At 39.3% G+C, this 144,179-nt stretch overlaps 1 protein-coding gene and 1 long non-coding RNA gene across 2 annotated transcripts; one reads left to right on the top strand and one right to left on the bottom strand.

Moving 5' to 3' along the window:
* Nucleotides 1–23,059: 23,059 nt before the first annotated feature.
* LOC134153683 (uncharacterized) lies at nt 23,060–25,427 on the bottom strand. The gene is made up of 2 exons (XR_009961200.1): nt 25,088–25,427; nt 23,060–23,208 (listed from the first exon to the last, which is right to left on the bottom strand). It is a non-coding gene; the product is annotated as an uncharacterized LOC134153683 (long non-coding RNA).
* A 704-nt stretch (nt 25,428–26,131) lies between these two features.
* Nucleotides 26,132–136,419, top strand: ZSWIM6 (zinc finger SWIM-type containing 6). The gene is made up of 14 exons (XM_062600037.1): nt 26,132–26,648; nt 86,700–87,056; nt 96,449–96,597; nt 97,098–97,248; nt 111,117–111,296; nt 112,889–113,065; nt 113,343–113,489; nt 116,401–116,547; nt 118,132–118,392; nt 121,510–121,645; nt 126,149–126,306; nt 126,836–126,999; nt 131,406–131,487; nt 133,816–136,419. Exons 1-14 carry the CDS (start codon nt 26,132–26,134, stop codon nt 134,676–134,678), a joined length of 3,489 nt encoding a protein of 1,162 aa, XP_062456021.1. The 3' UTR covers nt 134,679–136,419.
* The last annotated feature ends 7,760 nt before the right edge of the window (nt 136,420–144,179 follow it).

Here is a 144,179-nt window from a genome sequence, read left to right as displayed (position 1 = left end):
ATCTCCCTACTTTTACCCATTCTAAAGTAAAAATTCACAATAAATCTGAAATGTCTCAGGGAAGCACAGACTATTCCTACATTGTCTCCTCAGAGAACTGTGACGCTGTTTTAACCTATGGTATCACAGGCAAGGAAATACAGTAATTGATTTGATGCTTTTAATAATCTTGTATTTTTATTAAATGCTTTTCTCCATTCCTTTATGTAACAAACTTAGAGATGTTTCACATCTAAGGCATAGGTGTTTCAATATCATTTTTCCATAGGTTTACATATATACTGGGTTTTAAGACTGTCTGTGAATATGATGGATACTGATGAAGTAGAAATGTGAAACTTGTGCATCACGTAGAACCAGAAGTGGTACACAATACTGGCACAAAGTTACTGTATATTTATTTAATGAATTTTTGTTTTGATTCTGATAACATCTTGTAGAAATCGAGACTAATGCAGTTCTCATGAAAATTTCCACAGATTATCTTGAGGCAAGCATGTAGTAATTGGGTGTTGAAAAAATGTACTGCAGTAACAGCTCTGGACAAGTACAGTCTGTATTATTCAGGAAGTTGTTACATGTAAATACTTAAAGTGCATCTTTGAAATATGATACATAAATTCCTAGTTTAAGCATCATCAGCACAAGGGCATTTATTGGCATGGGAGGAAACATTTGGGGGACAGAGGATTTTTTTTTCCCTCTTTGTTATGTTAAAGTGAAATATAGTACTACAGATGTATAGTAATACAGAGCTGACAGCTGAGTTGGAGAATTCCAGAAAATTCTCAAGGTGGCCAATGGCCTGTAAATATTGTCCTAGTGAGGAATAAGTCTGGCTGGAAAACAACAATTCCATTGTGAAAGATTTAAAAAGGTGTTTATATGTATACTGCCAGCGGACAGATAGCTCCTTGTACATTTTAGAAACAGGAAAGACAACCCCCCGCAAAGCCGTGGCGCAGGTGTGCTGGTTCCGCGGAGGCGAGGGCAGGCTCGCACCCGGCCCCGCGCGGCGTCCTCAGCGCGGCGTCCTCAGCTGGCGTCGCCCCCCAGCGAGCACCCTCCCTGCGGGAGCCCGTCCCACAGCCCCGACTGCTGCTTGCTCATACGAAGTGTAATGTCCCCAGCGGGCGAGCGCGGAGGGCTGAGCGCGGCTCAGTGCGAGGACGTGGGCCTGGGATGTGGGAAACCCTTTTTCCGCTCGATGGGAACGCGGCTGCCGGCTGGCCCCCCCGGGCTCTGCCCTGCTCACCTGCTGCAGTTACACTGCACTAGAAACACAGGAATTTGTTTTGCTGTTGTCCAAATTTTTACATTCCTGTGAAACATTCAGTTTCAATCCTTATTTTTGGACTGAAAAAAGCTTCCTTCAGAATGTTTCCACCTGCTGTGCACGCTGCTGTGCTTTAATAGAGTCGTTCAGGGCAGTCATTATTTGAGAGATCTTGGCCATGAACTGGTACCCCATTATTTTAAATGGGAAGAATATTAATGGAAAACCAAGGGCCCTATTTTGAATTATTTTAACACTTAAAGCTGCCCCTAACTTAAAAATCAGGCCCCCAATAAACAAAGCTACTGCAGACATCAAGGTTGCAAGCTATCCCAAAAACCAGTTGTTTAAAAGATTTGACTGCTGACTGCCAGATTTACAGGAAGAGAAAAATTCCAACACTTGCCTATAGACATTTTTCAAAAATAAAAGATGTTTATTTGTTTTTTTTTTCTTTTTACTGAAATAAAAGCATACAATGAATGAGAACGGTTAAGTTAAAATGCTGCTGTCTTAAGTAACAATGAAGAGCAAAGCCTGCTGATGCCTGGGCTGATCTGGCAGAAGTGTGTCTAGGTAAGAAAGGTCTTAAAATGAAAAATAGAGGATAGGAAATGTGTCCATTTGCTTTAGACATTAGCTTGTTGAGTTTCCTATCTCCCACTAGAGTAGTACTAGGGCTGACTAGAGCATAGCCACTTTCAAGTCGGCCTGAAGCTGGTGGTTTTTTGCATGCAAACTTACCATCAGCCTCCTCTGCCAAGTACTGAAATGTTCCAGAAAGGTGTCATTTGCTGGGGGAGCATTATCAGGCTTTAGGGCTCCTTTTACAGAACTGCTTGGTAATTACAGAAAATACGTTCTGATTCAGTATTTACATTGTAATTTATCCAAGAAACTCATTTTGGATTTGGTTTGACAAGGTTTGAATTGCAAAACAAGCTTCGCAACTATATTAATCAAGTCAGCCTGCTATCAAAATGACAGCCTGCTTTGCCACTATGAGACTTTTTTGTTGGTAGACTGAAGTGCCAAAATAAGCAGAAATGATGTGCTTATTCTCTAGGGGCAAGTATAGGCCAGTGTATTTTCAATTCACTCTTTGAAGACCTACTCACAAAATGATATAGGTGTAAGTCCTGTCAGAAGCTACTTGTAGCTGAGAGGAAAGTAGTTGGAATTCTCTAACGAATGAGCTTATTTAAGAGACTGGCATTCTATCTATGTGCAGATTATTTGCAAGGGAAAATTCAATTTAGCTGTAGCATTTGTAGTTAGGCAATATGGATCTTCATTCATCCCCTTTTCCAGGTGTATAAAATGATCACAAACTGAATAACGAGCCTGAACTTGAACAACCTAGTAGCTTATGATCCATGATTGCAAATATAAAAGAAATAGGTCTAGTGTGGGGGGTACTCACTTAGGGCTCGCAAGTCATACCCAGCCCATCGGAAGAGTTTCAGCCGAGGGCTGTTCCATGATGTTCTTTCCCAGGGCCATTCTCTTTGGCCAGGGAATTGCTCTAGCAACTGTTCCACCCTCTTTCCTAACGGCTTTGGGTATCTTCCATTCTATGCTTGGAAATGCACCCATCCACACCCATGATGTGACAGGTCTATTCCTGTGGTATGAGAGTAGGTAACAGACTCTCTTCTGACCATATTACAGTGGAAAGACTGGTTGCTGGACCCTATGAGTGCTCCTGCGGGAGGTGATGTGGCCCACCTCCACTAAAGAAAATCAGATAACACTGCTCTAATATAATAATAACCTCTTATGTAAGCACTTTTGATGTGAATACTTATAGATAAGGTATTTGCCAAGGTCCCATCTTGAACCTCTTAATTAGAGGAGTAGTCCTGTTAATTTCACAAGATTACTTGCCTAAATATGTACCACTCCTGTGAGGAAAGTGCTGTATTATTTAGCCCTAAACAAATTAGACTATGCTAAGCAGATTGACAGGTGTGGAGATCATTACAAGATGAAAAGGAATCATAGAGCCTGTTTTGTTTTGAATGTTTGCTTGATTATTCTTTAGAAGGATACAAAGTTGAAGACATTTGGATTTTGTTTTTATCAAGATTAAACCAGTCCTCTCCTAATCTTTATTTTGTTTGTCTAAATAAGGCAACCTACAGAAATGTCTTTGATTTGCCATTTTCTTTCCAAGAGTAGTTCCTATGTGTCCCTTGGACATTCTGGAAGTCTTGCGTCCCTCAAGCACCCCAGCCTGTTTGCTTTCCTAACCTCCTACCACAGTTTGAATACCTCTTAGACAGTTTGGAGAGCTTCTCCCGTGAAGACAATAGCCTTCTGGGAAAAGGGAAAGCTTCTGGGAAAAGCAGCTGTGCTGCCTCCAGATAAGCTCGATGAGCAGCATCTAAAAAACAAAAATCTGTACAAAAGTGTTAGGTACATTGGTGGTAATATAAAATAAAAATTTGAGAGGAGCATGTTCATTTCTGTTTCAATCATGTTTGTAATACCTCATAACTTTCTGCCTAAAGGCACATTTTTTAAAAGTTTAAGCAGTATCTTTTTTTATGGCCTAAAAGTAGGGATAGTAATATAAAAGTTAGTGCACCCCATAGCAGAATGCTTCTATTTGTCTCTATGAATTTTCTGGATTTACTTCGAATGCTAAGCTATTAAAAATTAAATTTATGTTTATGACCATATGGTCATTGATAACTGTTCTTATAAACACTTGCCAACAACTGCTAAAAATCTGCCCTCTGCTTTTTGTCTCACTTATCTACTCTTTGCTTTTTAGAGTTCTGACTTATTCCAAGCAAGCAAGGTCCACAAAACCAAATGTTTTTGGCAAATAATCATGCCTGATAGAAAAAAAAAAATACTGTCATTTTTTGCCCCTTCCTGAACTTCTGTCTTTCAGTTTAGTGAAGAGCAGAGATGTTACTAGCTGGTGGTAGTAGATTTTATTTCCTTTAACATCACTGACTGTTTACAAGCTGTCACCTTCTACCAGAGTTTCAAGGTATCATATTTTGACAGTTTGTTAAGTGTTTTTGATCAAAGATGCTTCATATTAAAATATATTTAATAATATATTTTAATTCACTGAGAAGCACTGTATCAGTTCACTTCTTTCATTAAGGTATGAACCTCGAAACTTAACTTAGTCAATGATATGGGATAAGAGTATAAGCTTTGGTTTCTAGAGAAGAAGTTGACAAATGAAGTCTAAATTAGTGGGGAAAAATAGGTATTTATCTAATTTTCTTTATGCACAATCTCTTTCTGTGAATGTTGGGTTTTATTTCATGTGAATACTGTCAAGGATGAGATAATAGAAAGTAAGTAACTGTTCTGTAGTATATATTAGTCCTGCTGTTTTACATAAACTAGGCATATCATTTACTGAATGTAGGTTTTTGGATTAAAATCTAAATTTGGGTATATTAAGGCTATAAGTAAAAAGCCCTTTAAGGTAACTAAAAGACTCCTTTTTAATTATACCTTTATTACCACAGGCTTATTAAAATAATTCTCAGTAAAATTAATTTCCTTCCAAGGAGCAGAACACTGAATTAAAAGAAAAGTAATTCTGGACCGTGTGCTAAGATACCCAGTAGTGGTTAAATTTAATCAGTAAGCATTGCATCTAATGAGTCTGGTTGCGGAGCTACCCAGTTAATGTGTCCTTGCTATGGTGGAGTTCCTCTCAATTAAATATATACTACCAAGAAGGAACTAGCTATTTAATCAGCTCTGTTAAGACATTTTTTTTAACTTAACTAACCAGCTATGTAATGTCTAAAATATATCTATTATTAAAGACAGGAACCTGATAGCAAAGACTGAACTATCTATTTTACTACAAGTCTTGAAACAGCAAGTTAGTTCTCTTAGACAATTAAAAGGAAAAATTTCTTTGGTTTATCTTTACTAAATGTTTTCAAATAAAACAAATAAAAAGTATGGAACAAAGCTTGGATGAGTGACTCTGACAAACTAACGCTGAAGAAATCTTATTAATTTAACATTGTTGAATGGTTGAGTGGCAAAACAGCTTGGAAACCAGAGTAAGAGAAACATAAAATGTAAAAATGCTGTAAGCTCTAAATAAAACATAAAAACATTTGTGTGTGTGTGGGGGGGGGGGACCATTACACATAAGTCAGTGTTTGATATGTGGCATATAATTACAGGAAGTTTGTAGAAGGTGCCATGATACCTGTCAATTATCAGCAGGCAGAAAATGCAGATAACATACATAATTCATCAGCATACTGCCCTTTGTTGTTAAGCTGACTGATTTAGCTCCATAATACAACTGCTTATTCAAAACAAGACATTTAAATTCAAATGAAATACTGTTACCTCTGCAAAATGTGTTCAGTTATTATACTGATTCAGATGTATATGTATGCATGGCTAAATGTTAGCAAGGAATAGTACAACTACACAAATTTACATGTGCACACAAATCTGTTGTATTATGAGGAAAAAAAGAAGTGTTATAAATAACAGAAAAGTCAGTCCTTATATTCTTGTATGCTAAAATGTTTTAGCCAATTATGACTTTCTACAGAAAACATTTAACAATTCAAATGATTTGAATTTTTGTAATATGGGTTATTTATTCTGCTGTTCTCAGACCAATCATTTTTAAAAATTGAAAATGTACTTTAAAATTAATTAAAAAATAAGTGTATAGGTCAATTCAGCTTGATTTCTCCTGTTATGCTCTTTAATTGTGCCTGCTTGAAGTCAGGTGAATCCTAATAATAAAACCAGCTCCCTAGATAAGAGCTAGCTGTTAAGTGTGTTGATCAGATAATGTGTGGAAGGTTTTATGCTTTTTTCTAAGAGTGTCCTCACCTGAAATAATATGCTCAATTCTCTTTTTACCTGCTTTAAAGTAAAAAAGTAAAAACAAAATCTATCAAGATTAAAAAGCCTGATAGAAATATAGGGGTTCTAGAAATTACTAGAGTCTGATGCTTGTGTATAAAGAGATAGAAAACAATTTGATGCTTAGAAGGAGACAGATCTGAGATACAACAGAAATTTGTGTACTATATAAAAACAATTATGGAGGAGAGAAATGAGCCTCTTTTACTTACTATTTTGTGATACAAGAAGGAGGAAGCACATGGTGAAACCAAAAGGACAACAAATAGAAAACTTACTAAGGGAAATGCACGCTGTATATGAAAGAGAGGTTTTAGTGGTTGGAGTTCACTTCCACAAAGTGAGAGGGAGCAAAGAACTCTTTGCTTCTAAAGCAGAGAGCTTAGTAGGATTTCTAAAATATATGAACTTTTATGAGTGATGAGAGCATTCACACCCATATACAAAGCAAGCTGTGAATGTTCTCATTCTGTATAAAGGTCCATGTTACTGCACCAAAGCTCCACTATCTAATGGATGCATTTGCCTTATGAGAAGGTTGTCTGCATTTCCTGTGCTGTGTCTGGTACTGGAATAGGTAGATATACTATGTACCTACAGTATACTAGATACTCTGTATTACTTAGAAATAAGCATAAAAACCTTCCATGAGGCAGATTTTTTTTAAATCAGGAAATTATTTTCCTACAATATCAATTTCTCAGTGAATCAGTTTTGTATTATTAGGTAGCTCTTATGTCACATTCTGTCAGGCCTTAACTGTAGTGACATTTTGGGTCATACAGCGTACATTTTGGATGGCAGCTGGATGTGAGGCTGACGGAAGCACTGGATTGCTTGTTCTACTGGATACACAACAACAGGCCTGGACAGAGATATTATAGCTGCTATGGTCTTGTGAAGCTGGGTTTATTTGCTCTTTTCATCTCACTGATAAGGCAGTGTCCAAGTCTTGCTGCTTGATGTTCACATACCATTCCCAGGCTGATGGGACCTACACATTTTTTTTAAAATGACAGTGCTACTTAAAAGAGAGAAGGATCAATTTGAATTTAAGCCTCTCTGAGTCTTAAACCTTTGACCAAAAGGACATGGATATGTCCTAAGAGCTGGTGTTAGGGACTGCTCAAACTAGAAGAGGTGAGGTGAGTATTCATTCAGGAGATCTAATGTTACTGAGGCAAATGGTGTTATTCTAGACTCGAGATATAAACTGTTCCAACAGCAGTGCTGAGCATGGCTGACAAAACATAGTTGACAAACTTTGAAGGCTAACCCAAGATTAAGTTGTGTATGCCAGAACAGAGAACAGCAGGATCACAAGGAAAGCACGAACAGTAAGATTGTCGTTTTGCTTAGGTTGTTATTTCTCTACTTTTTAAAGGCAGCATAAACGAGAGCTGACACAAAATTAAAACACTAGAAGAGGGTAGGAATAAGGCTCCATAGCTGTGGAGGGAAGACTGGACAGAGAAGGATGTCAGGTGGCAAGGAGGAATAACAAAATCAAGTAAATCAGATGACATGTTGACGCATGACATAATTGATTCAGAAAAGGAAGAAAGGTAGAAAGATGGGCCAGGGAGGGCCAGCGATCTTTTTTTTTTTTTTTTTTTTTTTTCTTCCTCCTGACTTGCCTCCAAGACCCTTGCTGCCAACTTGCTCTTTCCAAGTTTGTGTTTTGTATTTCCACTATTGGCCTGAAAGAGACCCAGAACAGAATAAAATCTCATAGCTTGGTAAAATTGTTTTGGCACAGTTTTTATAAGACTTTTGATGAGAATAGTGAAGCATTTGATTACACCCAAGCTAATTTTAAACAAAAGAGGGACTAGCTGCAAAACTAGCTGTGTGGGAGGAGCTGGTGCTGACTACGGTAGCAGCTGGGTGGAATGGCTGTTTCAGTAGCTCTTATAATTACATGGACAGGTATTCAGGTAAATGTGTGAAGATAACTTCACTTGACTTGAAGTTGATGATACTGCATCTCATTTTATATTTTATCATCCAAATCTCTGTCTGCCATAAGAAGCTGTCTATTTATTCTACCAAATATAGGAATCCTACAAAATTGAATATCCATAATTAAGACCAGTTTTTGGATATGGCAATTTGGTTAGCTGCAAATAAATTCAAATCAACTTGCCAGCATGTCAGATAATACAAGTGCTGCTGTATTTGTTTCAACATATCAACACATACCATATATCTATCTATAGTAGCACTGTAAAAAATAAGCAGCATATTATAGAGCACATGTAGAGAAAAATTCTCTTAAGTAAAGCTGTACTCAAACATACATGTTGCATAAACAAAATATTTAGTATGTTTACAAATTGTAAACTCTAAATGTAAAAATAGCTGTACTTCTGATTATTTTCTGAGTTTATATAAAATATAAAACTCCCAAGGGAAGAAGATTATCAGGCCAATTCAAACATACCTCAGGCTTACTGCAGACTCACTGAGGTGATGTTCTCCATGCATTTATTTGTCTTTGTTCCCCTTCCCCTTGCCTTCTGTGATTACTTTGTACACAGTCCCCTACGTAGGATCAGAACAATAGCAGTGAGCCTCGCAGAAGAGTGAGGAATGTAAGAGCTGAAAAGCAGCCACAGTTTGGCAAAGGTAGAAGACATCTTCCCTCTGCAGTAAGACAAAGGAGTCACCCAAAAGGGGACAGTGGTCAAGGGTAAAGACACTGAGAGGCAGGGAAGAAGACAAAAAAACTGTAAGTTTGAGGAGGTTCTTGATGAAGTTTTGTCACTACCCTAAAGATAAGGACACTTTTCCTGTTCTTAATGGAGTTTGTTTACCTAAGGTCAACAGGGTCGTTTTTGTCATCCTTATGTTTGCACCTCCAAAAGGCTTGTGAAGGGCAAATGTTTTTCTTTTGCATGTGCCAGGCTCTCCTGGGTGATGCTGCTACAGCTGCTATCTAAAGCAACTAACCCAGTATCCCTCTGCTGCAGTAGGATCTGACGTGTTATCAAAATATATCCCACAATTTAGGATTGTAAACACTCTTAAGTAAACAGCTAATTTCTTTGGATTGGTGAGTCATAACTCATACTTGTTTACACATTTCTAAGTGAATTTGATCAAGGAGGAAAAAGTCAAAATGCTCCCCCCCCCCCCCCCCCCGCAACATGCACCTAACACCACCATAAATGGGGGGTTTAGGGCTTCGTGCTAGCTAGATTTCTTAAAGTATGTATTAGGGTAGTGTGGAGAAGGGATTATAGCAGAGGAAACATGAAGCTCTAGAGATGTAGAAGATGACCTTTGGGTAGCAGGAAAAGAACAGAAAAGCTAATTTCCTATAATAAAGTATTTTGTTATCTATCAGTGCTTCAACTTATGCATACCAGGAAAAGAGTTACCTTTGGGTCCAGATGGATGTAAACTCTTTGCAAAATGTAAGGATGGTTTCTGAGGAGCAATTTGGAATGAACCTTTTCTTTCTCACTGACCTACTGAGGAGGGTTTTTGAACATGGACAGAAACTTCTGTCGTTCACTAAAGGTGTCCCTACTGAGCAGCACTCAAAAGAGCCTGCCTGGACCAGGCCTGAATGTTCAGAGCTGTTCAGAGCTATGTGCTGTTGTTACTAAAAGACACTGTATATAAATTTTAAAGTAATTGGGGAAACAGTTTCATGCTTTATGGTACAAATAGTTCTTACAAGCAAAACTGCACAACATACTCCAGTAAATCAAGTACTATAAACAAAGAAGACACATTCTCTTCAAACCTACAGTGACAGACACTTTATTAGCAATACCATGCACTGGAATAGGTCAAAGATCATATTTTCTGAAAATATTTTACAAATTCTTACTATATTCTTGATATAGATAGTTGATATCTATGCAATCTCATAATCTTTACAAGTTCAAATAGATACTAAATATTGAGTAATGTTCATCTGGCTTGAAGATAAATATGGAAATAAAAAGTAAATCTCAATAAACTGATAAAGCTAAGTAGCTGCTCTAAAATATCATATAACAACGTGCAATGTTCATGGTCAGTATGAAGATACAGCTAGCTTCTAGCTAAGCCAAACTCATGGGCTTTGCCAAAGGAATGTTGGTTTTTTGGGTCTCCCAGCAAAGTTGCTGTCAAGGACTATGGTAGTCACTGTTCAACTTTCATTTTTGATAAAATACAGGACACAATGCCAGTTACCAGGACACAGGGCTCTCTAATTCTCTAGTATGCAGTGGTCTGCTGGCAGATGAGTAACAGCTATTAAGATAGCTAGATTCAGGCACATACCAGGCAGTTATCATTTTTCAAGTTAGTTATAATAGCAGCTGCTTTTCATTACAGGGTTTTCAAATGCAGAACGTCAGCTGGTATAAATTATCAAATCCATTGAAGTCGACTGGAACTATGATAATTTACACCAGATGAGAATCTGAGCTATCGCTGGAGATAGTCTCACTACAGGAATCTTAAATGAGAAATGCTGCCTAGCGAATACAGCAAAAAGACTGGAAAATCATTTGATCTGATTGTGTCAGTCAGCCCATATGTTAAAAGCAAGGTGTGATAGTCTGGGGAATGACTGCCAGTTTGTGGATATGATTTCATTGTAATTTAAAGTGCAGATTAGGCTCTCCATTTTGTAGCAGGAGCAAGAAAATATGTATGAAGCTGAAGCAGCCTTCAAGAGTACCTCAATCAGGAACACTTTCAGTCTGCTAGAGCAATTGCATTGCTATTAGTACCAACAAAAAACTGACTGTTGTTGCAGCACTGACATAAACTTGGTGCATATACTGGGAAAATCTCATCAGAAGTAGCAGACAAGATACTGAATCTGCTTTCAAAAGACTTAGGCTCTTTCAGAAAAGAGACCTCCTTCAAAGACAGAGACCAACATTTGTTTCTTCAGATAATTACCAGAAAAGGGGAAATTATAGTCAACTGTAGTTGTGTGTACACCAGCAAATACTGTGCTGAGGGAGTGCATGTTAAGAAGTTGCTTTGCAAGACCTGTTCTTGTGACTTTGCTGCAAGATAAACTACAGCACAACAGGCGAGAAGGCAAAATCATTTGGAGGCTTGAGAGGCTAAGCCCTGGTCTCAACAGTTGTACTGTGAACCTCCTGTCTCAGTAAGAGTTGCTGGGTAGAGTCTGTACTGCAGAGGGGACCCCAAAGAAAAGATAGTTCTTAGAAGCACAAAATCCAAAACTGGAGTTCCCCACGCATGGAACCATGAGACCTGACTCCATCTGAGATTCAGGCCTACAATATAAGACTTAACTAGAAATCAAATGCTCTGCTTAGCTGTAGATTTCTAGAGTATTTTCTTTTTAAAGTACAATCAACCAGCTATCTGATTCCTCAATGGATGAGGAGGTAATGACATATTAATGACGGGTGAAACTACAAAGAACACACAAGGCAGTCTGATGAGAATATCACAGAGAAAAGCTACTCTTCAAAGTGAAGAATCTCCCTATTAGTAAATGTTGACCCTGTTTGCCAGCCTAGCTGGAAATCCACTTCAACTGAAAACAGACTAAGCACTGGAGTTACTGCTACCAAAGGCAGCAGTCAGTGCAGTTCCATTACGGTCAGTGCCACAACCATGAGACCAATGCTACCTACTACCTTCAGGAAACTACTGGCACTCTTCTTTCTGTTGACTTCTTAAGACCACTCAATTTATTAGCTTCTTTAACACTGGACAGGAGAACACAGGGGCCCTTCCATGATGCAATTCTTTTAACACATCCCTTGATATCCTATACAAACTTCCTAAAGCCAATATCAAAGCATTTAAAGTTTAGAAGATCTGTGCGGGATGCCAAGGCCAACTTTGCCCCAAAAGGCAGGTAAGAAGGATTGCTATCAGGTACAAGGTCTCAAGATTGCAGGAAGCTTAATAGAAAATCCAGATGATCAGTCATAAAAAAAGAATTACTGTGAACAGAGATACAAATATCCATTCTTTTTAGGGACTACTTGGAATGCTGATCTCATTCAAATATGCTTCCCAACTTATTTTAAACATCTTACGTAATTGCATTCTGTTTTCAAGTTCCTGTCACTGCACAGAGGTTCCTTTTGTACAAGTTCATATTCAGGTCGAGTTCAGAGAGGCTTCATAGCCATCAGAGACAGGATATTGTCCTTCTGCCAATGTGGTTTTGCCCTAAGCTGCAAGAGGGCTGAAGTAACCATTCTAAGAGATCTTTGCATTTGTTACTGCACAGAGAAAGGAAATTTTCAGCTAAGCAATGACATCGTTTTAATTTTCTATGTACAAAGAGGGAAATGAGTTGTTGTAAATAATGATAAGCAAATATTACTAATTACTTTCATACATTTTATTTGAAGGACTAAGTGTCACTTTGTAAACAAGAGTCCAAACTCAAGTTGTGAATTTGGATAACTCAAAAGGTGTTTACATGTTTCATTGGTACACTTAAAATCATGCAGGACTGCATTAGCTGATATGTGAGCTGGGACTGTCAATCCAAAATTGTATTCTACCTTTTGTATATGGCTACAAGCTTATGTACAATATGGAACCACCAGATGCATTATTAACTCACAAGATTTTTGCTCAGAAAATGGAAGAGGTAGGAAAAGAAGTGCTCAAGTTCCATGTGTGGCTGGCTGTCTTCTGTGTACATCTTTGGGAAGCCTTTTCTACAGTCTGGCTCCCTTGTTTTACTACACTGTTTACATCAATGATTATGCCCTTTCTTAGACTGCTGTAGCTGCATGAAAGCTACAGTAAAACTGTTATCATCCATAGGTAGAGAACTGAAGTAAGCCATAGCAGAGTTGAAGGAAGAAGCAAAAATGCCTTGCTCTACATCACAGATAGGGCTAGAACATCTGGGCTGATCTGTTTCATCATTGAAATTTCCTGGATTATTTCTGATCTCAGCTAGAATATGTCTTAATATGTCTTTTAAGATGAATATCTCTTGAGGTTAAAATCACCAGAGACAGAAAATCCATTCTAGTTCTCAGCAAACTGTTCCAATCCTAGTCCTCATCATTTAGGAAAAATTGTACCACTCAACTCCAGTCTGATTTTGTTCAGGTCGACAACAGATCCTGCTATGTCTTTTTCAGCTAGGCTGAAAGGCAGGTATTAAGTTTCTATTTCATTGCAGATACTTTGGGACTGCAGTCAATAAACTTTTGTTTGATATACCAAACAGAAAAACCTCCTTCCATCCTTCATGCTACGCCACATGAATCAATTATTTTTCTGGCTCTTCTCTGAACCTTTTCTATCTACCAACACTCTTCTTAAATCCTGGAACTCAACTAAGTATTCCAACAAAAATTGTCTCAGTGCCAAACATAGAACAAATTGTAGTCTCTAGAGGTTTGTCTTTGTACAGCCAAGAACTACATGAATCTTTCTGACCACCGCACCATATCCAGGAGTTCATTCACTGTTACCTTTGATACCACTGTTACCTCTGCACCCCTTCATTTTTCCTCCAAATCAACAAATCAACAAAAAAGCTGGTTAACAGAATAAAAATCCCAACTAGCATCTTCTATTCTTCTTAAATCCATCAAAACATACATTTCTGAAGATGCGAAAAGGCAAGAGCAGCATTAAATTTGCCCTGATACAGCTAGTGCTTAGACCGTGTGAAATTTGTTATAGCTGTACCAACAGACTTATTCAGAAATGTTTTCTGGAACAATTTTTTAGAGCTCTAACTCTGACACTAGTGAAGCTTGGAAGACCACAGAAGAATGAGCACATGGAAAGAACCGTACATATGTTCTTTCAGAGATCCACTAGTTTTAATTCTGCCTTGTATAAGCTGGGCCAGTAACAGAGCTAAAAGAGCCTTTAACATGGGCATTGTCTGCACAGGGGGGGAACACACTCTGTACACTTGCTGATGATAAGATGGAAATGTAGTCCTGACAGACCCCACATACATATATGTGAAAAGGCTATATAATCCAGAGAAAGAGTAACTGAAGTTGTGAAGCATCTATGGCATAAGCCAAATATTTTAAAAGACTGGTTCAATAATGTTCAAAAGTACAGTAAATCTATAGCATGGAAATATTACCATAATAAAGAGATGCCATAATAAAGTTGTGTAAGCATAAAATGTAACTGCATGTTTTAGAGATGATCAGAGCCAAGATGTACAAGGAAACCTGGGAAAATAAATCTCCCCTAAAATAAGAGGCAGTGTTTCCTAGGGAATTGTATTTTGAAAACACCTTGTTCAACTGGCTCCCAAATTTGAGGGTCCTCTCTGTTCTTTCTCGAGTGCTGGTATTTGGTGGTCAGATTGAATAAACAGGTAAAAAGGACAGGCTGCCTTCACCGCTCACAGATGTATTACTTTACAGTTAGCCACAAAACACTTGTCTGCTTGCAACCAACTTATTAAACAAAGTCATCTGGATTGCATCAGTGACTTATCTTTGTTGTCTATTACATCCCTAATCTTTTGGGTCATCTATGAGCTATCATTAATAACTCTGTAAATCTTTGATATAATTTAAAACAAGCATTAAATAATACATGGCTAAAAGCAATTTCTAAAATAATCCCCATATGAATATACTTGCTAGTTAGAGTTCTCCATCTACTATTTCATTTTGAGTTGTCAGTTAACCAATATTCAATTAATTAACAGGCCATATTGATTAAACTAGCACGATACATAAAAAGTGTCATGTGGCAATAAGTCAAAATGTCTGCAAAAAGTCTAAGTATTACATAAACACTGCTATTACATAAAGAATTATTTTTATCAAGTGTGTCATTTAATAAAACTGGGGTCGATACATCTATTTTTCATATACCCATATGGACTGACATTAGTTCTACTGATTAACAGCTTGTATGAGAAGACTTGTATGAGTTATCTATATTTTCACCTTGGTAGATGTTAGACTGATGGCAAATAACCTCTGGGTCATCCTACTTACCCCTTTTACTGTGACTACTCTAGCTACATCAAGTCCTCTACATTGCCTTTGTATTTCTAATTTATATAAAATAACAAACCAGAGGGCTGTTCAGTCAGTTTAAAAACTTTGATGAAAGTTATCTGAATGCAGTTCTTCAAACCTAGTTGTGATGGCTAACAGGCTACAGAGTTACTGCTGGAACCAGATGCATTTCCTCACCTTGCAAGGTGATAAAAAATCAGTTTTTACACACACACACCAAACAGAACAAATATTCAATGTTTTGGTCTTTTCTGTTTTACCAGTGACAATTCCATCATTTCTACAGATCCACATCATTGTTAGCAGTAATATACTCCTCCTTAAGTATATCACTTATAATCATGAGGGCAACAAGGGAGATGAATGATGCTATGTTCTTTGCAGACGTAATTGTCATTTACAGCACTGACTTAGAGGAAGTAGTAATTCTGCATAAAATATTCCATCAGACTGGATGTGCTATCACAAAATGGTATGTTGAAGTAATGAAGAACAGTCACTTCTCTGAGCATTTGTTAAAAGGGTAGAGTCAGCTTAAAATGTAGCCAACTTACAAAATTTAGTTAAAAGTAGTTCTATATTTTCCTACACATCTCCTAAATGACTTATGAAGCTTATTTATAGAAACATATGTCTTTATGTGACAGATGCACACAAAAGATGAAAATGACTTGAACAAAACCAGTGATGTTAGCCACAGATAAAAGTGCAGGCAAAAGTAACCAGGGAAATATTTTTGTTCAGCATTACTTGCAACAGCTGGTATGACTCTGAGGAAGAAATGTGTAGTTACACTGATTATATTCCTTTCAGAAATAAATGATCAGTGGAGAGACATGAAGAAACAAGCTATTATTCAGTCCAGCTTCATTCTCTTAGACCACAACTTCAATGAAACAACAAGCAACAACAACACAATTAGCTGTTAGATTAAGTTTATTGATATCAACAGTTTATCAATACATTACCTGGATCAGCAAAGAACTAACTCAGAAAATTCCTATTACATTCCCCTCTTTATTTCCATTCACCTCTCACCTCTTTTCTTTATAGGCAAAAAGTAGAACCTTCATCTTGTATAGGAACTGTAATTCTAAATATTTTCCAAGCAAAGTAAATTCAACCATCCAGCGAACCACAGTTGAGCACAACAGGTTATTAGCATTTGTATTTCTAGGTATACTTCACACAAAATGCTATGAGGCTTGTCAGAATCAAAGCTGGATATATGTATTTATATCGTTATGCTTTTACTTAGCCAGGTAATACCTATACCTATGATATCACAAAAACTTTTAGTGAGATTAGCTTAAGACGAAGTTTTGCGTAATGTTCACTCTGTAGATGCTGAAGTTTATCATTACCCTGACTGTAGTCTGAAACATGGTTTTTAGCTCTTAAGCCACTTTCAAGAAGTTGTCTTCTGAATGCTAATTTCACTCTTGTGTTGGCAGATCCATACAGAGTGTGTCATGAATGTTGCCATGGTTATACTCCCAATTTAGTAAACAGTATGAAATAAACCCATATTCAATGGTAATAATGGAATTTAGACTGATCCCTAGGTACTATTAAAGTGGTTCCTCCTCATTTACATTTTTAAAAAACCGGAGTAAACAGAAGTTGCATTTTCATTTCCAAGTTGCCAGTATTGGGGATATCATTCCTTTCAAGAAGTGCTCAGACTCAGCAAACAATTTTTCACTCCCAGGTCCATCACTGCAGAAAAGGCAAGGTATTCTGAACAAAGGGAAAAAGTTGCCTTCTTCCCCTTAGCAGATGTGGTGACTGCAACTCCTGAGTACCAGATGGAGGTCATCACCACAGCATCAATTATTGGGAGAGGAAACTGCAACTTTTTTAAGGCCCAGAGTTATTTTAGGAGGTTTTTCCTAATGTTAGAATCAGTCCAGGGTGGATCCAATTTCCCTGGCAGTAAATGCCATTTAGAGGGTGGAGTTGGCAATGGGCTGGGTGCTAGATCATCCTTCAAGTCTTGCTTGCATTAGTTTTGCACTTCTCTTCCTCAGTTCTTCCACTCCTGACCCATACCCTAGTGATTTCTTATTTTCCTGTTAAAGAAAACATCTCTAGCTTTCCTAGAAAACATGAAAAACAGCTATTCAACCACAGCTGGTAAACTTTATTTAAAATACAAAAATCAAAGCCTTTATATTTGCAAAGGTAAACTGAAAGGTCAGAATGGGGTGCAAACTGATGCAGTATTGGCTGTCCAAGTTTGCATTTGCAAAGCTTTGGTGCTGGTGCTGCTGCCCTCAGCAAACTGAAAATTGGACATCATCTGCCAGGCTTTGCTGCTGCTACTCAGAACCACTGAAACCACAGAAAAACAAGTTGATTTTTGTGCTGACTGAAATGAAGCTCTAAAAAGCACGTACAAAAGCTACTGACTAGGAAGCAGTTCTGACTCAGGGTACTGGAGAGATTCTTCCTTCTTCACAGTTTGAGGGGAGCAGTAACATAGCACTGGACCTTCTCTGCAGCCATCACAGCTCAGTAAATTCAAAGGCTTCACAAAGACCTGTCCTGTCCAGAACCTCCATTTTTCGGAACGACAAATATGAACACACCAGAACAGATTTCTATCCCTCCTGCTCATGGATCACAACATCCCTAAGGTGACTGATGGTGACATCTGCCTAAGCATGCAGCCAGACTGACGCAGTATCTCCTAAAGCATGTGAAATACACCACAAATAATGCTTCTATTTGTTGCTTCTGAAGGTCCCAAATACAGTTCAGTAGAGGGCAGTGTCTAGCAATAAGACAGATATCCCATGAGTCTACCCAATTTATTCAAGCAAAGAAACATGGAGACATATTAAGTATCAAGAGGTCCCTTCCTTTTCAATACCTAAAACTGAGAAACACTGACAAATTCTTGCAAATTCTAATATCCCCATGGAAAAAGTAACACTTTGGAAAAGTAAGAGTTCATTGTGTCACTGTTATTCCAAGTGTAGAAGTGCAGTGGAGGCATATGTCTCTGCTCATCTTAATCCCTGGAGCACAGAAGAGGAAAAAGAAGAATGCTCTCCCTTTCTATTCTGAGCAACTTCAAAAGTTAGATGCTGTTCAGCCACAAGCCAGTGGAAAAAAATTAAAGCTCTGATCCAAGGAAGGGATTCCAACGAAACCTTTGAAGCTACTGAAGTAGAAAGAAGTACTGGGTTTTCTAGCAAAGTTTTACTGAAGAGCTCTAACCATATTTTATCTCTATCTTCTGAATTTGATTACAAGGCTTAGCCAAGATATTAGCTCTGGTACAATTTCCAAGATTGCAGAACAGGAAGAATAAGAAGTAGGAACATAAGTGGATGAAATGTTTAGTGGCATTAGTTAGGAAAAAAAAAAGAAATATAATGTCTGTTTCTACACTGAACTGTCACTATCAAAGTATTGCCAAAGAGATATGGGAAAGAGAAAGAAGTGGTAGAAACAGACTAATATATAAAGAAAATATATAGAGTTAGTGTAAAAAATAAAGTAAAGGTATATCAAGATCACCCAAGATATTCATTGGTAAACTGTGTTTAACTTAGAAAGTTGACTGCTCCAATGGGATGCAGCTCATCATAGCCTAGTCACTTGGCTTTGCAAGAATAGCATGGTAAAACAAATATACATCATTCTAGTTAGCACTTGGGCTACAAAATTTCTAATATTTTTTTTAAGCCCTGGCCTTAAAAATTTAATCAAATGCCAAAGTTTGTACTTAGCTCAACGCAATCTGATACAATACCATAGCTTTTAAATGGTAGTTAGCTTAAGGATAGAGCTGACACCAAATCGGCTATGCAGCTAAAATAAGTAAAGATGAAAATTGAAGAGAGTAAAAACAAATTCCCCAAATGTTATACATTTTGGTCTTTACTAATTATTCTTCCATGTTGTTCTCTTTGTCTAAATGAAACTTAACTCGATGACACATTTCTGCAATAGAAGAAATCTCAGTCTTTTATTTCACAGAATGTCTGAATTACAAAGAAGCCCTTATATCCAATCCAGATTGGCTGAGGAATAGAGTAAGACTTTGTACTTCATTAAACTATTTTATGAAAATAAGGAGCTTAATCCACATCACAGACTGTATTCACTGTGTCCTACAGCTGAAAAAGCCCAGGGGGCACTGTGTCACAGAGCAGCTACAATACTAGGGTATTCTGTTGGAGACGGATGCAAGCCTAGATTCTCATACAATGGGGAGGAAGAGGAGAGATTTTCTTCCTGTGAGAAGTTCTGGGTGTAGGTTTGTCTAATTTGTACCTAAAGACAGATTCAGTTACCCCAAGTTGTGACTACGCTTGAGTGGGCTAAAACTGCACAGTGGAGCCAACTGTTATACTAATAGCTTGCAAGCTTGTCTCTGATACAACCAGGAAAATACTACTCTACAAATCCTAACTGGATTTGTATTTTGGCTCCAGCAAAGCTACAGGCAGGTTTGTAATACTCTTTGAATATTTGTGAATTAAGAGTTTAACAGCCAGTAAGAATTAAAGTATAAATGGATTGTTAAGAAAACATGTTTAAGTCCAGCTCATGCAATTTCCCCAGTTTGCCATGTGCAATCACTGGTGACTAAGTTAGAGGAAGTAAACTCTAGTGTACCTAGCCTTTTGAAAGTACAACAGTTGTTCAAACAGGAACCATTTTAATATTGCTGAACAATGTCTGACTCTCCTCTGCCTCCGTAACTTCTGCAGGTCCTCAGTTATCTTTTTTTTTCCCCTCTCAGAGCCATTCTACAAGCACTCTGTATCCTGGAAAATGGACTTCTGAATATTTTTAGTTACTGTTGTGCAAGTAGTCATTTTCTCCTTCTTTGCCACAGGTGAACATCTGGGTAAGCTAAAATTTTTGTTCTTGACGTTAGTGGATTAAGGTTTGCATGGTCTTCTTTACGCAGAATTTCCAGTCAAGAATATGTTGCCTGTTGTAGCCCAGTGGCTGTTGGGTAGGGTCTAATGCAAGGAAGTCTAAAGTCATGGTTCAGTTTAAAGGGAGAAAGCTAGAGATGATAGAAGTTTATTAGTGTAGAATACTTATCCACAAGAAGCCAGTCCAATTACATTTCTATTTAGACCATCAGTTGCATAATTTTGACTACACAAAACGTCACTATCTGTATATTAGATATGTTGAGGAATTCCTATAAATGTTGGAAGACAGACCAGTGGCATTTCCATTTTGCAACTGATTAACTTCTTAACTAGTCTAGCATATTTCTGGGAGAGAATGTGTGACACCAGAACAGGTTAAAGCTTTAAGAATCTCTGTGTCTTTCTTTTCTTTCCTTTTTTTTTTTTAATTTCACAACCACTTTACCATAAGTATATGTTCTTGCATTAAAGGAAAAAAAAATTATCTAGAGGGAGAAAATTTTGGCAAACTTGTATTGATCCTAGAAAAATATATACCTTTAAAAATAAAGTTTACAAAAATTTGCAAGAGAAATAACATTTTTTGAGAGTTCAAAAATTTTGCAATTTAGATCTGTAGAAGGTCACAACAAAACTACAGTGATGTTAAATACAGCTTCTTCTCAGAGACAGAATTTTCTGCTTTTGACTTGCAAATATTAAGTGAGTAAGTTAAACTCTAAAGAAAGGCGAGATGATCTTACTCCTCTATTCCAAGACTCTCAAATTCTGAACCTTCTAAATCAGTTCAACATGTTTAACTTTCAGGAGTCACTTGCACACCTTCACTTTAGTTGCAACAGTGATGCTTTTATCCCTGGTAATTCAGTAGTGAGCTAAACTGACCAAACAGATATCCCAACACATGGCTCCTTATAAGGAAGAAATAATTAATTCCCAGGGTCTATTCTCAATAAATGTAAACTGAATGTGCTCATTCCTTGAGGAAATACAGAGCCGTACTAATTCACGCAGCTCTGGGACTCTGGCACACACAATACCCTCCCCTTCAGTCCATCTCAGAATGACTTCATAAGTCAAGTATCAAGCCACAAAAAGGCAGAGGACATAGCAATGAATGTCAAGAGGATTTAGCTTAAATTAAGATGTTTGTCTCTTTACACTATTCTAGAAAACCAGTAAAGCACGCTTAGTATTTTAAGTACATTTTCCTAAATGTTTTTAGACTCTAGCATCTGACTCTGGTTTTGGAATCATTGTGGAATTTAATTAGAATAAAAGCTGCATTTTGAAAGAAAGGCCTCATTCAGTGCTGCTAGTTTATTTTCACTTTAATGGAAGGACTCAGAAGTCTTAAAAGGGCTGGCAATATTTATCCTAGAGTGTTTGGTTTGATTTAAAAGGCTTTTAAAGGCAGACTTTCTATTTTTAACTCATAGGTAAAAATAGTTTCTGAACACAGTGAATAAAACCATTTCAGAAAAGATTTAAAAACTGAAGATATTGATCAAATAGAACTATTTTCTTCATCTACAATCTTAAGATAATCACTTCCTCAGTTCTCCTCCCGACTGTCTGTTTTCCCAAATAATTTGCTAATTGTGAATATCATGGAACTAACGCCAAGCGTAGTGATATTAGCTGCCTTTTCTTACAGCATCATTTTTCAAGCTTTCAAGCAATAAATACATTTGGAATTCAAAATATCTATAGCTTTCTTATAGAAACTAAAGTGCTTAGTTATCTTAAAAAAAAAACTTTAAAGGAACAAGTTAAAAAAAGGGATGCATTTTGCATTGTAAATTCATCTGCTTCAGTATACCCACCAGACTTTCTTGTACACAATTATTAAACTTCTAACTAACTTTTAGCACTTTTCTTAAAGCTTTGGCTCTAAGAATCCTCCCAGTTTCAACCTTCTTTCCCAAAATTTTTTCCCCTGCATCTCTGACCCCTGTCCTCCCTGTGTTTAGAAATATTTTACGCAAAGCATGAATTTGGTGTCTTGTTCTACTTAAAGTCTTCCTTTAATGGTTCTTGTTCTTATCTTTCCAAATAAGTTTTAACCAGCAGGGTGATTTGTGTTGTCTAGCACTCAGTTGTCTGAAATCTAGAGTTTTCTACATACAGATCATTTTTCACTTCACACAGACAACTGTACAACTGTATGTGATTTTTCTTTTAAATAAACAAAACCTATAGAATGCCTAAGCCTCGTATGTATTACTGCAGTGACTGAAAATGATCAGAAATGTCCTACTGCTTTGAAACCTTATTAAGAAAGAGTTTAACAACTGAGCTGTTGCCAAGGCTGTATTTCCAAGTAGCTTGTAGAATAGCCTTTGGCTAAGTGCAGAATGTTAACAAAAATCAGGTCGCTGTTCTGTGGCCATTCTTTTCTCTCTGTATAACACTGGAATGCAGCCCTTCTAGAAGCATCAAGCAGAAAAAGAGGAAATGAATGCTCAGTAAGGTCTCCCCCAGAAAGAGCATCCATTGAAAGAAAAACTAACTAACTACAAATTTAAACATAGTTATGGTAAGGCTTTAACACACCTTAATTTCTTCCCTGGGATTAACATTCTTCCCAGTTGCTTTCAAAAAGATAAATGAACTCAAAGGGCAATGCTAGCAGGACAGAGGAACTTCAGGCTTAGATTATAACTTGTAAACTGCTAGTGCTACTGTTGTGGTACAGGTACATCAACGAAGAAGGAGCCCAGAAGTGCACCTGATGCTTGTAGCATCACCTCAAGAACAGACACCATTACTTCTTCATTTACTCCCTAGCCCAGAAAAGAAAAAAGCTTAAGTAGCATCCTGTGTAGCTATGAATATTCATAGACTTAATGGGAAGCAGCTATTCCTGCTGAGTGGTAGGTGAACGAAACAGGTGCATCTTTGGGCTTTTTCATCTGCTTTTCTCTAGCATTTCTTAAGTCAGTTTTTGATTATTCTTTTCCACAGATCTGAAAAGGTAGAAGAATTACTAAGTTGAAATAACTGACTCATGGGCTACCTTCACTTGTCACAGATATTTTATTTCCCATTGGCAAACTTCTCATTCTTCTTATTTCTCAATTTTTAGTATACATCTTGTTTATTACAACATGAAGAATTCTTCCAGTGGTATTAGGGTGTCATTTTTATCACAGCAGGTGGCTAAGACCTAGTAAAGAACAAGTCATGTAGAAGAGCATTTTTACTTACTTGCTATTTCTGTTTAAAACAGAAATAATGCTCAAACAACACAAGAAAAATCGCTTCAAGATGTGGAGAATTCTTAACAAAGATTAAGTAATGGGGACAAAATTAAACATTTATTTCTTCTGATCATATATATAAATATATAGGCAATCAAAGTTATTCATTTTTTACCTTCTACATTCCTCTTTCTCCACCCTCAGAAATATTGAAATCAATACTGTTTTAATAGCAAAAGAAAACACAATGTCCTTATTTCTTGCCTGTAATGTTTAGGCTCCCAAATACTCCCCAAATTTAGTAAAGTTAAGTAGATCCCTTGGGAGACGCACGCCTAAAATGATGAAAAGCCAGCTGACATCCTAGCAAGGTGCTTACCCCTCAAGGGTGACCATTTTTACTTGGGAAACACTTTGCATCAGTCTACACTCATTTGCCTTCCAGAAGGTCGCTCTCATGATCCCAAAGAAAAAAAAAAAACAAGTTGTAGAATATGCAGAAAATAAGGTGCACTGAACATAGTTTAGACCCTGTTAGTCTGCAGTTTAAGCATCTTAATTTAAAACCTTTAATTGTTTTCTTAATATGAACAAATAGCGATAATAAAAAAGCAAAAAAAGTTCAGTTCCTAGCCACAGAAAAATTCTCTCGAGAAATTACAAACCAATGCTACTAAAAACTTAGTAGCATACCGAAAAGCCAATATTTGTGTGTTCTAAACCATTGTCAGCTCTTCCATCAATCTTTCTCTAGAAATCTAAATCAGCAAGGTTGATAAAGTTGACTGAATTTCTAATTCATTTTTAACAGCAAATGCAGCTTCTGCAAAACTATTCAAACACCTGTTTTAAAAATAAATTATTGCCCTAGTCTAAGTTCTGGGGGAAAATTAAAATAGGTATTAAGTTTCAATGATGCTGATAGCTTGATGCTATTTGTATTTCCCAGGTCTAATGCCTGTCACTCTCGACATTCTTTAAGCAGTATTCCCTGATGGAGCCAAGTCCCCTGATGTGCACCTCCCAACAAGCAGTTATATTGCATCATGGAAAATGTAGTCCATCTGGATAACTTAGCCTACATGAGCAAATGAGGCAATAAGGCACTCTAATTATGGATTCTGCATCACGTGTCAGCAACTGCTATTCATTGCTAAAAGGAAGCAAGATATATAGGTGTTTCCTCTACTGTAAGTTACTGTAAGTAAAAAAATGCTATTTTCAAAGTAAGCTTTATCAGAACGTTTAATTCCATTAAAAAGAAGAAGAGTTGATTGTTCTAAAATAAGGTTTTATCAAAGTCTTCCCCCATGAAAGGAAGAAAAGTTATCCGCTTTATTAGTTAGCCCTAATCTTTCCTGCGTTGTATTTCTACAATATTTTGCATCTGCAGCCTGGCTGTAATTAGGGCTAGAATTGTATCCGTTCTTCCCTGCTGCAAGCAGATGTAACAGCACGCAGACTTCATTCAGGGTTTACTCTGTCTGATTTAGGGATCTTGTATTCTGATTTTGAGCCTGCTATTGTGTTTTCTTTTTCAAGTAAGGGCATTTAATCTGAACAGCCAATATGATTTTTGAATGGTTTATTTGAGTCGATCCTAAAAATAATAATAATAAAAAAAATCTTTTCATTTTACGCACTGTGGAAACTGCTAGCGTTACACCCATTACACCCACTTGCTAAAAATTAACTAGAACAGACGGTTATTACCAGCTTTTTATATATATATATATATATATATATGTATATACACACATATACATATACACATATATATATATATATAAAATAGATCTTTCAACGCCAAAGCAAACATATTTTAACTGCGCTGAATTTACTCACTGCGGGTTGTGGCACCAAGCCCTTCACCTTGGGCTGCCGGGGCGATTCCAGCCCGGCCATCTGCGGAGCGAGGCGCTAACGTCCAGCTCGCGCCGCGCGCGGCGTAACGGCCGCGACAGCGCGCGTGGGGCCGCGCCCGGCCCGGACGCCGCGGCTACCGTAGTGCCTCTGATAGCCGCGTAGCCTGAGGGCGCGGGGCAGGCTGCTTGCGTCACGCATGAGGAAACCGACCGCGGCTCCTGCCCCAGGGGAGACCCCAAACCGGTTTCACCCCACAGAGACGCGCCCAGGGCTATTTCAGTCGCGCGTGGAAAACGACCCCGGCTCCTGCCCCAGAGGCGGGAGCCCAGGCCCCTCTCTCCCCGCGCCGGGCCGCAGCCGGTGCGAGCCGGCCGGGGGCGCCTCTCACCTGCTCTCCGCCGCGTCCGCGCCGTCTCGCCGCAGCTCGGGCGCCGGCAGCGCCCCGGCTGAGCGGCTGGCGGGGGGCCAGCCCCCGCCTTCCCCCGGGGCGGCGGCCGCCGCCGCCGCTCCCGTGCCATTACCGTATTTCCCTGCGCCCGCTCCCCCGCCCGCCGGCTTTCCCAGCAGAGGTGACCGGGTGAGGCGGCGGCGGCCCCGCCCCCGCATTCCATCCCCTACATGGTGCGACTGAGGGCGCCGCCGGCACCGCCCCCTTTTCCCACCAGGCGCGCGGGGCGCGCCCGGGCTTGCGCGCGTGACATCAGCGGAGGGCGCGGACGAGGAGGCGGCGCCACCGCGGCCCCGCCCCAGGCCGAGCAGGGGAGCGCGCGCGCGCCCCGCCGCACCCTCCCCCGCGGGGCGCGCGGCGCGGCGCGAGCCTTCCTCGGGCCGTTCTATTTATGTTTGTGGCGCCGATTTGCATGAGGCGCCGCCCCCTGGCCGTGGGCGAGGCGGGAGGCCCCGCCCCCGCGGCCATGTAGGGGCAGGGGGCGGGGCGCGCCGCGCTCGCGGCCGCTCGCCCGCTTCCTGGTGCCGTTTATAGGGTACAGCCACTTCCGCCGCCCGCTTAGAAGCGGCGCGATCATGGCGGAGCGCGGTCAGCTCCCTCCCCCCGCGAAGCGCCTCTGCTGCAGACCCGGCTATGGCTCGGGGTGCAGGCCGGGCCAGCGGGCGGGCGGCGCCGGACCCGGCGGCGGGGCGCTCTGCGCCGGACCCTCCTCTGCAGCTGCCGCCGCCGCGCTGGGGCTGCTGCCGCTCGGCAAGACCCAGAGCCCCGAGTCCCTGCTGGACATCGCGGCTCGCAAGGTGGCCGAGAAGTGGCCGTTCCAGCGGGTGGAGGAGCGCTTCGAGCGGATCCCGGAGCCGGTGCAGCGCAGGATCGTCTACTGGTCCTTCCCCCGCAGCGAGAGGGAGATCTGCATGTACTCCTCCTTCAACACCGGCGCCGAGGACCCCGCCGCCGCCGCCCCCGGCGCGGCCGCCGCCGGCACCGCGCCCGGCGCCGCCGCCGACGCGGCCGCCGCCGACGAGAACCGCCTGCCCTTCCGCAGGGGCATCGCGCTGCTCGACGGCGGCTGCGTCGATAACGTCCTGCAAGTCGGTGAGTCACCGGCCGCGGCCGCGCTGCGGGGCCGCGCCGCGCCGTGCCGGGCCGTGCCGGGCGCGGGACCCCCTCGGCGCCGCCACCTGTAATCCCCGCCGCCGCCGCGCCCGGCGGGGGGCGACGGCCGGAGCGCCCTTGCGCGGCGGTCCGCGCCGCTCCGCTCCGCGCCGCGCCGCCACCCTCGCGCGCGGGCCGTGCAACTTCCTCCGCCGCCCGCCGGGACTCCTCCGCCCGCCCCGAGGCGGCCGCGGCCGGGCGCGCTGCCCCCGCCGGCCGCCGCAATCCGGGTCCCCCGCGCGCCCCCAGCCACGATGGAGCGGAGCCGCCGCCGCCCCCTCCCGCCGGGCCGCGGCCGCGGGGGGAAGTGAATCAGCAGAAGGCGGCGGCGGGGAGGGGGCGGACTGCGCGCTTCTCCGAGAGAAAGACGGGGCGGCGAGTGCGGGAGCCCAGCGCGGCGGCGGCGGCGGCGGCGGGCGGCGAACAAAGGCCCTTCCCGGGCAGCGGCGCCGCCGCGGCCGCCCGTGACAGCGGCGCGGACACGCACACGCGCGGACACGCACACGCGCGGCCGCTCGCGCTCCCGCCGGAACAATGCTGCCGCCGCCGCGCCCGGCCGCGCCGCGCCGCGCCGCTCCGCTCCTCCCGCGGCCCCGGAGGTGGGTGCAGGCCCCGCCCGGGCGGGGGGCGCTCCCCGGTGCGGCCCCCCCGGCGGCGGGGGGCGGTCGGGCCGCGGCCGCTTTGTGCGCGCTGCTGCGCGCCGCCAGGCGCTGCCCGGCGGAGCGGGAGGGGGCCGGGCACTTTGTTCTCATTTTCATGTTTATTTGTGTCCTTTTCAGTTTTCTGGCGCTCCCCCTCCCCCCTCCCCGAAACGGGAAGCCAGACAAAAGAGGCTCTTTATTTCTGCTCGCCGCCGGCGGAGCGGCGAGGCCGTGACAAAGGGCGAGCGGGGCGCCGGGCCGGGCCGGGCCGCGCCGCTCCGCCGGGCTCCCCGCGGGCCGCCGCTCGCCGGGGCGGGGGCCGGCGGGGCCCCGCGTCCGGCCCGCGGGGAGCCCGGCGCTGCGGCACGGCCGCCTGCTTCCCGACGGGAAGCTGCTGCTTCTCCAGGGTTCCGTGCCCTTCCCTTCGCCTAGGGGCAGTTCGGCTTGGAGACAATCGCTCTTTTTTTTTTTTCCCCTTTTTCCTTTCTTTTTTCAAAATCTAATTAACTTTCTTATAAGAGTTTCATCTTTTGGCTTTCCTTTCCTTTCCAAAGGTCTGAGGCATATCTGTGGTTCCTCAGGACTGGCAAAACCAGAAGTAGGGCTTTCTTGGTTTGGTTGGCAATGCTGAGATTTTTTTTTTTTTTTTTCTTGCACTTGATTCTGTTTGCAAGCAATGAGGAATGACAGGAGTGCACATAGGGAGGGTTTCTTGGCTGATTACATTTAAGCCAGGAATTCGCTGTGAAAATAAAGCCAAGGGGCGATAAATAAAAGATGCAATCTTCTCCAGGAGACAGACACCCAGCGTGGGCTTTACTTTGCTTGCTTTCAGCAGTGGAATAGGCCTCAGTGAGTAGTTGTGAAAGAAAAAGTAACTTTTTGTATAGCTTCAGAAAGGAGGGGGGCATTGAGTAATGTTGGCAAGGGTCAATGTGAAGAAAGAAAATATGCATAAATACGACTGAAGTGTTGACTGCTGCTTCTGGAGCCCTTAAACACATTCCAAACAAACGCTATACATACTACTGAAAATACACTCTTTTTTTTTGCTTATGAGAGCCTCTTCTGGAAAGCTGTGCAAAAATAGTGGAAACTGGTGATATGAAACATGCCAGTTGCTGTGACGGAGGCTTTTGGCTTGGCCTGCGTGGGAGCACGGGAACACTTCGGGTGGGCTGGGCTCTCACAGGAAACTTGTATAATTTGGGGTAGCTGTGTCATTAGGGCTGGTAAAGACTCTTGCCGATGCAATACTCCCTGTGAAGCAAAAAGGTGCAACTGTGAAAGCAAATTCAACTGCAGTGAGTTATATTGGGTGGAGAATGGAATTGGTTCCATATAATACAGCTGAATATGTAGCATTGAGGAAAACTTAATGTTGAGTTTATATAAGTGCATGTTTAGTGACCGTATAAATGTGAACTTATGTTCTTTGCAGTATGAGTAATGGAAACTCTGTAAATGTTTACTATTGTACTATGGAAAAGTGCAGTTATTGGACAAAGTACATCTTATTACGTATCAATTGTAACAGCCTTACTTTTTACACTAAGTATTACTATAAACAGGGAATGCAGGATTTGGTATCTGATGGAGATGCGTAAATTTCATTTTTAGAGCTGGTTAATGGAACCATTTGCTTCTGAATTTTATGTTTTTGCAATCTAGCTGCGTATAAACATCCAGTCAAATTTATCATAGCAACTTTCTTAAAGCAGTAGAACTTAAACCTTGTTTCTTTTTCTAAAACTCTTCGTCTTACACTGCTTCAGGCCCCCTTTAACTTTTGTCTCCCTTCTATAATTAAAAGAAAATCCTCAATAAAAGGAAGATAACTTATTAGTCACAAACGGTTTTAATAATCAAGCAGAAAAGCTGTCTGCTAGTGTATTTTGAAGTTAAATGATGTTGTTTCAGTGTAATAATTAGTGTCACTTCATTTTGAAGATTTTTCTCAAAAGAAGTTGGTTTAAAAACTATTAGCATCAAATTTATTGATAGCCTTTTTTAATTTTTAATTTTTTTTGTCTGGCTTGAACCAGACAGAGGATTTTCTTTTTCCTTAGCTTATTTAAAAAGATTCAGAATTCAGGCTCCTAAAACAAACCTTTTGAACTATATAAAACAAAGCTTTTCTGCTATACTTGTTTTTTGCTTATTTCAAACTAAATATTTTTAGTGATAATTGCAGTCTAAACATGAAAACACTTTGCGTAAATACAACAATCTGGAAGGAAAATTAGAAATTGACTGTGTGAATTCGGCCAAATGAAACAGGGATGCCAAGAGTGAGCAGACAGTTTTAGTTGGTGAAGTGTATATTTGGTTTCTGAGGTTAGTCCTGAATTAGTGTACAGTACTGTATTGTCGTCACAGCTGTGTCTGTCAAGGTTAGGAAGAAGCGTGATCCCTCAATAGCACAGCTGACCTGGCGAGGGCCCTTGGCGCAGCTATTCTGGGAGCGGGGGGAGCCCGGTGCTCCGTGTTGGTATGACTTCTTGCTTGGGGAAAGGCAGGCTGCAGTGCTCAGCGCTGCTCCTGCAGCTGCATCCACGTTCGAAGCTCTTGAAGTGATTTTCTGACGTGTCATGTAATCACTCCTTGGATATTCTTGTCCGTCTTTAATTTGAGGTCGGCCTGTTCTTGCTGCGTAGACCTCGTTTGCTCACGCAGGCCTTCCTTTAAGGCGTTACAGCCCTTTACGCGGTCCTGTAGGGCTTTGTAATCACTGTAGTCATGCCTCTTAGGTATGAATGGCCAGAGAGTGAGTTGGAGGGAAGAAACTCCTAAGGAAGACAAATGATGTAAAGAACTAATTGACTGGTGCTTACCACAGCTCTAGAATTTAATGTTAATATTGTAAGCTGGGAGAAAAGCCTACCTTGCCTCCGGAAGAGGGTTCGGCCGAACAGAATCGTCACTGTGGAACTGCAGATTCATTCTCCACAGCACATCAGTGAGATGTGGTGGGGGATGTAGCTAAAAAGTGAAACTTCTCAAGTGTAAACTAATCCTTGGAACTCCCTGGATGTTTCCTTAGTTGATTCTTAAATGAAGTTAAAAGACTTGTGACTTTATAGTTCTCTTTCAGGGAGAGGTATTTATCTTCTGACTCAGAGGTGCTTTTATCATCTATTGTTGCAGTTAATTATTCCCCCATCTTCTTTTTTTGCAAATATGAGCTAAAACTTGGTAATTGCTTTCAGAACCAGGGGAAGCTTTTTTTTCTTTCTTTCTCTTTTTTTTTCTTTGAACCAGAAACAGAAAGCTTTACAAGATTATGTTGGTTACTGCTCTCTAATTCTGGTTGAAAGCAATCTATATTTATTGTGTTCAGCAACTTTTAGATCCTTTCCAAGGATGATGATTCTTGTAAATCATTTCTTTTTGTTCTTCATAGCCATTTTTGCCCAAAGTATCATGAAATTGCAAAACAAATGGAATTTGTTTTGTAAATATAAAGTTTAATTGTTACAATGCCAACAGTATTTTGTGAAACACCTTTCTGTTGATAAAATGACACTGCATATTTTATTATCAAAGCTGGCACAAACATCTTTGTGCCATGAATTGAAATGCATCTTTTGGCAGACATGATGTTCTCCACTGAAGCACGCAATATATACCTAATTGTTGATAAAACTTTTAAGACATGTGGATTTAGTAAAACATTTTTTTTAAATGTAAGTAATACTAAAATACATGACTCACCTAAGGCTGTCATTTTGGAGCTGTAAGCAGTTTGTTTTGCATTAACTCTTCGGTGTCTTGTGCTTCTGATTTGTCGTGGTATGTGTAGTGACCCTTTTCCAGCAGGAGAAGGTTGTGCTAAACTTCTTGTCCTCCTCAAATAGGCAGAGTTTGGCGTATCTGCTGACATGCTGCAGAAACAAGCATGGTTTTTTCAACAGTCAGCCTGATGTTGGGGTTTTGTTAGGAATGTATGACTAAAACAAGTAATCCAGAATTTGTTAATACAATATTGTGGTAGGGGAGTAAACAAATGTCTGACTTCTTACTGATTTTTTTTTTTTTTTTTGAATAAGTTCCAAGACTATTATGGTCTTGCAAAAATATCTTCAGTGATTCCAGTTTCAGTTCACTTTAAGAAGCATCTACCAATGTTTGAGTTCCGTAACAGAAACCAGTGAACTCATTTTTAAAGATTTCTTTCTGAAAGAGAGACATCTGAATGTATTCCAGTTTCCTTGTTAGATTTGGAATGCAATGTATTAATTAAGGAACACACAAGCTATTTTCAGTGTGTATGCATGTGTGCTCTAATGTACTATACTTGACCTTGAATAATTTATTTGGAAACCTTAAAAAAAAAAAAAAAAGTTTTCTTTCAAGACCAGATTACTAAACGTGGAAAACTTAAATCAGCTCATGTCTTTTTTTAATCTTTCCTAAAATATCTAAGATATGAGTTTCAAGAGAAAGTAAATGCTTTAAACATTCCAAGAGGTGAAAATAAGGCTTATATTATTTTTCTTTGTAATTATTAATGCAGAATGATTCTTTAAAAGGACAATGCTATTACTTCTGTTCCAGAGTTACTTTTAAGGAGAAACAATGAGCTGTAACTCATTTCCCATTACAATCTTTAAAACACAGAAATCTCCTTTATAGAAACTTTCATGTTGTGTTGACCTTAAGAGAAAAAAAAATCATTATTTTTATATCAGTTTTTCTCATGTTTTATTTCCCCTCTAATTTCAAGGCTTTCTTCACTTCCAAGTAAACAATTTCCATTTTCAAAGCTTTATTTTTGTTTAAGAAATTGATTCCATCTCTGTATATGATGAGATGTTTTCATATGTAGCAGTTCTTGAATTGGAGCCAGTTGTCATGCCAGCAGCTGATGCTTTCTTGTGTTTTTTTCCTTTTTCCTCTCTCTCTCTTGTCTAACTTTCAGAGATGAAATTAATTAAAAGCAAATTCTGTATGTCAGGATAGGCTGAAGCTGTTTGAAAGTGAGTACTGGATAAATTGATTCGCTTAATCTGTAACTATTCCTGGTTGCTATGTTTTGCCATAGTGTTTGCTATTTTTCTCATAAACCTGTGAAAATGAACCTCTATATAAGACAAGGGGACTGACTGTTAACAAAAATCAGCCTATTTATAATAGGAGGAAGTGTGTTATCATGTATAGCAATTTTTACTAGTGAGAAAAATGTGATAAGTTGCACAATATATGATACATCTTTGTGTTTTAATATAACCTCCTATCTAGGTAGTCTAGTTACTATATTAAGACAAATCCTCAAGTTTTTTAGTAACAAAATACTGATACAAAGTTATAGTTTAGAAAACATTGCCACTCCTTAACTTTCTTTCTCTTTAGCATACTTTCCTTGGGGATTAGGTGGGAGAATTTACTGTACTTTAAAAACAAAAATAAACTGTTTTTACTGTCAGGCTATCCTAATTTTTGAACATGCTCTCTGTGACGGGAACTAATTTGAAATTTTAAAAAGCTTTCATCTGTAACAAGGGTACAGATTTAATGTGAATTCTGATTGCCTGGAATGCAGTCGGCCTGAGAGCATGTGAATACTTGAGTACTGTCCAATAACTACACTTGTTGTTCTGGGAGTTCTGTCTCCTTGAACTTCCAGTTTTTCCCCTTGGTTTACAATCTAAACTACCTGTGTAAAATGCCGTTCTCTGCTGGATGTGTATGTAGTTCCTGACGTGGCTCCCTAACCTTCAGCGACCTGGATCTCCAGAGATGTCGGCTGGTGCTGTTCGCTGGTTTGCATCCTCCGCCCTACTGTTAAGGGCCAGGGTGTCTGGAGAGCCTGTGATCTAAGTCACTGTCTGAAAATATCTCCTTTTTTCTGACTTAATACTGCAGATGTGTAAACAGACCAGGGGAGTGTAAGCTTCTAATAGTAACTGAAGAGTAGAGAATTCCTTTGCGGTTAAGTGAGAACTGATAAAAGGCCTCCTGTAGGAACTTAGTGGTTGTACGAAAGACTACTTCTGATTTGACACGGCTCCTTGTAGACTGAATTGTCTCTTAATGCAGACTTTTTACCTATATTTGATTAAACCTTTCTGAAAATTGAAAAACAAGGTGCAGAAGAGGAGAATCTCTATCTGTGTTTAAAGTGCATTTTAAGATAATTGTGATGTGCACCATCACATGCTTTAAAAAGGAGAGCTTTTTTTTTCTTTAACCCTCTTTTGCTGTTGCAAGTGAGTGCATTTGACAACTTTTATAATATCTGGAAGTTTTTGCTTCCCAAATGCATGGGCAATGGCTGAGAAGGACTGACGTTAATTGGAAGGATGCAGTAAAACCTGTCAGTAAGTTTAGATGTGTACTATTAGAGCTAGCCGATCGGATAAATTGGAAGCTCATTTACTGAATTAATGTGCTAAAAATTCAGGTGTCTTTCTTCTTGTCCTGCTTTATTTAACAGTCTGCCTGTTTACATAAGTCATCTTTCATTGTTAATTGGTGTCAGACCTTTAATACATGATAGAATTGTCTGAAAACTGTGTATGTGGGGGGGAAATGGCATAATAGGAAGAAATTTCACAGAAGTAGGCATTAATATATCTGGTCTTTTTTGGCCAAAAGTTAATTACATTCAAACAATCATTTTAAGGACTGAGAAAATCAAATGTTACATAGCTATATGACTTCTAAGAAATGAGACACTTTGTTGTATGCATGCCAAGCTTAACTGCTAACTGGTTACTGACAGCCAGTAGTAATGCAAATACGGTGCAGGAATTGTGCAGCTGACTACGATGTTTAATTTATACTGACTAATGATATAAAGAACATTTGACCATTGAGGCACTTAAAATTGGATAAACTGTTTTATAAAGTGTATTACAGATTGTAAATTTGCCTCACACTAGATCAAGTTCACATGTATTCTAATTATGTTCACATTTTTAATATTAAACTTGTGTTAACAGCAAGACTTTTGGTAAAGGTTTTTATCAGCATTGACTCTTTTGGATTTCCTTTTGCTTGGAGTTTAACTTTTTCCTACTTTATACTAATAGTGTGTCTTCTGCATACACATGCTCAGCAATGCGTGCTGAGCATAGAGACAGCACAAACTCTCTTCATCAAATAGGCTTCTAGCTTACCCTGGTCAGGAACAGCTGGTGAGTTTTATTAATATTTAATTTCTAGTTTCAGTTTTGATATTTTGACCAGTCTAAAATTCATAGAGCATCAATCCATATTTGGTAATTAGTGATGAGCTTGAGAGTACATCTGTGGAAAGTATAAGTAAATGCAAATAGTGTTGTTGACAGGGTTTCACGTGCTTGGTAGCTGGTCATCTTTGCCAGTTCAGTTTTGGCTTTGGTGGATAAAATGTCTGTAAGGAATTTATTAGCAAAAGTGTTTATAGATATTATTCCTGGAATCTTCTGGAAAACAGGAGCGGGTTACTGAGGCTGAGTGAAGGATTTCACAGTAAGCTATTGATTACTTGCACAGCAGTAGCCTCAGTAAAGTGCTTCTCTTCCTTTCCATTTTTGTGGAATACAATGCACTGCTTTGGGCACTTGAGAAGTAGTCTTAGTAAAACCTTCCTTTGCATATTTACGAAGTTGGCCTCAGTGACCACGCTGAGTGTGACATGGGATGCTTCATGACATTTCTGCTGTCCACTGGCTTTAACAGTTGAACAGGGAAGAATTGATGGTCTAAATGAATTGTTTCATGTATTGACTGCCAGAAGGAATCCTGGAATGCTTTCATTAAGAAATACTCTGCTATGACCAATGACAACTGGGACAACTGGCTGACTGCTGCTGTTTTAGATGCAAACTGAGTCTCAGTTCCTCCATTGATTTAGGTTGTAAACTGAAACCTTGCAAACTGACTACAATTAGCGTCTTGGGGATAAAATATCAAGTCCATTATATTCTCTATCTGTGTCTAGATTTAGTGTAGCTATATTACATATGAGCTTGAAGCTTCAATTTTGCTTCTTCTAGCGCAGAGGGATGAGGACGATATGAAATGTGTAACTCTTTTTTTAGCTCTTTGTTATTGCAAGCCATGATATGTGAGAGAACCATTGTGCAGTTCTTGGTCAAATCTAAGTGCATGAATAGAGATGACTTCAGCTGATCGTGCTACTCAGGAATGGTAGATGGCGACTAGAAATGGGATTTGGTGTAACAGATGCATGGGATAAGGAAACTGACAATAACTTGATCAGTGCAACTTAGAAATTTTAGAAGCAGCATACTGCTTAGTTTTGCTGACAGCTTTCAGTGATCAAACTTTACGTTGTTTGTCATGTATCCTGGCAGCAATGCACAGGAACTAATTCGTAGTTACATATATGAGACTGTCAGGAGTGAAGAAGCATTTAGGAGTAAATAAGAGTTTGGCACATGCTCTTGAAGAGAAGATGAATGGTAAAGTGCTGGGCTGACCTTTATAGATGAGAGGCTAGGAGAAGTGGGGCGGTAATGTCTGTGATGAGGTAGAGGTCAAAGAGAGCTCAGTAGATCCCGGAAGAGGGGTATTTAGTGAGGGTACAACGTGAGCGACTGTTCTGTCTATCTGGTCTACTTGCAGTGGGTATTAGCAAAGACATGGAAGCTGATGGATTATTTCCTACAAAATGAAACTAAGCTTTTAAAATGAACAGTGGATTGGCAAGACTTGACTGTCCTGTAGCTTTTGAAACCATAAAAGGTGCTTAAGGTTGTGAACTGGGTCTTCTCTGTATTTTTCTATTTTATTTCTAAAACTGGAATTTGGATGTAAGATATCTGACATACTGAGGAAATAGCACTTTCTGAAGAAAGTGCTAACTTTTTGTTTAAACTGTGGGATGTTTGTCAGACTGTCTTTCAAGTTCATCAAAAGTGGAAGCTACTTCTCGTGGGTCACAGAGGCTCTGTAGTCACAGTGGTAAAACAAAGCCATTTATTTTAGCATTAAATATATATCGGTAGGCTCCTGTATGGAATAAAACTATCTATCTATCTATCTATATCTATCTACATATATATATATATTTTACCAAAAAGAATAGTCAAACTGCATCTTAATTCTTCTTAACAAGCACTAAGTGGCTTAAATTTAAGGTATTTTGTATTGCAAAAAGAAGAATTGGGCAGGGATGTGTTTTCTTATCCTTTTGTTTCCCAGTAATAAATATTTGTGGTACCTAGATACACGAGCAACTGAGAGGTATTTTTTTATTTTTGTTTTTTAGGGCTATGTATTGTATGTATTACATACAACCTTGGGAAAGTTAGTGTAGAACAAAGGTGACTATTGTAATATCAATAGTTAAAAGAGCTGAAGTTCTTTTTTTTTTTTTTTTGGATTTGAAAGGAAAGACTTATGTTTGCACAGGAAAAAGGGACAAGGAAGTGTGCTGATGTAGTCAGAGAACTGAATACTCCCAATACATAGAGTAGCCTCAGAAGGAGCAAGATGGCAGTAAGATCAAAGCTGCTACTTCCTGATGACTCAAGCATGTGAAAGGATAGCCAGTGAAATGTTAGACTGGATAAATGGAAAGAGATGTGAATCATGGGCTAGCACTTCAGTGAATCCCTGCCTATAATGAGGACTTCCCCTCCCTTGAATAACAAAAGGAAGTTAAGAAGTAGGGATAACTGTTGAGAAACATCTACTGAAAGGAGGAAGCAGAGGAGGATGACTATGCAATGAGACAGTAAGCTGTGATTTTTAGGAAGTAAAAAGAGAACCACAAAAGCCAGTGAAGGTCAAAAGTTCTCAGAAGAGTCACAATCTGTAGAAGCACTGAAAGGTAGAGGAATCCAAATCCTGAAATGTATCCAGAAAGATCTTTGGTGAGAGCAGTTCCAGTTCAGGGACATCCTGGTGGAAGCAGGAAATGCTCAATTGCTGAACTGCATCCCAGAGAAGGGCCTCAGTGTACTCAACTACCAGGCTGTGAGAGGAGGTGGGTAGTGTTGTGGGGAAGGTGGTATGATACAACATGAGCACCTCTGACAGAAGTTACCTGGAGGAATGAGGTGGGGGAAAGAATGATATAGGTGCAGTCAGCAGCAGCAGTGTACGAAAAGACTGTGTTAACAGCAAACATGTAGTTTAATTGGTAGGCAGCAGAGAGGGTTATTTAACTGTGTTTTGGTAAGACAGTCTGGAAGGGGTGAATTGGATAGGATCTTTGGTAAGGAAATTAATGCCCTGAGCCTGGGGGTGGGGGAGTGTGGTATGTGGGAGTAAGAGGAAGTCAGAGCAGATCCAGCTGTCCTGCTGGTGCTGCCAGCTTGCACTGGGTTGAAGTGCCTGTCGTAGTACAGTGGGAAGGGTATCTATGCAGTGTGGTCTGGAGGTGAAATGCAGAAGAAGTAGGCTTGTATGATTTAATCTTTGATGGGTAGCTGGGGTGCAAGTTGCCAGGAGAATGTTCAGCACAGGCTGGAGGGACCTTTGGGTTGTCCCTGGCAGAGCTCAGTGCTGTCACACTGCTGTCAGCATCTGAGCAGCTTCCTTCCACAGGCAAAAGCACTGCCAGACTTTTAGTCAGTTTGCTTTTCTAGCGAACCAAATGTATTTGTGAGCAAGTGGCTGTTGTGAGGTTTGTTAGTAGCCTGCTCTCCATATATCTAGCAGCAGTGTCTAGTGTGGTTGTTGTGTCTGATTTAGCTCCAATATGGGCATGCTAGTGCCATGATACAGGTACGGGGAATTGGCCTTTTGGTGAAGGGGACTCCGTGAGCTCTAACTGTGCACGTCCACTGTTCAGAGCCTATTGCGTGGGCCTACAAATCCTGGACTGTGTCACAGAGGTGATGTACTGATCAAAGGCTGATACCAGTAGCATAAGCTCTCTGTAAATACAGGTTTAAAGCTAAAATATAACCTTGATGTCTATCTTTTTTTCTAAGACTGGTAACCTTAGGTTGCTTTGCAAAGATTATAAATGACAAAGGCCATAAACCTTTACTCTGAGACAAGCTGAAAGTGTATTTCCAGTAACAATTCAGCAATGTTATCACTCTTTCCCCCTCCCTTTTTCTAGGGAGTGGGCACATTCCTTGCTGACCAAGCCTGCTGCTGTAAGGAAGCCTGCTGAAACAGCAACAAAGTATGGTCATAACACTTCCTTGTGAGCGCAGGACTTGATGTTCTCCAGAAGTCTGTTCTAGCAAACTTGCTCCCTCTTGTCTCTAGGTGAACTCTTCTGAGAACGAACTATGAAACAAGCCTATCAAAATAAACGTGTTCCATTGTGAAATGCTCTAGTCATGAATATGGTAAATGAAATAACTCATTTATTGTGCTGTGACTCATTTACTGTTCTGTGCCTCATTGTGTAACTCTTGGAACAGAAAATATGGATTGCTGTGTTTATAAGCTTGTATTTTTGAAAAGATTTTTTCATGATTCTCATTTTACAACTTCACCTACTGTGAAGACCACTGTGTGCTTCACGCTAAGATTTCATGTTTGCTTTAGGCTGGCTTAAACACAGGCTACTATCGAAGGGACATTGGTATTCTCCTCAAGCTCTCACCTTGTGCCAGGGTTCATGTAGCTGCATGTGATGTTGCATGGTGCGCCAGAGAACTGGCCTGGTTGAGGATTCAGATTTCACTAGGTGAGTTTTACCTTGTTGATTGGCTGTGTAAATGCTACTGTTGGTTCAAGGGAAAGGAAATCGGAAGAGGGGGGTGCAGAAAAGCATGAGAAGTTCATGAAGCCCTGACTACTGCCTGGAAAGGGGATGGTTGTTGTGCTTGGGAATTTGCTCTTGGCAAAAGGTGACCTGATTGTTCCAGAGACTGGAAGGGACTGTGATGTGTGTTGGGCTTATGTGAGTGAGGATAGGTTAGATCCATCTTCCACACCCTATTCATTCATAATAATATTTTTCCTTGTTACGAAACTTTGACTAAGAGGTGAGTGTTTTGTTTTTCCTCCCCCTACTTCTTCCCCCTGCTTCCCTCCTTTGGTTAAAAGAAAACCAGATAAATATTTGCCTGAAGAGTACGGGAAATAGGAAAGAATCCTTAACTACTTGCTCTGATTATACATGTTCACTTATTTCTACCTCTATACAGCTTTCGCATCAGATGCTTCTCCCTTCCCTCCCTCCCTTTCCAAAGTTCAAATGCTGCCTGTACTGGGGAGACAGAATAATAAGAATAATAAGAAAAAACTTTCAAAGCAATTTTTCTTTATTATTCCCAGGTGTCTGAGTGGTGACCAGGTTACATGTTCCATATTTTTTGTGTATAGCTATTGACTTAAGTTGCTGAAATAAGTGTTAACAGCTTTTTGTTCTGTTAGCCTTGCTGTGCCAGCATAGCTAAGAATGAGCTGCTCCTCTCTGTTTCTTAGGCTGCAATGAGTTGCACCTATACAGCCTCGTCTGCAGTTGTAGCAGAGATTTTTAGCTGCCTTGCAGAATCTTTATTACTGATGGTAATGCCAGTAATGGAAGGAAGTGATACAGTGACTTGTAGATTTCAAGCTGAGTTTGTAAGGCTTGGGGAGGGAAATCTTTACTGTTTGTAAACTGAGAACTCTTGATATGGACCTCACTGAGAATCTAAAATAGCTGGGGGAGGGGGGAGTCCACTCTCATTGCTGCTTTCCCAAGTAGAGTAGCAGCTGAGCAGAGTTGCTGCTTTTGAATAGCTTGTACAGTGTGCTAGGACAGACAACTGCTTCTCTAAGTGAGTCCTGTTTACTGAAATTTGTATCTTAAGGACTAGAATAAAGCAGAAGTGTGATCTAATCCTTAAGGATGTGACTAACACAGAACCAAGCATACCATGATGGGGGGAGGAAGTGCATTTAAAACCCTGTTGCGTACTCGGCAGTGTGGAAGAGCAGAAATGGCTTCCCTTTACTGTAAAGGGAAGAGTGATTTTGTAGGGCTTTGCGTGTGTCTGTGTGGGTAGGATGCTTTGGTTTTCTCAACTGCTTAGGCAGGGGAGATGAAAGCTTATTCCTGTTTCAATGAGAACAGATTGATCCCGGTTGCTTGCTTCCTAGAGTTCTCCTATAGCTCTGCCTAGGGGATTGTGGCTCTGCATAGACTCTAAGGTATGCATAGGTGAGAACCTGTGCCTTAAATTGTACAGTATTTAAACAGAGTACTTCAGTTTTCCTGGTTGTCTGCTGCTGGAAAGCAGTTTGCATGACCTCAAATCTGAACTGAAGTGTCTAGTTTCCTACCTAACTTCTGCAGATAGTGTTTGTCGTGAATGTACGTGCTTATCTGAGCTCCTAGACCAAATGCATTCTTATTGGGGAAAGTGAAGTTATTCAGTCTTACCTTTCTTGCTCTATTTCTGTACTGCTGACTAGGTTACTAAATTAGGTGGTTATTCTGTCAAATCATATTTTAGGCTGATTGGAGGTGTTTAATGTCTCACATAAGATCACCATGGCTTCTGCAAGCCAGATTCATTAAAGAAACACCAGCTTGAACTTTTCTCCACTTAAAGAATGAAGAGCAGAGCCATGAATATTTGTGCTGCTTAGTCTGTTTTTAAAATTGTCTTCCTTTCAACTCATCTACCTTTACCCCCACTTTCTCTTTGCTATTTTGAAGACAAATGCACTAGGGGAAAACTGGCTGTTCAGAACAGTGTACTGAACTATATACAGAGTGTTATTGCTCACATAAAGCTAACACAGAAGAAAGTAGTTTTGAAGCTTGGCTAGGATGTAACCACTGTAAGAAGTGCTATCTCAGAAAAGGGTATGTGGCTTGCAGGACTTGGTTCGGGGGAAAAGAACAATGTTTGTAGGATCAATTTCTCTCGATGAAATTAAATAATTTAATCTGCTGTAGTTGAATTTGTGTCCTCTTGTATTTACCCAAATCAAGATTATGAACAAACTCAGGTTGTTTAGGACAAGTATTTTAAGTTGCATTTTATTCATAAGTATATTTCATTATTCATCTTGGGAATACTTTTTCCACAGTGAAAAAGCATTGTTTTGTTGGAAAAAGCATTTAAGAGCGCTAAAAACCTTGGATTCTGTATGGTACCGACGAGCAAGCCTCCCCAAATCTCCGAAACGTAAAACTCTGTGGGTTTGAGTTTTCTTAATGGAACAGACATGGCTCACGATGGATGTTCTCATCGGAATTTTAGACTGAGTGAAAAACGGTTGATCACCCCCAAAAAACTGAAAAACTTACTTAGTAAATCTGTACACAAAGAACTCACTTGTTTAGAATTCTGCAAAACTGGATCAGAAAGCTTGATTTTTACACTTACTGTCCTTCTCAAAGCCGTCCAGAAGCATTACGTAAATACCTTCATACCAGCTGAAGGTGAGAATACTGCCTATGGGTACAAGGTCAGAAGCTGCTACATGTCAGCTGCTCACTGTAATTTCCTCTCTCCAGAGCTTTATCTTGCACCTTCCTGAAAGACAGCTGACCCCTTTCCACCAAGGGGTGAAGTACTGTGGATTACTTTCCAATCGGTGTTAGGAGACTGTCCACAGGGCAATTTCCGTAGAGCAGTGAACCTGTCACCAGCTGTGCCTTTGCATAGTTCTTGTTCCTGCGGTAAGTGGGATGTTACGCAACATTGTTTGGCTTAGTAGACAAGTCTTAGAAAACTCTCTAATTTTAAATTTTGAAGATATGGGGAAAAAGGTTGTACTGAGTTCAGGTAACTGATATTACTGAAATTTTTCTTGCAGTTTTATCTACTTTGGTGCTATTTGAATTCAGACTAGATGGTTGCTGTCAGTGATCCCGTGCAGGTGGCAGGTTTGGTTCATCCAGCAGCCTCTTTAAATGTATCCATCTTTAAAGATAAAATCATGCACAAAGTAGGGTCTGTGACTCATAAAATTACTTTCACTATGGACCTTTTAGTACATCCTGGAAGACCTTAAGAGTGTGCAAAATGATTTGATAGGCTTCCATTGGGTTGAATCTGTTACAGATTGGGAATACAAATATTGGTTTTATTTTAGCTCAGAATACTTAGGCAGAAAGGGCAGGTGTAAATTTGACTAGCCTGAAACTTTGAAGTGTGTTGTGCTTTCTTTTTTTTTTTTTGGGGGGGGGGGAGGGGAGAAAGGTAGGGTCTTCCCAAAAATGCTATTGCGCCAAATCATAAGTTTGCATGGAACACATCTTTATTTGCTTCAGAGACCTTAATTATCAGGATACCTCAGAACATTCATCACTCAAATGAAGTAAATGAAACTCACGTTTAGATGGGAATGGCTATTCCTGATTTTAGACCATTGTAAATGTTTGTAAATCAAGATACTAAAGCAGTGTGTCAGTTTTGGAAATACTAGCTTTCTCAAAAGAAGGAATATCTGTATTAGATGATGACTTAGCATGAACCTGTACATTCACCATGTACTTTTTCATGGTAAGCTTCTCATGATCAAGCTTTGTGATGCTTTCAGTTTATTTCCTTCTCTTCCTTCCCCTCCCCCTACCATGTAGTAGTGACAAGAGGAAGAGGTAAAGCCGAACAGCCCCATGCTGCTTATTGTGAGGATGCCCCTAAACACGCTTACAGATGACTCAGACCTTCTGATTTATAAGCAGAATGTGACATTGACTTCATTAGATGCAATAAAATTGTGAATGTTTTGAGGTCCTTTAACTCTTAATTACTTAAACTTGAAATGAATTACTGATGATTGCAAGCTTGCGCTCTCTCTCTCTCTCTCTCTCTCTCTCTCTCTCTCTCTCTCTCTCTCTCTCTCTCTCTTTTAATATATCTTGTGCTCTGGTTATTTTGAATGCAGTATTTTTGAATGCATCTTGACAAAACCTGCTGTAAGCTGATGCATGCAGACAGAATAAATGGAACTCAAGTGACAAGTTCTAGTTCTTTCAATTGGCAGTTAAAATAGCTGAACTTCACTCAGCCTGGTCATTTAGGAAAGAATGTTTCCTCAGAAAATGGGATAAAGTATGCATGTGCTGTGTCTTGGTTTTCAAATGAAGTTTGTTATGTCTGAAATGAGATAAAATCCCAAAGCAGAAACTGTAGCATAATTGACAGGTTATTTTACAGTGAAAAATACAGCAAGCAAAAGAAATCTGTGGCTTTTAACCAATTCACCGAAAGTTACACAATTCTTGAGTATGTGTGTAAAAGCAGGAAAGCCTCTTTGTTATGTTACAGAATTCAGAGCTGATGTACATCTGCCCTGTGCTTAGATTTGTGTCAGCCCACCTAGCATTGTACATAAAACAGGAACATGACCACATGACCGTAGGAAAGCCTTCATTAACTCGATGGGCTGCTGATGACTCCACTGCTCCTCTTGCTAATGTTTTTGCATTTCACTTTAGCACTTAGGAGGATATCCTATTTTTGGCACCCTGAGGTTAATTAAGTTTTATCATACACAGAGTAATTTTGAAGACTCTTGCAAACAGATGTGGGAGTGAGGGAGGGGGGAACCATCTTTCAGAATATATTGAAATGCTTGTGTTTTGGAGACTCTTCCATTTAAAGTACAGAAACTACTTGCCAGCTTTCATTTTTTAGCCAGTAGTAATAGGTTTTCCATGCATCCACAGCTGTTTATTGTGTGAACAGCTGACAAAAGCTCCCAAGGCATTCAGGGGTAAGGTGAGCTGGCCTCTGGGTAGAACAAAGACCTTTGGTGGAGGGGGAAGGCTTTTTTTCCCTCAAGAAGCACAAGTGTAAAGGCAGCTGGTAGCATGAGTGCAAATCTGGAATATCTGGAAACTTAAATCCCCCAAATATGTAAAGATTTATTTTTACCTTGTCTTTGAAGGATGTTAAAATTTAGCAAATACAATTGCATGCCAGTACTTTTTAGATTGCAAAAAATGCTGTAATATACAAAGAGTAATAGATAGAATTGCTTCTGTTGAAATAAAAGGCAGGAACTGCTTTCACAAATGGTGTGATTTGTCTTGTTGTGGGGAATGGGAGGGGTCACTGGGGTTAAACTAGATTAAGTAAATAAACCCTGTAGGTCTTGGAGCTGTTGGGGTTCCCTGAATTTAGCATTATGTGGGAGTGTTTAGGAAATATTCATTTAAAGAAAGCAACCCCTGATGTTTGTAAACAGATATCTTGATGAGCTTGCTTTTGTAATATTTTCTGCAGCTGCAGTATCTCTTTCTTTGCATATGTATCATTACTTAGATAACCTTAGAGGAATGCTACCCAACTCCCTCCTATTTTTTCTAGGTACCTAAATCATTACCACCAACCCTTGATCTGCTGTGTGACTGCTTTAACTCTTAAGTTGTTTACTTTGCTGTTAAACCATATAACTCATCAGCAATGCTCAGAGATGTTTCTTAAGGAGAAATGTATGTTCTGCTTTGAAGGGTAGCAACTGCTAACTTGTGTGACTGGGCTGGGGGAGGGTGTGCGGGGAGAAGCTAAATCAAGTTCTCCAGGCACAAAGAACAACTTGAGCACAACAGCATAGTAATGAGAAAGCAGTGTAATTTCAGTGTACAGGCTAAGTAACATATAGAAAGTGAACTCTTGCATCAAAAAAAGTTTTATAATAACCTTCATAGTTGGCAAACATTTTTGTATTGTGATTTATAAATTATGTCACAAACTCTACCACTTTAAATTACACAAGAGCATGTATTGTTGGTTTTAAAGAGTATTTCTAATATGATTTACTACCCTCTTTTAAAACGTGCACCATTGAACACTGGAAAAAAGAATTATTAACCTAGCTGAGTTACGTGATCTCAAAGTAAAATTCCTGCGTTTAATATTTTGTTTGGAACTTAACTGTTACTGAATATAGAATATGAAAATATTTAACCAATTGGAATAAATTATAGTGTAGTAGTTGAAGTACACTTTTATCTTGTACAGTCCAGTGCCACTCAATCTTCCAAAGTGAAACACAGGTCTAAATTCCATGTTTTACATGCAATAAGCATTGAGCTTAGTTACAGCAGGCTTGAGTGCTCAGACTGCTTTTACAGAGGATAAGATGCAATGTGTTCATCGAACAATAGAAAGCAATTTAAAATCGGTTGGAGCCACCTTTTTTTTCCTCAGCTCTTTACGCTGCTTTTAGATTACTCTACTTTTCATGGACAGTATAGTTGAATAATTGCAGAGCAAGAGATTGTCACATTTTAGGATTCTTTTCTTAAAGGGCGTAGTGCATATTTGAAAAGCTGTTGAGTTAGAACAGTTCACTGGTTTACTATGTATAGGGCTATCAAAACACAGCATCAAAACACTGAAAGATATGGTGAATTTTACTGTTCAAAATGTTCTTCTGTATTAGAGAGAAAGTTGAGCTGACTCTGACACAAAGATCATGGATGGCAATCATTCCGTTCCCCACCAAGCCAAAATGACCTGCCTCTGCTGTAGAGGTGACACTGTTTTCTTATCTTGCTTGTGGCAAACTTTTTTAGCTGTTGAAGACACCTTCTAGATTATGGAAAGCAACATTACCTGAGCTCAGAAAGTCATTCTGGGATCCCTTTAGCTAGATGCTGGTATCAACATGCTTCCTTTTCTCCTCTTCTGGAGTTTTCTCCCAGTTTTTCTGCACTGTGTTCATCTGTTACAAATGGATAATGAGGTAAAGTCCATTGTCAAGACCCTCATTATAGCTTTTTCTTATCTCATGTCACCTGAAAGCTTTTGTAGTTTGTGCTACTTGAATGGAACAAATGATTGCTGTCCATAAGGAAAAGAACTGATCTGTTTTGCATGTCTGAAACTTTGTATACAAAGTTTTACCTTTTTCAAGGACCATTTTCTGTTCTTGAAATATGGCATCCTGTGAAAAACTGCATGCAGTAAGATTAATTAAAATATAGTTTGCTTTTTCTTTGCAGTTTTAGAAAGTGGGTGCTTTGATGAAGAGATAGAGCTATGCTTTACCAAGAAGATGCAGTATGTCATTGGACGATTCCTAGTATTAATATAGGTTTAATATAGCTTTGACTACATCTGCAGCTGAAGAACATGTGCTCTGGCAGTGTTGATGGACTTTAAATTGAATTTACATAATTACCATGTGCTTTGAGGCCTATACTGCTAGTGTGGAACTTACTGAAATTTAAGTGATTGGAGAACTTGAAACTAATTTTCCACTGAAAATGAAAACTCTTGTAGTCCTATGTTAAGAGTACTTTATAGCTAAATGTATATATGTATAACTCAACAGTAGTTATATAGCTAATCATTTGGTTCGTGTTTGTATTTGTTGGCACTAAAATGTCGTCTTAACCAGGCCCTTGCTGGTTTCTTTCAAGAAATAACTGCTCCATGAAGAATGAGTTTTAATAAGAGATTTTAAAACAAAAACAACTCTGCCTCTTTTCTTTTGAACCTTTCAGATCTTTCAGCAGGCATTAAACATTTTTGATGGCATCTTTGCTGGCAGCTGAATTTAAGCTTTAGAAGTTTTTTGAACAGTTATTAACATAGTTTAAGCCTATTGTCTCTTTAGAAGAAATAATAAAAAAAAGTGATTAGCTGAGAGTTGAAACTCTTGAGTCTGTTTTTTTGGCAGATTTAATTCTGGGAGAATCCTGGGCTAGTAATTTTGTTTCTGAAATTTTAGACTCTCAGTCAAGACTGAAGAATACTGGCAGGCATACGTGTCAAACTGATAAGGCAGTACAGGCAAACGACTTAGGAATCAGGGTTTTTTTTTTTTTTTTTTTTTTTTTTTTTTTTTTTTATCAGACTCCTTCCTGAGATTTCTATTTAGTTTAAAGTGATGGCCTGGAAAATGCTGGTAAGAAAATAAGTATTATTTTCCTCTATATACTGCTTGCCTATATGTGGCAAGTAAATTTAACAATTTCATAAAACCAGGATATTGATCAGAAAACACTTTTTTTGCATCTGGGAAGCTAACAGAAGGAAAAGCTGGATCTAATGAGATGACTAATTTCTCTTTATATATGATCTTCTGCCTATGTGAAGCTTGTACCTCAAAGATCAGACCATTTGAAGAACTGCAGTAGCCTACCCCTGGAAGGAACTAGCTGCAGATAATGGAAGCGTAAGGCCAAATTTTAACAATTGTTCTAGGACTTGGATGCCAAAGAGAACGTGGTCAGTATGAGGAGAGGAAAAAACAAAGTTTTTTGTGAGTAGCTATCAAAATAGTACTTTGAAATACCTTGAAATATTTAAATATAAAACTTCTCAGTATAGGTCACAATGGGAAAGAACCTTGTTTTCTTTGCAGTAGCAAAGATGGGGATTTCCTTACAGCGCAGCTTAATGTCGCTGCCCAGTGGCTTGCACAGCAGGTACTAGATGAGAACTTGAGTTGATTTATTCGTGGGCACAAGAGGTTTTTCCCAAAGAAGTTCTAGACAATATAGCAGGTTCTTCGGGGCTGAGCCTGTGGTAGCTACCTTTTTCTTGCCTGTGGACCTCGGTATCAAATTTACAGTCTTGAATCTCTTTAACATACTCAGTGATCTGGTGCAATTTAGTTCAGAGCAAACTTGATTACTGGGGCTGACAAGTTGTCTTGCACTCAGTAAAAGTATCTGGTAAACTGACCAAGTGCCCAGCGTAGCTTTAAGAAATATTTGTGATCTTTCAAGTACAGTGTGCATCACTTTGGTTAGCAGAGAGCCTTATAAAACATCCTACATCCCTTTATTCCTCAAATCTACTTAGATTTTGCTTGAGAAGGGGATAGCTGTTAATGTGGAAGTAATGCTAGTCATGTTTTTAATCCGGGATGCAGATACCATGGAGATAGCTGTAATTAGTGATCGTGTTTTGAAGTTTAACTTTGTTTCTGCTCTGTTTTGGAGTGTGAGTCCTACTCACTTCAGATCTTGATGGAGTACAGCTTAGTGAAAGTAATTTGTTTCTTTTAGTCTGATTCAGGGTAGTTAATGGTGGCTCTGGCTGCAAATAGAATACAAGTTATTTCCTTATGAGTATCTTGGGTGTCTTTTTCAAAGTTATCCTAAGCTTGTTAGTGAATGAGACCTTGGACTTGTTTGTGAGGTTGGAGTTTTTGTTGTTTTATTGATTTCTCCCCCCCTCCAATATAAGTGAAGAGTTAATGCTTTAACTTTTTAAGCTTCTAATTATTTTTCATCTATCAATCAAGAAACAAGCCTAAAAAGAGAATAATTAAACTTTTTTTTTTAGCTTCAGTGTTTCAGACTCCCCTTAACCTCAAAGAGCAGTGAAATAAAAACATTTGTTTTAATTAAAAAACAATAATGAATCCTCATTTACTCTGCCTGTGTAATTAGAACAATTTCATTCATAACTCTAGGAGGGGGAGTAGTTTTAAAGCTTGAGTTTACAACAGCAGCTGGTGCTACCACTACCAGTATGGTAGCTGGTAAATTGTTGCATGGAGGGTTGGAATTGGTGTTGTTTTCATTTAGGAGGAGCTATAGAATGACTCCATTAATTGTATTTTCTCCTCTGTTATATTGTTTGCTAACCAAAGTATGTTTGTCATGGTTGTTTCTATGACTTGCTTGGATTTTTGCTTAATAGAACTTGCTTGAGATGACCCACTTGCTGCTTTCCTTCTCATGGACAGGTTTTTGGGGTGTGGGAATAATAATGTAAGGTTCACCTGGGTTGTTCCCCCAAAATTCTTTCTCAAGATGGGTAGTGCACTTAAAAAAAAAAAAAAAAAAAAAGTAATAACAAAAAGTTACTATGTTTTAAAATGTGTTTTATTTTCTAGAACTTACATGTAGAGTCCACTATTATTTTTGTTATTGTAACAACTTTAACTCATAGTCCCTTTCTTGATGTATTACAGTTGAGAAGTACAGATAGGCTGTGGTTTAAGGAGGAGATTGGCCTATGAATGGATGACTGGAATGTAGATTGTGTGTATGTAAATACATGTGCACGTGTGTGTACACATATATAGTCTTGCAGCCAAAGTTTTAGCCCTCACATTTAGTGAAATTGTTTTTTTTTCCATTTACAAATTTATTTCTTGTCATGTAGTTGATACAACTATAATATCATAGGTCCAATCTTCTGTCTTGTGACCTTTAGTATAATCAGTAGTTCAGACTTGATGTCATGAAAAACTGTATAATCTTTGTTCAAACTGGCGTATTTCTGGAGTACGGTTTACCTTTGCAAGGCTAGAGCCTGCTTAACTTTGCATATGACTGCATTAACATCAAAATACTTGCCATACAACCACAGTTTCTTGGATACCAGTGTTACCTGTCAATTTTTAATTTTAACACTGTTCAAAAAAACAAAATAAGATTTTGCCAATTTTTATTTGATTTTTAACTCTAATTTGTGTGCTAGGCTCCTGTCTCAGCAGAATTGTAATAGTGTTTTCTTTGCAAATTATCATATTTTAAAATTGTCATTCTTTGGAGCAGTTACCTCATTTTTACCTGTGAAGATCTGCTTATGTCTCTAAACACTTGGTGGAGAACCTCAAGGATTTTCAATCATTACCTCTGGCTGCATAAGGATGATGTTGTAACTCCCACCCAATTGTCAAACACTTGTTTCTTGTTGGGCGTATTGATATGGGTGGACCTATGCTGGCTTGGAACCTTTTAAACCATCTTTCTACATGCTCTTGAGGGCATACTGCAGCAGCTGGATATAAACATGCAGGAAAAGTTCATGATAGAGATTATTTGGCTGATTCAAAGTGTTTTGTTTAGAATTCATTGCAGAAGTATTGCTATTGCTATTAAGAGGGTGTTTGAAAAATTTTAAATTATCAAAAGTTGCATCTTCAGGTTGCATCTTGAACGTAATACAGAAGATTTTTTGGTAATTTAAGGTTAATTCATGTATCGTATAATGTATCACTGAAGATGTAAGACCTAGTAAACCCTCAATGTGTAAGGTCATACCAGACATAGGAAACTCTCAGATACAGCTAGAGGATTCATTACATTAATGTCAAGTGACCTATTAGATGCTTGCTCATTCATATTCTCTCTATGCCATGACATTTAGTTAAGTCCCTACCAATTCTAATCCACTAAAATTTTGTTACACCTTTGCATCTTGGTTAAAAGTTTTTTTGTTTTGTTTATTTGTTTTTCCTCAGTCACCAGAAGGGATACAGGAATGTTTAGTTTGACTGCCAAGAAGCTAGTGTAAATTAGTCTTTTAAACATACAAGTGAATTAGGGAGAATTTGGAGTGTTACAAGTCCACAGTCAGATGAGACAATAATGGAATGTAGGGACTGAATAGCATGTTAATGGCTGGATCTAAGTAACTAACTAGAGGAGGCAAATGGTTACTTCCAGTCCAAAAAAGGCAAGGATATTTGGGTCTAAGCAACTTGGTTTTGCAAGGCTGTTGGTGCAAACATGTGGATAGTTTTTGTTCTGGCAGAGAAACCAGCAGCTAATAAAATTTCTTTGGCTCTTTCTGTTCGTTCTGTTCATGTCCTCTGCGTCCACAGTTCACTGCTCCTCTCACTGGAGAGCAGCATGTCTGAGACAGCGGTGTCTGCTTTGGGATCCTCCGTAGAATTTCAACGCCTTTTTTTCAGTTTTCTGATCTGTTCTGTCAAGACAGCAGTGACAGAAGATTTCCCATCAGCAGAGGGTACAAGCAGGCAAAAGACAGTCTGACTCTGGCCTGTTGTGCTTTGGATCCTTTTGACAGTAATTAGTGTGGCTGGTTGAGCTAATCTGTCTTGCCTAAAATGTTTGTAACACAAAATAGAGCTATGTGAGGTTCAGACATTGTGAGCAGATGAGATTCAGATTTGGCAGGGTAGAGGTCTTACTTTCCTTCATTGACTTTAGATTAAGTAGTTTTTACTTTGCTCGGAGATTAGGCCATCAGTGTCTTGTGAGGCAACTAGGATGAAGCTGTATTTCCTTTCCAGTTCTCATTCCTTGCGGGGCAGTGAAGCAACAGGAGAAAATAGCTTACAAATACCTTGGTTGAATCTATTTAGGACTTGCTTAAGACTGTTGTCTCAATTCGCATCTCCTTTTTCTTCAGCCCATTTCCTTTGATGGAAAGGGAAGTGGCACTCTTCTTGCCAGCACCTTCCCAGAGGGAGAAGATAATGTAACTTTATGTTTCAGTTAGAGAAATATTTTCTAGCTCAGAAGTAGATGTTGCTGCAACCAAATCTGTGACAGCAGTTAACTAAACACTTTAGTTTCCTCTGTAAACCATTAATGTCTTACCTTCTAAAGTGACTTCTAAGGTCATCTCTTCTATCAAATGGCAGTGCTTCCTTAGAGCCTGAGACATGGAGTGATTTCTCAGTAGGAGTTTTGGCTTAGCTTTTGCATTATAATTTATGCCCCCTGCATTGTGACTAAGTGTGGTATCAGGTTTTCAGATAAAATCTGAGGTAATCACCACCAGTCAGTTGCCTAATTGGAAGACTTGCAAGGCTGTTCTTTTTAAAGATAATTTTTAAAAGTTGTATTCCTTGAAATAACATCAATGAAATAAAAGGGTTTGAACTACAGAATTTTATTGATGGTTCAGCCCTTGAGAAATAGGGTAGTTTAGGAGCAAGAAGAAAAAAAAATTTGATTTAAATGTTGTTTGTACTTCATTGTTGGTAAGTCCTTTGTATTAAATCTTCAGGAGACTTTAAGTTGACTGTTCTGAAGAAAGAAGTTCTGTCTCTTGGGAAGTTTCCCAGGAGACTGCTAGGTGGCTGCTGATCTGCATTGACCTTCCCCCTTACCTTCTCAGAGACGTTGGCCCTTTTACAAGGGCAGCCGGGATTGAACTCCTGCGGACCTCAGCACTATCCTTAATTTGAGGATGAAATCACGTAATACATCAGGATTCAAATGAAGCATTTTGTAAATAGAACTGGAGCCTGGTGGCTTTGTAACTAACCATTAATATTACCCCTGTAGGCGGTGTTGTTGCTATGTTCTTTAAACATCCTGCAAAGTAGCATGTTTGACATTTTACTGCTGTCTTAACTTTTTTCTGTAATGGTAGCTTTTCTTGGATGATAAATGGAATATTACCCCCCCCCCTTTTTTTTTTGGCATTTGTTGGGGTAGCTTTGAGTCACTAATGCCTCTTAATTTTGCCCTTTAGCAGTTGCACTGCAGTGTTTCAATACGCTTGGCAATCCTGTTCATTTCATTTTATGTTTTGCCTCAGCAATATCATAGTTTTAACAACTGACTTTTCTTTTTTTGCAAAGCAGGAATTTTTCCAATTTTTTCCAATCTATTAAGAAGTCAATAAAAAGGGATGATTCCTCAGAAGAGGAACACTTTGAACAGGTAATTGGCTAGCAGCTTATTACATTAAGTCTCTGAACCTCCTTCTTTGCATGATGTTCTTTTTAGCCCGATGTGTAACTGTAAGCACTATATTGCTGCAGCGTCCTAATATACTGCCGTTGTGATTTTACTTTGTGTTGGTACCCTATGATGACACTCAAACCATACACTTGCAGTTTGAACTGGGTGACGCTTTGTTGCAGATGAAACCATTTTATTATGAGTGTTATATTGTGGGCAGGAAATACAACAAAGGTTCCGATTTGAACTAGAACAGCTCTCTCTAAAGTTTGGAAAATACCATAGATTACTCCAGTATGCTATATAAACAGGCTTAACACTTGTTAAAAGTTTGCAGAACTGTTCTGAAAGAGAAAAATGAGCAATATATTCCCTGAATGAAGTCATAATGAAACACAGAAGTTGGAACATGAAGTTTTTAACTTAAAATTGCAGGGGCTACAGTTGTGGCTATTCAGAGTACTTGTGAAAGTTTCAGGCTATTTCAGGAGTGTTTATGCTGTGGTGGTTTGTTAGCTAAAGTAGTGCTTAGAATAAAAATGTTCAGGAACTGATATTTTCATGTGAGATTAGCAGCTTAACTGACAAATATGTGGCTTTGGGTTTTTTTAGAATTTGACAGTTCTCTGAAAGTACAGTGGGGAGAGAACAAAGGCTACTGCTATGTATGTGCATATATGGAGGGGAAACATTTTTGGTTCAGCCAGTTTTAAACTGGTGAAAATCTGTTGAAGTAATTCCTAAGATAGGTTGAAGATTTGCAAGTATATGTTACTATGTGCTATGACCGGAGGGGGAACTCAGTACATAGTTAAGTAGGATTCAGGCTGTAGATCCACAACCTTTTTTTACAGTGTCAATGTGAACTAAAGTTGTTCTAGAATTGTGTGTGTGTGTGTGTGGCCTGGTGGTGATGTGGATCAGGGAACTTATCCAGTGAAAGGAGGCTCTATTTTTTTTTTCCTCCTAGTTGGATCCCTTCCTTGATTTAGGTCAGGGTGCAAGACCACAGAGAAGTTTTCGTATAACTTGAGAGGTCAGAGTGAAGAGGACAAGAATGAGTGTCAGTGGCCAGTGACATTTTCTGTAAACTCCTGTCTTCTCCCTAATGCTGAAAGCCACGTGCATGAAGCTGTACCCATAAGTGCGTTAGAGTGAAGTGCTATGGATTTCCCAATGCTAATCATAAGCCATTAATGGTATACGTTATTACCTTCTTTCTTCTAATCTGTGCTTATGCTAAGGCAGCAAATCTCTCCTCAAGGAGGAGGAGGAGGGAGGGAGCAAGCCCCTTTTTCTGTCTGGCTCATCTAGTTTCTCTAAGCCAGCTGCTAAATTACATCAGGCCAGGCTGCCACCAAAGTTGTTCCAGAAACACAGCATTGTAGGGGGGGATCAACGAACATCCCGTGTAACCCAAAACTAAAGGAAGGAAGAAAAACACCTGAAAATAAAACATCCCTTTCCCCAAAGTGGTTCTTCCATAGCTTTGATTCATCAGATGTAGTTCTCCATATGAAAAAGTCCATATAATTTGGCCTTGGTGAGCTGGCTTCTTCCTCTTTCTCTCTCTGCTGGTTGGAAAAAGGGAATATATGCTACCCAGCTTTCTCAAATATATCCAGGTTAACTGAGTTATTACATGACTGTTAATGTGGGACTCTTCCTTCTGCAGCATCCGTCCCTTCTTAGGTCTTGCACTCTTAATGACCTGGCCCACAACACTTTGTTTTTAGCCCTAAGAAATCAGGCATTAGGCCACAGTGCATCTTAATAAAAGCTATTTGAAAATGCACAGGATCTATGCTCCTAACTATCCATTGCAGCACAAATTGCAGCAGTGAAGAATGGGACAAGTAAGGTCACTTGAAACTTCCTTTTTTTGACCTTCTATGAATGAAATAATGGGCTCACAGAGATGAACGTAGACCAAGAACTAGATGTTTTGAGAGTGTAGAACTCGCATGAGAAATCCATGCCTTGATCTGCAAAAATAAAATGTAAGAGTTCAGTTTGTTCCTAAATAGAACCTGTGAAGAGTTGCCAACTTTAAAGGGTACAGTTTAGCACTGAAGTTTGTCTTCAAATATAATTGCAAGGCTAGTAAATTATATGAAACTGCAATAAAAATAAAGATGCTTATTGGTTATAAGAATGACCTTAGCTTTTCTCCCAAAATGGGAATTTTAGCTGTATCATCTTCATGCTGAACTGTCTTTCTGCTTCCGTTCACTTCCTTGTTCATCTGTTAAGTTTTCCTCCCTGGATTTACTGTTTCGAACTATTCGTATTTAGAGGCTTTTTTTTTTTTTTTTTTTTTTTTATACCATACTCATCCACCTTACAATGTCTAACTGCTTTTTTTAGAGTTTATAAAGTTGTCTTTGGTTGATTTGATAGAGAAGTTGCTCCTACGTGACCTGAAGGAAGGATTTCTTCGGGGCATGTTTACACAGCCTCTGCAGAGCTTTCCTGTTGCCTCTGCCAATACCCACCTGTATGCTACTGCACATGGTGTTATCCTGTTTGTTGTGCTAGATACTGTACAAACTCATGTTACTGGTCAGTCCTAGCTTTGAGAAGTTTAGTCTTAAAATATGATGCAAAAAAGCGTAGCAAAAAATGAGGAATAGTGCATGAAAACAAACATGGAAATGTGTGGTTTCACAGACTAAATAGGTATATAATTACACAGTATTGTGTAATTGTCAACTAAAGTGTTCAAAAATCATGACTGATTTCCTCTGAAATCAAAAGGCTTTAAAAAAACTAAAAAATCCCAGAGATACTTTTGAAATTCCATGGTTATTTGACTTTTGTGATGCTTTATGCGTTTGCAGTTTTCAAACTATTCTCTGCAGCTAAAAACAGAAGTTTAAAAACAGTCCAAAGACCCAAAATGGGACACAAATAAAACCTAAATGAGAGAATTGCAAAGGCCAATAGAAAGCTCTGAGCAATTTAAGACTGAGATTATTTTAAGAAAACTGTTTGACAGTAGTGCGAGTTACCTGTGCTGATACTGAGATGTTCAGCTTTTTCAAATGGTAAGCCAGTAGTGAAACACAGATTTGGTAATAGTAAATGCGACTAGAATTGGAGGGTCTGTAGACCAGTCATTTTCCTGTTCTCAAATCCCTAAGGGGAGCCAGAAATAGCACTTAATGTGATTGGCTTTCATGCTGATGATCTTTTTTTTCTTTTGAGGACTACCGAGATAATTGTGATGGTGATAGAGCAAAACCATCAAAATGACATTATTTTCAAAAGATGCTGCCTGAATTAGCCTTGAGGAAGTATTTTAAATAAGACAAAGTTAAATCCAAATTAAAAATATCTTTCTACTTTTACATCTGTAAATAATTATTAATTTGAATTTTATAACTCTCTCAAGTGTCTAGAAATGAGATGTACTAAATATGTCTCAACTTGTGCTTTATCAGAAAAGGTGATTCAGGAGCATGACTGGAACAAAAGGAAGAAGGAAGATGCAAGAGGAGTTATTTTTAATAGTTTGCAAGTGCTGCAAAAGAAAACCTGAAACTAGGAAAACGGAAACTCTAATTGAAATCCCTTTAACTCCAGTGTTAGTTACCCAGTGGAGCATTTTAAGTTAGTTTGTGGAATTGACATCATTAGGGTATTTCAGGAAGATGAATGATTTTGTAAATCTGTGAATCCTGCTCTATAATGATAGAATAGATCAGATAAAGCAACAGATCCTTTCCAACCCAATTATCTAGTAAATGCAAGATAAATACAGAGCTGGCATGTTTAAAGCAGAGACCAAATTTGTAAATGTCAAGAAAACTAAAAGTTATGGCCCCCACAGCAAGTATTAAGTCATTCCCTAGTGCATTTGAATTTTTTGTGTTGCTATAGATGCTGATAAAATCTTGCCTTAAAATATGTATGTTGTGGCAGTTATGGTAGCTATGGGGGACTTTTATTCAAATAAGTGCCCTTGTGCTTGGAAGGCATTGAACTGATTCATACCATGCATTTAAATACTGGTGTCAGTTAGGCATTCAGATAAAATGCTTTTGCTTGTAGTAGTAAGCTGTTCAATTTGTCCAGTTTGCCAACAAATGCAATCTGTGCAAGATTTATAGAACTTTAGATGAAAGGAGAAGTAGAAATGCTTGGTGTTTGTTAATATTTGAAATCCTTTGTACTATCAGTTAAAATAATATATGGCATATATGTTGCAGTCTTCTAACATTGTAAACCTTCAACTCTGGAGTCTTGACAGCTAGAGCTTCTATGCTCCGAAGGGTGGTGGTACAGGAGATTGGGAAAGGGAATTTCTTTCAAACCATGTTTCAGATTGCAAGTGCAGCATGGAGAGCGCGCTGGGGAACAGACATCCTTTCTTTTTCCCAGCCCTAGCTGCTCATTCAATATAGGAACACAGGTACTGGGAAGCTGAAATGGTATTCTATAATATCTCTTTCAAATTGAAAGCTTTTAGAGGACAAAGCTTTTATTGTGCTTTAACTATCCCTGAGCACTGTCCAGTTTTGAGGAATGATATTATTTTTTTTAATTGGGGAACTTAAATTTTTCCAATTAAGACCTGAACACCCATTTTATGAACTTTTAGTTTGTCGCTTAAAAAAAATAGTAGTTTGTAATGTTATGAGATTTTACCAATACTGTGTTTGCCCCTCTTCAGGAAGTACATAGATGTTTTTTCCTTTGGACTTTGGTCATCTAACATGGTTGCAGCAAGGTGTCTTGTGTTGTGAATGTGTATTGCCAACAATTTATTTTCTAGCTGAGTTAAAACTGTACCTCTGAGTTTACTCTGATATTGCTGAGAAATCATCTGATTCAGATTTTTAGTATCTGTAAAGTTATGGTGTTTATCTGGTGTTAGTAGTCCAAAACAAAGAATTTGAAACAAATATTTTCTAGGGAGATCATTAATCTGTTTTAAAATTGGTGCCTCTTAATGGGTGAGGCAAACTATGCTGGATAGCTGTTCTCGAAAGGCCAAACCCTGGAAGGGTACTTTTGTATGTCACGTATTCAGAGAAATAGAGCTTAACTTGAAGGTCTAGTGTAGAGTCCTGTGATCAGCGGGCAAGGCTGCAAGTATGCTTTATCTGTGAATGTGCTGTGGTTGACGCTTGTGCTTGGCTGTGTTAAACTGGTCTTAGCTCTTAAGATCTCATTCTTAAGAGCTTCTCTTGAAAAAAGTGGTTCAGGAGTAGTGAAGCTTTCTTTGATATTTGTCATTCTCGGTGCTAGTGGTGAAACAAGCAGTGTGCGTTTGGACAGGGGAGCGTGTAAGCACTGATAATCCTGTGGCCCCACTGGAGAAGTGTCATCTAGTAGAGGGGCCACCTTCTCAGGGGTCTGCAGTGGTGGGAAGGAATTTACTGTACTATACTGTCTTAAGGGCTTTTAAATGGGAAATATGTGGTCTCAAAAATATTAAGACAGTATGAATGAAACATGGAAATCAAGGTTACATGACCTTCAGAAAACTTCCTTCATTTTTTTCAGCTTTGTAGAGATTATTGGAAATCATTTGCGTAGTGTGTGCATGTAACAGACTATTACTACAGCTATTCTTAGCCTCACACCCACCTCTAGTTTCAGATCCGCTTGTTTTCGGTCTTAAGTTAGACTGCCGGCTCAGCGTGACGAGACCCACGTCGCCCTGCGTGCGCGGCGCGCCCTGCGCTGCAGAGCCCGGAGCCTGGCGGACCTCGGGCCCCCGTAGCAGCACAGATAGCACGCCCGCGGTTTGGCTGGTTTATCCACGTGGATCCGTGTGATCAGAGACGTTTTCATGATTCAGGGTGGTAGGCATCATATATAAAAATCCGATCAAAGTCAGAGCTGCAGAAAATAGTCTTTGCACCTGGCTGTTGCTGTCTGTCGACACATACGCGAACTGGAGGAAATCAAGGCAATCTGTTGGCTGTGCATGGTACTGCTTAATTTGCATGTGCTTTTTGGTACTCCAGATTAGTTCCCCCTTTTTTCTTTTCAGACATTTACTTTTGAGGAGTAAACGTGCAGATAACCCCCCTGGTTACTACAGCCTCTCAATTTGTTTTTCTGCGTTTCTCGAAACCGCTGGCCTAAGGCTGCGTTGTAAAGATGACGGCAGTTGTAAACCCTATTCAGAGGTGAAGAGGGGTAAAAAAAGGGTTAAAGGTGGAACTTGCTAAGGCATTATGCAAGCTGTTAAGTAAAAAGGAAGTGCATTACAAAATGCTGAGCTCAGTAGTCTGGCTCCCAGCCAAGCCTTTGCTTTCTTCACTACAGCTGAGGGCTTTCTAAGCTTCCCACCAGTGGGTTTGTCTGCACTGTTCAGGAATGCTGCCTCCGTCGCCAGCTGACGTCGGCGCGGGCGGTTCAGCCGAGGGCCAGGCGGGCTGACAGCGCCGGAGGGGCTGCCGCCGCCGCGGGTGGCTGCGGGGCGCCAGGCCCTCACCCGGACCCCGCGCCCCCTTCTCCTCCGGCGGCAAAGGGAGAGCCTTTGCGGAGATCTCCCTGGCTTTCTGGTGCTACCCCCCCCCCCCCCCAAAAAAAAAAAAATCCAACAAAACTCCTCATCTCGCGCCGTAGCACTGCGTTTGCAGCGCAGCTGTGAACAGCTAGTAATACCCGTCCTCCGCCAACAGCCCGGGTTGTGTTTTCCTACTTCCTTCTCAGGACCTCAGGTGATCCGTTGAAGAGGTGAGGAGGGTGGCAAAAGACCACCTCTGACTCCTCAGGGTTGGAGGAGCTTGGGAAGCGCTTCAGCCCGGCTCCCGGGCTGCGTGCGTTCTCCGCTGTCGGAGCCGGGGCTCCTTTCCCGCTTGCCTCTCCGGCCGTCTTCAGTCCAGCAAGGATTTCGAAGCAGAAGGTAGCAGCTTGTGCGTGCGTTGTCTGCCCTTTATAAGGAAATGACTTGTCTGGTGTGAATTACAGCCAGAAGAACTGGAGCAGCCTGGATGCCGCTGTGCTGTCACAGGTCCTTTTTTAAATTAAGGAAAAACTTATTTAAAAAGATATTTCTAGGATGAAAAAGTGCAAAGTTTTCTGTTTGTAATGACTAAAACCAGCCTGTTTTTGGATTTGATTCTCTTCTGGATTATATTCTCTTCAGCTCTGTCATGCAGATTCAATACAGATTTAATGGGTTTGGATATTATGAGAAGAAGAATACAAAATATGTTTCTATCTGGAAAATATGCAGGTTACAGGAGAGTTACAGAAGGCACGTTTCAATGTCAGTGTTACTGGCAATGCCAGTAAATGGAACATTACTTAAATGTCCCTGTTCTTGATTTTAGGAGAACTGTTGATTGTAGAGGCTTCTAGACTGTCTGGATGCTTGTTAAGCAGGTCCAGGCAGCTTCTTTGAAGTGGCTCCCTTGGCTTTTTTATTTAGTTTTATTGTTTTGGACTACCTTTCCTCCTGTAACCAGTCTTACTGCTTCTAGTCTTCATTGATAGATCCGCAAAACTTCTGCGGCAGTGTACCTCATCACAGATCTCCCGTCAGTGTGTATTTGTCACTAAGTCTTGTATAAAACAAACACTTTATTCCTGTTGTAAATTAGTGGAACAGAATGCAGGATTTTGGTCAGAGTTTAAACGTAAATACCTAATGGAACTGAGGTACTAACAGAGTTTTGTGATGGAGAAGGGGAGATGTGAAGAAACCAGGAAATCCCCTGTTCTTTCTGTGCTTCTGGCTTCTGTCTTGTGAATGATATTGCAGATGTAGGTGGTATCAGTGAAGTTTACCTGTCCATATTAATAAAGATGTATGAGAGAACAGCAGAATGGAGATAACAAATTTTGAAACTAATAAAAGGAAAAACCTGTTTGTGCAAGGCAGGACTAGCCCATGAAATTCATTGTCAGATGGTATTGGGGCCAAGTTCTAAGCAGAGCCAAAAAAGACCAGATATACTAGTATGGAAAACACCTCTTCAGGTTTGTATTTCAGACATAACCGAGTCAGTGGTGGGGCTTTGGGAATCAGAAAAGATGAATTTCTTCTGTGCCACTGGGGTGCTCTGTGGCTCTAGGTGAGTCATGCTTCTTGTGTGAGTTTTCTGCTCTGTCCTTTTGCTGTCTTGTCTGTTGGAGATGATTACTGCATTTTTGTGACTGCTATGAGGCAGTGCATACCGCAGTGGTGCCTCCAGTTTTGTCTGGGGCATCTAGGCAGTAGTGATACAATAGCTTGACTGTGTTGAAGCCTCTAGATTGCCTACATGAATCAGACTACTTTTACACCTCTCATTCCAGTGAGTGCAATCTGGGATTTCCTCTTCAGCTGTAAAATGGCTAAAGTTAGCTAAATGCAGCACAGAACAGGGCTTTGGAGCTTTCAAGCAACCTAAATGTTGCTGTATATTGTGTAGAAAATGGGTTTGAGCAGTGAGACTCATTGAAGTTCTGTTTCCACAAAAAATAGGCAGCACGTAAAGCTTAACATCTCATAACTACTTCTGAAATTCACTTTTAGAGATTTAATATGTGAAAATGGATTGAATTTCTAGGCTGTGAATTCTACTAAAATTTCTACCTAAGTGTGCATTTCTTTCCATTTGTTCTTTTTGTTTGTTTGTTAAATCTGTGAATTAATGTGGCAGAAGCAATCTTTGTCTTGCAGTTAGTTTTCATTGGTGTTGCGGTAGATAGTGTTCCTCAGGGTTCCTGTTTCACTTCTCTGTTTTTGAAGCCTGGTTTGCAAGCTGCAGTGCCCCTTGCACTTGCACCTTCATGTCCCACATCATGGTGACTCATAAAGAAAGAAACCTAGAAGCAATGTGGGAAAGAGATACCCTTCCCCTGTAAACTGAAGGGAAATGTATCCAGCAATGTCTCTACTAAGAAATCCTGTGTGGCATATTATTTATTGTGATTTTGGAAAGGCTAGGAGAAGCACAGTGTTACAGTGTTAATGTCCAAGTCACACCCTGTTTTCCCTTTGTGCTGGACCAGCTGATGGTCCTGTCTTGTAGAGGTCCTGCCTGTCTGTACTGATGCCGTATTAAGAATTCAGTAGGATGCCGGTGTAATTATGTAGGAACTAGAATGCTTCTAAAAAAACTGAAATAAAAAAATAGCAGCAACCCTTTTGTAATTTTAGGTGTTGTCCCCCTGTTAACAGGCAGAAGATAACAAGCAAAGAGATCAAACTTCTAGTGAAGGCCATGTGTGTGCACTAGTTATGTTCAGTGGATGATTTTCCTTTCCCTCACAGTGTATTAACTCTTATGTTGATTTTTTTTCCTGTATTGACTACTTTAGATAAAGGGGTACTGGTACTAAAATTGCACCCTTGTCCGAGTTCTAGTAACTACAGAAGCTTGCAACAGGGCACATCGTTGTCTCAGTTGCTTTCTAGATGTTTTAACTAAAAGGCCACCTCAGGTGCAGCTTGTCCAGAAACTACCTTAGCAAGGCTGACTAAAACACCACCTCTTTCTTCCCTTCTTTTCCCCCACGAGGTGTGTCTTTGGGGACTGCCCATCTGGTGAGCTCCCTGCAGCCAGACAGTGGAGAGCTGAGCTCTCCCTCGCAGCTGGTGGATCATTTAGGAATAATAAATTAGGCAGCTATTTGATTAGGTAAGAGAATAATACTCAACAGAACCAGTTTTCTGAGTATTGTGGGCAGCTAAAAATCATTTGTTTTTAGGTGCAGCAAAAGACATTTCTAGTCATTCTCAGTAGAACTTCTTTGCAGAAGGCAAATGTGGAGATTTACCAAGTGTTACCCGCCACCCCCCGCCTTCTAATGTGCCATGGTAAATGAACGGCTTTGTTTTGCAGCTATTACTTGATTTTCCTGGGGTGTGGGGATGGAGATGCCACTCTGGCTAAAAAAGAAGGCAGTGTCTGTCTCCCTTCCTTCCTTCCTCCCTCCTTCTGGGTTGCTGAATGAGGAGCATGAAAATCTTTCCTGCTTATCACTTGCCTTGATAGGTTTTCCACAGGGTGGTGATGGTGGTGGTGACAAATAAGCAACCTTTCTGTCCCATCCCATTTACTACCTATCGCTTCCTTTTCCATCTCTTCTTCCATCTCTCCTTCCCCAGCACCTGGCAACTTTTGCTTCAAGACCGTCTGCCCCGCATCCCATATTGTTTCTGTACCAGGATGTGAGACATAGTGGCATTGCAGCTGGTGCCAGGAGATCTTGTGGGACTGCGGAGTCTCGGTAGAGCAGCAGTGATGGGGGAGTGAGTGTTTATATGTTGTCTTGGAGAACCCCACACCAAATGCAGGATGTAGCTCAGAAAGCTGTTATGGGCAATGTAGACTTGACTGTGTGTGGCTAGCTTGACCATCATAATAGTTATTTAAATTTTCTCTTAATACTTCTGATAATAAAATAACTATATCCACAGGGGACAAGTGAGTTGAGCCTTAAAAACTATTGTTAAAATGTCTTTTCAGGCCCTGTAAGAAAGTATTTTGTTTGATTGTAGCTTTCTGACTTGAACTTTTTGATGTCAGCTTTATTCCATTTTCGCATTAATTTTTTAAAAATATTTCACAGACTATAGACTATAAATGGCACAGTTCATTGCTGACTTTCTTGTTTGCATCTCAAAGAACACTAGTTGGCATACTTTGTACATTGTTTGCCTGCCATAATAGGAGGCCCAGAATTAGGAAAAATGGATCTCGCTCCGTTACAATTTGATGAAGAGATCTTTGAGTAGTCTTTGTCGCTAACGGCTTTTGATGGCTCAAATGTGCATGATTAATTTCTGTAAAACACGGTGTACCCTAGTTCTATCCTTGAAATGTATCACAGGGCTCTTTTGTACTAGCTGACGAATTCTTACATCGCAGTATGGTACTTATGTCACAGTACACTGAGATACAGCATCATGTGTATTTCTCTGGTGCTTTGAGATCTTCAGTATCCATAGGAAGAGAGCAGAAGAATACAGGTTTATTTTTGGCAAACCTCACGAGATCTTGGATTTTTTTTCTCTGAAAGGTTATTCCAAAGTATGCTCTTTGAAGTCAGAGTTGCTGCACAGCTCCTTATAGTGGATAGTTTACTGTAGTTCTAGCTAAAATTAAAAATAGTAAGGAAAAGGATTCACATAAATTCCGATCTGTTGCTCCTACTTGGCTGGAATTACTTTGCTGTTTTAATAAGTGCTTATTACAAGTCTATTGGTTGCAGAATTAATGTAAAAGTGTAGTATCTGGCTTTTCATGCTGATAACTGCACACATCAAAAGAATAAAAATAATTCTGCTGTGTTCGGAAGTAACGTCTATGGGTAACCCTGTACTAATACTTTTTCCTTTCCGTGCATTGAAGTTTCAACAAATAATACAAATAACAATTGCAGGAAAGTGACAAAGAAGCATTTTATAAGCAGATTTATGCATTTTTTTTCTCACTGTTCCCGCCTCCTCCCTCTCTCCCCAATTTTTGGCATAAAACGGTGAGATAATTTCCCCAGGAAATTATTTTTTAATTTAATTTCCATAGATTTCCATTTTTAATTCAATTTCCATAAAACAGGTGGAAATATGAAAATTTTGCCTTCACTTGCCTTGTGTAAGAATCTGTTGTCTGACATTTTTTGCTGTCTTCAAAATAACAGCTGTTTTTATACTAGCAATTTACAATTGTATTTACTATGAACTAGTGCCTAGCAACATCTAGGCAATGTTTTTGTTGCTGCAGATTACTGTGTCACAGGGCTTATACTATCTGGTTGATTTTTAGGTGAGCAGCATCTGTTTAAAATATGGTGGAACCGCCTGAGTTTCTTTGAATCTTGCCCTGGCTAGAACTGAGGCATTCTGTTTGATACGAGGCATTTGAGCTTTCCTGGATGCTGAGCCTGAAATATGTATGATTGTTAAAGAGCATAGAGGATCTTCTTACCAGCAAAAAGATTTAGATAATTCTTGGGGGGAAAAAATTTTTTTTTTGACTGTGCATGTGGCTCATTCTCTGTAAATACAAACTTCCCATTGGAATGGGGCAGCAAAAATCAACCCCCCCGAGTTGCGGGGACGCTATCCGGCAGGAGGAGGAGGTTTCCCAGGGCGATACCGTTGCGCGCTACCTTGGGCTCCTCCTGCCGCCCACCTCTGACAACCCCACGTAGTTGGCACCGGCTTTGCCAGCCGCTCGCTCGCCCGCGTGCTGGCTGCTGGAGCTGCGTGAGGGCTGCTATTATTTGGGGCTTGTTGCTTAAAATTAGAAGCCCCCTTTAGCCAGCAAGGCTGGCATAGGGCAGGGAGCGTTATCTGTGGTTTGTACTCCCGTCTCTGTGTGCTGGGGGGGGAAGTGAATGCAACACAGCTGAGCAGGTTGCAGAGAGCTTGAGAAAACAAACGAGCAGGTATGAGCTTTTGCTCAGATTGTACCTGTTTGGAATAACTTATGAGTTCAACTTGATTGTTTTTGAAAATTATTTGGGAATGTTTTATAAGCTTGTAAGGCTTTCACTGACATGCAGTTTTTCATTTAAGCTGTGCTAGTTGTGAAGTGTAGGTGAAAACCATGGGTGCTTTTAGAGATGGGTAGTGCAGGGCCTAATCTTTAGGGAACTTGGTCCCAAATATTTATGGTTATCTAGTTCAAAAGCACACAGGCTTGTTTATTCCTTAAAAAAAAAAGGCCACTTATAAATAATTGTATTTGTGTTATGGGTAGAGACTTAGTTTATTATAACCTGGACTAGCAAGAGCAGTGCTGTGTGAAAGATTACAAATCAGTGCAAAGCATGCCAGGGAGTTGCTGCTCTCAGTGGGGATTTCACATTGGGAGTATTCGGGCTGGTGTATGGGCAGGGGAGGGAGGAAGCTGTATATGATATACCAGAAAGTATTTCTTTGGTAATTAAACATTTTTTGACACCATTTCAGCTACCTGCTTAATTTGGGAGGTTTAATTAAGATGTAGTCAGCTTGTGCTGACGTGGACATAAAATCAATGCCTAGTTTGCCTGAAGAAAAGGCTCTCTTTCCTTTTGGGGTCTCACCAAGTCTTTTTCTTTTCTTTCTTTCTTTCTTTTTTTTTTAAGCATTAGCAATTCAGAGAGCAGAAGCAAATAGCCATTTTTAAAATTCATGTCCTCAAATGTTAATTTGATGCTTTGAGGCATAAATGACCTTTCTAACCAGCCCAAACTTGTCAAACAAAGGAACGATAGAAACAAGCTGCTTTGTTCTAATACAACAGGCTGCTTTTCAGGGAGAATTTCAAAACAATTCTGCCTCCCTCTTCTCAACAACATTAAATTAAACTTTGGCCTGTGCTACATTTGAATTTAGATGTGTATGCATCATTGGAGGGATGGTGATGGAATCTAGACAACCTGTGCAAAATGAACCATAGACTTGGGCTTCTGAAGCCCAGGGCAAGTGAATAATGCTTCCATCCATAGCTGCCCCAGCTGGTATTACTTAGCACTGGAAAAGCAGTTAAGTGCAGGTCAGAAACAGAGGGGAGAATTAAGAGGGGATTTCTTGTTGCCTCAGACCTTGGGGGGGGGGGGGAGTGGAGGGTGAGAGGAGATAAACACTACCATCTCTTCTTGAGACCTTTCATTTAAGTGTTTAGACTGGGTTATGTATCTTGGAAATCAGATTTAAAAGCTAAATGTAAATTTTAGTAACTCCTAGGGGTTTTACTGAGACTAAAACTGTGTGTAAGTGTATGCTGTACAAACAGGAAAAACACTCCATGCATTAGTGCCAACTCTATGTCATTATAAGATTTACCGGATAAAAAAATGCTTAACAGGTTTGGGTGGAAGATGTAAGGCAATATTAGAAAGGAATGTATTCTTTTTTTCCCTACCTCTTTCCAAAAAGAAGTTAAAATAAATTTGTTACTTGAATATCCTTCTTTCCTGCCAGCTTTGCTTGTAGGAATCTGAAATTAAGCTCTTGAAAGAGTGGTGTGTTTTAGGAGCATGCGACACAGTAAACTTTTTCTCTAGAACATAAGTATATATTACAGAGGTAAGGAGTAATAACCTGGTGTTGTAGTTCTGGTAGCTTGTAATTTTTTTTGTCTTGGTGAGCGTTCACTCATTGATCCACATCCAATTCCTAAATTTGTCTCAACGTTAAAAATTAAAGGAAATTCTTTTAATTATTCAGTTTTTTTCAGTTACTCATCTGCTCAAAGCTTTCCATGGCATGTTTTACTCTATAATCTGTGCTACTTACCTAAAGCACAGACCTACCATAAGCTTCTTAACCTGGATGAGAGGAGGTGGCAGCATTGGTCACTCTCACATTCACAGCAGCTGAATAATATCTTAAAATCCAAAATTCACATTATTACTATTCATTAATATTTGACTAATTGAATCTTTTATATTTATTTTAAAGGTGTAATATGGGGTATGTTATGGAAATTCTTGCAGCAGGCTAATGCTTTTCGGCTTTTCAGTTCTTCAGCTTTTCTTTTTAGATAATAAAATACTTACCTTGTTGGTTTATCTTTTTGACCTAATAGATGTTTCACATGGTAAAACCTCCAGTGCTTATTTTTCTGACAATTCAGACAATCTATTCATGAAGATATTTTACATTGATAGCCCTGTTGATTTCCATATTTATCATATGATTTTCTTACATAATTGTGTGATTTTTTTTTTTTAGTAGTTTATGAATCAGATGTGTGCTTAGTTTTGTTTTAAAGCCTTCTTTTTTTTCTTTATTAATAATTTTTTTTTATTTGGTCAGTACCAAAATTCTTACTATTCCCTAGCAAGGTGAAATTGTTCTGATGTCCTGAAGTCTTACATAAAGCCCTTCTGTCCACTCAGGCTTGAGGCTGGCCAGATGCTGTACCTGTTTCAGTCATGGTGGACCAGAACATATGACTGGGGTTATCTGGCTCCAAGAACAGGAGAAACAGAAGTAAAAACTTAATGATTGCTTCCAGGAATGCTGAGCTCTCTCTAAAACATCGACATGTGAACAAACTGCAGCATACAAAATTCTGCTTTCTGGAAGTGTCTGCAAAGTGTCTGCAAAATCTGTCTGCAGAGCTGTTCTGGACTGTAAGGTGCCTTATCAGTCTGCAGTCTTCATTCAGATCCAGGAACTTGCTGTGACTGCTGCAAGGATGCATATGCATGTACCAAACTTGTACCAAGATGCTGGTGGGAAAACTTGGGCCAACAGCACATAGCTCAACATACTCACATAAGTATGAACTACACTGGTTAATTATCCCATAGCTTATTAAATTCTCAGTTGACTCTGGTAGTTGATCCAAATTGCTGTCAGACTGTATTTCCTTGCACACAAACACATGTGCTTTTGCTTTAAATTGGTACAACTATTTCAAACCTAGTTGTGCATATTTTAAGCAACTGTCAGATTCTGTTGTATATGGTTATTTGACTACTGAAATGAATAGGTGGCTGGATGGAGCATTAGGTGAAGTTCAAACACAACTGAACTTAAAAAAAAAAAAAAAAAAGTCTATTGTTAATTACATTAATGTTGGCTTTTATCCAGTCAAGAATATCAGCTGTCTGAGGCTGTGAGTCTTTTCTTAATCATCAGAATTTTTCCCTATGCTGGATACCTGTAAGATACCCAAGCAGTAAGCTGCTGAAAATGCTTCTTCACCTGTTTGGCCTTGAAAAGTGTCATGACAACTTGATCACAAAGAGCCTTGGGCTTGTGGTTTCCAGCCCTGATTAATACAATGAACTGTAATTAGGAATAGGAAAAAACCCCACAGGCTTTTTTCCAATTTAAATATTCCCACTGCTCCCGAGAGTTCCCTGATTTTCATTGTGCATTGTTTCAGATTAGTCATAATTGAAATATTTATTTTGTTTAGTGTGGCCTGGACATTGAGAAGAGTCCCTGGAATTTATCAGAACTTTCAGCCTCTGAAGAGCTTGGTACTGGGGTCTCTTTGAGGGACTTCTATAATTCGATAGGTACCCTAAGTACATCTTGAAGTACTAAAATTGCAATTTTTCTGGTAGCAGTACTCATCCAGAAGAAAATTACATGTAATGTAAGCAAGACTACCTATTTAGCTCTTGACAAATTCTCTAGTCACTGTTGCTTCTTTCTTGTGTAAGTGTAGATGGGAAATAAGTTGGTGAAGAACATTAAAGAGAACATTAGAACACTGAAATGGGAAAGAAAGCAAAAGACACAAAGCTACCTATCTTTCATTTTTCTAGGTACAATAGTAATTGATCTGATAAAACATTGTTAGTCTTTTTTAATGTGAATTGTAACTTAACCAAATGGTATCACTTAAAATTTTTGACTACAGCTGCTGTAGAAATGTGTGCACAGCTACTGTTTTGGTAAACAAAGCCTAGTAACCAGATGGCGGTAATATTTTAAAAAGTTGAGCGATATGGTTTGGGAAGCATCCAACTGGAATATGCTGTGCTTTGCCTAGGTACCTTAGATTTAGTACACACTAGAAGACTTTAAATGTGTTATCACTGCAGTGGCTTGAAAGAACAAATAGACTATTATGTAGAATACAAATAATGCTTATTAAGCTTGCAGTTGATTCTTTCTGATAGATGATCCAAATTGCTGTCAGACGATATTTACTTACGCATAAACAGATGTGCTTCTGCTCTAAATCGGGGTAACTCTTCCAAACCTAGTTATGCATATTTTAAACAAATGTTAAATACCGTGTTTCAAATAATTTCTGGTTTCATGAAAAGTTAATTTTTGTAATAAGTCCTTTCCCCACCCTGATTCTATTCCATCCTTCTACTTCAAATGGTAAATCTTAGTGTATTTGGTTAGCTGCTCTATGTCTGAAGTACTACTGCTGAGGAGAGGAGGAAGATAGATTTTTGCAGACAGTGGATGTCCAGAGCACTCTGCTTTTCTTGGTACATTTTTAATCTGTCAGGTAATTGTTACCATGGTATGTTTAAACAGTCAGCATAGTTTTGGTGTGTGAAGAGTCTTTACTGTGAAACAGTTGAAGCAAACGAGCTGGAGCGCTCACTTGTGCCATCTCCACTGCCTGTTGCTCCCACAGAGGTCTTCCTTGGCCCGGACATTGCTCATGGGTTACGCTGCTCCACTGTGGGTTCTCCTCTCCTTTCTCATTGAGTTCACTTCCTGTTGGAGACGTGCAGCCTTGGATCTGGCCCTTGGTTTACCCATTTAACCCTGAAAGCTTTTAGATACGAACTTCTATTTCTTCAGATTGCTGCAAATACGAACCAGGTTTTGGCCACTGCAGTCTGCTGGCTCTTCTCGCTGGGGTGAAGAGGCCCTTGTGCGGTAAATGCGTTCCTCACGGTCAGCTGTCAGAGTGTCTGTGGCTTAGCCCAGTCTGCCGCTGCGCCGTGCCCGCGCTGCCCTTCTCAACTCCACAGTACCAAATCAGTGGTAAAGGGACGCACGTCTCCCCCACCGCACACCAGTGCAAGTGATTCTTGTGGATTAGGAGCATAAATAATGCTGTGTAGTGCTGCAGATGCTAGCCAACTGCCTCTGGTGTGTTTGAAGTTTTTTCTCTGCCCTTTGAAGTGGCTGTGGAATGGGTCAATGGTGCATGACTAGCCGAGTGTTGAAGCGAGTTACTTCCTTGCAGCAAGGCCTTTGGAGTCCTGAGAGGGGGCAATTTCATTAGGTGGTTGGAGACGTAGGTACTTAGGAAGATTATTGTCATTTTCTTTCTGTTCACTGCCCTTAAAGAACCTTAAGAAGGGAAGTCATCTCAGCTTTGAAGAAAGCAATTTGCTTATTGGAGACTACCAGGTCAGGAGCCCTGAATCCAAACAAATTCTGTCTTTTTTATTTTGGCTTTTTTTCCTTGTTTAGCAGTGTGATTAAAAATCAGTAGTTTGTTTCAGTAAGTCTTACTTCTGAATTCAATATTAACTCTTCAAAGAATAAGTACAAGTAGTGTTTGTTTAGAGCTGGTCAAATTCTAGAAGCTGTTTAAAGTAATTGCTCCTACTCTCACCACCATGTCATTGCAGCAGTAGGTACTACCACTGTCCTCAGAAAAACCTTTGCACGTTTGGCTATAAAAATTAATTCCTATAAAAATTTCCTATCCAAGTATGGTAACTGAAAAGTTTGTAGGGGACAAATAGACTAAAACCAAGATCCTCGAAACACACCTAAAATAGCAAGACTTGCTTGAGGCTTTTTCAGAGAAAATATCAAGGTTGTTTCTTTTAATATTTAAGACAGCTTTGGTTTTTGGGGTCTAGCTTTCTTCAGAAGGAAGAATTACCATCCTTCAGCTATCTTTTGTTTTTCATAGTCTAGAAGGTTTGGGATTTGCATTGCCCTCTCATGCAAGAAGCAAACATCACCTTTCAAAACAAAACTGACTATGAACTGTGACATCCTTACCCTTAAAAAGAAAATAAATGCCTTTTTCTGGAGCAGTTTTATCTCTGGCGGGAATATGTTAAAAGCCTACTAAATTTGCAAAACCCAAATGTAACAGTCCCATTTTCTACTTCATAAATTTTATGTAGATGAATAAAAAAAAAAATAAATGAATTAACCTTTTTTTAGAAGAGACTTGATTCAGCTTCATGGTTTGAATATTCAGGTTGTTTCTCTTCACAGGGATTGAAGGTGATTGTTGTTGTTAAATCTGCCTCTGATGGAAGAAGAAATGGATTCTGTTCTGATCCTGGCATGGTTCATATGGGCAGTGGTTCTGCTCGAACCTCATATGCTTCACAGTTTTCATTAGTTGTGACTGGAGAGGTATTGACATGTTGTTTGAACAGCTTACTACATGAAAAAGAAAAACTTTGTATAGTCCAGTAACAGCACGAAAGAAGATTAAGATACTCTTATTGTTGCTTAATAGAATGCCTTATCAGATCCAAGGTAGAAAAGACTGATAATTTTCCTGTTCTCACTGCATGCAAATTGTGTGTGGGTGTGTGTGCGTGGGGGGGTGGTGGTTAGTGTTTCCTTTTGTGAGTTCTCCATGGTACAAACTTCTCGGTGTCTGCAGTCCATACTCAAGCTGCTGTCTGTTGTGCAGCACTAACTAATTTCAGCCTATTGCTTTCTCCAAGTTGTCAGGCTATGCAGTGCAGCTTCTGCTTTACCATGTTCCCAGTACAGCCTTTGGATCACACATTTGAGCAGCCTGTGCGTGTGTTCTGGATAGCAGAAAGTCCCAATCCACTGGAATCTCTTGGTCCTCAGGAATGAGGCTTGTCTACTACACTTTTTTTTTTTTTTTTTTTTTGAGAGATAGGATAGCCTTGGGCATCCTTTTATATCGAAACAATGGACTGTTTGACTATCACATGCTAATACCAGATAAGAGGAGACTGGATTGAATCTCTGTCCAACAAGTGGTCTCTCTGTCTCTGCTTTGTCATGTTTAGATTTGTTTGCTGTTTGGAACAACAAGAATGCATCAGTTAATTTTATTTGTAGTATCTTAAAATAGCTTTCCATGTTGTCATAGTTCCCAAGTCTTAACATCAAAATAATCTGAACACTAATTGGGGAGCAGACATCTGCATGCACACACTGGAATGTCTAGCTTAGATAAAGCTTGCTTTAGCAAAATATACTTGGAATCTCCTCTGCCTTGCATTACATTGACCCTCCAACAGAGCAGATTATCACTTGCTCCAAAGCAATTTTAAATCACTGCTTCCCAGAGGGCATCACTTTAGTAATGCAGAGTAGTTTCATTAAGCTTACTTGGGCTGCTTTGGAAGCACGTGATTAAGGTCCAGATCTGAGCTAGGAATCATACATAGTTGTGCTCACTGCATTCTAGACCAAATTACCAATCACTTTGTCACATGGATTAAACATTAATAATTTGATTTCCCTGAAATAAAAGAACTTGGCCTTCCAGTATCATTCCAGGGATGGGGTGACACTGCTTTAAAAAGAGGATATTTTGTATAGGGGCATATTGAGGTCTTCCCTGAAAGATACAGAACATCTTATGTGCAGTGGTTCAATATTATTGAACCTTCAAGTATATGAAGGGAGGGCGTCGAGGGGATGGGGACAAACTCTTTTCAGTTGTCCCGTGTGACAGGAGAAGAGGCAATGGGCAGAAATTGAAGCACAGGCAGTTCCATCTGAATATGAGGGGGAGTTTCTTCCCTGTGAGAGTGATGGAGCACTGGACCAGGTTGTCCAGAGAGGTTGTGGAGTCTCCGTCTCTGGAGATCTTCAAGGCCCGCCTGGATGCAACCCTGTCTACCATGCTCTAGGTGACCCTGCTTGAGCAGGGGGGTTGGACTAGATGATCTCCAGAGGTCTCTTCCAACTTTACTGATTCTATGATTAGACTCCAAAAACCTTGATGCTTTAGTTTAAAACTTCCTTTTCCTTTTCCTGAAGTTATTTGCTATTATGAACAAAATGATTAATAAATGTATATAATAGAACTTAATAGTACTATTTTGAGTTTAATAAGGAAAAATCTGTTGCAAAGATTGCTATAAGTATTGATATTTTCAGTGGCAAGAGTAACTTGGAGCAGGTTTGCCACCAGTTGTTGAGATATTATTCCCTTTTCACTTCCCTTCATATCAAAGCTTCCCTTCATATCAAAACAATACACTGGGGAGTGAGACCCAGAATATAAATGGAATTACATTAGTAGTTGCTGGCCAGAAGATTGTCACATTTGGTTACCTCACCTGGAGTCACAGCTTTTTTGGTCTGGAAGAGACCACAAGCCAGGCATTTGGGAATCTATTACAAAGAATGCTAGGGAGAAGGCCTAATAAAAAGTACAGTGTTTTTCAAAGGGAATAATGCTACTTAAGAGTACATAATATCTGAACAAACAGTCAATGAACAGCATATAATTCTGCACATTATAGAGCAGCATTAAATATACATATTAGTAAGGTAGCAGATGCTGTAGTTCTGAAATTGCCATGTAAAGTAGCAGTCTTTCACAGCAGGGTGCTGCTCTATGTGAGACTCCTTCACATGTAATGAATAGCTAATTTTGGTTCTATAGTCCATGAGAGACTGAAGGGGATTGGGGAGGGGTAGAGCATTCCAGCAACCAAACCCAGCAGGATGTGCTGAGATGTGCTTTTAATGGAGCAACATTTCAGAGCTCTTGGGGGTAAATTCATAAAGAGGGATGCTCATCTGTTACTTTGTATTCAAACTGAGGAATTATTATTGCAAATGGACAAGCAGGCATGTGAAGTGCACATTAGTGAGTTGAAGGCGATAGGTTTCTGTGCCTGTTCTGAGTTGATGGATGTCTTGCATTATATTTTATATATTTTATATATTATTTTATGTATTTTATATATTTATATATTTTACATTTCAACCAAAAGATTGAAATAAAAACAAGAACATCCACAAGAACTGATACTGAAAAGGTGAGCAATGTTTTCCCTCATCCTTCTTTCAGTGTGTCATGATGCTTGTTGATCCGATTAACATATGTCACAGATTGGAGGACCCAGCTAGCAGCCAGCAGCTAGCAGCTGGGTCTGACACTCAGGCCTCTCATGGGCATTCTCTTGCAAGCTTCTTGCTGAGTAAGCTGCGATCAACAAGCTTTGGGTGCTCCAGATTTATTACTTGTATATTCTGTGTTTTTAAAGTATTTTGAAAACAGCTGATCTAATGTTCAAATATTCATGTAGGAAAGTGACCCCATTTTACCTTAAAACATCATCTTTGTTGGTTAGGAGTAAGCTGGGTCAATGAATCTGAGCTTCTAAGACTTGCTTGGAGAGTAAAAAAAGGGTGGTAGACATTATGTGGGCATCTGTCACAACTCTGATCCAGAGACTTAGGCTGGAGAGAGGAAAGGCAGATTTTTAAGGAAATGGCTGATAATGCTTGCAGTTTCTGATATCTGTCTCACTCCTTATCAGAGGAGGAAGTCTCCTGTTTGGCTAAGTAAACAGGAAAAACCAGATATAGGGAGTAGTAATCCTTGCTACATAGTCTAATCTACCTTGCTGTAGTGAATGGTCTATTTAAACCCTCTCTCAATAGATAAAAATAACCTAATCATAGAGTAATCGACCTTCTGGAAGCATGATGCTAGTTAATCGGTTCTTTTCCTTCGCAGCTGACTGAAGGTAGAAGTTGACTTTGGGGGAAGTTATTTTGATTTAGAAAGTGGGCAACTCTGGTAGAGTACCAGGCTCCTTCCTTTGAATTGTTCTGCCCAAGTGAGGTAGCAGGGGAGACGTGAAGAATATTAGCAGGGACGTTGTTGTAGGGGACAAGACTGAACGTGCCTTGTCTAGATATTTCAAATTTCCTTTGAACCATTTAAAATATAAAGTAAATCAAACGATAGTTTTTTGTTTCAGGAGCTGACTTACTTTGAAGTACTTCCATTTGTTTCGATGAGAGCTAGGATGCTGGCAGTGTTAAAAGTTAAATACACAGTTTTCAGTTCACTGATCTTTAGCCTCATAATAGAGGCTCGATACAGAATTGAAATCTGTTCTGTTTCTGCTTTTCTCATTTTAATATAAAGAACTGCTTAAAGTACTAGCAAATCTCTCAATTTGAGTGTCTTGAACAATGCTAAAAACTAATAAGTAATCTTTTGTTAATCTTGCAAGTGCACTATGAGAAAACGTTAAGCAAGTGACATGGCATAGTGTAATTCTAGTATGATAATTCCAGTACTTTACAGAGTTTCAAACAATTTAATCTGACTCAGAAAAGTTATAACCAATAGTAGTAACAGTAAAAATATCAGCAGTGGTGGTGTTAGAGGAATGCCTTCCATTTGACTTTCTGCAAAAGAGGGGCATCCCTTCTGTCTTTACCTGCATGTGTTTCAAAGTTCATATAAACATCTGCGTAGGCGTTTTTCATTTAACAACTTGTAACTGTTCTGTTTTCCCTTCGATTCTTTTTAATGTAGGTTATGATGAAAGTAAAAAGAATATAAAAAGAGGACCTTTTCCTCTAGCAGAAGATAGAGCTCTAGATCTGAGACCTATATAATTTTGATACAGATTTAGCACCAGTACAAGATGTATGTGTAGTTTGAGATAAGTAAAATAAACATGTGGACCCACAAAATTAGTAAGCAATGTGCTTAGTCTTGTGGGTTGAGTTTCATGTTCATCAGGCCTAACCCTTGACTGTTTTCGTAGGCAACCAAAGCTAATAAAATGAAGTATTAACCACGTTCCCACAAGTACAATGTGTAACGACTTACCACAAATGCTAATAGTTGTAAAATAGATTATCAAAAGCCAAAACCCCAAAAATAAATGACAGGGGAATGCAGGTGTCTAGAATGGAAAGAGAAATCTTTCCAATATGAAGATGAATCATTTCATCACTGCATAAAAGGAGACTTTGGCTGGCTTGCTGCCAGCTGGAGAGACCTACCACCCTCGAGGTTTTTGTTTACTGCCTCCTTGTTTAGGTGTCTCCCTGCAGTGGATTGTAAAAGTGAAATAAATGATAGTGTTTTTGCAACTGTTTCCATATTCTTGTCAAAGGATAGTTGTAACGTGTGTGTTGGCATTTCAGTGAAAGATGTACATAGAGGTGTTTCCTGTTGGGGTCCTCAGTCTAGTAACTGATGCACTGTAGAGCATGGTCTGGAGGTGTAACCACAGCATGCTAAATTCCATTAACTAGAATAACTGAAATAAATATAAAGGAAAAATTAGACCATATTTACTTGTATAACTTTTCTTCTTTCTTTGAATTGTTTTCTTTCTCTAATTTACCCTGGAACTTTTGCTTCCTTGATAGTGCAGTTCTGCTCTTTCCTATTTTCCCCTGTCTTCTCAGACTTACTCGCTGTCTTGCTCCATGTTCTTTGTTGTCTAGGAAGTTTTATTTTTCTGCAGGAAGCACTACTTAATATAGCCCATCCATAATGCATTTTATTTTTCAACACTACATCTGTTAATAGAGGCTTGGACAGCAAGTTAGAATACTAAAATACTATCTAGAATCGGATTAATTGTGAGAATAACTATAGTTTGTTAAACGTTTGGATGCTGCATGGTAGAAGGAAGTGTTCCTAAGAATTTCTTGGCTCTGGCAACTGAGAATGTATGCTTTTCTCATTCAAGGGGAACTTGTATGTGACTTTAGAGGAAGAGGTGGGCTCCTAAATTACCTCCACAAGAAAACGGCACGTTAATCTTACCTGCACTGTTTGAGGAGTAGTCTTGTGCTCTGAATGTGCTGGTGTGGTGGAAGGATTTGATTTAGTCAGTAGCAGAACAGAAATTAGACTCCCCACCCCTTCCCTAATGCAAGTGTTTCCTGTGCTTAGGGCACCCAGAAATCAGAGAAACCAAGAAATTAGGGCTTGGTAAGCATACATAATTCTTAATTGAACTAACAGGTATTTATATTTTATAAATACAAAAGAGTATGTAAGCAAGTGATGCTCAGAATTTTCGTCGCCTTTGGAAAAAAATTCTCACGTGAAGCCTGTTCGCACATCCGCATGCTCTGTCTGAAAAGAGGTGGTGTATGTCTATATGGAGGGTGGTAATATGGCAAGTCATACCAGCCAGGTTGGTGACGGAGTGCAGTAGCCAGGCAGGACTTCTGTATTCTAATTTGATTTCATGGAAAAGTAATTTGAATACTGTGAAGTGAGTTATTTCTAGCCTAGCAACAGTGTGGAAAAGCTGTGAGTGAGGAGAACCTGTTTCATACAATGTGTCCACTTGTTGCTATTGTGTAGGTTTAGGCTATGTGCCAATGTTATCAAAGATATTCTGATTTATGATACAGGTGACCTTTGCACGTGCCTTATTATTATTATTTTACTTTTATTTTTACTTTTATTACAGTAGTGCCCCAAGATTCCAATCTGGATTTGGGGTCCAATGTGTTTGGCAGTGCATAGCTAGAAAAAGAATGATGTTTCCCCTTAAAGCTGGCTTCAGCCACACAAGGGTGACTCGTGTGGTGCTGGTGTTCTTATAGGCTTTTATCCTGGAACTCTTTCAACATCATGGTTTTGGTGGCCTTTTCTGTGCTGCTTTGTCAGGAAATACTACGTCGTACTTCATTATTTTTGCTGGAATCCCTTGTAATGCTATGGTGACCAGAGGAAGTTACGGAAAACATCTATGCTATGCAATTTGCAGCCCAGACTGAGCCTCTCCTGAGTCCTACAAGATGATCATGTTTTTTTCACTTAAAAACCTCTTTTCCTCCTTTTTCATCCATTTTGATTATGAATAAACAGGAATTAATCCTGTTGCAGTAATATAGTATATACAAACACTTCTGTTATTAAAGTAATAGAAGATTTAAAAAAATGCTAGGAGTTAAATTTTTTGAATGTATCCATACAAGTTAGAGTGAAACTGTAGCAATAAAGAAAAGTTTTAGGGTCTCCTTGACTTTTGGGGAGTTCGCTAGTTCTCATTTGTTATAAATGCACCATTGATTTTTTTCTCCTTTTTAAACAAAAGAAAATGATTTATTCCACTACTAGCAGTGGAAATGGGAGTGGCAATTTCCTCTTTTAGGCCAAATATAACATTTCCTGATGAAAGGTCAGTATAGCAGTTTCAAAATTATTGGTTTACACTTTTGCATTGCTTAAACTAGAACTATTTGAGTGCAGTCTTACATTACTCTATCAGTTAAATGTTTTATGTTGTTGGAATGACCTAAATACCTGCAGGATGTCTGTGCTTCAAACATCCTGTGCTGGATTTTCCCAAACGCTAAGTACCTTATGGAAGTCCAGGCACACTTTTTTCAGGAAGTAGTCATTTTCTAATCTTTTTAAATCTCTTCTCAGGTTTGTATCAGTGATTACTGTGTTCTTCCTTTTTGGGGTTTGATTCACTTCCCATTAAATACAGTGGGAGTCTTTATCAGGAGGATGAGAAGGCAGCTTTTCCTGATTAAGTAGTTGTTACGAGTCAAACAGGATGTAATTTTTAAAGCGTTTTCCTCCTTCATCTTGCTTTCAAAATCCATCTTTTCTGATGAAATATATGCTGTTCTGTAGCACACATACTTCAGTTTGTCTTTGAAAAGCCACATAGAAAGTTGTTCTTCAGTTTAGATTTGGAGCTTTTGAGAAATAGCCACTAAGTGATGGTAACCTTTATAAGGCTTACTGCTGTTAGTCATTCTTACTTTGTAAAAGTCAAGGAGTGCTGAGGCCTTACAGAAGCACCATACAAATTATATCAAAGATGAACCCTAAATTATGACAAAAAGTAGTGTTGGTACGGCCTGCATGACATAAGCAAATGAAAGGCAGTAGCAGCCAACATAAATAAAATAAATGCTGATATGGGGAGTGATTTAAAAAAAAAATAGTGGGAAAGCATGTGAAAAGTGCATACTTTGAGCTAACCCAAGGTGAAAAGAGCAGAGGTGAGGTTGAACTGGTGGAAGGAGTTTTCAAAGCAAGTTCAGTTAGAGCTGGACTCTTCCCCTCCTTCCATTCGCTTTAAAACAAGCAGATCTTGCTGGAGGTTTTCTTCAATCTCAAAAGAGTTAATTTCTTTTATTTCCTTTTGGTGGAGAGAGGGAGAGATGATTCTTAGTTGAGGGTAAGCCTTAAAGTGTAGGGATGTAGTACAGGAAATTTCTCCTCTTAGCAATAGGAATCTAAATGGTAACTCTAAAAAATGGCCATATTATATCTGTTTGACAGGCAACACATCTTCTAAGTTACTTAAAACAACTGATAGTCTCTAAATATTTACTCTCATGAATGTAGGAGCAGGCTATTTCTTTTTCTATTGTTTTAAGGCTGTTTTATTGAAAGCAAGAGGTTTAATCTGAGTTTGCTTGGCTTTGTTGCTTCTCATTTGCAACCAGTTTCCCATTTACAAAATTTATACTTGTGCTGTAGCAACCAAACATAATTTTTCTTTGCAAATTGTCGTGATGTGAAAACTAAATGGCAGTAAAAGCTAAAATGGCATCACCTTGGGAAATACCCTGGACTTACGGGATGAATTTCTGCTTCCTACAGGAGGGTTGTCAGCTTCTGCCCACTGTAGTATAGCAAATTCCTCCTCAAAAGCTAGCAGCAAATATCTTCACACTGATCCTCTGAAGACTGGTAGTATTCAATCCTTATTCTTGGGCTCCCTAAGCATGTTCCCAGGGTGGAGATCCTTGCAGACTCTGCACATCCTACTGTCTCAATTTGTTTCCTTTGCAAAATAACAGGGCTCACTAAGTTCACCAGCTTTATCCTCGTTTGCTTTGTTTCCCCTAAACTGCATAAGTTTATAGTGAAACTAATGAAGGTTGGTTTATCGAAACTTAACTGAAGATTAGTAGTCAATCTTAACCTTTTGTTTCCAGCTTTTGTTGTAATTGAATTTAAACTTGAGCCTGTTGCCTGCTTATATTTATATTCCATTACAACTTGCCTGTAAACATTTAAGTGTATTTTAGCTGGTATAACTAGCTGGCCTGGTTAGTTAAAAGCTCAATTATTTTGGAGTAACTCCACTGCTAGCAACTTTTTCGAGTACTAATTATCTTTTTTCTTCCTTCTGAATTTACTTCCAATTTCTCTTTGGTGCTAGTGATAATTTTGATGACTCACTCCGCACTTTTGTTGCAGCAGGCTATTGTAATACGGTTCCAGCCAGTTTCCCTCAGCGCAGATAGCCTCCTAGATTACGTCTGCCCCCAAAGTTCGAGGCTTACTGTATTCCATGCATCATAAATCCTAAAATGTTAATTTGCACACATTCTGTGAAGCTTGTGATTTCTTGGGCATCCTTAATTTTTAATAGCTGTCACATGTTCTTGGAGGGGGATATTATTAGAAAAATTGTAGGATATATTGACAAATCTGTCTGCTCATATCTAGCAGCAAACTGTACTTTTCTGCCCATAAGCTTCAGGGTTCCTAGGGTCACACTGAGGGTTTAGGTTTTGTTTTCTTTTGCTCTTGTACTGAGAGAAGATGTTAAACTCTTAGTGGAGAGAAGCAATTTTTGTTTTAATGTGATACCCTTTTTGAAGAAAGGCTTGGATTACAAACCTGATCTGATGGCCTGCAGCCACTGATTGCTGCCCTTCTTCATCTAAAAGAAATCTGTCAGCATTCATGCTTCTAGAGAACATCCTGCACTGTATTAAACTTCTAATTGAAGAGACTTTACTGCTTCTGCACTGCTTGTGCTCTGTGGGCCGAAAGCATCATTTGTCACAGTGTCCTAGATCACAATTTGAGCATCACTGTGCTAGAGGTAGAGCACAGTTACTGCTGTCCAGAAGCTAATTTTTTCTTTTTTAAGGTATCTCATACTTACACCAAGACTTTGCTGCTTTCACCTTGCCATCTAAACTGATGCTTGCAGCCACTTACAGTGGGCTTGATTATATCCATGTTAAATGTTTGGAGTGCAGACTCTCTTCAGTTTTTTGCAGAGATGTGATCTGAGGACGAGAGCAGTGCTGATAGGAACATCATTCTGTAGTATATTCTTTGGTCGTACGGAGTAGGTAGCCAGAAGGATAAGAGCAAAACTTTGAAAGGTCCTCGAGGCAGTGCTCATGGGGAGCATGTTTCATTTTTTTCTACGCCCCTACCTCCAGGCAGCAGGAGCTGCTGCAGCCTGCATCTGCGCTAAAACAGGCCAGATCTCATAAGGCTGTGGGGCGGGGGAAGGCACTTGGCTCCAATATTTGCTCTTTGAATAGCCTTTCCTTCTCTCTAGGGAAGAGAGGGGTGGGTAGATGTATCCCGTCCATAGTCATGCATGACCCCTGCTTGGACCACACAGTTAAATGGTCGCTTTTGAGCAGCAGAGATATGATACAGAGGTATCATGTAGCTCTGCTTCAGGGGTGAGTGAAGGCCTTTGTCAGACATAATTAGTTCAGTTCTTAGACTTGAAAGTTTGGACTGCAGAAGAAAGTCCTGGAGGAATTTTGTCTTTAAATATGGCTGTTGAATTCATGATGCTGGGGCAAGCAGGTCTCAGCGCTGGAGTCACTAGTGCCAGCACTGTTGCCGCATGCCTGTTCTCGGACATGCGCCCGACGCGGGAGGATGTGCATGGAGTTGTCGCTCCTTTTGCCCCTTCCGCTCTGTCACTTGCATGCAGCAGTCCGAAATGTCAAATCCTGACTATTGTCTTTGAGAGTCATGGACTGTGTGTGTGACGGGTCCTCTGTCAATGTCTGGGAGCAGGGCTGATGCAAAATATGTTCTAGGTGGCAATGCTCTCAAAACATAAGCTATGCTATACTCTGTGCATTCACTGCATACAGTAAGTATCGTATGTGCCACCCATGTTAATTATTCTTTTTTCTACTTTCTACCTTTTGTGCCAGCATGTTTAAGGTACTACAGGTGAGCATGTTCCATTTTAAATCACTGTTTTTCCTGGTTTATAAATAGGCTGTTAACATTAGCTCCAGGCTGAATGGTGGAATGGAAAGTTTTGACTTAAAAATAATTTCAAGGTGTATTACTGATCTGGTTTTAGAGTGTTCCAAGGTTCAGACAGAATTGAATTCAGGATACTACTTTGGTGTCTTAAAGGAAAACCACTTCTTAAAAAACAAAATTTAAATGAGGTAAACATGGTTTAGACTTTTGCTTGTCTTGGAGAAAAAAAATGCAACCACTGATCTAAGTTATGAAAAAATAACTAATGGGAACAGTTGGGACCTACTTTCCATAAGGATGTCTTGTTGTTTGGTGGGCAAGATGAAGCAAAGATGTTTTTGTTTTTGTTTTAATTTAAAGAGTGATTATATGTTTGCCAAGTAATATAGTAGTCTGAACAAATTTTAGCTGGCAGGCCTGTAAGTTAATTTGAATGACAGATAAAGATGAAGATCATGATACTGATTATTAACATGGGTAGGAGGAGATTATCCGTAGAGGTTTGTTCACTGAAGACTCTTCAGTGCTCAGACCAAGCTCCTCAGACTTTTTGCATTTCACTTTTCTATCAAGGAGGAAATGTCTTCTGTAAGTAAATCTCATCTGTTGATTGGTTCTTCAAAACTGTGTGAACGTAAAACAGCCCAGTTTATCTGAACAGAAATAAAAAGAATTCCTGAAGAAAGCTAAAGGTTAGTGGGTCACTCATTAAGGAGCACTTCTGTTTTCCAGCTTCAGTTGCTAACATACTTCTGAATTTTAAGCTAATAGATGCATAGTGGCTGAGGTATGCATCGTGCTCTCAAGAGGCACGTGGCAGCAAGTTATTCAAAGTCACTTTTTAAGCTTTAGGATATTTCTGTAGGATGGTTCTGACATCTTTATACTTTTCATAAATAATAAACTATACACAGTGGTGATGTATGGTTGTTTTTCCATCAAAGCTGTCAGTTGGAGGCACAAAGCTTAGAGCATGGGTGTTTTTAAATCACCGACAAAGTTTTGTTTTTGTTTTTAATATATACAGTCTGTGTTTGGATTTTTTTCTTATGAATTATGTTGGAGAAGTACTATCATCTATTCTTAAGAAAAGCCTCTTAAATTCTTACAATTTGAAATTTCTTTTTGTTTTGTTTTATTTTAAAGTATTTATTTTCTGTGACAAAACTCAGAAGTACGTCTGAGGAATATGTAGTTGCACTAGCAAGTAGCACATTGCAGTGGTATGAGTGTACATTTATCAAACTATTTTACAGTCCCCAAATACTTCAAGCTAATGCATAGGATGCTATGAGGCAGGCTGTGACAAAAATTACCTTGTAAAATCCAGTGACTTAACATTTTCCTCCTGATGACACTTTGGCACAGTCTCCTTCCAGAAGCACAGCCGCTGAACACCCCACTGTTTTTCAGCTGTTAAATAATTTTTGCAGTGCATTTGTCTCTGAGGTGAGTCAAAGACAGAGCTTCATTTTGATATGTTGTCTTAATGCTCTAGCTGTTTTTCTAAATACGTTTTTCCAGAATGCAAACCCTTTGCACATTGAAAATGTCAGTAGAGCTTGAATTACTGGTCACGTGCTGTTTTGAAAACATTAAAACGTTTAGAACTGCAGCAGCTGAAGGGAAAAGGTGAAACACGCTTGCTCGCTCCATAAATAGCTTCTGGAGTGAACACCCACTTTGCTGCTTGCAACGCTCTTGTTGTCTTTAGATAAAAATGAATGAGCTATTTATTTTAAAGGTGAAACACTGGAGTTCTGGGGGATTTTCTTTGGAAGGGATGCGTGTTTTCAGTGAAGGTTTGTAACTTTGAGTAGAAAATGAATTTTCACTTTGAAGGAAAATAGCTACTTGGCGGGAAGGTTTACAGCTTTTAGCAACTGAGACTTTCTGCTCCTTTGGATCTGTTAGTGAAACGTCCCCATCCTTGAGTCGCAGTGCGGGTGGTTCTTCTGGCCTCCTTCGAGGAGCGTGTAACATCTCTCCTTGTTAGGCTGTAGGTTACTGCTGAATTTACTGTTTCTTTGTAGAAATGTACAGCAAGTATTTTTTGTTTATATATTCTTTTCTTTTTTTTCTGCTATGAATTTCTGATGCTTTTAGTTTGGGGGATATTGGATGGTTGGATAAAAAAAGAATTTTTTTTAAGGATATGTCTACACAAGGGGAACAGTCTTCTGCGTTGTTGTAGACTGCTGTAAAAGGCAGTATTGGATGTCTGATAGGTTACATCCTAGCAGCCTTGCCAGGACTTCTGAGGTGAAATTTCCTGTGTTTTCTGTGACATGTTGAAACCTTTTTAAGGGTCATAGTTAATGAGCAAAAAATTTTTTCTTTAAATATACAGACAGAAAAAGAAGAGGAAGATAGTGCTTCGTAATTACCAGGCATAGTATATCATTGCAACATAGTTAATGAAGAGCTGCTAGTTTTTAGGCTGCAGAGGCAGTTGATCTTTTTGTTTAAATCCCCTGTAACTCAAGAAGGGTAGGTTAGGTAACCTTACTGTATTAGCACTGGCAGTGTTTAGAGCAGGACCTCTGTTTATAAATGTTACTGCTTGTAACATGAATTCTCAGAAAATCTCCGTGCAGAGGGAAGGGGAGCAGGGAGCTGTGCTGGTGTCTGGAGTGGGACTTAAAGGCAGTTCTTCTTTTAACTCCAAATATCTGTGGAGATGTTCATCTCTCTAGATTACAACCTTTTGAATGCTCGAACTATATACTGACAAATTAAAAGTGATAACAGGACTGGAGCAGTTGGCTGGCCACAATGTTTTCAATCCATTTTATGGGGAATCTTTCATAGTGTCTTTTCCTGTCAGAATTAATGAGAGTTTAACTGTTTACCGTGAGGAGGAAGGAAGTGGGGTCTGGTCATTTCAGTCTTGCTGGTCAAGTGCTAAGCTTTTCCTCAGCTTGTAGAGGAAAAATTGTTCCATATATGCTTCACAGGAAACTGTTAGTAAAAAGAATCTCCTGTACAATATAACATGCAACATATTCTCAGGCAAATTACTTTGAGGCCACCAATCCAGCTTTCATTTACTGGGAGGCAGCCTGAAATAAGTAGAGCTGACTAAGTTTTAACAAAGCCTCTTTTTTTTTTTCTTGGCTTGTTTGTTTTGGAGAGAGCGCTCACAGGAGCATGTTGTGGCTATTTTAAAAATATAATCGGGGGCCACAGGGAGGAGTTCAGGCTCTGAAGGGCAGTTCTGCTCCCCTTCTCTGCTCAAGTGTGAGAGGAGCCAAGAGCAACAATACCGAATACGCTGGTTCCTCCTCCCTCCCCTTCCTCTCTGTGTGCTTTACAGCTTGCTGCCTCTTGAGTTTCAACTCTGACTGGTAAACATCCTCTTGCAAAGTCTAGGTTAGTGTGTGCATATGACCTTCTTCAGAAGAGCGTATCAGAGTACTGCAGTTGAATGTAATCCAAACGGTGATGCTGACTACACAACCTGCTCTGAAATGTACAGTGTAAACACATGGAAAAAATGAGACATTTTCCTCTTTGTTTCCGGTAACTCAAAGAGCTTTTTTTGGAAACAATTGAAGGTATAACATTTTGGACTAGAGATACATATATATTTCTTTTTTTTCTACCTAATTCTTATGTAATGCCTCTTCCTACAACATTTTTCTTGTGTTTTACGAATACTAAATCAATTTCAGACTTTATGAGAGTATGTTTTTGTTATTTCCATTATAAATAGTGAACATTTAACCTCTTACTTGTTAGGATCTTTTCCAAATTATTTCTATCTTATATGCATGGTTTACTGATGTGGCATATGGAATTTGGTTTTCTTGCTGTGTGTTTATGCCTCTGACTTAATGATTGAGCCAAAATCAATGCCATGCTTACATAAAATCTAAAAAAAGAGCCCAAATTCTGGTGTTCTGAGATAAAATACTGAGAGCAAAAGTTGTGTCTTGAGGTTGGGAAAACAGGTAGATTTAGGTCTGATCTTCGGAGAATAGTGTCTGAGACTTTGATTCAATGCTCTTTTGAGTCTTGATGTCTTCACTGAAGCAAACATCTCTTTTGCTATCTGCCATACCTTCTTACCATAAAGAGCAGAAAGCTCTGCTCTTCTGCCTTGTCTTTTATCATGCTGAATGGAAAACAAGCTCATAACACAGATTTCCAAAAAGGTGCATGTGTGTCTGATTCAGTGCTATAGATCTGGTTTCCTGTAAGTTGGTAACTGCAGCAGTTTCCATTTCCATAGAACTATATAAATATAGCTGTCTTATTGTGCTGCTTGTGTGAGGGTGATCTTTAGCGTCAGTTTACGTTGGAGAGGTGAAAGCAAAGAGGTTAAGTGACTTATTCAAGTGAATTAGTGGCAAAATTGAGATTAAGACCTGGGTTCATGCCACTAGAGTGCACTACTCCCCTCCTGCTTCTTATAAGAATGTTTAAATTTGCTCATAGGTGTATACCTCTCTGTGGTGTGAGACTTGCAAAATTGCAAAGAACTTGCTGAGCTATTGGGAGTTTCACTTTGGTCTTTTCAGGTGAAACTCCACTTCTACAGCTGTCTTACAATATTCTTATTATAAGACTCTTACACATGTTATGGAACGGCAAAAAACGCTCGTAAACTGGCTTTTTACCTCTGATAGAGTTTATTGGAGGTGAAAAGGGTACTTAAGAAAGAAAGGGTTCTTTATAGGTGAGTATAATTAAAGCAAGATCTTTAAAATATTATCATAAAGACTTTTCTTTTACTCTTTTAATGAAAGATAATTGACAATGAGATGATAATATTTTACGAAATAATATAAGCATTCTTGGTTTTTTTGCACAGGTTTCCACTTGAGTGGCACAGTGACAGAGCCTGCAATGCAATCGGAGCCAGAAACTGTTTGCAATGTAGCTATCAGCTTTGATCGTTGCAAGATTACCTCAGTGACCTGTAGCTGTGGAAACAAGGACATATTTTACTGTGCCCATGTTGTGGCACTCTCTTTATACCGGATCCGCAAGCCAGATCAGGTTAAACTGCATCTTCCCATTTCAGAGACACTCTTTCAAATGAACAGAGACCAACTACAAAAATTTGTACAGTATTTGATCACAGTGCACCACACAGAAGTTTTGCCAACTGCTCAAAAATTAGCAGATGAAATTCTTTCTCAGAATTCAGAAATCAATCAAGTCCACGGTAAGTTTGATACCTGTCATCCTTTTTTCTCATTCTTTGGTTTTGAGCTTTTTTTGTGGCATTCACTTTCTGAAGTCCCTTCAACATGAATTACTTTGATTGTGTGATATTTTCAAAAGAGGATTCTGTTGTTGAAACTTTGCTTTAAGATGCTCTGGAAAAGAGAAAAGAATTCATAATCAGTGAGATTGATGCCTGCAATTCTGTTAATATGTTGTCTGATTTACTTCATAGTTGTATTTTCCTGCTAGGAAAGCTGTGTGTATGTCTTTGTATAGCCACGTTGCTCAAAGCAACTATCTTGCAGTCAACTTACCAACTGCATCTTTTTGTTGTTTTGTTCTTTTAAAGCTAATCTTTTGACAATTTGATTGTGTAATTTTATTTAATGGCAAAGTATAAAAGCAAGCGGGTGTTACTGTTTTTTTCATTCATTAAATATGCATTTATTGTCCTTTGGGGTTTTGTTTCTATATGAAGTCAGGAGAAATGTAAATCCTGTATTTCAGTATTGTTTTCCTATTACTTTTGCAGCAGTCTTGTAGCATCAGCCAAGGTCTTGATCTTTCTGCTCTTTCTGCAGAATGTAGTTTTAATGGCTTTCAGTTTCTTGTGCTGAACTTATGTCTGTTAAAGGGTGATAACTGTGATTTGAGGCTTCTGAGGTGGCTGTTTATGCTGGACTAAAAGTGGGTAATTGAGGATTTGAGTTGACCCAGCTAGTTTCTTAAAGTCCTGTGTTTAAGGTCAGCTGATAGAACGTCCTCTTATGTGACCAGTGCTATAACTCTACATACAGTTTAGAGGGAAAGAATAAGTAATTTAAATGCAATCTTTTTGTTTGTTCATTTACAGCAAGAGCTGTTATGTGTTAGTTTTTTTTAATGGGATGACCACTGTTCTACAAAATTTGTAATACAAGTACAATCAAGCTGCCTAATATTAGAGGAGGAAAAACGTACATGTTCGTGAGACGCAATATGGATAGAAGAAGCAAATCTTTCTGGTAGCAGGGCTCATCTGCAAACTGGCACATCTTTGTATGGTCCAGTGCCTACAGGCAGGCAGTACTAGAAGTAGTCCTTGAGGATAGTAGTGAGGGGATATGCAAAGGGAACAGAGTGCTGTTGCAAAGCTTTGTAGTGATGATGGGAAACTTTGTTCAAATATGACTGGATAGGAAGCCTACAGAAGGAATAAAAATAATCATTGCATGGTGGAATTTGGGCTCAAGATGAAGCCAGGAAGATGAGTTTCAGAAGCAGTGTTCTTTTATTGGCTCTGGGCAGGTGGCCAGGGCTGCACCTTTAATCGTTGCAGAACATAATGAGAAGGTGGATGGCAGAGCTGTCTGGGAGTGCAAAGAAAGGGAAGTTAAAGCAGATGGAGGACATGAAGCAATAGAGGAAGATGCTTCAGATATGAAAGTTGAAGGAATGTGTAGTGTGAGAATTTTAATAGCCTGAACATAAAGAATTGAGAGGAAGGAAAGAACAATTATGCTGTGTGTGCGTGAGCAGCACAGAGAAGATACACAGTTGAGAGGGATTAGAAAAGGCTGGGAGAAGACAAAGGTAGGAGAAGAAAGGCTAATGGCCATATATGACTGTTAGCTATTGTAAAGCAGGAAGGGAAACAACAAAGGTCACTGTAGAGAGCCCTTAAATCTGGTCAACATTAACTCTAGTTATACTAATCAAAGGTATGCTGATCTTTGTCAGTTATTCCCTTACTGTCAAAATAAGGAAAATACTTACTTTATTTATTAGTATTTAGAAAAGATATTTAATGTTTAGATCACAGCCAAAATAGTAAAAAGAGTAAGAAAGCAAAAATTAAGTTGATCAATTATGAACTTTCACAGTGAGTTTGAGAAGGGTGTTTTAAAAATATCCACAAAACTTTTGTCTTATGCTCCATGATACTTTCCTAGTCATTGAGATTAATTACTCTGACTGTTCATGTTTCTTAATAAAATACCATAAACTAAACTAGAAAATCTAGACAGTGTAAAAATAAACTGCTATTACCAGTGAAAAGCTGAGTTACAAAAAGATCTAAAGTTTTCTGTTCTTCCTCTTGAACTCTCATAAAAATATAGTCTTATTTTTAAAGTGTTTGCTGTGCTAAAATAATACAAGATTCTTTTATAGCAAAAGTAACCTTCTCTGATTGCATAGCAAGTAAGCATTCTTCTGAGATTCATACTGTGGTTATTTTGATCTCTAGTCCAATTTTTTGAATTAAAAAGCTACTCAGAAAAAGTCCACTAATAGCATACATTGAACACAAGATCACCATTCATTTTGTCGTATCTCTTGTGCTGCTGCTGTTCTGTTTGTAATACCAGACTGTCCTGTAGACTTCTCTTCCTTTGGACAGTTTAACCTCACTAAACCATTGATTGAACAGAAATTATATTAAACACTGCCTGAAGGCACAGGTAAGTAAGAGGAAAAACTTGCTTATAGAAACTTCCTCACAAAAGTAAGAGGAGACCTGTTGCTGAAATACGAAAAATAGCCTTGATCAAAGGTAAGTCCTGAATCTATAGCTGGATGAGAAAATTATCTTCAGTATTACCTAGTTTTTTTCTTTGTTATATATAGTTATATATAATGTCTGTTTTTCACTAGTGATGACTGTATTAATTCTTATCATTCCAGTAATAAGTCAAACAAATGAGGTACTTTTTATTGCTGTCTAAGAATGATCTATGACTTTCAAGAGCTTTGACCACAGCATTTTTGTTGACTTGCTTTATGAGCTGGCTAGGGAGATGGAATAACTGTGCAGTCCTTCTCCTTTCACAAAAGTTAAATTGGATAATTGATCATTTCTTCAAATTTTTGTCTTATGCAACATTTGATGACTGGTTTTGGCCACCTCACTCTGGAAGAGGTTACTGGGGGAACTAGTGAAGTGACTTACACTGATGACACAGATTTTGAGATGACAAATCCGTTTGAGTTCCTCGGTGGATACAAGTGATGCAGTGTCCATTCTTGCTTCCTGACTGAGGCTTGCTCCAGGGAAAAATAAGGGGATGCTGCTAGAAGTGGAGGAATGTTACCTGTTCACTAACTTCTTCAGAGAAGCTGACTGATATGTTGGAAACTCTCTTCTGTCTTTGCTGTGCTAATTTGCACTTAGTAGTGATGGCCTTGCAAGTGGCTTTCTGGATGTGTTCAGCACCCTAAAGCACTTCCTATATTTGAGAAGATAGGTTGCATCCAATTTTCTTGTGTAACGCTCTAGTTGCTGCAACTGTGCATGTTCCTGATGGTCTCAAACCTGGAGAGCTGTGGGGTCATAGTTGCCTGGGAAGACCAGTGGGGATATCGATGCTGATACCCTGGTAGTCTGCGCTCACACGCTGCCGGCTTCAGGCAGCGCTGCTGGTCGGGATGTGGCCCGGCCGAGCTCCCACCCTGGAGCTGAGGCGAGGGGTGGGCTTTCGGGCTGGCCGCAGGACATGCAGCGTGGCGGGCTGTCATGTTAGCTGGCGTTGCTGTCATTTATCGTTATGTGCAGAGCGGAAGGGGGCCTGTCTTTTGCTTGCAGAAGTATAGCCTAACGATCCAGTTCCTTTTGTTTTTTTTTTTTGTTTTAAGTCATACTGCTTTTTTTCCTTGGGTTTTTAATGCTGCTTTTGTGATCTCTAAACTCTGTGACTTTTTGATAAGAAACCAGATGCAGACGAGCTGAAATGTAACAGGGAGGGACTGTAAGAAAAGGTGTTGGGTACGTTTCTCCTCCTGCGTGCCCTGAAGCAGAGGTGCCCAGGCAGCTGCATCTCCAGGCATGTTACAGGTGACCGTAATGTATGTAAAAAGAGCTCTCCTGGAGGCAGGTGGGGAGGAAAAAGCAACCAAAGATATCCAGATTTGTACTTTTTTTTTTTTTTTTTTAAGGCCCTATTGCCTGAAGATTTCAGACTGTCTCGTGCAGTTCTGTACTGTAAGTCCCTAGGGGTAATCCCAACACACAGATGAATGTGTCTTAATCCAGACCTGGTGTATTTAATTGAAATGACACAGGTTTTTGGTGGGAAATTGTAGAATAGGGCTGAGCAACAGAAAACTGTATTGGTAATCTACTGGAATTCTCGAAAAGTGAAGAAGGGTGCTGATTACCATGAGAGCATATAAATTGCATACAAGATTGATAGTCTTTCATGTGGCCCTGTTAAACCAGCAAAACTGAGGAACAACTTTAAGAATGTGGGAAATGGCAGCTGGGTTTTCCTTTCAAGAAGCATAAATGTAAAGTGCTTTAATATTTGGCATTAGACTTGATCTGGATTTGGGAAGGAAGGAAGGCATGAGAGGTAAAATTGCAGATGAGAAAGAAAACTAGTCAAAACTAGAAATATTTTGGAAATCCAGGTTAGAGGTAAATTAGTGAAATGTAAAATGAAATTAAGAATTGACAACTGCAAGAGAGTATGGAAAACTATGAAATCTGGATTTTTAGGAAAGGTTTTGCAGATACATTAAAAGCATTAAAATATATTTTATAGAAAATAAATCAAGATATTTTGTTCTAAGTCGTGGAACATAAAATAAGCGGACTCAATGAAAATACTGCAGGCTTCTTTTTCATCTACCACACACAAATGGACTTTGAAACTTAATGCTAATAATGTTTGTGAGACTAGGATTTTAGCAGGAGAGATTAGATACTTTCAGGAAGTAAGTTTATGCGTCTTGCTGTATATGCAGATGAAGGGGAAAAGGGAAGTGTATGAAAAACATCTTGAGGATTTGTTGCTTACTGTAGACTGCATTGTATTTACATTTTCTGGTATTAAAACTAGTTGCCTCACAGCAGTTGTTGTTTTTTCTTCAATGATGTGCATGGCTTAACAGGTGCTATATTCCACCCAAGACTTCTGAAATTAAGTGCAAGATGAAGTGACTTATGTACAAACTTTGAACCATTTGGGGAATCAAAGGCATATTAATATTTTTTGAATCATTAATTTTATGATGTTTGTTTTTATATAATAATTGTTTAGAATAACTCTAAGTACACAAAGTTTATAAAAATCAATTATCATTTCTGTTGTGAGTCAGTGTGCAGCAACCTTGCTCTGTAGCTGTGACCATTCAATCTTTGCGTAGTACTCACTAAGTCATGCTTTTTATTTGTAATCTTTTCCCATATCTTCTCCTTAATGCTGACATGGGATGACATTTAATAAAATTTAACTGATCTACAGTTCATTTGTATACTTAAGGTCATAAGATTTTCATAAAATGAAGTTAAAAATGCAGTGTTGCTATGAGTAAGTAATTTGATGCAATTTCATTTGAAGCTGAAAACAATGTTGTGATACTTCAGAAATAAGGGTCAGAGAAGCAGTTTGTCTTACAGACTTTGTTCTATTGTCATTTTATCCAAATTACACTGCTGATCTGCTCCAGAGTAGTTTGCAGCTTAGGCTATTTTTAGGCTATATTCTATCCACTCCTGATACAGGTTTGAAAGAAATGTCAATGACCTGTACTTTGTTTCTATTTACTTTTCTTTTAAAAGTTAAGTTTTCCAAATACAACAAAGCTTCTTGAATACGGTTGTTGATTTTAAAAGCAGTTGCTCTTAAAATTGCTATCTAAATGATGAAAGTGTCTGTTAATTTTTTTAAATGCTTCTGCAGCTGAGAACTTGGGAGTAGATTCTTTTTAACATGTAACATGTTAGGACCATAAATTATAAAGGGCTCAACCTCCTTTTAAAAATTGTATTCAGGTGTGTTTTCACAAAAAAATGTGTGCAGTATTCCTGCTTTGATTAAGATTGTATAGATGTTTTAATTTTCAGTAATAGAGTATGAGTGAAAATGTGTGGCCATATCTATATACTTAGGATAAAGATTTTATTTAATGTATTTAACTGTCTGTAGGTACATCACGTAAAACCTATTTCAGAGACCAGTCGTGACAGAGGTTAAAGCCAGAGGTTGGGGGGAGGGAGATTAAATGTGAGTGTCTGTAAACTGACACTAATTACAGGTTTTAATACTTAGTATAATTATACAGAGCTTTTCACTTTCATAGTTCAAATGTGAACTAGTCATCCTCATGGCACCCTCTGAAACATGTAAGTAATATTTATGCCCAGTTTACAGATGGGGAAAGGGAGTTGGTCTTAGTGACAAACTGTGTTGTGGAGATTAAATTCAGATGTGCCCACGTTGTGTGCGGCGGCCAAGCCGCCCTTGCAGACCCGGGGCCTCGTGGCACTCGGAGCCACGCGGGATCCGAAGCGAAGCCACCGTCTTCACAACCGAAATTTTAGATTTTCCTGGCTTTGAGCTTGACCCTTCTTGACAGTTGTCATCGAGCTTCTTGTCTATCAACCTGGTGCCATGTCTGCAAAAGAAGTGCCAGTTTAGATATCCTGTCCCTTGGTCCAGGCTGAAGTGTACGTGTGAGTGGGAGAGGGAAAAAAGCTACCTCAACAAATGTTTACCTTGTGGTAAGTGGACTGAGGAGTCTTGCAAAGTGCACCCACAGCGCAAGTGCTGCGTGGGCAGGGGGACGAGGCTGCCCGAGCGCACCGCGGGGCTGCTGCTGGGGGTTCGGGCTCATGCCTGCTGGGACACGCGATCTCCTCGCCTCCTTCTTCCACCGCTATTGCTGGAGACTGCTGGCTCTGTTGGAAGAGTAGTGAGCTGTGACTGTTGCTGGGGCCTGTAAACTGTGCACTGAAATTTCTTCATATATCCTAATTTTCTAATGAACAAATTTGATTAAACAGTGCAGCCTAAATACAATCTTATGGAAAAAACGACTTTGAATCAGAAGTACTGTACTGCACTGAACAGCATCTTAGAGCTCAGACCCTTGGCTTGTTAACTTCAGACCCTTCACTTGGTACCTCCTCTAACCTACTGGCATGAAAGTCATGCTGGTGCAACTGTAGTGAGCTGAGCCCTTAAAGTATTTGGGATCATGGCAGCAATGTTAAAGGTAATGTTTTCAACATTAATAAATAAAAGAGTCAAGAGGAGGCCTGGGGGAGGTGACAGGGAGGCAAAGCAACTGGCCTGGGATGATGGGCACCCTTGTTCCAATAAGGGAACGCTGCTGTTAGACAGTCTGCAGTAGCTATGTTGAAATTTAACCTTCTAGCACAAACTGACCAATGAGCTTTTGATAAAATGTAAACAGTTATGGAAGGAATTTTGTTTTTTTCCCTAAATAGGGAAGCTTAGCTGAAGAATCTTAGGCTATTTTTACTACAATTTAGAAGTAGCCATACTGAGATTACTTAAAAGTAAATCTCCATTAAAGTAAGGAGTAAAATACATTATTTTGCATGTATATATTTAAATATTTCCTTTTCACAAGTCTTTTCTGTGTGTTTTAGAGCAATGAAATATTTAAACTATTTGCAAGGTGATACTACAAACCTGGGTCTGTGCAACAGCTGCACTGCTTGTTCTCATGTGGCTTGATTTCCCTTTTTATCTTGTTCTCTGCAGCTGAAGACTTACCAGCATGTGTTACATGTAGCTGACTGAATTGAGAGCGCCTTAAAACTAATATAGTAATGATGGAAATATTCACAGAATGAGGAAGTTTTTCATTCCTTAGGTTTTGTACTGTCTGGGGCTCAATTTCTGTCTTTAGAGACACTCTTATGGTTCCTGTGGAAGGTAGGAGTGTTCTTTCACATCTTCATAATTTCTTATTAGTCTAAAAATATATATAAGGACAACACCAGTGCAGCATTCCCAGTTGGAGGTTCTTAAGTTGGAGGCAAGTTAGGAAGTTACTGAGCTGTATGATTTTTTTTTTTTTCTCAGCAACTAGTGGCTGCGTACAAGACAGCTCTCTGACCCTTAATCTTCCAGCTGTATTTTCACTGAATAAAGATTGCGCTGTTACCTGCAACCACCCAAAAGCTTTACCTGCATGGCAGAGCTGCAATTGTGAAATGAATGATTAAATCAATAGATGTTTAATTCTTGTAAAAACTGAGGAGTTTTAGCTATCTCTTCTTTTCAAGCTCTCAGGACTTGTTTGGATGCAAGTTTTTGCAAATCTGACTGTTTAGTTTCCCTTCCCCAGCAGTAGTTACCTTTTAATATTGATTATGTTAAATAATTGAGTATACAGGTAATGTGGTTTGGGATTTAAAGGTGATGTATTGTGTAACATGGTTTTGTTTCTAACATCTAGAAACCTAACAGAGATAAAGATTGTATCTTAGAGGGAGTTCAAACATTTCAGCAAAAGCAGATGCTTTGTCCTGATTAGAGTTCTGGGAAGATCGTGTTGATTACATACGTTTAATTTCTGTATGAAAAATTGTACCTTTAAATCCTGGCCTAAGGAAGTTCCATAAAGTGCAACAAACCCCAAATCCTAAATGTCAAGTTAACTTGAGTCTAGGGTATGCTTAAAATACCTTACATTTGCTATGGTGATGCATTAACTTGAGTTTTTGTGGCAGTCTAAGAAGTGCTCTTCAACCATTTTGTTTGAATACCTCTTAAAAAAAAAAATCCAGTTGAGGTGCAAGCTTCTTCATAAAGAAATATGTAGATAGTGCAAAAACTTGTTTTAGTTAGTTTTGTCAGCCCTTTAGAAGAGGCCCCAAGTGGAAAATCGCTGATCTCAGCTGTAAAACTTGAGTTAGAGCAACCAGCCAGCAAAAGCAGCTAGCTAGAGCAAAAGCCAGAGAACTTCCTGGTGTAAATCCAGTCACTCTTTAGTTTGCAGTGGGCTATAATAATCAAGGAAGAGTTAAGTAGAATTAACTCAGTGATAATAAGATCACCTATGCACAAATATTCCTTCAAAAGCACCACACTTTTGCACAGCTGTGATTTTTATTTATGGTAGGAAATGGCTTTAGTGCTTTAAGACATTGGATTTGTTTGGGGATTTTTTTTTTTTGCCCTTTGTTTAGCTTTGCAGCGCTGTCACATTTCAGAGGCATTGAGGTGATGATTTTCCTTATGCTCATCAATAGAAGCGCTCACTATCAATCATGTACCCCTGAGCAAGATTGTTAAAGGAATAGGAGTTGCACAGGTGTTTAGGGGAGCGTGGTTTTAATATCACAGTTATAGAAATACTATACTAAGTGTAATTTGCCATGTAAAACTTTTTCCTCAACAGCTATATTAGAAAAAAATCTGATTTTAATATTAAAAATAGTTTGTTTATATGCAATTTTCTAGGTTGTCATTTCTTCATAGGCTACCGAGGAAAAACTTAAATCTATTTTAAAGACTATTTAGATTGAAGCCAAGACATCCAAAACAATACAGAACACATCTAAAAAGCTCTGCATTACTCCTCTCCCTTGGGCCCATGAACCTCTAATCTCTATATAGATTGTAAAGTTTTTTTTTTTTTCTTGCTGTTTTGCAGGTGCTCCTGATCCAACAGCAGGTGCTAGCATAGATGATGAAAACTGCTGGCATTTGGATGAGGAACAGGTCCAAGAACAGGTTAAACTCTTCCTCTCTCAAGGTGGATACCATGGATCAGGGAAGCAGCTCAATTTGCTTTTTGCAAAGGTTTGTTGAGTATTCTAAACCTTATCCTTTTTTTTCTGTATTTTCCTCCCCTCTAGTCAGTCTATACTTCTTAGTGTTCTTACTCAGAGTTCAGTTGTCTAAGTCCTGGGAACATGAGAGCAGGTTAATAAGTTGTTCTACATCGATGGACTGCGATATGAGGTATTTTGAGATTAGTTTAAGGATTTGAAGTAACATTTCAACCATCTTCAGCTTTGTTTTCTTCCTCCTCACCTCCAAAATGTGAGAGAAATTGGTACGATAATCTTGCAGCAGTTTGCATAACACACCAGTGGATTACTTGTGGAAGAGTTTAAAGAGTTGCAATGGCGTACTGAAATCCAAAGTCATTGTTAAAATTGGGAAGGCAGACTAGTTTTTCAAAAATTTGGTTATATTGTTTTACTTCTTATTTAGCAAAGATATAGAATGTTTAACACTGCAGCATGTTGTCTATTAGCTTTTTTTTCCAAGTTTGTATTAAAAGACTCATTTTCTAGGTGCGAGAGATGCTAAAGATGAGAGATTCAAATGGAGCTCGCATGTTGACATTGATAACAGAACAGTTCATGGCTGACCCTCGTCTATCGCTTTGGAGACAACAAGGAACTGCAATGACTGACAAGTATAGGCAGCTCTGGGATGAACTGGGTAAATGCACAGACTTCAATCATCTAGGTGTTCATGTGTATAATGGAGAAACAAATATTTGGGGGAGTGGCAAAGCTTTATTGTGGTACTAGATAAGACAGATGGGAGGTTTTTGCACATTTGCTTGTTCAGTTAAGGCTGGGTGAAATTCAGTTTCTGATTTGTTGCATGAGAACATAGCAGTGGAAGGAAAGGAGGCATGGTAAGAAAAAAGTACAATTGAAATGGGTTGTAAATGACCTTGAACTAAAAAGAATCCAAAATTAGCAATATCTATACAACTGAGGGTAAGTACATAAATCAGTAACCAACAGGAAATGTTAAGGAAGAAATCTGTTCATCACTAGAGAAGGATAGAAGACAAAGAGAATATTTGTTAAAAGTATGAGAAGGTACTCTTAACAGAAGAAGATATAACAAAGGAGGGCAGAAGTCCATTACTGAGCAGGGAAGGAGATCAAATAAGGCAGAGTTAAAATAATTCCTGCTTTCCAGCAAATGTTAATTGTGACAGAATACACAACTAAGCTCTAGAAGAGTTAGAGGAACAGGGGCAGTAATGGGAATAGAATATTTAACATGGTAAAGTCTGATACTTTAAAGTATTCCAGAAACTAGCTAACAGAGTTCAAACTATTTGCAATTGCTTCAGAAGTTCTGAAAATCTGTGAGAATTTGTGACAGTAAGGGGATGTTTAAAACTGTTTAAAGGTAAATGTCGCCGATTTTTTTTAAAGAAGGGTAGATGGTAGTAAGTTACAATAGACCACCAGCATTGCTTTCATGGAGTGTAAGGTACTGGAACAAACTACTAACCTGTTGGTGTGTAAACATGCAGAAGGTAACAGTGACAAATGATGGCCGGAATTATTTAAAATTTAGCAGTAAATCTAATTTCTTTCTCTAAAAGATAATTCACTGAGTGTATGAGGGAAGGGATTAATGTGGTGTATGTTAGCTGTAGTAAAGTTTTGGATGCTGTTGTGGAGACTTTCTCAAAGTAAACTGAAGAAAAACAGCCTGAACAGAATTGTCTTGTGCTTCATGGAACCTGGAGTAGTTAGCTGTGCCCCTACTCAATCTGGAAGTACACTTCAAGTCTAGTCTTACAGCAGTCTGTCTTCACCCATGTTCTGGTCAGTATTTTTATTCTTGACTTAGGCAGAATGGAGTATATATATAAAACTTACAGATGATGCGCCATGGGATAAATTGTAAACACTGAAAGAACCAAAAATCAAAATGAGCTTAATAAATTTTAGAGGTCCAGAATTGAGTTAAATGAAATTAAATAAAAATGAGAGTAAAATGCTTTATTTAGGATGGAAAAGTCAAAAGCAGAACTTGAGTTTTCCACTTGTAAAGATTAAAGATGACCATAATTAATTTCCCACTGTTTAGTGCGGCTAAGACTGGATAGAATCTGTTTAGCACAAATTATGTTTACTCAAAATGATGTGTTAGGTGAGTAAAGCATGGGTTGTGTAGCTGAAATTGTAGACTTACGTGGTAGAAGCTTTCAAGTCAGCTGGCAAAACTCTGTCAGAGAGTCTAGGTATTAAATTTGAAATAGAATAGTGTTAACCCTTTTAGCATGCCATTTTTGTGATCTTGGCTTGGCATGGAGTGGGGAGGAAGGGGAATAATACCTTTTGCCACTCATGGCACATGCTTAGACAGACATAAACGCAGCAAAATTGTATCCTTCTGAAAACTGAAGGGTCTCATGGTTCGATGCTTATGTGGGTTGAGCTGGTAGGTGGTGGGAGAGACAGAAATGTGTTCTCCATCTGTTACCTGTAGCAGTCTTACCACATGCTGCCAATAAACATAAAAGATTTTGATAAATTGTCTTAGTGGCTCCTCTTCTTGTTTCATCAGTTCCATATTAACATCATCTCCTTGACAGCATCCACCTGAAGGTGGAGGAATTGGAATCTCTCTGCCTGCAGGATCAAATAACCAATATTTCACATTAATTGGATTGAGTAGTTTACCTTTGTTTCATCAGTGTATTTGCACTCCCAAAAAGCTGCAGTGCAAATTTCCAGCCTCATTACCTCAGCCACTGCATTTGTAATCTTAGGAAGTCCCTGCTACTTCAGTCCTGAACTGCTCTACCTCCTGCAAAACTATCATAATATTTTGATCTTGTACCACAATTTCCATTACAAATGCATTTCAGCCCACTTCAAGCATGCGGTAGGGTAAAGGCAGAACAATGACTGGATAATGTAACTTAGTTCATCCATCTCCAGTTGTAGGCCTTATGTTTATGTTGCTAAATTGCTCAATTCTTCCCCACACTGGTAGGATTCCTTCTACTGGTGCTTAGTAAGTTCTGTAAAAATTGCAATTAACTGGATGAGTCTCTTCAACTTGACTCCTACCTTGTGTGAAAAATACAAGCTACTGCCATGTTTTTGCTGTAATTTCACCTAAAAGGTAACCCTTTTTCAAAGTGAACATGCTTCTCTAAATAAACATGAATGTTCAAAGGGCCAAGGAGGTGTTAGGGCAGACCAGAGTTACAATAACAAACTCCAGAAGGAGGAGCAGAATGTTCCTGCAGACCAAAGACCTGGGCCAGTAGTGGCAGAGATAGTTCAGATGTGGGCTGAGGGGGTGGGGATATTGTGTGCTAAAATGTCTAGTTTCTACCTGGTTGCCTCCTCCTAGGATGTGACTAAAATATCAATAAATGGATTGGGACAGGGTTTACATACTTACCTTTTTGTATCTGCTCAGAGTAATCTGAGTTTGGCATTTATCTATGTTTTTTAAAAAATTGTCTTAGCTGTGGTCTCATTTATTTCCCAGGTAGTTAGGAATTTTACAGAGGATTTTAGCACAGGTAAAATATGTAAATCTAGACTTAGTAAAGGCCTGTTTGCTTACCTTGGGCTACTGTCTGCCAACCATTAGGCATATGGCTGCTTTGTCAGGTTCATCTTGGCTTAGGATTTTCATCATACTTAAATATCTTCAGCTTTGCTTCTTGATTGGGTCACTTGAGCCATTCATTAAAGCTTAACTGATACTTCCTCTTGGCATTGGTTATTGACAAGGACACATTGAACTCTGATCAGAGTTCCTGCTTCACAACTAGTGTGAGCCTCACCATTTTCTAAGAAGTCACTACAAAGTAATTCCATAAGCAATTTACAGTTTGTTAGCTATATATGTTAAGGTAGTGTGGGGTTTTTTTGGCTTTTAAAGCTTTTAGAAAAGGAAGAAGAATATCATAATTACGTTAAACTGATTCCTGTATTGTACCTCAAAGAATGGACTGAGCTAAAAGCTACTTCCTAGATTCCAGAGATGATACATTGGCAAGATCAAGATTATGGGTTGAAGCTGTAAGACTAGCTTATATACTTCTCATGCTAGAAGGATTTAGATGTGACTTCAATTATGCATTGGTGATCACTTCCAACTTGGAACAGTAATATAGGGATACACTGTGCAAAGTTTGACACTGAACTGAAATTCTTCATTTTGTTGCTGTTTAAATGGTATCCCAGTAGGTAAATTTCACATGCTGATCTTTAGATGTTTAGCTCTCAATGACCATGGTATATATCAGAATGATTAATTATATGGAGCCCCTTGATCTGCCTTTTAATTAAATTGTATTGATAAGATGGAGGAATAAGGAAATACACAGTAAATATCTGCTGATGGCTGATGAACAAAGATCTCTGATTTCAAGGAAAGGTCAGTTAACCTTCTTTGCACTCTGGAGTCCATGCAGTCTTCCTTTAGCAATAATTTTTAAATATTCATCTATAAAAAATTAAATAAGAGTTTCTTATGATCTACAAAAGTGAACAAAATTCCTTATTAAAAGGGGAAAATTTGACTTTGTGCCCCAGAATGGGGATCATGATGGCTGCAAGGCTGTGCTTTGGAATTAAATGTTGAGAACTGCCAGATGCCAGACATCGAGAAGAGACCGAGTTTTGTCGGCAAATGGGATCTGCAAGTTAATTGGTGTTTTCTGCAGGCTTCTGGCTGTGAAATGAAATTGGAAGCCCTTTAGCCACATGGATAATACAGGACCTGAATACAAATGTCACATGTCACCATCAGGGCCCACTGTGAAACAATAGTGTTCCCACTCGAACACTGCGCCATTACAGATCATTTAAATATGGGGATTACATTTAAACTAAAAGCCCCATTTGCCTTTTACTGCAATTTAAATGTCCTCTTAGCAAAAGCTAAGTGACAAATTAAATGAAAAAAGTGCCCACATTTTTAAAGCTGTAATGCAAAACAACCTTTTATTGCTTCTCATGTGCCACGAATGAATCATTATACTTGTCAACCCTAAACCAAGCCATAATTGGAGCAGCTACTGTTATCAAAGCGGGGCCGCTCTTGTGACAGCTTAATAAAGCTGAAACTGTTAAATTAAATCCCAGATGCTTAATCTGATGAAAGCAGTCAAGTAGAAGAATCTAAGACAAGTATCTACTGCTTGGTGGAGTGATGGCGCCCAACAGCTTGTCAACACGTAGATTACAGGATCAGATATATTTTTTTTTTGTGAACTACCATTTTCAGTGTCTTTATATCCTCTTGCCTGCCTTTGTGGTGAAGCAACTTCACACAATTTGCATGTTTCAAAACAAACATTCCTATTAGATCTCCTCTATTTTGATATTTAAGAATCATTTTAGGGGGAGGGGAGCTGGGCTTTTTTAAGTCAAGGAATATTTTCTTATGGAACAAAAATGAGATGGCTCTGTCCTGGGGAAGAGTGCACCCAGAAAACTCTTACAAGGTAGGCAGTGGATAATTGGCCAACATATTCTAGGCTTTCCTCCTCCTGATCCTGATATCTGATTCTTATATTTCACAGAGTTGAGAACTTAAAGGTAATCTGTGCTTCCAGGTGGGTACTCTCTCTATCTTAATGCATAAGCTTTTCCTGTCTACCTCAACCACTTGTTGGTATCTAATGTTTTTAAGTGTAGGAGCCTCTTGTAATATTGCCATGAGCCTCATTCGTGGCATAATGCTTTCAGGGGCGACACTCTCAAAAGCCTTTGTTATGCATACTAAATGAGTTGTTCTTGTAAAGGCATTTCTTAAGTGGAATAACATGTCTTTGCTTAATGCATTGCCTTGGTAGTTTTTCACTACCACTATGCCTTGCTGTGGGTTGCTTTTTCAGTGTAGGAACATTCTGGTGGTCTAATTAGAAGTCATATTTGCTGATACTTTGGCTATTTTTTGGATCAGAGTGATATCTCTGTATGTTAATATTTAAAATATCATTTACAAAGTCATCCTGCAGAGAAATAACATATTTGTCTTTTTCCTGAAGGAGCGTGCCTGAACTTTTATTAGTAACTTAGCTTCTCATCTAAACTTAATTTAAAACATCAAATTTAAGCAAGAATTAGTTAAGAAAGATTAAGTTACTATTTTACCATAAGCAAACTAATGTTGAGTGTTAAATAACGTGGATTTTTTTGTTCAGAAAACACTGACGTTTTCTGATAGATGTTTATATTCATTTCTGGAAATTATTAAGATTCTTTTAGCCTTAACTAAATGAAGCTATTCTCCATGTATATTTCTGTCTCGGGCATTCCTTCACTTTGCAATTAGAGAGACAAAAGTTGTATGAATGGGACATGCCAGCTGTTCTAAACAGATTATCTCTGCTTAGTACTTAAGGGAAGGGGGGAAAAAAAGGACAAAAGCAGCTAGGGTTGTCGCCAGTATGCCCCTAGAGAAATTTCATCCTGATGCCAGATTTGGTGACTACTTCAGTGTTGCCATGAAAAAATATCACTAAAGTTAAGCATTCATTACACTTTTTGCACTCTAATACCATTTTTTCTAGAGCTGCATAAATTAGTGCAGTCCCTTTTTAGAATCATCTTTACAGCAGAAACATTTGCTTTTCCCCATGTTCTACAGTATTTCTAAAATGGTACAGTGAGGCTGTAAATCTCAGATTTGAGTGCCAAGCTTATATCCACATTTAGATGATCTCTTTGGGTTCCTGAGGTTCTAATTGAATTATGTTCTGCCTTAAAATTGGTAAGAATGCAAATGTCCTGCACCTTTAGAAAATGAAATTACTTTAAATTTGCTTTCTTAGTTTAGATTAATCAGTAGTATTATAATATCTTAAATTCTTGATCTTGAAGTGAAAGCTATAGAAACATCTATGTTTCAAAGGAGATGGGATGCACCATGCTTTGTGTGGTTTCCCTTGGTCTTTTGTCATGGGATTTCTAGGTGGAGTGGTATCTTGCATGCATTTTTGTCTGCAGCTGTGTCATTTCCTGCAGGCTACCCTTGCTTAACTGATAATCCTTTTCATACCATTAGTTTTTTTGAGTCTTAGCTGTATGGCTGCCATACAGTTATGAGAACTCTATGCCTTTGGTTCACTGACATTCAATTCCATCTCCTCTTTCACAGAATATATTGTTAATATGTGTCAATGTATTTCAATGACTTATGCCATTGGAGACACTAAATTAACAGTATTTCTGAGTTAGCATCACAAGACAGTTTTGCTGCTCTAAGGCCTGAGTTATGGATGACAACTTAAAGAAATTGCTGTCGTGGCCCTACTGTGTCTCAATTGTTGCTGTCACCTTCATTTCCCCTGTGACTGAAACCAGTCTGCGATTCTGCAAAAATGAGTTCTGTCCATCTTCTCTGAGGATGATTTCCTTCCTTTTTCATTATAAGCAGCAGAAGATTATTGGCATCTGCCATAACGCTATCTGAACTGAGGATACATGTGGTTCTGGTATGATAGTCAGCGGGAGCTATTTGCAAAGAGGGTATTCTTTCCTGTGGTAAAACTGCATTTATATGATTTGAAGAATAATGGTGGAAGTAATTACCTTTAATCTATAAACATAGTCTTAGGGATTTATTTTTGATGCTGTATAGAAAGCTTGGTTCATGTGGATGAAGGTACTTTGTCAATAGGAGCCAAATTTCTTCAAGAGTCTGCTTTAAAACATTTTTTAAGAAGTTTTTATTTGTAAACTGTTGAATTGATTTCCTTACAAAAGTTCTGAAAAATTGTTCTGTTCTAGAGCTGGTGCAAAACTCATTGCAGCCGTATCTGTGGGATCATGACTTCCAAGATTAAGATCAGACTTCTACTATGAGCTCAAATTAATACTTAGCATTATTTTTTTCTTTTCTCCTAGTTTTTAGTTTTAATACCTCAGTAAGATTAAACTGTCATTTATTTTTCTTTTATCAGTTCTAGTAAATACTAGAGCTGGAGAAAAGCAATGTCTTTGTGTCCTTGTGATATTTTCCGGTTTTCTTTCTTGAATGGATACTGTGAAAATAACAAAAATCAGAACGGTAATTTAAAGTGAAAGATGCAAGAATCTCAGTGTGCTTGTGTTCATCAAGTAAGGTGAAGGAGAATGATCTCCTTCATGATTAAAAAAAGCTACCTAGAAAAATAACTTAGCAAACGAAGTTCTACCAAGCAAACAAAAGATTGGTAAAAATTGTAAATCAGGCTGGATAAATTTAACCTGAAATAAGCTTAGAATTTGGAGCCATGGTAACAAGCCAGTGGAATAGCTTACTAAGGGCTGTGCTAGAATCTCTTACTGGAAATTTTTAAAATTGAAATTACTGTTTTTTTCTAAAAGCTCAACTATCACTTTTGGACTTGAAACAACAGTTAACTCAGGGAATCTTAGACTATGAAGGAGGTCAAACTAGATATCAGAATGTGTTCTAGCCATTTATAAAGGTGTTTTTTTGGTTAGGTTTTGTGAGTTTAATAGTGGTATCATATTTATTTTTTCTGTCCTTTCCTACTGTGCAGTGGAATGTGTGAACTTACCCTACTTTTCTGTAAGATAAGAGTATTTTTTTCTCTTCTTTTATGAAGATCTTGTTTGGTTGGACAAACTTCTCAAACTTTCCAGTAACTTTTATCTGAAAACAGATTAATTGTTGAGGATGTATTTGAACAAGTTATAATATTTGGTAAAATGTTTAGATTGTATTTTGGGCAAGAGCACACTTTGAGTTCACCATCTGGCTTTGAATATTGATAACTACTTAAAAAGCTTGTGAAGAATCATATGAAGATATTCATAAAGGAGTGTTTTTGTGATATTTACTATTTGTAATAGTATTAGCAATACTTTTATTTACTGTAAGCCAATGAATGAATATGGTTGTATGTATTAGGGAAGTTAATCAGTGAGTTTCATTTGCAGGTGCTCTATATGTTCCCCTGGGTTTGCGGACCTTATGGACAAGCCCTTGCCTTCTTATAATGATTAGAAGTGGTTATTAGGTGCCATTAATAAGAGGGGCAGCTAGTGGACTTGTGACAGATCCCTAGATGTTCTCGTGGAGAGACTATAGTCTCAGGCTATGATACTGTAAACTGCCTTTTGAATCAGTCTGTGCTTATATGAAGCCCCCTGGTCAAGTGGCAGTGAGTGTTGAGTGTCTGCAAAGATACAGCAGCTTGTAAGCCAAACTAAAACAGATGTAACCTGGAACGAAGGGCTCATGCATAATGACAAAAGTACTTGGTTAGTTGCTATTTCTATTGTGCTAAAAATTGAAAAGATGGGAAAACCCAAGCCAAAGTCTTCATTACCTGACTCCCATAGTTCAGATGATGATAACTTAGAACAGAATCTCAGAATGCAAATGCCCATTTCCTTTCAGCAGGATGCACATATGCCCTTAGCCCTTGGCACATAGATATGTGGGGAGAGAGAAGGGGGAGCTTAAGGAACTAGGAATTTTATGTCCCTGTGTTACACCTACGCTCCCTCTAACACACATTCAGAGTTCACTGTGCAGAAAGGCAATGATTCCCTCTTGCCATCAGTGCTGCAGGTAATCTATTGCATTAATCAGCTAGCTAGTGTGAAATGCATGGGGAGTGATTATACTATCATACACAATACAATCAGCATGAAGCACTTGTCAAGACCAATACATCAAAGTTTAATTCAGTAATAGAATGAATTAGAGCAAAATGAAACATTCTGTTCTCCAAGAAACACAGCACCCATAGCAGGATTTTTTTTTTCTTGAAGGCCGCAGAGAGAAACCAGAGTGCATTAAGGAATTGTTTTTATGAATAAAATTGCAACTTAGATCCAACTGAATACTGAGAGTACTTTTCCTTGGGGTTCTTACCGAGGAGAGAACAGCACTGAAGTGCTTTGCCTATCTTCACTGTTCCATAAAAGCAACTGTTTAATTGGAGCATTCTCCGGTGGGACTTCAGATTGTGCTTTGTTCTAATGGAGATCTCTTAGTGCCTGCAGGAGGGAGGTGGTTTTGCCAGTCATTCTGAAGGCACTTGTCCTTCTAGTTGAGAAGCAATAAATATCATATACTGCCTTCTTTGAGGTTTCCAAGTGGCTGTCCCAGTGAAAGTGTGTGTGTGTTTAAAAACCAGATGTAAACCACTTTAAAATCCTTTGCTGACACTTCTATTTTAAAGGGGTCATAGGTTCTGTCTCCTATGATTGTTTCTATTCTGGCACTTCCAATGCTGTAAAATGATGCTTTTGTAATAGAATTGATTAGGCTCAAATGGGGCACAGTGGCAAGTGTGCAGCAGTGCTGAAGCTGATTTGTCTGCTGCACAAAGGGAATGATCTTGATTACCTGGCTCCATTTTCTTTAAAAGGACAGAGTGCTACTAATTTGGCAGTTATAGGGTTCTATTTTGTTAATAACAGTTTTGGATTAATGGGAAAGCAAAGAAATATCAAAGTAGATATGAATCCATAACTTGCTTATTTTAATTTTGCAAATGAACATATTGATCTTAAGTATATTAAATGTAAAATTCCAAGGCAAAGGCTAAATGTTAGCCTCTGATTACACTGGTATTGTAAATGAGGATATGCTGACCCCTGCTAAACTACATAGTAGCCCTGACAATATATCATAATATTTCTAGGAAAAGCAGGTTTCTTGGGAGGACTGTAATCAAACAGAATTGTAGGCTGAATCTTCACTCATGCTCTGTGTCCTAACCCCTGTTAAAGCTAGTGGTTTGGGACTAGATTTTTTTCCCCTCCACATTTATTGAGGCAAGAAGAAAATATAATGGGATTTATGGAAACTGAGCAATGCTTAATCTCTAAGGAGAGTCTGTATACATTCACCGCACTTTCTTTAAGTTCATGAATACGTGCATACACAGAATGTGTAATTATCGTGACACCTACTTTTAAAGTGACTAAATACTTTTAAATGTTTTTCAATCTGCATATTTAAATTCTGATCATTATAAAGGTATGCTGTCCCTTTTTCCTCCGTGAATTCAGAGGTATGGAGGTCTATTGAGAAATAGAAACATACAGATATCCGCCTGTATGTATAAGGATGAGACTGTATAGAGCTGTATGAGAACCTACTTTTTGTGGTATGAGGTCAACTAAAGATGAATTACAACTGTGCATTTTCAAAAAAAAGGCTGTTTTAACCAATGGTCTGTTTTAGTAAAGCTGTTTTTTTTTCCAGGTCAAGAAGATTATTGTTGAACCAAAATAGGCAATTCCTCACTGCAATGTGACAGTTTTAATATGCATTCCCTTGTGAAATTAATATCAAATTGCAGTCGCAGCATGACTTATCTTCCAATTATCTTCTGGGGAAAAGATTTTGCATATTGGTTGGTGATACTTTGCCTCTCTGCTGTGAAGAGTTGTACTGAGTCACACTCAAAGGATCCAAATCAAAACTTTGCTTTTGGTTTAGTAGCATGCAGTTGTGGGAGTGGGTGGTTCAGTCTTTTAGTATCTAGTATGAAAAGATTTCTAATGCCTGGGGGGAAGGAGAGACCGGAGAAAGAGAGAAAACTGCTTTGTAAAAAAAAAAAAATGTAAACACAAACGTATTCACACTATATTTTTTCCTTTAATGAGATATTCATACTGTGGGTGGCATTGGTGATATCATTAAATCTGGACAGACAGGTAAATGTATTTGAGGACACCAGGAATGTATTTTGGGGAACAGTTTCCAGACTGAAGTCACTAGAAATTGATTCAGATATGTTTCCCCACAACTTACGAGCAGCTGCCCTTGGTTTTTCCATGACTGTTATCCATGCTATGGGATAAGCATGATCAGCAGTTTCCCTCTGTAGGAGCCATTAGGCAGAAGAGAATCCCTGGTCTGAGGCCAGTAAAAGCCTTCAGGTTGGTGGTGACATTTAAGAGACAGCTCAAGGGGGCTTCTGCGGAAGCAGCATCAGAATTAAATAGGAAGATATCCTCGAGGCTCCTTCCAGCTGGCATGTGGTAAAATCTGGGCACAAGTGAACATTTTCCTCAGACTTTTCAGTGCTAGAAGCAGGACAGGAACCAGTGAATTGAAAGAGCCAGAATGGAGCAGATGTCAGGGGTGGGGGGAAAGCGCTCGGGGAGGAGGAGGAAGAAATATGAATACAGGCAAATACACACACGCAAAAAAAAGAAAAAAAACAACAACAACAGAAATCCAAAGAGGCTGAGGAGTGCGGGGTCATTGGCATTATGCTTCCTTCTCCCAGATGGTAGCTTTTGTAGCGCTGCGGGAGTGAAGCCTGAGGCTCTTTCTGTCCCCTTCTCTCGTAGCGAGGGAGTTTTGTCTCGCGCTCCTCTTCCTGCAGGGGATCGGGCAGCCCTGAAAGCCGGGCGAGGGCCCCGAGGAGCTCCGAGCTGGAAGAGCTCCGCTGCGCCCCGCAGCTCGCACGGAGGCGCTGGGAGCAGAGTGCAGTTGGGCTCTATTGAAATTTTAAGTGGTTTGTGTGGGGTTTATTATAAATACACTTGTCCTCTTGCTTCATTTGCATAACAATAGCCTGCGATTCTGAGACAATAGCTCTATCAGTGTGGTTGTACTTGGCATAGCTTTCCCCTCGAAATGAAAGTAGTTTTTAAAGAGTTCTGTACTTCTGGGCATCTCTTCCCTTTGCTGCCTTTTTGATGCGCTGCATGCATAGTGGACCTTCTGGAGAAAGCAAGCGAATTCCTTTGCCTCTAGTGGTATTTCTGAGAGACAGAAAAATGAAAGGCTACTCGGTTTGTAGGGGGCGTTGGGTTATCAGTAGTGTGTGTTCTGCCTTGCTTAGATAATTTGAAATACTTATCAAATGTATTTAAAATATTCTGCTTTTCCTTTGCTTCAGTCTGGAAACACTGGGAATCTGGCTACAAAGTATTAAATTGCTTTTTTTTATTATTACTGTTTTAATGCTGAGAGTTGCTTCCTCTCCTCTGTGCCCTCAAGTAATACTTGATTCTGAAAATAAGTAAATAAATCCAAGTTAACTGTTCTCCAAGGCTTTCCAATATGCCACATCTTCTGTTTTGTTTTGCAGATTGCAAGACATACATTCTTTCTGGCCTGGGCAGTGCTGAATGTATTGATGTTTAAAAATAAAAAATAATCTTTTGTGATTTGACTCTGTTTAGAGGAGGGTGAAGCTTGTTGAAAAGTGTTTCTAAACAAAGTCATATGACATGATTTTAAAAGAAGTTTTAAAATCTAGTGTTGATTTTATACACTCAAAGTGCAAGTTTCAGCCTCTTTTATAAAAAGCTTGCTATACTATATTTAACTACAGTGCAGCAATAGTCTGCAATAGTGTAGGTCTCTGGTGTTTCATGTGTCTTATTTTGTAGTGATTTTCAGATTTCTTTGATATTACTTCCCTATTCTATGTCAGTTTGAGTATCTGGAGACTTACAACCTTAAGGATCAAGCTCTGTTTCCCCTGGCTCTGGTGTTGGGGCATACCGACATGCTGAGTTACTTTAGGAATGAATGCAATCTGATGGCCTATGCTATAGGTATCCATTTTGCATTCTTACTTAGCAAAATGATATTTAAATGTGAGAATTTAACCATCCTGGATGAACCAGCTGCGTTCTTATTTTATTGTATTTAGCCTGTCATGAAGGTTGCATCGTTTAAGCATATTCTCTAGATGTCTTGTAGTGTATAAAGTATGTTCTTAATGAGCAAATGAACTGTTGCTAAATAGCACTTTCAGACGTCTTCATGCTTCTGTCAAAGTTCATGCTGATGAAGAGACAGCTGATTTAGAGAAAAATCATTCCATTTGAAAATTGTTGCTAGAGACCCTGATGTATTTATGACTGCCGTGTTATGCTGTGTCAGGGAGCAGGTTCTAAAGTGATGGTATGTGTGAAATGTCAGCACAAATTAGCTTTCCCTTAGAGCTCTGTAAAGAGAAAATGTAAAACAAATTTTTCAATGTAACCAAATTACTGAAGTAATTGCAGTAAAAATGTCTATTCCTATTAGACTGCACAAAAACAGTGCTTAGTAGGTCTCTAAGATTCAGATGTGATTGAAATTTAAAATTTGAAAGTGATGAGCAGTACTTCTGCTGGGTTTTGAGCATGGATATATGTGTACAAAATACATGTTTTACTAATGCACTTATTTGGTTTCTGTAATGCGAGGCTGGAAAATATGTATTTCTTTTTCTTAGAAAACAGCATTTACTTCGGGTACAAAACTAAAAGAAAAGCTAGGGTAATTTCCTGCTGTAACTATGTGCAAGTTCATGTTTGCTTTTAACTGATATTCCTGTCTGATGAGCCATACATTGTCAAGACCTACTTAATGCCTTTTGGTTAAGAAAGTTGGCTTGGTGCAGTCTTCCAGCTGCTTCCAGCTGGCCACATTGTCTCCAAGATTCAGAGTCAGGAATTCAGTCTACCTGCTTTCAGGCTTATCTGGGAAGCAAACAGTGTGACTTTTGAGGGGAAAAGTACAGTATAGAAGTTTGAAATTAGTCATTGGCTGCTGCATTTTTAATAGAAAACATAATTTAGCAATTTTTTTAAAATCAGGTGCTCTGTGGATGTGTATAGTCTTAAATCCCCACTGCAAGTTGGAGCAGAAGGCCAGTTGGCTAAAACAGCTGAAAAAATGGAACAGTGTGGATGTTTGTCCCTGGGAAGATGGAAACCATGGAAACGAGCTGCCCAATTTAACCAATGCTTTGCCTCAGGGTGCAAATGCTAACCAAGGTGAGCCTAAACATATGCACTGACTGCAACATATACTATAACCTCTATCTTATGTACTCTAGCCTTGCAGAATTCAACACACTTTCCTGGGACAAGTAACTTTCATGTTGAGGATTGGCCAACCAAGTGTCAATTTATTTTCACTAATACTATCCTTGTGGAGAGAATAAATAGATTTTTGTGCTGGGGCTGCAATGTTTTCAAAGCAAGTATTTGTGTTTATTTAGATCTTCTAACTTTTCACTTAGTCCTTCTAAATATTTGTTGCATGAAAATCAGATGTCCTTGAAGTATGTCGTGTAAAAGCCTGTTGTTTCTTTGCTTGAGCTATGATCTTATCCCTTCTGGTGTCAGAGTTTTCATTTTGTTTGCAGTTACAATACCTGTTTGGGTTTGATACCTGTTTAAAAAGAGGTCTTTTGCAACTGAATTAAATTGGGGGTGTGAGAAACTGAAGTAGCTGTTTGTAGGCTGCGCTCAGTGGTTTGCAGTCCACGCTGCCTGGTGTGTGGAGCGGGATGCAGAGGCAGTACTCTGCCTTCTTGGAGGAGGTGGCTGTTCTTACTCAATATCATGCTCTTTCTAATCTAAAATGTGATTACCCAATCTGATGGAAGCCTTGTCCAATACGCTTCAAGCTAGCTGGGCAAGATGCAGAATATTTAACTGGATAAAAACCTTTATAGCAATAATCTTTTGATACATATTTCATGCAATTTCAATAAAGTTAAAATTAAATGCTTGTAGCGTGTGGCAGATTTGGGCTTATAAAAGTTTTTCCTTGTTTCTTTTTCTTGGGAAATTACCTCGGAAGGGAGTAGTTAAGACTTAGTTCCTTCTTCAGTCTCACAGCTAGCTGGGGACAGAAGTTCATTCGGCATGTAACTCCCTGCAGAGGTGCTTTTCTGCCTGGATCTCTTGACGTTCAGCCCAGCCTGGGCAGGCTAGCGGCAGCTCTGACATGGAGTCTCTACGTTCGTAGACAGGGCCGTGTCGGCAGAGGGCTTTTGCGTTGGAAGATGTCCGGTGGGGTTGTGTTAGTTTCATGGCTTTAGTACATCCTTTTCTTTACAGTATTTGTATGTGTTTACGACACAAAATTGCAGCAGTGCTCAAAGTTGATGTCACTTCTCAAAGAAAGCAAATATAAGTCCTTGAAGTAATGTTTGTCCATCTCTCATTCTAGCATCTGTGGGTTTGAGCTCTGGATCCTGGGAGGAGAGAAGTTGGGAGCGTTTTAAGTAGCTGTGTGCCGTATCCTTGCTGGTTCTTCTTTCAGGGACATTCTGTACATGCTGTCGAACGTCCTTCATCTTTAGCAATTCCCTTTGCAAAGTCCTGTTTAGTATTAGACTTACCGTTTTGTAGATCTGTCTTTCTGAATGCAAAATGAATGGCACACACTTGGTCTGATCTGCTTGGTAATGGGATGTGAAATGTCATCTGCAGGCTGGTCCTTGCAGAGGGGGGCAAGGCAGGCTATGTCGGTTGGGGGCTGGTGAATAGGCAGAAGACAAGAATGCTGTGAATGACTTATTCACATATGAATGAGTAGAAGCTGATGCAGCTTTCTGAACTTGTGAAAATGACAGATTCATCGAACAGGCCACATCGGACGGTGTTCACTCGAGCCATTGAGGCGTGCGATCTTCACTGGCAGGACAGCCACTTACAGCACATTATCAGCAGTGACCTATACACCAACTACTGTTACCATGACGACACTGAAAACTCGCTCTTTGACTCTCACGGGTGGCCCCTCTGGCATGGTAAGTGGCTAAACCGGAAAGACGTTTCCATGACTTGCTGCTTTGTTCTGTTTCTATGGTATTATTTTGGGGGGATGGTGGGGAGATGAATGAAAAGCCTGGCAAAAAGAACAGAGGCTCCCTTCAAATGCTGCTCCAGAAGTAGTCTTTTAAGTCCCTTTTGCATAGTTTTAAAAACAAAAACACAAACAAAAAAGCCCTTTTGAGTAACCTAGCAAAACAGGCCATTGCAGACATGGAAGCATTGCTGCTACTCGATTATTTTTTTCCGTTTTAGAGCATGTTCCTACCGCCTGCGCGAGGGTGGACGCGCTACGATCTCACGGATACCCGCGAGAGGCACTGAGGCTAGCGATAGCTATTGTTAATACACTAAGGCGGCAGCAGCAGAAACAGCTGGAAATGTTCCGGGCTCAGAAGAAAGGTAAACGCGGGGAAGCGAGACGGGCAAAGCACAGAGCAAGGCATCAGTAACACCAGACTGGAACTTTGCGTGAGAAAAACTATTTTTGAAGCTAAAGGGAAAGAGCTGACCGTAACTCTTTATTACAGATGATCATAGCGGTAACGCGACGTTCTCCTTGTCGAAAGGCTTTTTTTAAGTTAGGTCATGAGCTCTCCAGGGCAGGGACTCGACTCTGCTCTCTTTAACACATTTGATGTGATGAGGCCTTTATCCCGATCGGGGGGTTCACGCAATGTAAATATGCCTCCTGTGTAATCTGCAAGCTGTTAAACAGAGCTTCGTGTTTGGCACCTTAGGTATTCAAAATCATTTTTTCTTCTCAAGGAGAATTTAGCTGTGTATTTCTGAGATGGAAGTCTAGGTTGACGTTGAGGGTAATATGCATCAAATTTAGCATTTTTTTTCCAAAAGTATCTCTTATGATATTAGAAGTCTTACTGTTTCTGAATAGAGTTGGATTGATGTCACTGAAAAGGAGTTTTTGAAGCACTGCTGTTTTATAAGATGTCCTGTATTGCTGTCCCTGTTTCTTGAAGGAACGTTCTCCTTTGGATATAGTTTCTATGGCACGTGGTCCTTCCTGTCCAAAATAATCCCACATTGAACTTTGTTGTAAGTTTGCGGTAGTGGAGGGATAAAGGGTGGCTTTGTGTCTAAGAATATATGTGGGAAAAGATAAACTGTTCTCAACTACTACAAGAACACCTTAATTCTAACTTTCTTTTAGATCTTGGTTGCTGCTCTTAACTATGTATATATCCTCATGCAGTATAAGCAAAAATATCAATTTGCAGTCATGCATGTAAAACTTTTAAATGTATGTACAGGTGCTTTCATGTCTAGAAGTATGAGTGAAGACAAGGTAGACACCTGATTAAAAAAAAAAAAAAAAAAAAAAGTAACTGACAGTTCCTCTGTGCTTCCATTTTTGTTTCCCAGCACCCAAAGTACAGGTAGAAATTTTGTTCTTTATTGTGGTTCCTACAAAAGCAGCTGTGAGAACTTTCCTGTGCGATTTCATCGTGTAGCGTGTCTTCCCTTAACGTGCCATAGCTCTGCAGCTTTCTGAGCTTCTCCAGTTGGGGATCGGGGAAGGAGGGTGTGCGTGGATCGAACTGGCACCATATACACACGTACGCTGGTGCTGGGTGAAGGGTCTGCTGGTGTCCTGTAGGAAGTGTGCTGGTCACAGTACTGCTCCTTTCTGTGCCCAGTTGCTAACTGCATGTCTGGGCATTTTATATTTCTGTTAAGTTCTTTTTCCTCGTGAACAATTTCTGTAATTGTCAAATAATGTTATCATTTTGCAAATAAAAGATGGAGTGTATGAAATGTGGTCCAACCTACCTTGAAACAAAAAGGTTTGTCATTTTTATATTATCACTCTGTTTTTTTTTCCCTCTTTCTTACATTTGGAATTTTTAAAATGTTCTTTTAGTATCCCAAAGTTTGTTGGTCATGTCTAAGCAGATGAATTCTGCGGTTGATCTGCAGACCAGCTTTAGGTTTCAGTTCAGCAAACACCATGTGCTTCTGCTTAGCTTTTATTTGTGTGACTGATGCGGAGCCCGTGGAACCACGTGTGTGGTTTAAAGTTGAAGGTGTGTGTGTGACCGGAGGACTGACGCCCCTCTTTGGCATGGCACGAGTGAAGCTCGTAAGCAGACGCACGAGATTAAACAGACTATAAGGGAGTGAGTAACAAGACAGGGTGATTAATTCTTTTTATTAATATTACTTACTTCTGCTGGTAGTCTTTAGCACGTGCTATTTATTAGTAAGACGATGATTCACCTGTTAGTTTTTTGTGTTTCATACCAGTTGATTCTCCCCAAACAAAGCCCCCTGAACTCTCACTTGAGCAGCTCAGGAGCTGTGTTTCATTGGGTAGCCCCACACATTAAGGAGCTACGAAGCAGGCTTTCTAGTGTCTGATGGCCTCGTGGCGTCAAGCGTGGCTAGTCAGAAAGAGGAACGAGAGAGAGCAGAGGCGGCTGCGTGTTAGTCTGCGGCAGGCAGAGGACCAAAGCACCCAATGCGTCTGATCTGTCGTGGGTCAGGAGTGTAGAGGGGAAGGGGAATCAAGGGGAGTTAGTGGCGTGAGCCTGCCCTTAAACGGGGATTTGGGAAACCTATAACCTCCATTACCGCAGGCATAGTTCCTTCAATACATCGTGCTAAACAGGAATAGTTTTCATGTTCCGACCGATTGGTGAAGGCTACAGAACAAAGTGTCTTGGGAGGTATTTTTGTTGACTGGAATTTCAGATTGACAAAAGAAATGCACTTGATCCACTTAAAGGACAAATTCCTGTATACCTAATTTAAACTTTATCTTTTTTTAAAGAAGCTGTCATTCTGAGTTTATTACTTCAATAAATATTTAGATTCAAGATAAGCTCATGTATTATTTATGGAAATAGAACATATTTTAAAGTATTTTCATTTATTTCTCTCGGGGCCATCAGATTCACTTAAAATGTGTAAATGGTACTGTAACTTTTGAGTGAGAAGATAGTCATAGAACTTCACAAAAAACTAAAATGTAATTTTTCAGCAGACGCTTTCAGAGGACTTAGTGGCATCTAGTAAGAGATGAATTTGCAGTTGAAATTTTTGACACATAATGGACTTTGATAGTGCTCAAATGATGTCTGGCCTTCATTCTTTTTTGCTTTTTTAATGCAGAAGGCAATGAATTTAACCTAAAACATACTGTTTTCTCCCTCTAAGCAGAGACTGCTGAGAATACTTTGAATGCTATACTGCAAGCATTTTAGTCAATTTTACTTGTATATTGTTTTGAGTGGCTGAAATTCACCTTCTCTTATGGCCCTTCCATTTCCCCCCCTCCTTTTTCCTAATACAGAACTTCTGCACAAAGGAGTAACCTCAATAACGAACCTTGAAGGGTGGGTGGGACACCCTTTGGACCCGATCGGCACCCTCTTCAGTAGCCTGATGGAAGCCTGCCGGATAGATGATGAGAGCTTCTATGGGTTCTCAGACTTCATGGGTAAGACTGTGCAAAGGGGCTTTTTATACATCTCAAGTAACCAGAGGCGTTTTTGTACTTCTCCAGGCAGAATTAACTTTGAAGCCAGTGTTTTCATAAGAGTATTTGAACTCATGTTCTCCTTCCCTAATAAAACACGAGGGAGAGAAAATGTTTGAAGTAAAATTTTGTTTTAAATTTTATGAAAACACTTCAAAAATTACTAGTAATTCATTCTTGAAGAATATTCTGTATTTCACACTTGAAATAAAATAAAACTTTGTAACAGCCACTCTTGCCACATGCGTTACTCTTATTGTTCTGAGAAATTACAGAAAATATTTAAAATTGGTGATATATTTGATCTTTAAAGAATACGAATTGGAAAGTAGTGCTTCAGAATTAGGACATAATTTAGGACAGGATGTGTATGCCCATTTTAATTTCAGTATTTGCCTCCCAGGAGCTTAACTGATTCATACCTTACCCTCTATCTCTTTCCATCTCTGCAGTAGTTTCTTATCGCCTTCTGTGTGGACAGAAACTGGATTCAGCCCTCTACCTACAGCTCTTCTACATGAGTATCCCCACTCCTCTTTGGGCTTTGCCTCAAAGTTCATTTTATTCAGTTAGGTTTTCTTCAATCAGATTTTCTTCAATAAGTTTCTACTTTCATGTCCACCACTTCTGGAAGAGCTTTTAAGTAAAGTATCAGAAATCAGATTGCTTGCAATTAACAAAAAACACATGAAATTAAAATAGTGTACATTGTAAAGTAACCTCCCTCTGCACACAATCTACCAAATGCATTCTGCCTTCTCATTTGCTGCAGTTGTCCATCTCCTTACATCTGTCTGTAATAACTCTTTTTTGTTCCCAAATTAGACTGTAAACCACTAAAGGATGGAATAGCATTTTGTCATGTAGTAGATCTGCAAAATGCCAACTGAATCAGTAGTATTCCTTAAAGCAATTTATGACTTGGTCTGTCTGGAATTTGCAAGTAATCTTTACTAAAAGTAAGACTTTTAGTGTTAATAAAATACAGATACATGCATGTTTATCATAAATACATCTGTAACATTTAAATAAAAAACCACCTAAACAGAGCTCTGACAAATGGAGGATGTTTAAATGTCATGAAGTTCCAAGGTCTATTGTATTTGCACAGTCCTAATAGCTTCGGCAGAGATCTATGCAGATATATGAGCAACCTTCCCATTCCATTTACGTAGCGTCAAGGCTTTCAGTACATATAGAAATGAGTGGGGGAAAAAATTGAAATAGATTTTCCAGTTTTGGCCTCATTAACACAGAGCTAAAGAAACTGCCTTTCTCTAAATGAGGCAGCTTAGTTATGAAAACTTTTATTTTTACTTGAGTAAATTTTTTTAAATGTAATTATTTTGTATATTTCTGCCTTGTAGAATTGAATTGGGTAGTTTACATTGGATCATTAGATCTTGACATTTGTGTAGTCAATTAAATTATTTTGAAAAAATAAGAAACACTGACAGAGGAAGTATTTGTAAATGTGGGATTATAGGCAGACTATGGATTAGAATGATTTTTGATATGTTATTCTTTTTGTGTAACCCTTTACAGAGAACATGGGGCAATGCAAATCTCTGGAGTACCAGCACCTGCCTGCACATAAGTTCTTAGAAGAAGGGGAATCTTATTTAACGCTGGCTGTGGAAGTAGCATTGATAGGGCTGGGACAGCAACGAATAATGCCAGATGGCTTGTATGCACAAGAGAAGGTTTGTCGAAATGAGGAGCAGCTCATTTCTAAGCTACAGGAAATTGAATTGGATGATACTCTGGTGAAGATTTTTCGAAAACAAGCAGTCTTCCTATTAGAAGGTAGCTCAATATAGATGCTAACTACTTCTTTAAACTGTTTTCAATTACAAAACCCCACAGAACCCTTCTGTGGAAGCTAACTTATGTAAGTTGGTTTTTGAACTAGAACTCCAGCAAAATTCTCTTCCCAGTCTCTTATAAAAATGACTACACTTCAAATACCACATGACTGTGGAGATAAGGCATCTACTGACTTAGAGGCTCTCAATTTTAATTTTTATTGCATTTTATTCTTTAGACTTGTTACTTGTCATGATCTCAGTGTCCTAATTATACAACCCAGGCAAAGAATTAAATAATAAAGACATTATCATCAACAGTTTTCAGGTAGCAAAATTCTAAATGTCACTTTTGTCCTGAAAAGAGACTGACAACTTTGTAAAAGGATGAAGATTTTTACTTCTGTTCTCAACTAAAATCTCAGAGAATTCACTTACAATTATTGGGACAGAAATGCAACAACATTTAGTTAAAAAAAAAAAAATACATCATACATGAAAAATCTGAATACCTGGTGGAATATTGAGGCTTAGGTCTTGGTCTTGTGACTAAATTTTGATTGGGACAAACAATTAATGTTTTGGAATCATCAAAATGGATTGCTGTGAAATGAATGGAAAAAAAATGCATGCTTTTGCCTTGGCTTTAAAAAAGTCTTAATATGCAGTACTTAAGTCCCCTGTTCAGAGGGTACTCTTGTGGGTTCTGAGATTCTCTTTCTAGTTTTTATTTTTAAATGGAAGGAAACACTCTAAAGGACTCAAATAGTCCAAGGCATGGTCCAGGTTTTGAGTGCTTCCTCAAGGGAGGGTGGAGAGTGCAATGGTGCTCTAGGTGTGTTTTGAACACCGTTATACAGGTCAAAGAATTTTTTGCTTGCTTTCTGTAAGAAAAGTGTCTTAAAACTTTTTCTTTAATAGAAGTGATTCAGTATGTTGTTTAGGGCTCTCAGCTTTGAGTCACTATTATTGCCCACATCCTTAAAGACTTTGGTGTCTACTGATGGTGCCATTTGAAACTGCAGAGAAGCTGCACCATAGGGAGAGTTTTCATTATGGTGCAGCTCTACTGCTGTTTTATGGCCTTTGGACAAGAACAGCTACTCTCTGGATCCAGCTATTAACAACCACCATATCCTATGGTTTATTGACTTGATCTGCTGCATTTATTTACTTTCAAGGATGCTTCATAAGGGAAAAGCAGGACTTATCTCCAGTGTTCCCTGATACTTCAAGTTTACTACTTTGATCATTGATACTCTTTTCATGATTGCCAAGAGTAGTAAACAGGTGATCATAGCAGGGAATCTGCTGAAGTAATTGCCTAGGAAATTGCTGTGGTGAGAAGTATGTGAAGAGGGTATTCCATTACTGTGTGCTAAGAAATCTGGTTTTCCTGCAGTAGCTTTGGTTTACTCCAGGTTAGGCAGAAACTGTCAGCTCACATGGAGGAAAAACTGCGCAGTGATTTAAGATCCTAATCATATCAATTGTGTTTTTATAGTTAAAGTCCTGTAGATGTAATAAAGAAAGCTTAATCCAATAATAAGCTGATTTCTAGACTGTTAATGTAGATGAATATATACTCTGTGCAGCTACCATTTGAATGCTTGGGAAAGCAGAAGATAGCCTGTCTTGCAAGAACTGCTCTGTTTTATTTTTTTGCCTGACTGCTATGTTAATGATGGAACATATTTTCATACAGATGCTTTGTCATGCATTCCTCATATCCTAACTTATCTCTCTGACTGGGCCACCAGTTGGCAAACATGCACAAAATGGCTTCCTTCATTTAAGCAATGCCGGATGGTTTTGAATGGCTTTGAACTTCATTTCCAGTGATTATATGAGACACACTATGTCACCTTTTAAATTTTCAGTGACATTTCTTTTGTAATCTCCCCTAGTCTTCAGAAACATCCACCTGTGGAGTTGAGATATTTTTCATGCCTAATGATTTTTGTCTTTGTGTGTTGTGCTAAGGCACCAGTTAGAAAAATATTGCCAAAACTGCTGTGCTGATCTAAGTCGTTACTACCTCTCATGAAGTTGATCAGCCTCTGCAGCAGAAGTGGCTGTATAAATGGTGTGAGTACTCCTCCTCTGCTTCAGCATAGGATTGTCCACATTAGTTTGAATCACCACTGGAGGCTGTTTAAATGGCGGGTGTGACTGCAGTGAAGAAGTGGTGTGCTCACGCAGTCATTCATCCAACCAAGTGTAGTGGGCTGAAATGTCTAATAGAGGAGGACAGTCTTCTCTTGTAGTAAATGCTGTAACTCCTGTTATCTGTGCAATAATTATCCTATAATACTTAGTTTAAGATTCTTATCCTATATCTTGCAACATTTAATGCCTAAACATTTTTCAGACAGGTTTTCGAATAAATAATGCCTGAACGTTTTTCAAAAAATGTTGAAATAGTGCACTGGCTGCACTGAGCGTGAGCAAAATCTGTGTCCAGAGTGATGGATATAGTTTCTCAAGAGCAATATAAATTCCAAGCCATGTGGCTGTGAGAGACTAAAACCTGGCTTCAGTGGAAGATCTGACCCAGTCCTCTCTGGGGACAAAGCCCAGACCACAGAGTTATTTAAATGTCTAATGTCAGATGAAATTAATAGGAACTGGGTGCTGCTGTAGTGATTGGTCACATAACTACAATTGAAGATACGCAGTTTTCCATGTAAACATTCTTTCTGGCAGATTTGTGATCAAGTATTCACCATTGGGCAGTAGATAGGGTGTATTGTATTCTTGCATGTGATATAACTGTGCAGAAGCAAAGCAGAGATTATCACCTTCCACTTTTGCATGCCATAAACTTGTTGAATAAGCCCCCCAGGGCACTAAAACCATTCAGTCATTTGTATTTGCACCGGTAGTGTGCTTACTACTATGCAGTTTGCAGTCTGTCTCCTTGTCTCAAAAAATACATGGCATGTAATATGTGTAAGCATTTTCCTCAAAATACCAATATAGTTTTAACTCTTTACAGCGGTGTCTATCTCTGTGTACCAAATACAACTCCAAGGTATAGTCAGTGTTTTTAAAGGTCCAGAGGTTTGGGGGTTTTAACACTCTGTAAAGATTGTCACTCTCTTTCTCTTTCGTGCAGCTGGACCATATAGTGGTTTAGGCGAAGTCATCCATCGGGAGAGCGTTCCAATGCACACATTTGCCAAGTATCTCTTCACCTCTCTCCTACCTCATGATGCTGAATTGGCATACAAAACTGCACTGAGAGCCATGCGGTACGTATTCACAGCTCACGTAGGAAGGGCAAGAAGAAAGCAAAAAAACCTATTGGGGAAAAAGGGAAGACGTATGGCAATCAAAACAGGTGTTTTGTTCTAAAAGAAGCGTTGTTCCCTTTAGGAAAAACTACTTGGGTTCTGTCATCTGTGAAAGCATCTGTAAAAGCAATTGATGTCTGTAGTAAGTACAGTATAATCATTTATAAATGTACAGTTAGGTGTTTATTTCCGATTGTAAAACAGAATTCTCTGTTCTAAATCCTCTTGGGGAATGCAACTTTGCGTTAAACGATGACAACTTTAGCACATGTATTCTCTCACGTATGTGTGTGTGTGTGTGTCTGTGGTGGTAACCGTGGGCAAACGAGGAAGAGGCATCTCGCAAGTAACATGAGTCTTTATAGATGAAGACGTCAGGTCTCAAGATCTTCTGCTGTATACCCTGTTCTGCAGGACACTCTCTTCCACCAGTCTCCTTTATAAATTAACTGTAGATGGTAGATTTGAAACCATATGGTGTGGTCTGAGCCAGTACATTTTTTGTGCGCTTCATCACTAAACAGTCTTGCACAGTTGTAGGAGAACATTGGAATTTAAATGGAATATATAATTAAGACAACATTTGTCTGACTTGCATCCCATTTGTCTTCAGTAATTGGGAGAAAGTTGCTTCTCGGGGAGAGATCAGTGAGTGCTGGCTTTATCTCAGGGAAGGCTGAATTGTTAATGATGGCTAAGAAAGTCCTTCTGAAGGAACTTTCAGTGGCCCAAATGATGACCAAAATCTGTACTGTCCACATATAGTTCAGGGAAGAAATCAGTCCCATCTGGATTCCCTTAGATTTGGTTGCTGTCAAAAACTTGGAGTAAATGCTGGTTGACAAAGAGCCACAGCTGAGTACTAGGAACATATTGAGTATCAGAATAAAAACACGAGTGTCGGATTTTTCAGGTCATCATTATCAAGCATGATTGCACAGTGGTTGAAGGACACACTATCCACACAAGTGGTATTTAAATTCCATGAAAATTAATCAGACAGATTGTATCCTGGTGATTTGTAGATGTGTACTCTGGAACCAGTTTTTCCAGAAAGCAAAACAGAGGGAGAAATAGTTTTATGTTCAAAGGACTAAACAGGAGAGCATGCATAAAAACACAGCTATTATCAGGTCACGCCAAAGGTCTGTTTAGCCTGTTATTTGTCTTGAAAGAGTGTCCAGTAATAGATGTTAGGGAAGGAGTCTAGAAATGTGAAGTGTATACTTGCTGCTTATGATCAACAATTTAGAAATTAGATTAAGATGAAAGTAGTGCATTATTGATGAACTGTGAGAATATTCAACTGTAAGATCAGAAAGCTGACTGGCTCATTTAAGTACACCCCTTCTCTGTCATCATAAGTAAGTGTATCTACAGTCCTGGTCATGTCAGATTGGCAAGGTCATACAAAACGTGTGTTTAAAGAAAATTGGCAGGTCCATTTTGTAAAATAGACTTGTCCTTGCATTTATTTCCAGTCACTACTTCAAAGTGCCTTCTCAGAGATTAGGTTTGTGTGGAATTTTCCTTAGCTTACACTAAGCTGCTGAAACCATGCTGAAGGGCTGGAATAGACATCCATCAGCAGTTTCACACAGTGCACTGAATGTTTCACTAACGGTGACGGCAGCATGCTGTTCCTCTTGAACAAGGACTTGGGCTTTCCCCAGGAACAAATCATAACGGAAAAATTCTTTTTCTGGAAGTTTCTGTTCTCAACTGGAAAAACAAGCAAGATGCCGAAAGAGTCAAGATGATGACTGGGGATGGCTGCAGCCATCTTTTGGCATAAAGATGCTATCTCAGCCTGGGAAGTTATTTCTCAAACATACCATTATCAGAAAGAGCCACCTGTTCTGTTCTGTCTGGCAAAATCACAGGAGACGTCAGCGTAATCAGAGCTGTTCTCCTTAGCCCTTTTTGGCATCGCTTTGTAAGGCAGATGAGAGTTCAGCCCTAGACAGTGATAAGTGTTTCTACAGTTTGATATTTGTCACTCTTCAGATATGTGGTTTTGCTACCGTGGATTGTGGTGATGGCAGATGCGGACACTTCTGTTCCATGACTATCTGCATTCCTCAGTGCTTCTCAAAAATTTTCTTAAAGAAGGTTACTCGTTCTATTGACAGTGAAGTGATAGCTCAGTGGTTCAAAGGGAAAAAAAAATGACTTCTGACATAAACCAAATGAGAAGCTAACTTAATGTTGTTTAGAGTCAGAAAGAAGACAACAAACGTGAAGACTGAATATCTATCTGATGGTTGTGAAGTGGGATGTAAGAATGAAATTGAAGCATCTCTTCCTCTATGGCAAGGAGGAGATAACCATGGCATAGATGAAAATCCTTTCTGGAAATTTATAAGGATGCTGCATAGATCTTTGTACACGGTTACTCTTGCTTTTAGGAGTAAAGTATCCATCTTTCTTCCTTCAACATTTTTCAAAAAAGTTAACTTGCCAAGACCGGTCATAGCTAGTTGCTCTTAACATATAGAAGTTGATCTACATACGAGAAAGGTCAGCTTTTGAGTATTTTGCCTCTCTTTATTCAAATCTGCTGCTTCATTTTTTGGAGCCACTTTTTGAATGTGGAGCATTCAGTATGAAATCAGTAGAAGGTGAGACCCTATGGCCTTTTGCAGACCTCGGGTCTAAAAGGACAATGTGCTCAATCCTTGATGGTCACTTCTGCCTAGAGTTCTCTGCTTACAGCAGTAAAATATGGAGTGAAGGTTTGAGAATGTGGCTCTACTGTGACCTTGTTGACTGCTCACTTGGAATCTGAACTTGAATATTGGGCTTAGTTTAGTTGATCTTATGTTAAATCTGAATTTCATCTGGGCTTTGGAAGCCAGACTTTAACGGTAATGTTTAATCATCAGGTAGCTTTGCTAAATCTTGGCTAAATAATTGATGTTTGAAAGGAAAAAAGTGAAGAATGCTAAATCTGCTGCAGCCTGTGCTTGTTCTGATGCTCCCTAATCTTGCCAAAATTACATGAAAGCCACCAATTCACAACGGCATTTCTTTTCACAGCAAAGGAACATAGAAGCTGGCAGTGGAATTCAAACTGACAAAAGATTTCCCTAAAACAGCCTCTTGCTTTCAGGCTCTTTGTGTATTTACTGTTACTCATAACCTAACTACAGAATGCAAAAGGGATTATTGGGATTTTTTTCTGTTTATTGAAACCATTTAATTTAATAATACATCTTTTTTTTTTCCTTTTCTCTGTGCTTGGAAAATATCAACTGAAGAGTTTACATATATTTTATTTTTATATATATAAGGCTAAAGAGGTTTCTCAGTGGTACCAGGGAACTGATTTGACTCCTGATATAAATGTAAAGCAAAGTTGGTTGAAAAAAAAGTGATTTTTCTTTCCATATTAGCATGCACTTATATGTATCAGAAAATGTTAGCACAACCTGATGATGGTTGTCAGAGCATTGTGTCTGCCCAGGAAACTAAGGTGTTAACGCTAATCAAGAAACCAACCATTAGAAAGGTTTTGCTTCTGGATGTTGTCTATTATTATCATCTGATATCTTGTTGACCTTTTATGTACTGAACCTATGCTTTAATATTTTGACTGAAAATAGTTATTTTCTTTTGGCCACTCTTACTTTTTGTGTTGGCACTTATCTTGGCTAATGTATTGCTTTTCTGTGGGAGAGGGGCCACCAGTTGAGTGTCTGCTGTGGACCATCAGTTCTGTTGTAGTAGTCAAAAACAAACAGTGATTTTGAGTTTTCTGTATGTGAATTCTCCTCTATGGGTAAGACTATTTTAGACTGGAGCATATTCAAAGAAATTCATGTTTCAGGATTAGACAATGGACTCTGAAAAGTAACTTTAAAGGAAAATTCTTGTGTCACTGTTGCTTGGGACATTAACGTTGAATTATGATGCGTTATAAAATTTGAAAGACTAGAATTTAAGGACTTTAAAAAGTAGTTCATACTTGCAGAGTAAAATGTACTTTTTTGTGTCTGAATTTGTTGCAGAGTCAAAATCCAAATGACTTGTAGAATAATCCTGCCCCCTCCCGTTGCTACAGAATTTTCAAATACTTGCACATGAAGTAATACTGGAAAATATTTACGTGTTCTCAGTATAGTGGGAACTTCTCCACTTCCCTTGAAGGGTTGTGTTTCAAAGCTGAAACAGCAACAACAAAAAAGCTCTAGCTCTATGGATGATGAGGTCTCTGCTACCTTGGCTAATGAATAGCTTAATTGTCCTGTGAATTTCTACAGATGCCCACTTCTGTAGTCCAGTTTGGCAAATGGACTTTTAAGATTCCCACCAAAAGAAATAGTTCTGCAATATCCTTTTTGTAGCCAAAAAAGCCTATTTCTTTCTTTTTTTTTTTAATGTTTTTTATGGCTTTAATTTTGCTCATGGGTAACCAAATGTAATAATAACCAAATGAAGGAGGTTTCTTCCTTTTTTCAGTTTGCTAGTATTGGAATCTACGGCTCCGTCAGGAGACATGTCCCGCCCACACCACATTGCATCAGTTGTTCCAAACCGGTATCCCCGCTGGTTCACCCTAAGTCACATTGAATCCCAGCAGTGTGAGCTGGCTTCAACCATGCTAACAGCAGCCAAAGGTACAGTGCTGTCAGTTACATACTCAACTAAATATATGCTTTTAATATTACATAGAGTAAACAGATTTTTAAAACCTGTGTTGAGGAATCCAAATTGTAGCCTGACAGTAGCGTAAAATGGCAACAGCAAACTGAAGTGACTTAAGCCTGTCACTTAATTTTCTAGCAAAGTAGTTAACTTAGCTGTATGAAAGCCAGATGGCTAGATCTGAGGCTGATGAGACAGCTTTTTGTTCTTCTGACGCAGTGTAGACTCTGAGACCCAGGAGTGGACAAATCACTTCCAGAATTCAGAAATCAAGATGACTTTTTGGCAGGTACTGCAGTAACACCACCAGGCACTAGAGGAGTTTGTACTGTCTTGTGTCTTTTGTTGATACATGTTCTAATTACAGAGGCTTTATAAAAACAAAATGTGTATAACCAAAACACCATACTATTGCTGTAGTACTGAGAGGCTTAATTTCAATGCACCTCTGGATATTTTGGGAGGTTGTTCTGTTTTGGTGATTCTGTTTACACCTTGCAGGTGATGTTCGGAGGCTGGAAACAGTGTTAGAATCCATCCAGAAAAATATCCACTCCTCATCACACATCTTCAAACTTGCCCAGGATGCATTTAAAATAGCAACACTCATGGACAGCTTGCCGGACATCACTCTTCTGAAAGTTTCTCTGGAGTTGGGCCTTCAGGTATTTCCCTTGCTCATTTTTGCTGTAGTAGAAGACAGAAATTTGACCTTGTACTGATGGGTACAGCTCTCTTGAAATCTCTGAGGACCATACCTACTTGGGCTCTATCTGGAGCTTTTTGGTTCTGTTTGCTGACTTAAAGTGCAGTTGGCTGGTAAACACAGAGCACAGGCTGCCTTGACCCCCTTGTGCCGTTGGTGAGAGAGCACTGGGAGTACCTGGCTGCAGGGCATTTGTCTGTTCAGGGGTGACAGAGGACCAACGCAAATGGCTCAGGAGTGTATTGAGGGGTGACTAGGGAGCAAAATTATTCTGTGTGCCAGAAGAATGAATAAGCAGAAATGCACCAGATCTTTTTCAGATTCTGGGGGTTTCTTCACGTTCCTTCCTTTCTTCCCTCCTAACTTCCTTGCCTTCCCTTCCCCCAAACAAGATTGATGGTGTTTGCTAAATTACTAAAGAAAGTCAAGGTCAACCATAATGTCCTATTTCTAATGGAGGCTGTGCTAGTGGTAGCCCCCTTCCTTCCTTCCTTCCTTCTTCAGAGAAGAATCAAATCATACACTCCACAGGCTGTGGGATGGTCATCTGCATCAGACTGCTTGAAGTGTACAAGAACCTCAGATGAGTTTTAAGCCTCCTAGGAGAGGCTTTACAAGCTAAGAGGAGATAGCTAAGTTTAGATACCTGGAGTAATATTGCCTTACACTGATGAATCTTGGAGTTTACACAGTTCATTTCAACAAAAATAAATCTCTTCATCCCTCTTCAGGGGGTTCTTCAAAAAAACATGCAAAGATCAGAAAACCATTTATTACTTTGCTTGAGTAAACAAAGCTCTAAAGACTTCTGAGGAAAGGATTTTATGCCAGTTACTTCTCATGCCAAAGGTACTATTTGCCTATTCCAGACTTTTAGAAGCTAAAATCTTCAATCAGAAAGCTGAGATTCTCTGTGCTTTGCTGGCCTTTCTTATTCCCAAGGTTGCTGTGGAAATCTTCTCTTCTCGTATCTCAGTATGTTTCTGCCTTAAATGTTTGTTTTCCTGAGAGAGAAAGATTCTTCTGTTTAATCTGTGTGTCATCTCAAGTATTCCCTAAGCATTATTCAGTGGTAACAGCACACTTTGAACATCAGCGTACTGATATGCATCTGTGTGTGGCTGATGGGCTCATCAGAATGTCCTCAATGAAGTCTAACAAAAGAAATACCATTAACTTTTACTTTCCCATAAATCCAAGTTTTTGAAATGAACTGGTAGAAGTTGTCTACTGTTCTGCCCCAAGCTTACTAGTTTTTTTTTTTGTTTGTTTGTTTACCTTTAAGATTAAAAAAAAAAAACAAAAAACAATCTGCTTTCCAGAAGAAAGATGCATACCAGTTGCTGGTAGTAACTTAGTGCTGCATACTTTTCTACAGTTACGTTCTTCCCACGTAAAGGCACTGTCTTTAATGGCCCATAAATGCTTCACTCTGCAAACTTAATGCCAGTTAGATTGTCTCTATTCACTATCTAGAATCTTACTGTTTATGACATTTTGTGCCCTAGAAAACTCTGTTTTACACCTCACATGGTAAAGTGAGTACTAGTGACCTCGCAGGTATTCTGTTCTGCCTCTAAATTATGACACTGAGAAGTTTGCCAGTTCGGGCTGAGGAGATAATGCCAACAATTTCACAGCTCAATCACTGCGATTTCTGTGACAGAAAAATCTCTTACATTGTTTTAGATTTGGGAGTAATATGTAGACTCCTGGGTCCTTCCTTCTGAGTACTATTAGCATGTTTTAAGTGAATGAGCCAAGGGAAGGCATTTAAATTAGCTGTGGAAAGAGGTCATAAGTGTGGCAAATAGGCATGGAGCATCTCAGGTATATTCTGTCCCTCAGTACCTTACAGTCATAGGAGTTGTGTGATCTTCAGCTACAGGCAGGACTTCTTTCTCTTGCTTTTGTGTGCTACGTCAATGCAAGTAAATGTTACTGTACACATGCAAAGATATACTGCTGGCAGAACTGCAGAGCATATTAGTGCAGCTGATCACTCAATGTGCATTTGGCAAATACCATCCTTTTCCTGAAAAATCTATTTAAAAAAAAATCATTCCAGTGTGCATGATTCAGAGGTTTTGCATTGGTGCGGGAGCTAATGGTTAGGTGTCCATTGCTGCATCTCTTGCGTTGTGAGATCTCCTGTTTCTCTAGACAAGAAATTCTTCAAAAAAAAAAAAGATCATCACAACAAAGTCATGGTTATTCTCTGTGGGGGAGAACTTGGCTTTCAGATAAGCTGCATAATTCACAGGAATGTATGTGTCCATCTCTGCATTTTCAAACTTACTGACCTATTCAGAAGCTCTCTTCATTTGACAGTATGGATCTTGGATAGATCAGTTCTTTGCCTGCACAGTTATGCTATAAATTCACTTCAGTTTCTTCTTGGTCTAAATGTCAATAAATGCTTTATATGAAATCACTGGAGTTTTGGGGGGATTTTTTTTAAGGCTTCTCTCTTAGTATTTTCAGTTTAATGAGATGAAAGAATACATAATGCTGTGCAGAGGACTTTATTTTAGAACAGTTCAAACCATGAAATTTCTTGAAACTAGGTACTGTGGTGTTTTTTGCTCTCAAGTTAGTACAGCCTGCACTGAAACTATTATACCTACTGTGTTTGCTGAAGCTTCTTGTTTCTGATCATTGTTTTATAGCTACCACAGAGAGGAAAGTCATCAGAGAAGAATTCCAGAGTAGTCATTATTCACAAAAAAATCTTTTTTCCTGCTTCCTTCCCACACCAGTAGCAGATTTCAATCTTTTTAAGTCCATAACATTTCTGTACTTTCTCTTGGATTCATTCCCACTTGAGCGAAGCTAAAAAACTCATCTTGGATACTGCAAGAGCGTTAGCCTTCAATTTGCATGTGACTCAGTACAGGAAGTCACTTAGACTCCTTCTCAAGTCTCTCTCCAAGATGGAGAGAGTAGGACAGTTATGTTTGAAAACATTTTAACTGGAGGATGCCTGCTTTTCTTCCAGAAAGGCTTGAAGAAAAATCTGCATGTTCTCCCATAGACACATTTGCATGCTTTAAAATGTGTAGATTAGTAGCTCCTTAGAGATCAGTTTGCTTCCTTTTGAATTGCTATTCCTGATCTGGCACTTAGATAACTGTTTAGTAGGAATGATGCCATAATCTCTGAAGTCTACAAGACTAACAAATTTCTTGTCCTGTTATTTTGAGTGGAGTACAACCACTTACTAAGCTTCCCAAGGTAGGAATATTTGGAGGCCAGGGTGCAACATCTGATGTTTGCTTATCAGAGTTCAGAAAGATCTCTGTGCACTCCTGCTCCTCAGTGGTTGTTCAGTCATCTTAATTGCCCTATCTACAGCTTAAGACTAAATGAGGTGGCCTCTAACAAGTATGACAGAGAGGGCTACAGAGCACATTGAAGTCACCTTAGGATTGGGAGGAGATATGGAGTAAGAACCTTCTTACTAGTGCTGGTAACTCCAAGATGTTTCATGTATGCATTTTGAGTTTAATATGAAGAGAACATCTTTGAGAGCACTGTCATTGACCTGTAGTAATAACTAAACAGCAGTGTGTATGATCACTGATGTTGAGAGGGGAAAACTACTTGCTTTCTTCATCGAGGTATCTATGAGGTCTGTCCAATTAGCTGAAGCAAGCTTTCCGTGCAATTTCAGATACTGAAAAAGCATGTGCTTGTTGTTTGCCCACATTTTGAGAAACAATATAGGCAGTAATTGTAAGTGATATAAAATGAGCTTTACAATCAAAGCTTAAAAAAAATCTTTTTCTAGGATTCTGATGGTCTTATGATAGGGATTCTTTGCATAGAATCTTTGTTCAGATGAGAGAAACTATTACTATGGGCTTTTTAGTAATATCTGGGTGTATCTAGAAGTATGCATTTACATCTTTGCAGAAATAAGCAGCCAAATTACAGTACACAGTAGCTGCTGTCTGTATTGTTAAAACCAATGAAAAGAAGTACAAATGTGGAAAAAAAGTGAATGGATTAGTTTGCTCAACATAAGTACATGGAGGAGTCACAGTATAATTTAATTTGAATAATTGGTTATTGGGTTGTTTGGGGGGTTTTGTTGTGTGTTTTGTTTCTTTCTGGACAAAACAGTCTCCCTCTAGCCCTGAAATACTTGCAATTGGAGTTATGTGCTGCATGCTCTTCTATGATAACTCTGTGATATTTTTCACATCTTTTGACATATCAGCTAAAAAGAGTTGACAGAATAGAGAAAGTAAGAGACTACCATTTTGAGTCTCACTGTATCTTAAATAACTTAAAACCCTTATTGTTTGTATATGGCATTGGTTGTGCTATTGGATTAATCTGTACTTTGCTTTGTTTTAATAGGTGATGCGGATGACGCTGTCAACGCTGAACTGGCGGCGGCGGGAAATGGTGAGGTGGTTGGTAACATGTGCAACAGAAGTAGGTATGTTCTGGGATACTGTCTTTTCATCAGCTAATCTTAGAGAATATGATCTTGTTTATCAATGCCCAGGTTCTTCAAGTGTCATCCGCTTTCTGTTGGCCTGTAAAATTCTTTGGTTAGAAGATACTAATTATGGCAATGACAAAGAGGTTTTCTTGAGCAGATGATAAAGTAGGCATAAGTCAAGTGAGACTTAGTTGAGTAACATAACATTATTTATGTATTTATTTTCCCCCCACAAGCTAGGGGTGAGCATGACCTCAATGGGATGGAGGGAGTGCCTGTTGTGCTTTCACATAACTCTGTGACTTGGGGATATCCCAAACTTCCCCTCTCCACTCCATGTTGGATCTAAGTTTGAGGTTGCAGCAGAGAAAAGGCAAGTGTTTAATGACTCTTGCACTGTGCTACAACTTCGCTTAATTTGAAAACCCAGATTTGGGGTGCAGGTGCAATAGCAGTCTGGTCAGCTCTGTGCCATGTGCGATAAGAGGAACCAGAATGCCATTGAACGAAGTGCTGAGAATGAGTTTCCCACACGGGTGTAGGAGACAGGCTCTTTTGGAGTTGGTGCCATTTTTTTAAAGTCACTGGGTAAATCCAGGCTTAGAATGTAATTCATCTTTGCAATGTGGCTATGACATTTTGTAGGCCCCTCCTTGGCCACTGAAAAGGAAACCAAATATTAATGTACCCATCATTAACCCTTCCAGGGAAGAAGAATAAGGTGGAAGCACAATCTAGCCTCATACTTAGAGGACAGCAGTGGGGGGACAGTGTGTTTAGCAGGGCATCCTCTGGCAAAACGTAGAAATGAACAGTTGTCCTGCATGCCTTGATGAGGAGTCCTTTAGCTTCTGTACTCATTTCCAATTTGCAAGATGAGGATGGAGTATCTGAAAGTGAAGGACATTTAAAAACTGCGTAACTAAAAGCTCAGCAGCTGTGATAGTGGGGACAATATAAGTACTATAATGAGGGAGCAGTTTTAATTGTCACTAGAGGTATTTCTGAAAAGCATGCTTCTCTTTGCCTTTATTCCTTTCTTTTTCATACATTTGAGTTGGATTGTATCTCAGTGATGCTTCTTGAGTTCAGAACTTCAGAAAATTGCTGCTGCTTATTCTCTGGATTAGTTTAAGCACTTTGCTTTGTGCTTAACTGGGAAATTAATGTTGTCAGTAGCTTGGGAAAATATGGCTTGTCTTTGCATGCCCTCAGCCAGAAAGTGGTTTGTCTGCAAATTTTCATGCAATGCTCTTGTTTTATTGCTTTTATATCCCTTCTAAGATAATTATTACTGCGGCTATCTTATAGATATTAGTGCCTGGGTATTATTTTTGCAGTTACATATTGGCAAATAAAATGCAGGTTTTAATACTGCTTTAAATTAGTTTACATACTCTAATAGAAGTATCCCATAAAGAACCAATAATGTCATGCAAAGTACTCTTGAGACTTAATCAAGTTGGTAAAGCAAGGAATCTGTTTATTTAAATGAAGATCTGGTATTCTCTGGGTTAGCTGAATTTTTGTACATGAGGGAGGGGGCGCACAGGAAGCATGAGAGTCCAGCGGAGAAAATGAGGACCTCTGGGTGTGGTTTAGGTGGGCTCACAGATGTGTGTAAACTACTTCTAGCAATAATAAGGCACTCTAGTTGCCTATAAGCTTCAATTTATGGGGCCCACTAGTCACTCTTTTCCCTTTCCTCCCCCTGCCCTCCCCCCCCCCCCCCCCCCCCCCGCGTGGGGATGGGGGGTATTAGGATTTTTTTTTGTCTTTTTTTTTTTAAGATGTGCTTATTATTAAATGGCAGGGTGTTTTATTAAGTGAGTCATTTAGAGTGCTTTAATGCCCTTTTGTGCATGCGCTGTACTTTGAGATGCACTTTGAGAAAAGAAATTAAAATTGCATTTTTAAAATGTTAAATGTGAGGGCTGTTTTTGAGTAATGTGATGAAGTGTTGAATTTTTGAGCTCTGTAACTTCACCCAAATAGGTCAGAACTCATAATCCAAATTGTCTTAAATAACAAGTAAAACAGCTCAGTTTTCAACCCAGGAGATTTAAATCAGATTCTTGCGGACTTTGTTTTTTTTTGTTGTTACTGTTCTGTGTCTCAATAATGGCTGTAGAGATTGCACAGTAGCCTTTATTTTCATATCCTTTTCCAGGCATGTTACCTGGTTTAACCTTTCTTGCTGAGGTGGCTTCCCCTTGGATATATTGCTCATGTCTTAGACTTCACTGAAAACCAGGTTTTTTGCTCAACATTGTTATCTGGTAGATTTTATCAGTTGTGGCTAATCCTTTCTCTCTCTCCCAGGTGTTTATGCACTGGATAGCATCATGCAAAGCTGGTTTACACTTTTCACTCCAACAGAAGCCACTAGTATTGTTGCTACAACAGTGATGTCCAACAGCACCATTGTCCGTCTGCATTTGGACTGCCATCAGCAGGAGAAGCTGGCCGGCAGTGCTAGGACGCTTGCTCTACAGTGTGCCATGAAGGATCCTCAAAACTGTGCCCTCTCTGCACTGACCTTATGTGAAAAGGATCACATAGCTTTTGAGACCGCTTACCAAATCGTTCTAGATGCTGCTACAACCGGCATGAGCTACTCGCAGCTTTTTACTATAGCACGATACATGGAGCACCGTGGTTACCCCATGCGGGCCTACAAGCTGGCCACTTTGGCCATGACGCATCTCAACCTGAGTTACAATCAGGACACACACCCTGCCATTAATGACGTTCTGTGGGCTTGTGCGCTCAGCCACTCCCTTGGGAAAAATGAGCTAGCAGCTATAATACCTCTGGTGGTCAAAAGTGTCAAATGTGCAACAGTACTGTCAGACATTTTGCGTAGGTGTACTTTGACCACTCCTGGCATGGTGGGACTTCACGGAAGGAGGAACTCTGGTAAGCTCATGTCACTGGACAAAGCCCCTTTGAGGCAACTCTTGGATGCCACGATCGGAGCCTACATTAACACAACTCATTCACGTCTCACTCACATCAGCCCTCGACACTATAGCGAGTTTATAGAGTTCCTCAGCAAGGCCCGAGAGACCTTCCTAATGGCTCATGATGGACACATCCAGTTTACACAGTTTATTGACAACCTAAAACAAATCTACAAAGGCAAAAAGAAACTGATGATGTTGGTTCGTGAGCGGTTTGGTTGACGCAACTGTGTGAGTGGGGGGTGGGGGGAGGGAAGGGGTGGTTTGTTTTTACTTGAGCCTGCCTTTGTATCCTTTTTAACTTAAAGAAACAGAGCCACACCGGTATTATATGTGTATAGTTATATTGAGTTTGCAAACTAAACTGTCATGTTGTGAAAGTTTGTGTGTTTAATTTTTTTTTTCCTTTTTTCTGTTTTGTATGAGAGAGAGGTTAAAAAAGGTTTGGTTTACACTGAGTATATGTTGTCAAGTGGCAAAAGCCCACATTGCTCTCCTGTTCTTTCTGTATACGTTCACAGCCTCAAAAACAAACATATATTGCAATGGCTTTAAAAACCAAACAAAACACCTCCATCCTGTGATAAGTACCTCGAATGGATTCAGCTTTACTCCTTTGTAACTCATCCTTACATTTCAGCATATTTAAACAAACCAACAAATGAAATACTAATAGTTAAAAGGCTGACCACGTGGCTTTGCAGTGCTGTTCATCCAGAAGCATGGCACACAATGCTTGTGCATGTGGAAACTTAGCGACTGTCAACATACATTCTCAGGGATTTATCAAAAAAAATTAAAAAAAGAATGAGAGCATTTATTGTACTGTATATATATTATAGTATATGTCTGAATATTGAAAAATATAACATTAACTAATTTATAAAAAAATCTATGTAATGCAAAATACTTGAAGCTGCAGTAGCTTGGTTTTAAACAAAAAAGAAAACCTATCAGAAGGACTAAAGTGCGCCTTGCTTCAGGGTTGGCTCAGGTGGTGAACTATATGCTGGGCATCTATGCAGAGCCACCTTTTGGATTGCATGGTTGGACTGATACCTATTGGGGGAAATTTTATATATATATATTTATACAACCTGTGTATACATATATATGTATACACACATACACACATGCTTGTAACAGGCACTATAGTAAAGAGGGACAACAAAAAATACACAGCCAGAGCAGCAAGCCTTAGCATTAAGAATACAGTATGCCAGAATCGGGGTTTGTGCCTCCTAGCCTAGAAAACTTAAAGAAATATCCTTTTTGACACAAAACGCAAATTGTTTTCCAAAATGATTGACATGATACATTACGCCTTTGCAGTGAGCTAATAATAAGCTAACCTTTGTGCACAAATAACATATATATATATTATATATATATATTCTGCATAGGTATTTTGACTTTGTGCAGGACAGAAAGTTGTGTAGGTATGACTGTTCTACTTTTCAGTTTGTTTTTTTAATATATTTTATTTTCTCTAGAATTACTCAAACAAAAGCAGCCTTCTATCTTGCCTTGTCTTAATGCTTTAAAATAACCAAACTGGAGATCTAACTACCAAACTGTTCATTATATTATTAAATACCGACTTTGGTTACAGTATAGTGTCTTTACTTTAGCTGATGGTTCTGTATCCTTGTGCTTTTTAAAGCAGTTTTTATGTTTTGGTGCAAAAGTTGTCCAGTGTCTCTTGTTCCCTTCATTAGAGAACATGCTAGAGGTATGTTTGTAGGTATTTTTGTTTAGAAAAACTATTTCATGCTCTCCATTTTATTTATTATAATAGATAAAAAGGTTGTACTTCATCACCCATGTAAACATGCTCATGAAGTTGAAAGTAATTAAGATTTGATACACTGATATCAATTTATTTATGTAACTAAATCACTGTTTTATAAACTTGTTAATGATCAACAATTTTTTTGTTTTGATTAAAATTAGTTTTTTGAAAGTTGATTCTGCCTCCTTTATGGTGTCTGTTACTGGAGTGGAATTGTGCATGGATATTTCATAGATCTTAAATACCCAACTTTCTCCTTTGTGTGTTATGATAGTGAGTAATGTGACCACCAAGATCTGGAAAGAACTGTTCTGTTTTGTTTTGTTTTCTCAGAAATCTACTGAGAACTGGCAGTATTCAAAATTGTGCCAGCTCCTATGCAAAAGATGGAAGAAGACCTAGCACTTCAGAGGAAAGACCAAGTGCTGCTTGCAACTGAAGATGCCTGGTCTGTACGATAGACAGTAAGCCTTGACATGCGGCCCTGGCGGATGGTAGAGTGTGTGGAGGTATTACTCTCACTGAATGGATTAGTTAGGTGGACACGGGAGTTGAGATGTACTGCAAATATATATAATAAGGACAGTTCTTGCTGTTCTTTGACTTTTCTGAAGTATTTTGTGTATTCTGACCTGTGCAGCCCAGTCCACCTGGCATGGAGTTCTTGCTGAGCTGCTGACATCCAACACTTCTGCCTTTTTGGAGCCCTTGTTCTGGAGGATTTGTGACGTTTTTTCCAGCCTTCAGTGAACACTGGGATGTGGCATGGCTGAAAATTGAAGAGGAGCTCTCCATTTCTCTAGGAACTTTGTTGTATGAGGAATGTTACGTGATGCCATATATGACCATGTGATCTCAAAATCTTCACTTTCTTTTTTTAGTACCTTCAGCAGAAAGGAGATTTAGCATGCAGCAAACAACTATCAGAGGTGCCAATGCACCCATAACTTTTGACAGTGAGGCTTGTGTCACTAGAATATTGCAGAGGGAAAGGTCTGAACTGTTTTACAACTTCTGATATGAAATGCGAACCTTTACTAAGCCCTGCTTATGGCTGAGTTGTCATGACTCGGTAGTACTAAAGTTCTGCAGCCTCTGCAACTTTTTTCCCTTCCAAGCATTCACTCCTCACTATTTTTCCCCAGTTACCTTGTTACAGATGAGTGTCCTATTGCAGACGATAAGGAACAAGGGGGAGACCCTATTCTGTTACAGGGGTTGCCTCTCTTCCCCCCCCCCTTACATGTAATACACTATTGATGATAGTGTAGATTGCACTGGAGCCTATTTCAAAGCAAGGCTTTTAATAAAATGCGGTCCTGATGGTTGCCACTTGCTTTTAATGAGCTTAATGGCCTGCTCTTTCTCCAAAACTGATGGAAGTTTGACTTGTTTCTGTGACAGACTTAGGTCTTTTATCTGTCCTCTTTAGCGCTGCATGGTGCTATTTTAAAAGTCCTCGTGGACCAGCATATATTTGCTCAGTCTCGCTAGCACACATGTCCAGATGTGTTCTGCTCTTGTTTTGTGGAGGTAGGAAGAGTCCAGGAAAAAGATTCCAGGAAAATAACCTGAGGGTCTTTTTGGTGAAAACTCTCAACTGGCCATGATTTAGTATTTCTAATGTAATTTCTAAAACTGCACTTTGGAATGAATTTTGGAGCCTGATTAACCATATGGAAACTTTATTTTAAAAGTATAATAGCTTCAAATTCCCTTATCTCTTCAGTGTAACGTATTTGAAATATCTAAGTGACTACCACTGATATCACTGTTTGAAAATGTCACTGTGCTTTTCAACACTCCTGTACATGAGAACCTTTTTTTTTTTTTTTTTTTTTTGTATTGTTTTTAATCTGGGGCCTTACATGCTATTTGGTAGACAAGGGAATTGAGCACGACTGTCCCATATCATAGACCACCATTGAATCTTCATCTTTTTTGGTGAGTTGAGTGAAATCCTAAAGGACATGGCATTCCTTCTGTGTTACGAGACTCTTCCGTGGCCCAGGAAACTGCCTTTTTGCCCGTAGATTTATTTTCAGATTTCTTCTATAGTCTACTGATTCTGTCAGGAAAAAAGTTTTTGTCTGAGCTCATGATGTCTTATTCTCAGAATCTTTTGCTTTTAAATCTGTGGCAGCGAATCTAAACATACATTGTATGTACATGACAGAGAATTTACTAGATTGTTTGAGAGAAATTGCAGGTAATATTCTGAAGCCAGAACAGCAAGTAGAAGGCTGGGACTGCAGATCACCACGGGTCTCCAGCAGAACAGATTGAACTCGTTCAAGACGATGAAGCTGCCAATATGTGCAATCAGTGCTTTGGATGACTGATCAGCAGAATTTGCGAATTTGCAGGAGCTTTTCTTTCTTTTTGAATATCAAAAAGGAATAAGGGCTTGCTAGTATTTTCAGATACAGAAGATACTTTGAGTGCTTTGCATTAGTAAATTTTCTGTTCTGTAGACTTGTATTCCATCACTTTCTCTGTATCCAAATACTATCTTGATTCCACTACTAATGCAAGTCTGATGTTGCAAGCTTTCAAAAGTGTCCATGAAAGTTGCCTTCCAGTAATGTTTTAGTGTTCTGTCAAATCAATTTGAGCTACAATTTTCTTTAAAGTTTGTCTAGTAGCAATTAAATTTTTATGTAAGTGGGTATAAGTAACATAAGTGCATCAGAACGGGATACAGTTTACATGCTGGGAAACTTTGCTATATGAGTTGTGCCAATTTAGATTTGTAGTTGCATGGAGTGGATTTGCACTAGAAGTAAATTTATTTCTCTGAAACACCTTAAATTTGATTAAAATATAGATTTTCACTGAACAATCAGCCAGCCTTTCAATTCTGATCTAAAACAAAAGCCTTGATAATTCACATACTTTTAATGCAGGATATAACTTGAAAAGTAGCTATCTACCTGGTACCTTTACAGGATTGGGAAATGTAGGATTCTCAAGGATTCTCTTGTTCTGCACTTCTGGCTAGAGATGAAATGTATTGTGTTCACAGGCAAATATTAGCCTGTCCTTCTAACTGCCCATCCCTTGAAGGTATGCTTTTTGCAAGGGTGAATAGGGAAGGATGGAGCACAAACCATGGCCTTATGTCTAACCTTTTGGCTCATGGCAAAGCAACAGGTAGTGGAGATTTAGGGGGTATTTCAGCATGTTAGGAGCTACACTGAACATTAGCAGAAGAGCTTTGTAAGATGCTTAACTGGAGTAATGATAAGCTTTCTAGGGCAGCTTTACTGAGAAAAGAGGCTTCCGGGATTTGCCTCACCTTGTTGAAGTGTATGCTCCATACCACACGTGGTAAGACAAGAGTGTTGCCTGTGCGAATACCTTGGGTGGGCTGTCAGCATCACGTAGCACCCAACCCCCATTTGAAAGTTTTTGTGATCAATCCCTACAGGTAGCCCTGAAGGGAGTAAAAGTAGAGCATTACAGGCTCTGAAGAAGGGAACCTGTCTTAAAAATAAAATTATGTCAGATGCTTTATTTGCAGACTTCTGCAAGGTCATTGGATCCAAGATGTCTCTTAAACATGTATTGGCTACAAAGTTATTTCTAAAAACCAACCTTGATAGATTTCAATAGCTTCTAGTTCTAAAGCGTGGTTATGACTGCAAGGTACCACAATCATGAAATGCCTCTTTTTTTAATACTGCCCTTTCTTATCTGCACAATATAAAAAGCTGTCACAAATTCTTTTCTTCCTTAATGATCTAATTCAACCATTTAATGTTTTTGTGCGAGTGGTCTTGTTTTCTTCTTCTGTTGTTTGCTGTTAAATGCAGTATTTTGAGGACTGAAAAGCAAAAATGACCCCAAAATGTTAGAATCCTTGTTACAGTTGTTCCATATTATAGGTGGGCTCCAGTGTATCGTTGGAATCAAAAAGTAGAGGAAGAAATGCTGATGCTCTGGCCTTTATTTAGCTGCCTAGGTCACAATCTGAGTTTTGAGCTGTCTTGTCAGCCCAGGAACCATCTACAGAGTAATCTGCCAATGAGTTTTGTTCCAGTTGCATTTCTTTTCTATAACTTTACTTGTCTTCCTCTTTAGCCTTTGTCACCTTGTATAATTTTAAGAGCTTCCTCAGGGAAAAATGCTTATCTGACAGATGAAGTTCATGGTATTTCCTGCTTGGGATCTGATGAGGTAGAAAGAGAGAGAGAATGATTGGCAGTCTGTGCCAAGCTCTGCTTGGTCTGTGTTGGAAACAGAGCAGTGAATGAGAAAGATGAACTGTTTGGTCGCTTTTATTTTAGGGACCCAGTGAGCAGAGACCTAAGGCAGCAGACACAAATAGAGTAGGCACTGTCTGCCTTTCTAACCCACCACTCTGACATCAGAATTGCTTGTCCGACCACAAAGAAGTCTTGATTTGGTGTCCTAGGAATCAAAGGCAAATCACTGTCCAGAGAAGGATTCTGAGAAGTTAAAAAAAAAAAAAAAAAATGGGTGAGGATGATTAAGGACAGAGCTAAATATCCCTCTGGTGAAGTTGCTGGAATTACATCAAGGCTCCACTTGGCACACGCTTTTGGGAGGTCTGTTAGTTATAAGAACAACAGTGGTGAGAGAAGTAGTGCCAAATTCTGCCCAGTCAGTGGGCAGGAAAAATCATTTGGGGTTTGTGGCCTCCAATTCCAGATGACCTGAATCTAGTTAAAGAGCAGAATGACTATCTGTAATGCTTTTGTTATTGCTTGGCCGTTCCTAACGGCAGGAAAACAAGTCAGACAGACTGTAACTCATCTTTTAGATGCACTACATATGGAACAACCAGAGCCTTCTTTCTGAAAATGAAGGGTCTGGGACAAATGATGGCCTTGCTTAGGTCAGCTTGCCTATGTGTTAAGGGACCTTTAACAGCACAACCAAACCAATTCAGCACGCTAAAGCTGCTACAGGGAAAATTGGATGAAAGGTTTTCCCAGCAAGATCGTATTTGTATAATGCTAAACAGCAGTTGTTCACTTAAACGAGTGGAAATCATAGTTTGTGATGAAAACATGATTTCTTTTGTGCATCTAATTGACATTTGAAACATGTTTAATAGATTAGTATGGTATCTAAAAATATTCCAAATAACGACCAAAGTGGAAGACATGATTGTGCTGGTAACTTATTGCTGAAGGAAACAAATGTACTTGAAGAAGAATTTCTTCACAATCATCCTCTGCCCGCCTCTGAAGAAGCCGTGAAGGGCAGCTGCTATTAACAATGCTACAAGCATCAGCCCGCTCTGGCTGGGTTTGGGGATGGGGAAGGAAAGGAGATATTTTTGGAAGGTATTTTGTTTCCTGAGTTTAAATGCCTTTTTCCTCTACACATGGCTGACTTCTATTGGTCTGTTACAGGATAGTAACCAACTAGTATGTTCTAGATAGAGAAGTGGCCATGGGAATACTCTGCCCAATTATTCAGCATGCCTTTGCTCCCCTGCTCCTCTGTGTCAATACAAATGTTGGCACAACGCACGCTTTGGTGCCGAGCTCCCCAGTACACCGGAATTTTTATATGCTTGTGGAGGCTCTCTCCATTCTTCCTATTCTATGAGGTCTGAAGGCTTTTGGTTTTGAAAGCTGAGCTTCCCTGATCACTTTCAAGAATGCAGGGTCCCAAATAAAAACAGTAAGCATCACAATACTTTGCAATCAATCCCTACAAGTAGCATCAGTATCCTTAAAAGGGAGTAATGCCTTAAAGTAGGGCATTATATGATCTGAGAAAAAGTCAGCCAAAGTAAGCAGTCTTGCTTGCTACCTGCTCATCTGGGAGGTCTTTCATATTCCATGTCAAATTAGATATTGGGCAACTGAGAAGTCTGCTAGGCATGCTGGGAAATTTAATGTGAGATGGTACCTAAATTCTGAAGAAGAAACTTCAGCAATGGCTGAAGACAAGGTGATTGTAGAGGGAGACAATATTCTTTCCTTTCAAGGCTCTCTGAAATTCTTATGCTTTTAATGAGGTTATTCCTTTAGGAAAAGCAATAACTGTTGTATTAGCACAGTGTCTTCTTTTTAATAGCTCGCAGCTCTTGTCTGATTCATCAGGAATGATCTAGGACTTTTGCACACCTTAGCAATTCTTTTTCTCCCTGTATTTCACTACTTGGAAAGCTTACTATACAGTGTCATTCCATGTTCTTCATGCTGGGCTACATATGTGGCAAATAGCGTGGCCAGTTTTGTTTTGTTTGGTCTTTTATCCCTGCTGGAAACCTTGGGCCTTAGGCTGATCAGTTCTTGTGTCTCAGAGATAATTAAGGACCATTGTGGATGAAGCGGCCATGGCTTATGAGGAAGTGATATGATGCTATTCTGAGTTTGATGTCATTCATTTTGTGAGCATATTGACTTCCTCGAACAGGAAATGAAGACTGAAAAGCCAGTGGCTAAAAAGAATTTTTTTTTTTTTTTTTTTTTTTTTTGTAAAAGACAAATGTATTTCAGCTTTTGCTCTTTCATCACACAAAGAAATCAAGTCAGGAAAACAGTTATTGATAAGAGTTTGGACTGCATCACTGCCAAGGCACAAGTTGTCCATTCCTAGGAAAGTCCAAACAAATCAGAGGATGATTTACTCTTTCAGTTGCCTGTTTTTCAGTACCCAGATGGTCTCTTTAGTTTGTGGGGGGGGGGGGGGACAGGGGGGATGATCTAATGGGATGCACTTAAATGGCACTCACTCTGCTCAGCCCAGTGTGAAAATGCTGGTTTATGCACCTGTTTGTCCTGCTGAATTGGAGAATAACAACTTGTATTTTTATGTGCTTGCCACATTGGCACTCTCCCTGTGCTAGTGCATTGCTCACTCTGCATTACTTACAGTACATCCAGGCTATCTGGTACCAGCAACAGTCCTGGGTTTTCTAGTGATAGGAAATAAAATGAAAGACATTTTTTACGTTTGGACTGAGGCTTGAAAAGTGCAGCTGAATTGAGAGTGTGGAGCAGAAGCCTGGGCATTAGGAACTGCTGAACCTTGGGCCTGCATTTGCCAGTAATTCACAGGGGTTTGGTCTTTACTGCTAGTCAGGTATGTGCCATTGACATTGCTTACAGGTGAGCATATTCAATGGAAGTCTGTGCCTGAATAGGGCTATTAACCACGGGACCAGGCTTTTCTGCAGGTGTTGCAGATGGGTGAAACATTACTGGAGCTAAGTGCAGGGCAGCCTGGCTCACTAGCTGATGTCCCTAGCTCGAGTCTTTTCAAGCAGCATGTGAGGACACGCTACGGGTCACGCTGCTGGCCAAAGGACAGCAAGGGATGTAAAACTCCTTGGTAAGGGGATAAAGCTTGATAAACTGTGGGTATAGGTAGTCCTGGGGAAACTACTTGTTTCCTCTTTTCCCAGTACTAAATTACTGGACAAATGATGGTGAGGATTATGGCAACAGGGTGAGCCCTGCACGGGGCAAGTGACTGAGAGATTTCACAGATCTTCATAGCCTCTAGGTGCTGGTTCCTTCCATCCCATCCCGTAGGTGAGGCTGAGTAACCACTGCCTCTGCTCCTTTGCTTGGAGTGAGCATATTTTTGTGCAGCTCTTGGCTTTCTACAGATGTTTTATCTTGCCAGGAATTCTGGTGATTTTCTGTATGAACTGCGAGGAATTTGTGATTAAACTCAGCAATGACAGAGTTTTGGAAAACAGTTATAAAACATTCCTTGGCTTGTTCGGTGGGTTCTTGATGTCTGGATTTTCCAAACAATACTGACTTTTAGCGTGCAGTATTTACTGTGCTATCGGCAGCCCAACTGCAGAGCCCTCTCAGCACTGCAGAAGGCAAATACAAGAGACTACTCTCTGCAGGCTATGATTTCCAAAAGACTAAACACATCTGGCTTTTGTTTTTTTCCACAAATTCTTGTGCTATGTACTAGGCCAGTAGCAG

Source organism: Rhea pennata, chromosome Z (genome assembly GCF_028389875.1).
Source record: "Rhea pennata isolate bPtePen1 chromosome Z, bPtePen1.pri, whole genome shotgun sequence".
NCBI lineage: Eukaryota > Metazoa > Chordata > Aves > Rheiformes > Rheidae > Rhea > Rhea pennata.
This window is presented reverse-complemented; position numbering and strand designations above follow the sequence as displayed.

What these genes read in the sequence shown, in the direction of transcription:
- ZSWIM6 (XM_062600037.1), top strand. Translation starts at nt 26,132, where the DNA reads ATGGCGGAGCGCGGTCAGCTCCCTCCCCCCGCGAAGCGCCTCTGCTGC. An exon ending in ACTGCACTGAGAGCCATGCG is followed by an intron (nt 121,646 to 126,148) that starts GTACGTATTCAC and finishes TCCTTTTTTCAG; the next exon opens with TTTGCTAGTATTGGAATCTA. An exon ending in CTCTGGAGTTGGGCCTTCAG is followed by an intron (nt 127,000 to 131,405) that starts GTATTTCCCTTG and finishes TTGTTTTAATAG; the next exon opens with GTGATGCGGATGACGCTGTC.